The sequence below is a fragment of the Gastrolobium bilobum genome, unplaced genomic scaffold, assembly GCF_033153095.1.
Source record: "Gastrolobium bilobum isolate Gb01-03AN ecotype WA unplaced genomic scaffold, APGP_CSIRO_Gbil_v1 utg3828, whole genome shotgun sequence".
Lineage (NCBI taxonomy): Eukaryota > Viridiplantae > Streptophyta > Magnoliopsida > Fabales > Fabaceae > Gastrolobium > Gastrolobium bilobum.
This window is the reverse complement of record NW_026898686.1, coordinates 235581-379759: the sequence shown is the minus strand read 5'-3', so window position 1 is coordinate 379759 and position 144179 is coordinate 235581. Positions and strand designations below refer to the sequence as shown.

The 144179-nt window shown below is 35.7% G+C and overlaps 11 protein-coding genes across 15 annotated transcripts; 8 read left to right on the top strand and 3 right to left on the bottom strand.

Annotated features, from left to right (window-relative positions):
• Nucleotides 1-862: 862 nt before the first annotated feature.
• On the top strand, nt 863-5406 carry LOC133318348 (protein DMR6-LIKE OXYGENASE 2-like). Its single transcript, XM_061520337.1, has 3 exons — nt 863-1341; nt 4104-4431; nt 5152-5406. The coding sequence occupies exons 1-3, from the start codon at nt 863-865 to the stop codon at nt 5404-5406; spliced, it is 1062 nt and encodes a 353-aa protein (XP_061376321.1).
• Nucleotides 5407-33548: 28142 nt separating this feature from the next.
• On the top strand, nt 33549-44763 carry LOC133318341 (probable N-acetyl-gamma-glutamyl-phosphate reductase, chloroplastic). The gene is made up of 14 exons (XM_061520331.1): nt 33549-33826; nt 33938-34060; nt 35101-35208; nt 35469-35555; nt 35705-35755; nt 35863-35934; nt 36328-36447; nt 42699-42759; nt 42868-42948; nt 43303-43382; nt 43471-43560; nt 43947-44075; nt 44205-44337; nt 44445-44763. Exons 1-13 carry the CDS (start codon nt 33770-33772, stop codon nt 44310-44312), a joined length of 1167 nt encoding a protein of 388 aa, XP_061376315.1. The 5' UTR covers nt 33549-33769; the 3' UTR covers nt 44313-44337; nt 44445-44763.
• Nucleotides 44764-46904: 2141 nt separating this feature from the next.
• Nucleotides 46905-53124, top strand: LOC133318350 (uncharacterized). The gene is made up of 4 exons (XM_061520339.1): nt 46905-47167; nt 47860-48288; nt 48935-49184; nt 52734-53124. The coding sequence occupies exons 1-3, from the start codon at nt 47039-47041 to the stop codon at nt 49136-49138; spliced, it is 762 nt and encodes a 253-aa protein (XP_061376323.1). The 5' UTR covers nt 46905-47038; the 3' UTR covers nt 49139-49184; nt 52734-53124.
• A 10132-nt stretch (nt 53125-63256) lies between these two features.
• LOC133318332 (serine/threonine-protein kinase SRK2E) lies at nt 63257-67274 on the bottom strand. Of its 2 annotated transcripts, none has more exons than XM_061520320.1 (9): nt 66695-67274; nt 65768-65842; nt 65578-65679; nt 65441-65494; nt 65234-65326; nt 65041-65169; nt 64109-64213; nt 63928-64026; nt 63257-63820 (listed from the first exon to the last, which is right to left on the bottom strand). In XM_061520320.1, the coding sequence occupies exons 1-9, from the start codon at nt 66869-66871 to the stop codon at nt 63527-63529; spliced, it is 1128 nt and encodes a 375-aa protein (XP_061376304.1). In that variant the 5' UTR covers nt 66872-67274; the 3' UTR covers nt 63257-63526. The 2 variants fall into 2 exon arrangements, with proteins under 2 accessions (XP_061376304.1, XP_061376305.1); XM_061520321.1 differs by having other exon boundaries at nt 65041-65133.
• Nucleotides 67275-72128: 4854 nt separating this feature from the next.
• LOC133318331 (pentatricopeptide repeat-containing protein At2g15820, chloroplastic) lies at nt 72129-75687 on the top strand. The gene is made up of 2 exons (XM_061520319.1): nt 72129-72697; nt 73523-75687. Exons 1-2 carry the CDS (start codon nt 72143-72145, stop codon nt 75362-75364), a joined length of 2397 nt encoding a protein of 798 aa, XP_061376303.1. The 5' UTR covers nt 72129-72142; the 3' UTR covers nt 75365-75687.
• A 3303-nt stretch (nt 75688-78990) lies between these two features.
• Nucleotides 78991-84036, bottom strand: LOC133318346 (uncharacterized). The gene is made up of 8 exons (XM_061520335.1): nt 83855-84036; nt 83487-83771; nt 81753-82036; nt 81404-81532; nt 80670-80792; nt 79844-79951; nt 79500-79678; nt 78991-79310 (listed from the first exon to the last, which is right to left on the bottom strand). The coding sequence occupies exons 1-8, from the start codon at nt 83985-83987 to the stop codon at nt 79187-79189; spliced, it is 1365 nt and encodes a 454-aa protein (XP_061376319.1). The 5' UTR covers nt 83988-84036; the 3' UTR covers nt 78991-79186.
• Nucleotides 84037-97435: 13399 nt separating this feature from the next.
• LOC133318325 (uncharacterized) lies at nt 97436-98758 on the top strand. The gene is made up of 2 exons (XM_061520314.1): nt 97436-97694; nt 98490-98758. Exons 1-2 carry the CDS (start codon nt 97436-97438, stop codon nt 98756-98758), a joined length of 528 nt encoding a protein of 175 aa, XP_061376298.1.
• Nucleotides 98759-100742: 1984 nt separating this feature from the next.
• On the top strand, nt 100743-105143 carry LOC133318337 (pentatricopeptide repeat-containing protein At5g39710). Of its 3 annotated transcripts, none has more exons than XM_061520325.1 (3): nt 100743-102936; nt 104404-104539; nt 104824-105143. In XM_061520325.1, the coding sequence occupies exons 1-2, from the start codon at nt 100762-100764 to the stop codon at nt 104446-104448; spliced, it is 2220 nt and encodes a 739-aa protein (XP_061376309.1). In that variant the 5' UTR covers nt 100743-100761; the 3' UTR covers nt 104449-104539; nt 104824-105143. The 3 variants fall into 3 exon arrangements, with proteins under 3 accessions (XP_061376309.1, XP_061376310.1, XP_061376308.1); XM_061520326.1 differs by lacking the exon at nt 104824-105143 and adding an exon at nt 103145-103259 and having other exon boundaries at nt 100743-102973; nt 104404-104537; XM_061520324.1 differs by lacking the exon at nt 104824-105143 and having other exon boundaries at nt 100743-103259; nt 104404-104537.
• A 2209-nt stretch (nt 105144-107352) lies between these two features.
• Nucleotides 107353-121793, top strand: LOC133318335 (uncharacterized). 2 transcript variants are annotated; one of them, XM_061520323.1, is made up of 7 exons: nt 107353-107746; nt 109232-110731; nt 111921-113025; nt 113119-113394; nt 113480-114331; nt 116096-116534; nt 121015-121793. In XM_061520323.1, the coding sequence occupies exons 1-6, from the start codon at nt 107370-107372 to the stop codon at nt 116501-116503; spliced, it is 4518 nt and encodes a 1505-aa protein (XP_061376307.1). In that variant the 5' UTR covers nt 107353-107369; the 3' UTR covers nt 116504-116534; nt 121015-121793. The 2 variants fall into 2 exon arrangements, with proteins under 2 accessions (XP_061376307.1, XP_061376306.1); XM_061520322.1 differs by having other exon boundaries at nt 121005-121793.
• A 6860-nt stretch (nt 121794-128653) lies between these two features.
• On the bottom strand, nt 128654-129699 carry LOC133318365 (uncharacterized). The gene has a single exon (XM_061520351.1). It carries the CDS (start codon nt 129674-129676, stop codon nt 128654-128656), a length of 1023 nt encoding a protein of 340 aa, XP_061376335.1. The 5' UTR covers nt 129677-129699.
• Nucleotides 129700-140198: 10499 nt separating this feature from the next.
• On the top strand, nt 140199-141386 carry LOC133318364 (putative clathrin assembly protein At1g25240). Its single transcript, XM_061520350.1, has one exon. It carries the CDS (start codon nt 140199-140201, stop codon nt 141384-141386), a length of 1188 nt encoding a protein of 395 aa, XP_061376334.1.
• Nucleotides 141387-144179: the final 2793 nt, after the last annotated feature.

Below are 144179 nucleotides of genomic sequence, written 5' to 3'. Positions count from 1 at the left end.
AGAGCATACCAATTTGATAGGTTTCAGTTTCACACTTGAGGGGAAGGTTATTGGATTATTCAAGTGTGACGAGTGCCACATTAGTTGATAATGGACTAAGTAAAGTGGATATAAGTGGATAGACCCATGAACCCAATAACTTAAGATTTTGAGTTATGACATAATATCATACCCACTTAATATGGCGATGCAGCCTTAACTCACTGATTGTGGTCCCTCGCCATGGGATTCCCTTGAACTCACCTAACACCTCACAATCATTTTTCAACCCTTCTTTTATCTTCATTTCTATATTCTCTCTCTTCAAGTGCACATGCATGCACATGCTGTATCTTTGATTTCCTCACTCACAACCTAAATTTGAAGCTCATATTGGATATATAGAAATAGTTATATACTACTTTCGTTTTTGGCGGAATTGCATGAATAAACCCTTAGAATTTGATATATAGTAAACATTTGCCTATAATGTTTCTTTATTAATTTATGAGCATTGAAATTCTTATGTCACCGGAGAATTCCAACCATTCCTGCACACACAAGACTGTCGCTGTCAACTTTTTTTTTTTATTTTTTCTAAACTTTCATGGGGTCCACATTTTTTTTGGTTAGTGCAGGAAAGTTTTAACCCTTAATTTATTTTGTTTAACCATATAGATTCTGCCAGCATTTTACCTTGTTAAATATGGTACTGTCAACTCATGCATGCACCAAAACAATAAATAGAATAAAATAAAACATGCGAATAATTTCAATGTATATAAATAGTTGGACACCAAGACCAATATGACACATCCCATAAACTCTTTCATCCTATAATTGCAGTTATTGATTTTATTTCTTAACAAAAAAAGCCATAACCATGGGTGAGGTAGATCCAACTTTGATTCAGCCACCAGAACACAGACCCAAGCTCAGTAGTGTCACTGAAGCTGAAGGTATCCCAGTGATAGACCTATCCACTTTATCAAACGATTCCATCACCATCACAGACCCTTCAGCCATTGAAGGCCTTGTGAGACAAATAGGCAGTGCATGCAAGGAGTGGGGGTTCTTCCAAGTAATCAATCATGGAACTCCTATTGAAAGCAGGCACAAGATTGAATCTGCTGCAAAGAAATTCTTTGCTCTTAGCAAAGAAGAGAAGACTAAGGTGAGGAGGGATGCTTTGAATGTGATGGGATATTATGACTCTGAGCATACAAAGAATATCAAGGATTGGAAAGAGGTGTTTGATTTTACTGTGGAGGAACCAACCTTGATGGCAGCTTCACTTGACCCTCATAACAAAGAGATCACTCACTGGAATAATCAGTGGCCTGAGAACCCACCAGAGTTGAGGTAATTCAATCATATTAATTGGCATCCATATCTGCCTTTGAATTCTAACAATTCTAGATGGATTATGGGAAACATACTAAGCTCAGTTACATTCATTGAATTTAGAGTATGGTAATTAACAGGGAGATAGATTGATTTTACACAAACAAAAAAATAAAAAATAAAATAAGAATAAGTTGTTTTAAAATTGGGAAAGGATCCGTTTACAAATTTTTTTTTATAAATTACACTAAGTCTGACCGGTCATATACTCTTGATTGAAGTATGACCAATCAGACATAATGTAATTTGTAAGATTTTGTAATCAAAAAGTTTGTAAATATAATATTTCCCTTTAAAATTAGTGGCAGAGAAACACAATCGAGTTGTCTTTCTTTTATAAAACACATTTTTTTATGTATAAGATAATATTTAATTTTATAATATTTTATGAATAATAAAGAATTGATAATTCTTTAATTTCTTTATAAAATTAATTTTTATATTCGCTTGCTATATTTTATTTTATTTTTAGAAAAAATATGCTCTTTAATGATAAATTTATAGTCATGCAAAAGCTTGAATATTATTTTATTGTAGAAATAATCAAAATAGAAAATAAAAATAAAAATAATTACTGTATCTCTTTACCAAAAGAAAATTTCTAAACTAAAATTCTTATTTACTTATCTAAAATTTTAATTAGGACAAAAATAAAATAAATAGGAATGTTAATGAATTTTTTTACTGCTATTGTTATTCCCTTAAAATTTCTTATATATAAACGGGAAACGTTATATTTACAAACTTTTTGTTTATAAACTATACTAAGTATGATCGGTCATACTTAAAGCAAGAGTGTATGACCAGTCATACTTAGTGTAATTTATAAAAAACATTTATAAACGGATCATTCCTCTATATATATATATATATATATATATATATATATATATATATATATATATAAATAAGGTAATACTTCTTTCATTTAAAATGAAAGAAATTTTTTTTCCTACACTAACAAGAAATGTGGAGCCCACAAGTTAAAAAAAATAAAAAAATAAAAAGAAATTTCAGGCACATCTTTTTATGTCTCTATGATATGAGATAGTTATCTCCTACCATTGAAGAAAATAATTTCCCATAAATTTATCTCATTTTTCAACTGCATCCTTGATTACGCAGGCTCGTAATATAGATGAAAAGATTATTTAAAGACGAGAAACAATATGTGTGTAAAGAAACTTAGAGAAAACTGGCATTTGAGGAGGAAAAAAGATGTTGCTATTATGTACTGTGCATATTACGTATATATATGCTACAAGCCCAATATTAAAGACTAAAAAGTTTAAATTAAATCTATTTATTATCCTTATAATATGTATAAGCCAAAAAACAAAAAAGCAGTATGAGTTAATAGTAGACGCATTTAATATTGCTACATCGTAAATAACTCAAAATTTGTTGGTTGCCGTATTTTGTTTTTTGGAATCGATCATGCTTAAAACATGAAGGGAAAAACTTCGCTTTACATGATATCTAATATGATATATGAAATATTAGATTATGACGTTATGTAACGTCCGGCCGGGAAGAAGTTCACCTACAGTTTTTTTTTTTTTTTTTAGGGGCGTTGAAATTGATCATCTATAGTTTTAAAAGAACTAGATAGTGTGCAAGTTTCTTTCAACCAATTGTTCGTGTTTTTATAATTATGTTTAAGAATAATTTTTTGTCATAATAAAATACTTTTAAGGGTTTGAACCTTTTGCAGTTCTAAATTATCCTAATCCAACATTAGGTGGATCAATTGATGGTAGTTTTGTTGTTTTTTATGCAAAGTTTGTAAAGGGAATATTCTGGTATCAACTGTTTGTGGATATGTATATTGTCAACCAAGTTATAACAACACGTACACACTAGGGAATATTCTGGTATCAAATGTTTGTGAATATGGATATTGTCAACCAAGTTATAACAACACGTACACACTAAGATAGTTCTTTATAGTTAAAACTATAATCATTTAATTTATGTTTACCAGGAGAAATCAAAGAAGAAAGAAAGGGAACTCATCAGAAAGAGAATAGATTAGGTAATTCTCTTTTTACCTACTGAAAATCTCTAAAAAGTGATTTTTTGGATGTTTGGAAGGAATATGAAAGTTAAAATCAATGGAGAAATAAAGAGAAAAGTGGGAACTTAGCGAAAGTGATCATATATCTTCCCATTTAAGTAATTATTTCCTTCCTCTTCCTATCAAAACTTAAACAAATAAAAAGTAAGTATGGAGTGTCCATTTCTAAGTTGAATATGATCAAAAAATAATTACAACGTTTGTGTTTTTTTTTTTTTTTCCGTCAACTGATCTATGATGGTAATTCAAAAGTTTATTTGGGGTTACACCATTAGTAATTTACTTAGGTCATTATCATGTTTGATGGATTTATGCAATGGTAAAACCTTGTATGAGAGTTATTGAGGAATATCTGCCGCGTAACAATGGAGCCTATGGCAGGGGAGAATTATTGTCAATGGGCTAAGCAACAATTTGTCACAATAAATAAGCTCGACATCACATCTTAATTCAAAATCTCAAAACTTTAAATTTTTGAATTCTTTCATTTATATAATACTCACTTAATCTAATAATCTTTTTAACGAATGTGAAAATTCACTATTTATATTTAAATTCTCAACAATATCATATAATTCCATTACAACTTATAGGAATCTGAATTATGACTTTGGTTTTTTTTTTTTTTTTTTTTTTTGTACAGAGAGGCATTCCAAGAATATGCTCATGTCATGGAAAAACTAGCACTCAAGTTAATGGAGCTTATTGCTATGAGCTTAGGGTTGCCACCAAAAAGGTTTCATGGCTTCTTCAAAGACCAAACAAGCTGGATCAGGCTCAATTATTATCCACCTTGTCCTTTCCCTGACATTGTCTTGGGATGTGGCCGCCACAAGGACACTGGTGCTTTAACCGTCCTTGCTCAAGATGAAGTCAGTGGGCTAGAAGTGAAGCGAAAATCTGATGGTGAATGGGTTCGGGTTAATCCTGCACCTAATGCTTATATTATCAATGTTGGAGACATAATTCAGGTACTGTATACTATCTACTTCTAAATCAATTCTTTAAATTAATTAGTAGATGTGAAGCTTAAACCTCTAACTAGCTGTGGTGCGTAGCATAGACACTCCAAATATGGTGGCAGATTGTATCCATCCACATACATATCCATCCAATACCGTTTCTCTTATGATACACCTGCATGCATATTGTATATCTCTTCTTATTTTCTTACATTTTTTATTGACACATCAATTATCACAATTTTAAGGCTTTTTATTTCACTTCTGATGCAAAATTCAAGACATATTATCTATTTAATTCTTTTAATAAAATACTTACCAATTTAATACGAGTTAAATGCACATTGGGAGTGTGTATGCGTTTAAGTTGCACATCACCTCTATACGAGACTTGTGTAAAAATCAAAGGAAAAAGTGTTTCTTTTTTTAAATGACACAACTAATATCCTTTCACTCTCACAAAGAGGTGGGATCTATACCTTTATATTTTTTGTCCACTCTCTCTCCTCCTTTATCTATCTCTTTTTTTCACTTAAAATGACACAACTTTACATCTTTTAAAATGATATACACTTTTCCCAAAATCAAAATGTGTATGTCACATGTCGAGCTTTGTAAGATACATAGAGTGCATGCGTGCACTTTCCATATGCATTTCACTCGTATTAGATTGGTATATTTGTAGTCGTAGCAGTTCAACATAACTAACCAGAGATAATTGTTGCACAGGTTTGGACCAATGACGCATACGAGAGTGTTGAGCACAGAGTTATTCTGAACCCTGAGAAGGCAAGGCTTTCATATCCATTCTTTCTGAAGCCTGCACACTACACCATGGTGGAGCCCTTAGAACAGCTGACAAATGAGCAAAACCCTCCCAAATATAGGCCTTACGATTGGGGCAAGTTTTTCGTTACGAGAAAACGCAGTAATTTCATGAAACTTGAAGTGGAAAATATCCAGATACATCATTTCAGGATTTAGATACAGCATTTTGATTAATGTTGTAATCAAGATGCTCTATTTGGAATGGAACATGAAAATGTGCTCCTATTCATCAAGCTAAGCACATGAATAAGACGTTGTCATAACAATACTGTATTTATCTAGAATAAAGGAGCCATTCCTCACTAAATGAATGATTAGTGGAGGTTATTTAGTGTACGCCAAGAAAATCTCCACTAAATAATGTAATTTCTTGGAGGTTTTAGACCTCCATAATGTATTATTATGTTTTTCTATTATATATATATGGGAAAAATGTTTCTGCAGTTACTGCAGATAAATTATCTGCATTTATTCTCAAAACGACGTCGTTTTGATATTGAAATCTTAAAAAATTATAAATATAAAGACCATTATAGCCCTGAAATAAATTAAAATTACAAAATCACTATGATTTCCATCCCAAAACGACGTCGTATTGGACTTACTGCAAATAACTTATCTGCAGTAACGGCAGAAAAAGCGAACCCTATATATATATATATATATATATATATGTGTGAGAGTGTAATATCTTTTAAATTTCTATTTACTCTGTAGATATTATTAATATCTAAAAAAATTATAGTTCTTTTAAAAAAATATTTGCATTTTAAAAAAAATTATTGTGAACTGTAGCTTGCTCTCCACTCCTGTATCAAAACTCGAACACTCATTCTCCTCTCAACTGCTACAGCATCTCCTCCCTCTTATTCTTCTACAACTCTGTTGAAATGTCTTTCTCTGATTTGAAATTTTGTATTAGCTTTCTCTCTTGTTGTGAACTCTAGCTTGCTAGCTCTCCACTCCTTTATCAAAAGCCTAACACTCATTCTCCTCTCAGCCGCTACAACATCTTCCTCTACAACTTTCAATGCAAAAAAATTGTGGTGATTAGGTAAATTTAATTTAATTGTAGCGAAAACGAGGAAAAGGGGAGAAGCTGAAGATCCAAAATTGGGTTCTCTCATTGTTCTTCGTACTTTTCTTACTCTCGATTCTGACACCGGCCCCCAGTCAACAAGAACAAGATTTACCCAATTCTTCTCCATTGGTTTCATCTTCATTTTCTTTCTCAACCTCCATCGTGTGTTTGTGATCGCTGACATAGTCCATTTGCAGTGTCACAGTGAGAATCTCCGCAATCGACCACTTCTTGGGGGCTTTGGGCTTGGGATTCGAATTCAATGTCTTCATCTGCCACCTCTTATATCTTATCACTTGCACAAGGTAATCGTCAATATGCGTATTCACCGCCATCATTTTTGTCACGTTGAAAACCCTACAAACAGCACAAACCATCTTCAATTTCTCATTTTCCTCGTATTGAGAGTTTTCTACTAAGTTTACACAGTAAGTTGATTTAATTTGGACATTTATGTCGTATTTTTAATTTCATAAGTTTGTGGTTGTTCTTTGAGATTATTAGCATTGAGGTGGAAAAATCATGCTCAAAGGTTTCAGAGCAATGCAATAATTAGACACGATGTCTGGTATGAGGCTCGCTGAGGAGGAGTAGGATGAATGAGAAATTCAAGGCTGCAAAATCTAATTCCAAATTCTAACTGGTTTGTTCTATTAGGGACGTGCAAAATATCCAATTGATCCAAACCAAACCAAAAATAAAACCAAACCAAATTAAAAAACCGGTTAAAAAATATATCCACTTTTTAATTTTAAATATGGTTTGGTTATCTATTTATCAAATGGTTTGGATATACTGGATAACCAAATCATATCCATTTTTTTTTTAATCATTTTATGTTTTAACCTATTCAATATTCTGATTTCTAACCCAAATTTCCAAATTTCACCACTTCAACACTTCCATGTGGATCTGACCCAAATTTTTCAAATTTTGTCATTGACGCTAAGAATATGTTTGTCAGATTTCAACTGAATTATGGAGCCCATTAAGATGAAAATGAAGATGCTGATAACTAAACTATCTTTGCGACCTTTCTTCACCCGAAAATGAAGAGTAATCAACTTGAGGTGGTTGGATTTTTAACTGCAATAAACATGCAGATCTAAATCTAATAAAAGCTTTCCCAATTAAAATAGGGAATAACATCTGTCATTTTAAAGGATATAAGTTTATATCCTTTTAGATCCTAACCGTTGATTTCCGTCCATCAACGGTTATAATTTATTGGATCAAAATTATTAATTAATTAATAATAATTTTAGCCCATTAAGTTTGACCCAATAGATTATAACCGTTGATGGAAGGAAATTAACGATTAGGATCTAAAAGGATATAAGCTTATATCCTTTAAAAGGATAAATGTTTTTCCCATTAAAATAAAGGGTTTTATAAGAGTTATGTTGTAGGAAAAGTGATTGTGTAATGTTATAGAGATTCGTTTTGCGTGCCTTAATTTTTTATTTATTTTTTTGTTTTAAAAAATGTGGGCCCCAGAAAATGTTGTGAGTGTAGGAAAGTTTGTTGTGTTATGTTAAAGGATAAAACGAAAACCCTAAAATAAATGGGTCATTTGTACGGGTTCCTTCTGCAAGAGACAGTTGCAATGCCTTGAGCTCTCTTTTCAGATTGCAATATAATGAACGCCAATATAATGGATTTTTATTTTTTGCATATTTATATTGTTGTGTTTGGTTGGAGCAGAAAGCACACATTTTATTCAAGGGCTTTTATTTGCTCTTACATATATGGGATATGACTGTGTTTGTGTTATTACAGTGTGTTGAAGCAAAAAGTCCCTGTTGTTCATGTTCAACCATTACCTCCTCCATCTTCTCCAAAATCTCTACCGTGGTTGGCCTATTTTCTTGGAAACGTGATACACACATGAAAATCTCTGCATCCTATTCACTAAAAAAAAAAATTGTTATAAAACCGATTTTAATCTTGATAACATGTTCGTAGTTCATAATCGGTTTGTAGTTCATAACCGGTTTTGCTTTAAAACCGGTTTTGAATTAAAACCGGTTTAAAACCAGTTTTAAATCAAAACCGATTTTGAAACCGGTTTTAAACCGGTTTGGACAAATTAAAAATCGATTTTTAAAAAAAAAAGTGGTTCGGTTTAAAATCCAAACCGTTTAAAACTGGTTTGGTTCAGTTTTTGACAATAATCGAACCGAACCGAACCGCTCCATGCACACCCCTATGTTCTACCTCAGTTTGATGTGCAAACTATATGAATCATTGTTCTTCTGACTGTAGAGGAGGTGAACTACTGATAGCCTCATTATTTAAAGTTTAGCTATTTTTTTATTTTTTCTGTTAACCTGTATCCATTCTGTTAAATGATAATGATCATTGTGCTTTGTGTGCTTCTTACTTATGCCAATAAATAAAGCATCCAAATTATTTTATGAAAAGAATCATAACTTCAAATTTAGGATTGTAAAGAAAGAATGACTAAATAACAACACAAGAGGGGGGCGAATTGTGTTTTAAACATTTTCTGAGTTAAACAAAGAAAAATAAAAACCTTGTTTTAAAGAAAGCATGCAAGAGAGATTTAGCAATTAACAAAAATTCCTAATCCTTTAAAAAAAATTCATATTATCAAAAAATTCCTAATCCTTTAAAAAAAATTCATATTATCAAAAAATTCCTAATTCCTTTAGATACTTGATATTTTGGCTCACTGTATGAGTTCAAGTTATTTTGTTTCACGTTAATCTTAAACAGCATTGACTTCTCATTCAGAACGTTTAGTTGTTCAGGATATTGTTCTGCATCAGCACCCTTGGAAAAAGGAATAAAAAAAATAATTTTAAACTTACATACAAACCACGCTGTATGAACACATTGCATATAGTTCATAATAAATTGATTCAAATAAGAATACAAACCCTCTTGAAATGCATTTCGCGCAATTCAGCAGCACTCATTCCCAACAAAGTAACACAGTCTCGATCAAACAGCAGAAAAGAAGCAGAATCTGTGTTATCCACAACTCTGACTTGAACACTAAATCTAGCAATTTTCAAAAAGACATCCATCACACACAAATAATTACTTATCGGATCAAAGACATTTTATAAATCAGTAGATTACCTAGGGTAATAATCTTCCCAATGTTTCTGCCAGTTTTTACAGTACCATTTTTCAAAATCTTCACAAACGGAAAATGGACACTTATTGCAAGACTTGTACCACCAGTTGTATCTGCTCTCAATCGATTTTATAGTCCCATATGTGTTGCACGTAGTAACCTGCAATACAGAAATGCAACAAAAAAATGAACAACATATCAATTCACACTTACTATGGTTACACAAAATCATTAATGCAAATTCAATATTTACCTCACCACAGAGCTTGATATCACGGATTGACTTTCTCTCCGTCTCCTTAAGAAAATCATTTTCATATGAATATGAGGACTGAGTAGACAATTGAGTCAATCTCAAACTACTTTCCACACCATCAGACGATAGACTAAAATGCAAATATTCATAACACCATAAGTTGACATCCAAAAAAAATATGACAGCAGCACTATAAAGAACAATATGCACACCGTTTTTTGAACTCTACAATCTCGGGCAAATTCGAATCCATGACAATATTCGTCGTATATTTTGTATTCGTTACCCCAATTTTCCATATCCAATATTAAAAAAAAAATTAGAGGTAGATACACATAACAATCGACACCCATCGATGTATAACACAGTACAGAAGATAAAATTGAATCACATAGATGCAGCAAAAAAAAAAGCAACAAAACACATACCCCTAAAACCCTTTATCCTCCCCAGTTGAACAATCATCACCTTATGAGGAGTGTCACTGCTTGCCAAAAAAGATTGTACCTCATCCACATAATGCTCCCACAAAGCACACTCTAACTTGTGACCCCTATACATTGGCAGCAGAAAGAAGAAGGTTACTAATGAAATACATCGGTTAACATACTGTCAACAAAGTTAACATTTTGTATACCTGAGATTGTCAAGTTCCAACACAATCATCTTTGTTTTCCTACCGAAAACTATATGCTCACAAACTTCCCCAACTCCTGATAGTAAACCAATGACATCTACAGAGCAAAGAAGACAGCACTCACTTTATCAGTAAAATCGCAAAAAATTATTCATCAACAACAGCGATTAAACATTACATTACCTACTACTAAATAGGGAGACTCAGACAATTCTTTCTCAATGACATTGTAATCAACAAAATCAAATACATTCGCAAAAAAATTAGCTTGAACAATCGATCTAACATCAGTCCTCAAGTTGAAAGACAGACGATAATCATGCCGGGTTGGCCTAAAATCACTGCTACTGAATCCAACTCCGAAATTCTTAATAAATACACCTCTCCATCTGTGATCTTTTTTCTGACTTGCAGAGATCCCTTGACAGTGGCATGGATCCTTCCACCCTAAAAGAAATTGGAAAGACAAAACATCAGCAACGAAAACGAAAAATGAAGGGACAACAGTGACAAAGAAAAAAGGAAAAACAATCAGCACTACCCGTTCATCCAACAAAACCATCTCAACGTTGTCATCAAAATCCTTACGTTGAAAGTTAGGAACCTTCCAAGATCGAACCACCTTAACCTTAATCCTCCAGTCCTCCTTGGTAGGATTAAGATCCTTAATAAAATCATATGTTGAAAACATTTCGCTTGGGAGGACGAAAAAAGAAGAAAAGAAAGAAGCTATTCCTCTAAAAGAAACAGTCAGCAAGAATGGAATACCGGAGGGAAGAACGAAATTTACATTCCAACGTTCCTTCTTATAGATGCAAGCAACAAAAGAAAAGTAGTCAGAGATTAAATGAGTTGTCTGCCACAAAGTATTATTCAAATTTTTTCCCACCATCACAATTTCAAATTCAAAATAGAAATCCAAATTTTGAAATCAAAACATAATTTGAATTTTAAAAGAGCTGATCATTTCAATGTAGAAATCAGTATAAATTCGAATTTTAAAAGAGCTGATTTGAATTTTAAAAGAGCTGATCAATTCCAATGTAGAAATCATTATAAAGTCTGATGATGAGTGGGACAGTGGGACATTGAATGATAAGTGGGACAGTGGAACATTGAATGAGGTGTCTGCCACCACAACTTAATTGAATCAAAACTTAATTTTACGTTTTTGTTTATTATTTTGTTATATTTTGTTTTTGTTTTTTTTAATATTTAATAATTTCAAAAAAATTCCAAAGAAGGAAAGTTTTCAGATGCCATGTAGTGTGAACTGTAACACCCCGTATATATCCGGTAATGTTATCATATCATCGTATTAAGCTGCGCTTAATTAAAAATGCAGAATATCTTTTTCTTTTCGATCATGACGTCATTATCATTTCCAACTTGCTTAATTAATCAATTAAATAAAACCATGCCTGTATGTAAATTGCAAAAGACAGCTAACTGAAATACCTCATTAATTAAAATAACAGATATATGTCTCTAGTCACGGAACTACAACACGTAGACCGGACCAACTAGCAGTTTATACAACTCAAGCCAAAAGTACTAACATTATAGTGGCATGGACAACTCTCATGCTCACCCAAATAAGGCAACAAGGCCCAACATAAGTCTCAACTCAATAATCATAAATGACAGAAAACATAAACAACATCCAATCCAGTCATGCCAGCATAAATATAACAGCAATAATCATCAACTAAGCTCTGGCCTCCTGCCGCCAGAGGCATCAGTCCCCATACTACCTGAACCTGAAATAAGTATTCCCCAAACGTGGGGTGAGATCTCTAAACAAGAAATCTCAGTAAGACAAGGGGTCCTCAAAGATCTTCCACCCCAAGCTCACTTACATGTGCAATATAAGTTCTAAAAGCAGTAATTCAATATAAGTTCCAAAATCAGTGCAATGCAACAGATATTCATGTCATGTGTGTTATAACAATTCTACTGATCAGAAAAATGCAGGAATACGTCTATTACCCACATAAATGCCAGCCCATGCTGTACCCGCCCACAGGAATACCCCATGGCTTCCTGTTTAGACGGAACACCACATACATATCATATAGCATTTGCACTTAACAGTTCAATAGCATTTCAGCAAAATAATACATGCAAACACATCATGCGTATAACCATCCCCCCATGGAGTATGGTGGAACAGACAATGGCTAAACCGAGGACACGAAAGCTTACCCTGCAAGCTAACAATCCAATGTCAAGAGTCCACGAAGCTCAAAGTCCACACACAGCAGTATCACAATCTGATATGGACCAATTATAACATCAATATCCATACTCTATAATCATGCAATAAAACACAACACCTTTTCTTTATGTTTTACTCTTTAGACTTCTCTCAAAGTCATAAGCCCTTAATCACTTGATTCTGACTTAGTTTAATTATTACAGAAGTCCACCTTCCTCAATCTAGGGTCCACAAACCCCTAGATCAGTTCTGTATGAACAGTACCTTACTGTTCCTCAAAATCCCAAAATATTCGGATATATGTCGGGGGCATATCCGGATATCAATATCCGGATAAGAACCCGCACCGTTAATTAAGGTATTTAATTAATTAATTATGCAAGATTAGGAAATGATTCCATAATTGACCCTAATAATTATTTATGACGCTTAATAATTATAATAAGTGGGTTAGAATGCTGAAAGTCGCTTTTCGGAAGAAAAGTGCAGATACCGGTTCTGCTAGTCGGTATAAATGTGTGCCGAAAAAGTATCCCGAAAAATTAATGTAAATGCATGATAATTACTAGAATGATATGTAGGACTTGTAAAACGAGTTTCAAGTCCAAATAATGAGAACTGGTGCTAGAAATCGGTACTGGCTTTGAAAAGCGCGTACGGGAAAGGTGCTCAGAAAAATATTATAAAAATATATTAAATCTTATAAAATTATGTAGTTTCTTAATCCAAAGTTTGGGATTAAAATGCTAAGTGTAGAAATTAAAGTTAATATTGTGTGTTTAATGCTTAAGTGCTAATATATACTCTAATCATTGGGCACAAAACCCTAGAACCACTACTCCTACGTGACTTGAGCGGCTGAGTGCACCTTGGCACTGTTTCATTGCTGTGTTCTTCTTCCTTGAGAGTCTTGGAGCCATTTCTTCCTTGTTCTTTATGGTTTCTTCTTCTTAAACACTTGTGTGAGGGAGAGTCACCTTTGGGAAGGGGTTTGTGGTGCTGTTTCTGAGTAAGGAGGTCAGCTTGAGGGAGTGTTGGGGGCTGACTTTGGGTTGGTGGAGGGAGTGAACCTTGTGCTTCATTTTTGGAGGTCCAAGGAGCCACCTTTGGTGAGGAAGAGCCTTGCTTGTCTTCCATTTTCGCACACCCTGTGTGGTCAGTAGTTGAGGGGCTGTTGGTGAGCTCCAAGAGCATCTCCATTCTGAGTTTTGATCCTTGGTATGTTGTACCAACCTTTAACTTGAGTTTTAAGGCTTAAAAATGGTACCTTGATGCATCTAATGACTAAAAGATGATAACTTGTTGTTGGGTAATGTTGAACACTCCTAGAAATGCATGATTAGGTGTTTAAAATCGGTAAAAAGGGAACCTTTAAGGGATATCTTCACGAAAATGCAGAAACTGCATTCTGTCGTGAAATAACTGGATATTTGTCGAACAGATATCCGGATATTGGATATCCGGATATGGGGTTTGGGATATCTGGATATTGGATATCCGGATATGTGAATATGTATATCCGGATATTGCATATCCGGATATGGACAGTGAGATATCCGGATATTGCATATCCGGATATGGTCCCGAGGAATATCCGGATATTCTGGGATTTCGTGGAACAGTAGCTGTGCTGTGTGTACAGTAGGCTATTGGGGGTTTGTGGATCCTAGTTTGATGAAGTTGAACTTCTGTATTTAATGGACTAAGCCAGAATCATGGGATTAGGGGCTTGTGGCTTTGTTAGAAGCTTTAAGACATTAAACGTAATGAAAAGGCGTTGTCTTTAATTTGTATGCATGTGGTACATGTTTATTGATTTATATTTGGTTCATATCAGATTGTGATCTGCTGTGATTAGACTTTGAGCTTGTGGCATTGGATAGCTAGCTTAGAGGTAAGTTTTCGTGTCCTCGGTTTAGCCATGTTGTGGTTCCACCATGTCCCATAGGGATATGGTATATGCATGTTGTGTTACATGCTTTTGATGTTTTGGAAATGTTGTTGAGCTATTGTATGTTAGTGCCTTGTTGATATGCATGGAGGTGTTCCACCTATACGGTAAGCCTGAGTATATAGAACATACAAGAGAGTGAGGCTATGGGTGAGGTGCAAGCGGTGTTCCTTGTACTACATGTAGGGAATAGACATATTCCTACATTTCTCTGGCCAGTAGATAGTGATTACACACATGCCATAGATATCTGTTGCACTACATAGTTTTGGAACTGATAATGATATAAATGCCTTTAGAACTTATATTGCACATGTAAGTGAGCTTGGGGTGGAAGATCCTTGAGGACCCCTTGTCTTACTGAGATTTCTTGTTTAGAGATCTCACCCCACGTTTGGGGAATGCTTATTTCAGGGTCAGGTAATGTTGAGACCTCAGGCGGCAAGAGGCCGGAGCTGAGTTAGATTGCTTTTATATTATGCTGCCATGATTGGATGCTGGATATGCATGCTGCTTATATGCTTATAGCTTCAGTTTATGTTTATGGAGTTTATGTTGAGACTGGTTGTTTACTATGTTTATTTGGTGAGAATGGGGATTGTCCATGACACATAGTATTGTTATGTCTTGATTATGTCTTGAGTCTTTTGGAGTTGTAATAATGTATCAGGATATTGTCCAGATTACGAGATGTAATGCCGTGATTTAGATACACACTTTATTTATATATTGAGGTATTTCAGTAGATGTCTTATTGCAATTTACATACAGGCGTTATTTTATGAAATTGATTAAGTAATCAAGTTGGTAATTGATAATGACGTCATAATTGGAAAGAAAAAGAATATTCCGCATTTTTAATTAAGCACCGCTTAATACGATGTGATGTTAATATCATGGTAAGACCCGGGAGAAACCGCGAGACTTCGGAGGATCGGCCCGATCCTGTCCTGGCTCCATTGGCTGAGATGCAGGCGGCCCGACAAGCCTACCAAAAGGCCATGAGAATGGCAAACCAGGCCATGTTGGACGCCTTCAGAGAGGCAAACAGGAAGGCTACTGAGGACGTGTTGGAGGCCAACCGTCTGGCGAAGATGACGATGTTTAGAGTCATGTTGGAGGAGATGAGGAATAGCCCTGATGTTGGTCATGCTCCTCCGCCACCACCTACACCGCCACCACCACCACCTCCACCTCCACCCAGTCTGCAGGATGACTCTCAGAGTCAGATGGGAGATGGCAGTCACCTTACGGGGGCCATGCAGACCGTCCCTATTTTTGTTGAGGATCGTGATGAGATCGACCGCCGGCTGAATGCTTTCCGTAAGCATACGCCACCTGCCTTTGATGGATCCTTTGATCCTGTTGTTGCGGTGCGTTGGCTACAGGCGTTGGACAAGATATTTCGGGTCATGCAGTTCACAGATCCGCAGAAGTTCATGTTCGCTACTTACATGCTGGAGGGCGATGCCCATGAGTGGTGGACAAACCTTTCTCATGTCTACGAGATACAAGGTCATGTGATGACGTGGCCTTTGTTCGAGGATTTCTTCTTGGGTCATTACTTTCCATATGACGCTCAGGAGAGGCAGCAGGGAGAGTTTGACAGATTGGTTCAGGGCTCGTTGTCTGTGGACGAGTACCTGGCCAAGTTCAACCAGTTGGTGAAGTTTGCACACTTCAGGATGGCGAGGCCTACTCCTACATTTTTGGCTGTTAAGTTCCGCAGGGGACTTAGTGAGGATATTGCTGGTTACCTAATTGGTTCTGCTTCTAGAGATTTTGGGACACTGGTTCAGCAGTGTCGTGATATTGAAGATTACTACAGCTCGAGTAAGGCCAAGAAGGCCAAGGTTGCTGAAGCGACGAAGGTTGCAGCTGGTAGTTCCACTTCTTGGCGAGATAGGAAGTTTAGGAACAAGGGCAAGGGTAAACAGTTGGCAGCTCGGCAGGCGCCGAATCAGTTCAAGAGGACTTCTGCTCAGGGGAGTGCAGCGAGACCTCCTGCTCCCAGGTGTTCGGGATGCGGGAAGACTCATTTTGGGTCGTGCTCTACCGGCCAGTTGATTTACTTTCAGTGTGGCAAGGAGGGCCATTTCTCCAGAGACTGTCCGTCGGCGACGGCGAGGGCTACTGAGTGCAGGCAATGCCACTTCAGATGGTTCCCCTTCCACATACTTCGGCACCGGCAGTGCCACCATCTTCTGGGAGAGTATAAATCGTCAGCAGTCGGATCGAGCTCCGAACCTTGTCAGAGGTACTGTTACGATTGGTACATCAGCTGTTGATGTTTTGTTTGACTCTGAGGCTACGCATTCTTTTGATGCTACCCCGATTGCTGTGGGGCTTGAGTTGCCCATATCTGTGCTTTCTCCACCGCTGCGGGTTACCACCGCCACCGGAGAAAAGTGTGATGCTACCACTGTTCATTGCGATGTGGCGTTTCAATGGGATGGCCGTGAGTTCTCGGTGGATCTGATAGGATTGTCGATGGCCAACTTGGAGGTTATTCTGGGCATGGATTGGCTGTCTAGAAATTGTGTGATGATTGACTGTTGTGCCAAGCGTATAGTGTTGTCTCCGTGTGATTCTACAGCCAGTTCATCGCCGTACATTTCGTTGCTGCAGGCTATGAGAGCCTTGAGAGCAGGGGCATTTGGTTATGTCATGTTGGGAGGTTTGGTGAGTGGTACACAGGAGGATATCACTGGCATTCCTGTGGTGAGGGAGTTCCTCGAGGTGTTTCTTGAGGAGATTCCTGAGTTTCCGCCACAGAGGGAGATAGAGTTCTCCATAGATCTGTTGCCTGGTGTGGGGCCGATTTCTTTAGCTCCATACCGGATGTCGCCACTGGAGCTGGCAGAGCTGAAGAAGCATATTGAGGATCTTTCAACGAAAGATTTCATTAGACCGAGTGAGTCTCCTTGGGAAGCACCGGTCATTTTTGTGAAGAAGAAGGACGGGACAATGCGATTGTGCACCGACTACAGGCAGCTGAACAAGGTGACAATCAAGAACAAGTATCCCTTTCCTTGGATTGATGATCCGTTGGATTAGCTCAGGGGTGCTTGCGTGTATTCCTAGATTGATCTCCGGTCCGGATACCATCAGATTCGGGTGAAGCCGGAGGATGTCCCGAAGACCGCATTTCGCTCGAGATATGGTCATTTTGAGTACTTGGTGATTCCGTTCGGTCTCACCAATGCACCTGCTTTGTTCATGGATTACATGAACCGGATTTTCCAGCCGTACCTGGATCAGTTTGTGATCGTCTTCATTGACGACATTTTGATTTACTCCAAGACGGAGGAAGAGCATGTGGAGCATTTGAGAACTGTTCTGCAAGTGCTGAAGGAGAAGAAACTGTATGTGAAGCCTTCCAAATGTGAGTTTTGGCTCAAGTCTGTGAAGTTTCTTGGGCATGTTATTTCTGCTGAGGGAGTTGCAGTGGATCCGAACAAGATTGAGGCCGTACTTGATTGGGAGAGACCCAAGACAGTTACGGAAGTGAGGAGCTTTGTGGGTTTGGCAGGTTACTATCGGAGGTTCATCAAGGGATTCTCCACCATGGTTTTGCCATTGACTCGCCTTACTCGGAAGGAGACTCCATTTGTGTGGACTCACGAGTGTGAGGTCTATTTTCAGGAGTTGAAGGAGAGACTGACTACTGCTCCTGTGTTGGTCCTTCCTGATCCTGCGCTTGACATTGAGCTTTACACCTATGCCTTCAGGAAGGGGCTAGGTTGTGTGTTGATGCAGTTGGACAAGGTGATTGCCTATGCTTCGAGGCAGTTGAAACCTCATGAGGAGAACTACCCTACTCATGACTAGGAGTTGGCTGTTATTGTGTTTGCTTTCAAGATTTAGAGGCATTATCTTTTTGGGTTGAGGTTTGTGGTGTTCAGTGACCACAAGAGTTTGAAGTACCTGTTCAACCAGAAGGATTTGAACATGAGGCAGAGGAGATGAATGGAGTTCATAAAGGACTACGACTTCGAGCTAAGGTATCATCCTGGCAAGGCCAATGTGGTAGCTGATGCTTTGAGTCGGAAATCCAGTAGTTCATCCAGTTTGTTACTTGGTAACTTCGATGTGGTTGAGAAGTTCCGAAACTTGGCAGTGACCGCTCCGTGTGAGAGTGTACTTCTCGAGTTGGAAGCAGCAGATGTTGTGAACGAGCTGCTAGAAAAGATCAAAGAGGCACAAGTTCAGAGAGAGTGTCTGGATTATGTGAAGAACAAAGACGGTGTGTCTTGGAATGATGATGGATTGCTTTTGTTTCAGCAGAGGATTGTAGTTCCTCGAGGTCCGTTGACAGAAGAAGTTATGGCAGAAGGCCATAAGGGTCAGTTTTCTATCCACCCTGGTGCTACTAAGATGTATCAAGACTTGAAGAAGAACTTCTGGTGGCCGGGCATGAAGAAAGATGTTGCTATCTTTGTGTCCAAGTGTTTGGTTTACCAGAAGGTGAAGATTGAACATCAGAGACCGTCTGGTGAACTTCAACCTCTTGAAGTACCACAGTGGAAGTGGGAAGGTATTTCCATGGACTTCGTGGTGGGATTGCCGAAGACTCAGGCGGGTTGTGACTCTATTTGGGTCATTGTGGACAGACTGACGATGTCTGCCCATTTTCTTCCAGTGAAGGTGAGCTTTACTACAGAGCAGTTGGCCAAGCTTTATGTTCGCGAGATTGTGAGGCTTCACGGGGTGCCCAAGAGTATCATTAGTGATAGGGATCCGAAGTTCACATCTCGGTTCTGGGAAGCGCTGCAGGAGGCTTTTGGTACGCAGTTGAGATTGAGTACCGCCTATCACCCTCAGACTGATGGACAGACTGAGAGGACCATCCAGACCTTGGAGGACATGTTGTGAGCTTGCACGTTGGAGCAGGGCTCGGCATGGGATAGGTACCTTCCGTTGGTTGAGTTTTCTTACAAAAACAGCTTTCATGCTAGCCTGGGCATGGCGCCCTACGAAGCACTGTATGGTAGGAGGTGTCGGACTCCTACTTGTTGGTCTGAGGTTGGGGACAAGGAGCTTTTTGGCTTGGACTTTGTCCAAGATACCACCTTGCAGATCCAGATGATCCGTGAAAAGTTGAAGAAGGCGCAGAATCGCCAGAAGAGCTACTATGATGTCAAGCATCGTCCGCTGGAGTTCAGTGAGGGTGAGCACGTGTTTGTGAGACTTTCACCTGTCACCGGTGTTGGTCGGGCACTCGGAGTGAGGAAGCTGAGCCCGCGATATATTGGGTCATACCAGATCCTTGGTAGAGTAGGACCTGTTGCCTACCGGCTTGCCTTGCCTCCGAACCTGGCTAACATCCACGACGTGTTTCACGTGTCTCAGCTTCGGAAGTACATAGCAGATCCGTCGCACGTGGTGCAACCGGATGATGTGGAGGTTCGGGAGAACCTAAAGACTCCAGTCGGACCACTCAGAATTCTCGATCGTGACGAGAAGCAGCTGAGGAGCAAGATCATTCCAATGATCAAGGTGCAGTGGACCGGAAGAACTCCTGAGGAGTGTACTTGGGAGCGTGAGGACGAGCTTCTCCGGCAGTACCCCGAGTTTCGACCAGGTATGTTTCTGATTTTGAGGTCAAAATCCTAAAAAGGTGGGGTGAATGTAAGAACCCGCACCGTTAATTAAGGTATTTAATTAATTAATTATGCAAGATTAGGAAATGCTTCCATAATTGACCCTAATAATTATTTATTAGGCTTAATAATTATAATAAGTGGGTTAGAATGCTGAAAGTCGCTTTTTGGAAGAAAAGTGCAGATACCGGTTCTGCTAGTCGGTATAAATGCGTGCCGAAAAAGTATCCCGGAAAATTAATGTAAGTGCACGATAATTACTAGAATGATATGTAGGACTTGTAAAACGAGTTTCAAGTCCAAATAATGAGAACTGGTGCTAGAAACCGGTACTGGCTTTGAAAAGCGCGTACCGGAAAGGTGCTCAGAAAAATATTATAAAAATATTTTAAATCTTAGAAAATTATGTAGTTTCTTAATCCAAAGTTTGGGATTAAAATGCTAAGCGTAGCAATTAAAGTTAATATTGTGTGTTTAATGCTTAAGTGTCTATATATACTCTAATCATTGGGCACAAAACCCTCGAACCACTACTCCTACGTGACTTGAGCGGCTGAGTGCACCTTGGCACTGTTTCATTGCTGTGTTCTTCTTCCTTGAGAGTCTTGGAGCCATTTCTTCCTTGTTCTTTGTGGTTTCTTCTTCTTAAACACTTGTGTGAGGGAGAGTAACCTTTGGGAAGGGGTTTGTGGTGCTGTTTCTGAGTAAGGAGGTCAGCTTGAGGGAGTGTTGGGGGCTGACTTTGGGTTGGTGGAGGGAGTGAACCTTGTGCTTCATTTTTGGAGGTCCAAGGAGCCACCTTTGGTGAGGAAGAGCCTTGCTTGTCTTCCATTTTCGCTCACCCTGTGTGGTCAGTAGTTGAGGGGTTGTTGGTGAGCTCCAAGAGCATCTCTATTCTGAGTTTTGAGCCTTGGTATGTTGTACCAACCTTTAACTTGAGTTTTAAGGCTTAAAAATGATACCTTGATGCATCTAATGACTAAAAGATGATAACTTGTTGTTGGGTAATGTTGAACACGCCTAGAAATGCATGATTAGGTGTTTAAAATCGGTAAAAAAGGAACCTTTAAGGGATATCTTCACGAAAATGCAGAAACTATATTCTGTCGTGAAATATCCGGATATTTGTCGAACAGATATCCGGATATTGGATATCCGAATATGGGGTTTGGGATATCTGGATATTGGATATCCGGATATGTGAATCTGTATATCCGGATATTCTGGGATTTCGTGGAACAGTAGTTGTGCTGTGTGTACAGTAGGCTATTGGGGGTTTGTGGACCCTAGTTTGATGAAGTTGAACTTCTGTATTTAATGGACTAAGCCAGAATCATGGGATTAAGGGCTTGTGGCTTTGTTAGAAGCTTTAAGACATTAAACGTAATGAAAAGGCGTTGTCTTTAATTTGTATGCATGTGGTACATGTTTATTGATTTATATTTGGTCCATATCAGATTGTGATCTGTTGTGATTGGACTTTGAGCTTGTGGCATTGGATAGCTAGCTTAGAGGTAAGCTTTCGTGTCCTCGGTTTAGCCATGTTGTGGTTCCACCATGTCCCATGGGGATATGGTATATGCATGCTGTGTTACATGCTTTTGATGTTTTGGAAATGCTGTTGAGCTATTGTATGTTAGTGCCTTGTTGATATGTATGGAGGTGTTCCACCTATACGGTAAGCCTGAGTATGTAGAACATACAAGAGGGTAAGGCTGTGGGTGAGGTGCAAGCGGTGTTCCTTGTACTACATGTAGGGAATAGACGTATTCCTACATTTCTCTAGCCAGTAGATAGTGATTACACACATGCCATAGATATTTGTTGCACTACACAGTTTTGGAACTGATAATGATATAAATGCCTTTAGAACTTATATTGCACATGTAAGTGAGCTTGGGGTGGAAGATCCTTGAGGACCCCTTGTCTTACTGAGATTTCTTGTTTAGAGATCTCACCCTACGTTTGGGGAATGCTTATTTCAGGGTCAGGTAATGTTGAGACCTCAGGCGGCAGGAGGCCGGAGCTGAGTTAGATTGCTGTTATATTATACTGCCATGATTGGATGCTGGATATGCATGCTGCTTATATGCTTATAGTTTCAGTTTATGTTTATGGAGTTTATGTTGAGACTGGTTGTTTACTATGTTTATTTGGTGAGCATGAGGATTGTCCTTGACACATAGTATTGTTATGTCTTGATTATGTCTTGAGTCTTTTGGAGTTGTAATAATGTATCAGGATATTGTCTGGATTACGAGATGTAATGTCGTGATTTAGATACACACTTTATTTATATATTGAGGTATTTCAGTAGATGTCTTATTGCAATTTACATACAGGCGTTATTTTATGAAATTGATTAAGTAATCAAGTTGGTAATTGATAATGACGTCATAATTGGAAAGAAAAAGAATATTCCGCATTTTTAATTAAGCACCGCTTAATACGATGTAATGTTAATATTCCAAGTATACACGGGGTGTTACATATCACTTCCAAGGTTCCATTTTTAACAACTCTAAACGTTAAAGCATGCATCTTTAAGCCCATTTAGGTTATCTAACACATTATTTACTTGTTTATTTCATTAAACATGACAAGACTCCACTTTTACTCATTAAAACTCATGATCAAGTTGAGGTACATACCCAAGGCTTCAAAACAGAAGCAAGGGCTGCTCTTGGAGCTCACTCAAAGCTCCCAAAGTCAGACTTCACCAAGCACATGAATGGCACCACAAGGTTTCTTTTTTGCACCCAAAGATGGCTCCTTGAAGCTCAAAGAGTCATCACCCAAGGCTCACTCTTCCAAGTGTTTACAAGATAGAAAGGAGAAGAAGCTATGAAAAAGAGGTGACTTCAGAGGTTTTTCATGCAATCAAGACCAAGGAAGAAGGTAACCAGCTTGGAGACACAAAAACTCAGAAAGAGGCACGTAGGAATTAGTGGCACCTAGGGTTTTGTGCCTAAAATGAGTATTTATAGCCACTTAACAATTAATCGCACAGTATTAGCGCTAATTGCTACGCTTAGCATCTGGATCCCAAACTTTGGAATCTGGTCCTACTCATTTTTTTAAGAATTAAAATATTTTTATTATATTTTTCGGAGAACCTTTCCGGTACGCGCTTTTCCATAGCCAGTATCAGTTCTGGCACTAGTTCTCATTATCTTGACCTGAAACTTGTTTTACAAGTTCTACATAATATTCAAGGAATATTCATGCACTTATTATAATTTTCGGGATTCTTCACCGGTACGCATTAATACCGGGTAGCAGAACTGGTATCTGCACTTTTCGTCCGAAAAGCGACTTTCAGCGTTCTTACTCACTTACTATAATTACGAAAGCCTCATAATAATTATTAGGATCAATTATGGAATTATTTCCTAATTCTCTCATTTAATTAATTAATTTCCTTAATTAGCAGTGCGGGTTCTTACATTCACCCCACCTTTTTAAGGATTTTGTCCTCAAAATCAGAACATACCTGTCTCGGAAGTCAGGGTACTGCCGGAGAAGCTCATCCTCTCGCTCTCAAGTGCACTCCTCAGGAGTATGTCCAGTCCACTGCACTTTGACCATTGGAATGGTCTTGCTCGTCAGTTGCTTCTCGCCGCGATCGAGAATCCTGAGCGGTCTGACGGGAGTCTTTAGGTTCTCCCGAACCTCCACATCATCCGGTTGCACCACGTGCGAAGGATCCGCTATGTATATCCGAAGCTGAGACACGTGAAACACGTCGTGGATGTTGGCCAAGTTCGGAGGCAAGGCAAGCCGGTAGGCAACAGGTCCTACCCTACCAAGAATCTGATAAGGCCCAATGAATCGCGGGTTCAACTTCCTCACTCCGAGGGCCCGACCAACACCGGTGACAGGTGAAAGTCTCACAAACACGTGCTCACCTCACTGAACTCCAGTGGACGATGTTTGACATCGTAGTAGCTCTTTTGGCGATTCTGAGCTTGCTTCAACTTTTCACGGATCATCTGGATCTGCTGGGTAGTATCTTGGACAAAGTCCAAGCCAAAAATCTCCTTGTCTCCAACCTCAGACCAATAGGTAGGAGTCCGACACCTCATACCATACAATGCCTCGTAGGGTGCCATGCCCAGGCTAGCATGGAAACTGTTGTTATACGAGAATTCCACCAATGGAAGGTACCTATCCCATATTGAACTCTGCTCCAACGTGCAAGCCCTCAGCATGTCCTCCAATGTCTGGATGGTCCTCTCAGTCTGTCCGTTAGTCTGAGGGTGATAGCTGTACTCAGTCTCAACTGCGCACCAAAAGCCTCCTGCAGCGCCTCCCAGAATCAAGATGTGAACTTCGGGTCCCTATCACTGATGATACTCTCGGACACCCCGTGAAGCCTCACAATCTCTCGAACGTATAGACGGGCCAACTGCTCTGTGGTGAAGCTCACCTTCACTGGAAGAAAATGGGCAAACTTGGTCAATCTGTCCACAATGACCCAGATAGAGTTATAACCAGCCTGAGTCTTCGGCAAACCCACCACGAAGTCCATGGAAATGTTGTCTCATTTCCATTCCAGAATCTCAAGAGGTTGAAGCTTACCAGACGGCTTCTGGTGTTCTATCTTCACCTTCTGGCATATAAGGCACTTGGACACATAAACAGCAACATCTTTCTTCATTCCCGGCCACCAGAAATTTCTTTTCAAATCCTGATACATTTTTGTAGCACCAGGGTGGACCATAAACTGGCCCTTATGAGCCTCTGTCATCACCTCAACAGTCAACGGACCTCGAGGAACCACAATCCTCTTCTGAAAGGTCAACAACCCATCTTCATTCCAAGACACTCCGTCCTGGTTCTTCACATAATCAAGGTACTCTCTCTGCACTTGCGCCTCCTTGATCTTTTCCATGAGCTCGTTCTCCACTTGCACGGTTTCCATTTCGAGAAGTGCACCCCCAAACAAGGAAGTCACTGTCAGATCTCGAAACTGCTCAATGATGTCATAATCTCCCATGGTCAAACTGGATAGACTTACAGATTTCTGACTCAAAGCATCGGCTACCACATTGGCCTTGCCAGGATGGTACTTCAACTCAAAGTCGTAGTACTTCAGATACTCCATCCATCTTCTTTGTCTCATGTTCAACTCTTTCTGATCAAACAAATACTTTAGGCTCTTGTGATCACTGAACACCGCAAACTTCATTCCAAACAGGTAATGCCTACAAATCTTGAAAGCAAATACAATAGCAGCCAACTCCAGATCATGAGTCGGGTAGTTCTCCTCATGAGGCTTCAACTGCCTCGAAGCATAGGCGATAACTTTGCCCAACTGCATCAACACACATTCAAGCCCCTTTCCGGAAGCGTCGGTGTACAACTCAACTTCCTCAGTAGAATCAGGAAGGACCAACACAGGTGCAGTAGTCAGTCTCTCCTTCAACTCCTGGAAACATTCCTCACACTCGTGAGTCCATACAAATGGAGTCTCCTTGCGGGTAAGGCGAGTCAATGGTAGAACCAGCATGGAAAATCCCTTGATGAACCTCCGGTAATACCCTGCCAAACCCAGAAAACTCCTTACTTCGGTTACCGTCTTGGGCCTCTCCCAATCTAGTACGACCTCAATCTTGTTCGGGTCAACCTGCAACTCCTTCTGCAGAAATCACATGGCCAAGAAACTTCACAAACTTGAGCCAAAACTCACATTTCGAAGGCTTAGCATAAAGCCTTTTCTCTTTCAGCACTTGCAACACAATCTTCAAGTGCTCAACATGCTCCTTCTCCGTCTTGGAGTAAATCAAAATGTCGTCAATGAAGACAATCACAAACTGATCCAGGTACGGCTGGAAAATCCTGTTCATGTAATCCATGAACATTGCGGGTGCATTGTGAGTCCAAAAGGAATCACCAAAAACTCATAGTGACCGTATCTCGAACGAAACGCGATCTTCGGGACGTTTTCCGACTTCACCCGAATCTGATGGTATCCGGACCGGAGATTGATCTTCGAATACACACAAGCACCCTTAAGCTGATTCAAAAGATCATCAATGCGCGGAAGGGGATACTTGTTCTTGATTGTCACCTTGTTCAGCTGCCTGTAATCGGTGCACAATCGCATAGTCCTGTCTTTCTTCTTCACAAAAATGACTGGTGCTCCCCATGGAGACACATTCGGTCGAATGAAGCCTTTCCCAGAAAGGTCCTCAATGTGCTTCTTCAGCTCAGCCAACTCTGGTGGCGACATCCGATATAGATCCAATGAAACGGGCCCCACACCAGGCAATAAGTCAATGGAGAATTCAATCTCCCTCTGCAGTGGAAACTCAGGGATGTCCTCAGGAAATACCTCGAGGAACTCCCTCACCACAGGAATGCCAGTGATATCCTCATGTGTCCCACTCACCAAACCTCCCAACATCACGTAGCCAAAAGCCCCTGCTCTCAAGGCCCTCCTAGTCTGCAGGACTGAAATGAACGGCGAGGAACTGGCTGGGGACCCACACGGAGACATCACCACTCTCTTGGCACAACAATCAATCAAAGCACAGTTTCCGGACAGCCAATCCATGCCCAGAATAATCTCAAGGTTGGCCATTGGCAATCCTATCAGATCCACCGAGAACTCACGGTCATCCCACTGAAACGTAACATCGCGATGAACAATGGAGGAATCATACCTTTCTCCGGTGGCGGTGGTCACTCGCAACAGTGGAGAAAGAACAGACATGGGCAACTCCAGCCCCACAGCAATCGGGGTAGCAATGAAGGAATGCGTAGCCCCGGAGTCAAATAATACATCAATAGAAGATCCACCAATGGAAACAGTACCTCTAACCAGGTTTGGAGCTCTGTCCGAATGCTGACGATCCAAGGTATACACTCGCCCCGTGGCAGGTGGCACTTCTGGTGCCGCTGTAGGTGGAAGGGGAACCATCCGCAATGGAACTGCCAAAATTGTTGCAGCTCTCGCTGTCGATGACGGACACTCTCTAGCATAGTGGCCCTCCTTGCCACACTGGAAACAGATAGTCTGACCGGTAGCACACGGTCCCAAACGAACCTTCCCACAACCATCTGGGAGTAGGACGTCTCGCTGAACTCCCCTGAGTGAAACTCCTCTTGAACTGACTAGGCGCCTGCCTAGCAGCCAACTGCTTCCCTTTGCCTTTGCCAGCAAACTTCCTGTCCTTCCAGGAAGTGGAACTACCAGCTACCTTCGTCTCAGCCACCTTGGCCCTCTTGGCCTTACTCGAGTTACAGAAATCTTCGATATCCCGACACTGCTGCACCAGTGTCCCGAAGTCTCTAGAAGCAGACCCCGCAAGGTAACCAGCAATATCCTCACTAAGTCCCCTGCGGAACTTAGCAGCCAAGAATACAGGAGTAGGTCTCTCCATCCGGAAGTGCGCAAACTTCACTAGCTCATTGAACTTGGCCAGGTACTCGTCAACAGACAACGAGCCCTGAACCAACCTGTCGAACTCTCCCTATTTCCTCTCCTGTGCATCGTAGGGAAAGTATCTGCCCAAAAAGCAGTCCTCAAAGAATGGCCATGTCATAACATGACCCTGCATCTCGAACGCATAAGAGGTGTTCATCCACCACTCATGGGCATCGCCTTCCAACATGTAGGTAGCAAACATCAGCTTCTTCGGATCAGTACACTGCATGATTCGGAATATCTTGTCCAGCGCCTGAAGCGATCTCGCTGCAGAAATAGGATCATAAAACCCATCAAAAGAAGGCGGCTTATGCTTGCGAAAAGCATTAAGCCGGCGATCAATCACATCACGGTCCTCAGCAGGCTCCAAAAAGGGTTCCATCACCCTTGTGACATGAGTAGCACTACCAATGTGACTCAGGCTCTCATCCTGAACACTAGGTGTAGGTGGAGGCGGCAGCGGAGGTGGTGGCGGAGGGAACTGACCAACAGCAGGACCAGTCCTCATCTCCTCCAACATAACCCGCATCATGGTTATGTTCACCAGCTGATTTGCCTCAAGAGCATCCTCTGTGGCCTTCTGGTTCGCTTCTCTAGCAGCGTCCATCATTTCCATGTTGGCCAATCTAGTGGCCTCCTGCATCTCAGCCAATGCAGTCAGGATTGGGTCGGGTTGACCCTCAGCAGTCTCTCGTGTTCTCCTGGATCCTACCATGACTCTGCACAAGTTACACAAATCATGAGTTGATCAGGCCCACGCAGTGTGATTGCATATGCATCATCATAATAAAACCCGACGGAGCAAACACACAAGACAGACACAACCAAGCATCCTAATCATTACAATACATACAAGCTTTTCCCTCGAACCATTGCTCTGATACCATAAAATGTAACACCCCGTATATATTCGGTAATGTTATCATATCATCGTATTAAGCGGCGCTTAATTAAAAATGCGGAATATCTTTTTCTTTTCGATTATGACGTCATTATCATTACCAACTTGCTTAATTAATTAATTAAATAAAACCATGCCTGTATGTAAATTGCAAAAGGTAGCTAACTGAAATACTTCATTAATTAAAATAACAGATATATGTCTCTAGTCACGGAACTACAACACGTAGACCGGACCAACTAGCAGTTTATACAACTCAAGCTAAAAGTACTAACAATATAGTGGCATGAAAAACTCCCATGTTCACCCAAATAAGGCAACAAGGCCCAACATAAGTCTCAACTCAATAATCATAAATGACAGAAAACATAAACAGCATCCAATCCAGTCATGCCAGCATAAATATAATAGCAATAATCATCAACTAAGCTCTGGCCTCCTGCCGCCAGAGGCATCAGTCCCCATACTACCTGAACCTGAAATAAGCATTCCCAAAACGTGGGGTGAGATCTCTAAACAAGAAATCTCAGTAAGACAAAGGGTTCTCAAGGATCTTCCACCCCAAGCTCACTTACAAGTGCAATATAAGTTCTAAAAACAGTAATTCAATATCAGTTCCAAAATCAGTGCAATGCAACAGATATTCATGTCATGTGTGTTATAACAATTCTACTGATTAAAGAAATGCATAAATACGTCTATTATCCACATAAATGTCAGCCCATGTTGTACCAGCCCATGCTGTACCCGCCCACAGGAATACCCCATGGCTTCCTGTTTAGACGGAACACCACATACATATCATATAGCATTTGCACTTAACAGTTCAATAGCATTTCAACAAAACAATACATGAAAACACATCATGCGTACAACCATCCCCCCATGGAGTATGGTGCAACAGACAATGGCTAAACCGAGGACACGAAAGCTTACCTTGCAAGCTAACAATCCAATGCCAAGAGTCCACACAGCTCAAAGTCCACACACAGCAGTATCACAATCTGATATGGACCAATTATAACATCAATATCCATACTCTATAATCATGCAATAAAAGACAACGCCTTTTCTTTACGTTTTAGTCTTTAGACTTCTCTCAAAGTCATAAGCCCTTAATCACTTGATTCTGACTTAGTTTAATTATTACAGAAGTCCACCTTCCTCAATCTAGGGTCCACAAACCCATAGATCAATTCTGTATGAACAGTACCTTATTGTTCCTCGAAATCCCAGAATATCCGGATATATGTCGGGGGATTATCCGGATATCAATATCCGGATATCTCACTGGCCATATCCGGATATCAATATCCGGATATCCAGAACCCCTTATCCGGATATCCATATCTGGATATCAATATCCGGATATTCCCAACTAAATATCCAGATATTTCGCGACAGAATGCAGTTTCTGCATTTCGCGAAGTATCACTTCCAAGGTTCCATTTTTAACAACTCTAAGCGTTAAAGCATGCATCTTTAAGCCCATTTAGGTTATCTAACACGTTAGTTACTTGTTTATCTCATTAAACATGGCAAGACTCCACTTTTACTCATTAAAACTCATGATCAAGTTGAGGTATATACCCAAGGCTTCAAAATAGAAGCAAGGGCTGCTCTTGGAGCTCACTCAAAGCTCCCAAAGCCAGACTTCACCAAGCACACGAAAATGGCACCACAAGGTTGCTTCTTTGCACCCAAAGATGGCTCCTTGAAGCTTAAAGAGTCATCATCAAAGGCTCACACAACACCACTACCAAGACAACAACTAGAACCCACCAAGGCAGTCCTCAAACTCAGAAAAATGGCTGGCCCAACTCTCTCAAATCACTCTTCCAAGTGTTTACAAGATAGAAAGGAGAAGAAGCTATGAAAAAGAGGTGACTTGGGAGGTTTTTCATGCAATCAAGTCAAGGAAGAAGGTGACCAGCTTGGAGACACAAAAACTCATAAAGAGGCACGTAGGAATTAGTGGCACCTAGGGTTTTGTGCCTAAAATGAGTATTTATAGCCACTTAACAATTAATCGCACAGTATTAGCGCTAATTGCTACGCTTAGCATCTGGATCCTAAACTTTGGAATCTGGTCCTACTCATTTTTTAAGAATTAACATATTTTTATTATATTTTTCGGAGCATCTTTCCGGTACACGCTTTTCCATAGCCAGTATCAGTTCTGACACCAGTTCTCATTATTTTGACCTGAAACTGGTTTTACAAGTCTACATAATATTCAAGGAATATTCATGCACTTATTATAATTTTCTGGGATTCTTCACTGATACGCATTTATACCGGATAGCAGAACCGGTATCTGCACTTTTTGCCCGAAAAGTGACTTTCGGCGTTCTTACTCACTTACTATAATTACTAAAGCCTCATAATAATTATTAGGATCAATTATGGAATTATTTTCTAATTCTCTCATTTAATTAATTAATTTCCTTAATTAACGGTTCGGGTTTTTACATGAACACAAATCTCATATTTAAGGAGGGAGTGACATATCATCACACTTTTCAACAAATGAGTTTCCTTTATATATATAGATGCCCACTACATTCCTCATAATATACGAACTATTCTTTTTTTTTGGTAATCATATACGAACTATTCAACTATTCTTTAATAAATATATTTTTATTAGAAAATTAGTTCATTTTTTAATTTAATAAATTATTTGATTATTCCTTTGAATTTCTTATTGTTGTTTTAGTTATTTCTATTCAATTATATTATATTTTGATTATTTATTTAATATAACTATATATATTATAGAACTGTATTAATCTGTATAATTTTTCTTTCATTTTTTTTACTAATTTAGTGAAAAGAACAGTGAAAGATCCATTGTCTAATGGATAGGTTCAAATCCTATTAGGCACAAATCATTAAATAATATATGGTTTTTAATTAAATTTTTCTATTTCAAAAAATATTTTGAATTTAATGATTTGAATTGAATAATAAACATTGAATTTACAATGAAAGTAACCATATTAAATGCATGTATCATTAACTCAAATTCGTTCCATTTCAGAAATATACAAATTGTAATAGTAATAGAATCTTTGAAATTAATTTTAAATATTTAATCTTGGGCAAGTAACATATATGACGTAATATGTATAATGTATGCTAAAAACATTATGAATGAAAAAGAAGAAGAAGAAGCAAAGTTCACCGTTGCCTGTTATTTGTTTTGTCATAAAAAGTTTTTCATGCTTTATATATCAAAAGAATTGCAAAAAATGTGATCGTACAAAAGATGGAGTAAAAAATGACATAAATCAAAACATTTTTTTATTTTATTTTACTTCAGAAAATTATAAACAGTGAAAATTTCTAGAAAAAAATAATTTTTATTTTTAATAAAAAATTTAAAACATAAAAAAAGAAATTAATTTTAAGATTTTTTTTATGGAGATAAAGTATGTTTTGATATTTTAATGCCCTCTTTTAATAGTATTTATAATAAAATTATTTTTAAAGTTTTCTTAAAAGAAATTTATCAATAACATTATATTTTATACTTAAAAAGGTAAAAAAATATATATATAGTTAATCTTTTATTTTTTATAAAGTATTTTAATATAGGAAGGATATATTTATCACCAAAAAAGTTTACAACCTTTACAACTAACCTAATCACCATTGATTTCCGTCAATCTAACGATTATCATTTATTAAAAATTATTGGGTCGCATTAATTAATTAATTATTAATTCTAATAAATGACAACTGTTAGATTGACGGAAATCAACGGTGATTAGATTGGTTGTAAATGTGGTAAACTTTTTTGGTTGTAAATATATCATGTATCTACAATGAATACTATCTACATTCACTCCTAAAGCAACGTTGATTTAGTTGAAAAATTAAAAAAATATAATGATAAAGACTGTTATAACCTTGAAATAAATTATAATTATAAAAACACCTTGATTTGTGTCTCAAAACGATGTTATTTTGAGTTTAATACAGATAAATTATCTATATTTAAGACGAAAAAAATGAAACCTTTAATATTTTATATTACGGATTATGGATACATATTCCTATTTTAGTTTTTGTTAAATTTTGCCCGACCTATCAAAAAGTATAACTTAAAAGTTATTACTGTACACACCACTCTAAATTACTAAATTGAAAACACACAAAGTGAGTTGTTATTTAAAATGAAGAAATGAGTCTTTACCAAAAAAAAAAAAAAATGAAGAAATGAGTGAAGTACATAGAGATAGAAAATTAATTCACCATTAATTCAACTACCAACTACAAAAGAGTTTGTTTCCCTTAGTTAAATCTCTGGAGTTTTAGAGAAAATTATCTTGCGAGAATCATCCTCGTATATAATCAAATTAGTTAGATAATCCATAAACTGATTTAAAATATAAAAATGTAGGGAAATAAATTTTTTTATATTATAGGAAAATAGTTATTTTATATTGTAAAAATAAGATTATAAGTGAGATCCATAAGTAGAGAGCAAAAAAAAAGATGTGAGACTCATCTTATGTAGCACCGATACTGACACGGGACACGAGACACGATACGACACGACACTCTGACACGTTAATTCTAAAAAATGTTAGATTTTGACACGTTAGGACACTTTTTAATATTAAATATTATTTTTAATTTATGTAATGTATATTATATTTAATACTCAATAATTTAACAAAAAATGAAGTTAAACCTATAATATCCATCAATTTTGTAAAGAAACGTAAGATATCTCAAATATTTATATTAAACTCAATAAAATGTTAATCGTAATCCATCGAATCTAATAGTTTGAACTAAAAACGTAATACAACGCAATCTTTGAAACTTTTTTTAAGTCTCTACAACGCGTATTAGAGTGTCGGAAAGTGTCGGAGTGTCGGGAAGTGTCGGATACGACACGTCAGGGTTTTTGAAGTATCGGTGCTTCATAGGACTCATCTATCTTTTATGTGTATAGAAAATTTAATTATCTCATATATAAAATGAGATAAATATAATCTAAAAATAAAAACAAAAAATCTTTATTAGTTTAAGTTTATCAGTATCAATTGCAAAACAGGGTCCTGTTACGTTGTCCGTTCGCCCCTAGAGTCCACTCTCGAGGCGAGGACTAGGGTTGTAAAAAAGAAGTTTTTACATTGCAAGTTTCAGGAACTTTTTGCCTATAAAAATGAATAAATAAATAAAAAAGAAAAAAGAAAAAGAAAAAGAAGATGGCCCTCTTTTCCTTCCTCTTTATGCGATTCTGTACAATGCTTCAAATTTTCACAATTTGTTGAAAGTTGATTCTCTGATCCCAAACTTCTTAGCTGTCTGGACAAAATGAGCACCACTTCATTAACTTCTATTTGTTTTGACAGAGCCCACTGTTGGAACAAGGTACCTTTTCTTACTTTATGTTTTTTTTATTTTATGTTCTCCTGTTTGCCACAAAAGGTGTTTGATTAATTGCCTGAATGTGTTTGATTCTCCTAAATTTTTGGTTTTTAGGACTTGAGAAAGCAACAGTATGGGAAGCCATTTATTAAGAGTTCGATCAAGTGTGGAAACTCAACTTCACAAAAGACTGTTCGTGTTGGTGTTCTTGGAGCTAGTGGCTACACTGGTTCTGAGGTAAGCTACATAGCACACACACACACACACACACTTAGGTACCCATTGGCAAGAGGATATAAAAGAATGGAACAACTCTGTTTTATTCTGCACGAGAGAGAGAGAGAGAGAGAGAGAGAGAGAATCTCTGAATGAAAACTGTGTTATTGACTTACTGAGAAAACTGATACAATGGTCTATATAATCAATGTAGGACTCCTAACATTGTCACCCCCTTTAAGGCCGACGTCCACGTGTCGACTTTCACTCTGACCCTGTGGTAGCCCTTTCCTCCTTTGGGTGGCTTCACTCACCTATCAGGTAGCCCTTTCCGTGGTCCGACTCTCAATGAAAGCACCAAATGATAGGAACCCATGGGATCACCACCCCAAAAGCTAGCTCAAAGAGTGGGAGTGCCCAATGCCTTACAAATCCCAACTAATTGTCTATATAATCAATGTGGGACTTCTAACACTTACTCAGCAAATGTTGAAACTGAAATAGCAGTAGCCAGCTCAGCAATCTAACCACTAACAGAAACGAACTCTAACAATATAACAATACCTATCGCATATACAACAAGCTATTTGCAGAAAGGTAGCTACAGCAATTCAGAGTAACTCATATGCTCTATTATAGTGGAACCAAAATGTATTACTTTTTAATCTCATGTCCGGTTCTGTTTTACTTTTAAAATGCACGAAACATAAAATAGAATCTATATATTGATGTTCTTTCCCTATTCTTACACCTCTACCAAATGATACCTTAAGGTTTGCTTGGATTAGTAGGTGGAAAGTTTGGAAAATTGGGAAGATGGAAACTAGAGGACGAAGTAAAAATGATTTTATACCAAAGTTATGCCTCAGAGTGAGAATGAGTTATAATTTTTTTTTGGTGGTGCTATGTTATACAACTCAATTGTAAACTGTTAAGTGGCTTTAGTTCCAAATACTCAACCAAGCAAAGCTGTTATCACTGTCACCCCATTGTTTATGGTTTTACTTTCATTTTAGGTCTGGTGTTACTTGGTTGTGAGATTGTGATGCTTTTTTGGTTAGGTTATCCGGCTTTTGGCAAATCATCCACAATTTGGGGTTGCACTGCTGACAGCTGATAGGAAAGCTGGGCAGCCACTCACGTCTGTATTCCCTCATTTGGGTACACAAGTATGGCTGTTTTTATATATGGTGGCATGTATTTATAAAGATCTTTTTGTTTGATTCTAGTTATATTTATCAAGTGCTTGGTATGCTATCTGTTTTATTTATTCTAAGTGATATTTGCATACCTTTCCTATAATGATCATCAGGTTGGTGATAATTCCAATCATCATTTTCTTGTGCAGTCCTCATGGTGTGGTTATGATATATGTCTGTGGGTGCATTGTTACATAAATTACAGATTTTGACTTAACCCGTGCTTGCAGGAGTTGCCAGATTTGATTGCAATAAAAGATGCAAATTTTTCTAATGTGGATGCTGTATTCTGTTGTTTGCCACATGGAACCACTCAGGTTCATTCTTATGTCTCTTGAGTTTTGTAGTTCCCTGAATTGACCAATAGAGCACCCGATAAAGTATATCATTCTCACAAGAAAAGAAGAGAGAGAGTTTGTGTAATTTGGATGCTAAACATTGTTGCTTAGTTTTGTTATTTTTTCAGGAAATAATTAAAGGCCTTCCAAAGCACTTGAAGATTGTTGATCTTTCAGCAGTATGTTTTACATAACTGTTCTCTCTTCTTTTCTAATATATATATTTCTTATAGAATATGAATGAAGTTTTGCTTCATATCAGAATTGTAAATGAGGGATTTTGTAGGATTTTCGTCTAAGAGATATTTCTGAGTATGAAGAGTGGTATGGTCCGCCACACAGAGCACCAGATTTGCAGGTGGGACTTGTCCTGTTCAATAACTAAAGGATCTGATTTATCTAGGTCAACTTTTTGTTTTCTTTATCAGTATAGCACATTGTCAACTCATAGGCTTGTAAGTTGTCTTTCATTTCATTGAACCTTGCTTAGCAAACTGTTGAACATCTTCTAAGTTCTAACTTCTAATATATACATCTGATGAAGTAAGATGTCATTACTCTTGATGAATTTGACTTGTTAACTTCGATTTCTGTTCATATCTGAGAATCATGAATCTCATTGTTGAATTTTTTTGTAGTATTCTTTAATGTAACAAAGAAAAAGAAAAACCAAATGAAATTTCCTTAAATCTCATCTTTCTTGTTTTATAATTTTATTTTCATGCTGAATTAATCTAGTTTCTGTATCCAGAAAGAAGCTATATATGGATTGACAGAGGTTTTAAGGGAGGAAATAAAGAATGCACGCCTAGTTGCTAATCCTGGTTGTTATCCAACTTCCATTCAACTTCCTCTTGTCCCACTGATAAAGGTTGGCATGCTTACTTTGCATTGTAGACTACAGAATAAGTGAAGTTTCTACTTCTTCTTTTTCAAAATAAATAAATAAATAAATTGCTGGCTGATTAAGATGCAAAAATTAGTATACAATTATGTTTTGTTCCAGTGGTTCTCTGATTGCGACTTTTATCTACTAGTCTTTGTTTTGCATGGTAGCTTGAAATTTATGGTTTAGGGTGTTAAGCTTGGTGTACCCTTCACATTAATCGGATTTTCTGTTAATGGCTTTGTAGAAAATCAGAATCCAAACATGTTTCCGTTTTTATTTCCTATTAATTAGGATTGATTATGATTGATTAGAATTGATTGTGATTAGGATTGATTAGTCATCGCTTAGTCATCGCTTTGTCATTCTTAGCGATTCTTTCTTGTATAAATACTCACTCATGTAAATTATTCAAAATCAATATACAGAAACTTCTTTTCAATTTGGTATCAGAGCGGGTTCGTTCCTACCCTAATTCAAATCTGAAATAACCATCCAAACACTTCCATCACCGTCAAACACCTAAACACCTCCTTGAATCTGTCCAACACAGAAACCTAGTCTACTGACCTCCGATCAAGAAAGTGAGGTGACCATTCGACTCAGAAGGATCCGACGAGTCGACCGCCGCTGGACCCATCGCCGTCAACCGCCGCACGCGCCGTCACACGCGCGGCCAGTTTCCGGCGCGTGAGCTCCACGCGCCGCCTTCCCAACGTCTTTTTCCGCCGCGACTTGCACAGACCTTCTCGCCAGCTTCTCCCCTTCCTGTTCCAGAGGTCAGATCAAAAATTTACAAAACTTGATTTTTCATCAACGGTCAACCCTTCTCTTTCTATTCATGGCTTCCTCAAAACACTCTTCCTCTTACTCTGATGGTGTCTTTCTTAGCAAGACTAAGTTTGAACAACTTCAGAGACTTTTGACTCAACCTCCTAAGGCCACTAGTCATGTGGTCCAGCAAGGTACAACTTTCCATGTTGATAGTCAAAATCATTGGATCCTTGATTCTGGAGCCTCTGATCATATGACAGGTAATCTTGGCTTGTTTTGTTCATAAACTCCATATTCTGAACCTTCTCGGGTCAAGATCGCCGATGGCAGTTTTTTCCAGATTGCGGGACACGGAACCATTAAACTTTCTGAGCTGATTACTTTGACATCAGTTCTTTATGTTCCTTCTCTGACTTGTAATCTCATTTCTATTAGCAAGCTCACCTCTGAGTTGCATTGCTTTGTTAAATTCTTTCCACATGGTTGTGTTTTCAGGAACAGGACTCGGAGAGGATGATTGGCAGTGCTAGAGAGGATGGTGGACTTTACTACTTTGAGGAGGATGTGACTCATGAAGCTGTTTTCGTAGAAAAAAACTCTATGTTTCCTTTTGATTCATGTAATGATGTTATGATGTGGCATCGTAGGCTAGGCCATCCAAATTTTATTTATCTTCAGAAGTTGTTGCCAAACTTATTTATTCATAAAAGTCCAAGTTTGTTTTCTTGTGATATTTGTCAACTTGCCAAGCATACTCGTGCTCATTATCCTTCTAAAGTTCACCATGACTCTTCCCCATTTTCCTTAATTCATAGTGACATATGGGGTCCAGCCCGTGTTAAAAATATTTCAGGTACTCGATGGTTCATTACCTTCATTGATGACCATTCTCGAGTCTGTTGGGTGTATCTTCTAAAGGATAAGTCCGATGCTGCATCCGTGTTTAAAAAATTTCATGCCATGGTTCAAACCCAATTCCAAGTTGCTATACTAATTCTTCGTACAGATAATGGCAAAGAGTATTTTAACTCTATTCTTGGAGAATATCTTTCCCAACATGGCATCCTTCACCAAAGCTCGTGTCCTGACACACCCCAACAAAACGGAGTTGCGGAAAGAAAAAACCGACATCTCCTTGAAGTTGCTCGGGCTCTTATGTTTACCACGAGTGTTCCTAAATATCTTTGGGGAGAGGCAGTTCTCACTGCCTCGTATCTGATAAATCGAATGCCATCTCGCATTCTGAAATTTCAGTCTCCTCTTTCTAGTCTTGTTCGTATCTTGCCTTCCTTCCGAGGTGTCTCCTCCTTACCTCTCAAGTTATTTGGTTGCGTTGCATTTGTCCATATTCCCTCCCATCAACGGTCTAAGCTTGATCCTAAGTCTCTCCAGTGTGTCTTTATTGGTTATTCTCCTACTCAACGTGGCTATAAATGTTATTCACCCTCTCTTCGTAAGGTCTTTGTCTCTATGGATGTCACTTTTTCTGAAAATGACCCTTTCTTCCCCTCGACTTCTCTTCAGGGGGAGATAGGAGTAGATGAAGATCAGTCATGGGAACCTACTGGTGCCACGGTATTACCTCTAATTTTGGAAACAGGGGGAGCTACAGAATCCTCACCATCAGGAGCCTCCTTAAAATGGGGACAAGTTTATAGCAGGCGAAAGCCTCCTCAAAGTGTGAATAACCCAGAGCCTCTACACTGCCAGGATTCTGAACCATGTTCTAGTTCCAACACCCCAATACTTGAGTGTCATGGTGAAAATGATCTACACTTGCCCATTGCTCTCAGAAAAGGTACTCGATCTTGTACTACTCATCCTATTTCTAATCATATTTCATATGGAAAGTTGTCCCCAGGGTTTCGTGCTTTCAATACTATGTTGGATAGTACAAAGATACCGAGAAATATACATGAGGCTCTCAATGATCAAAATGGAGGGATGCTGTCTTTGAAGAAATGAATGCTTTAAAAAGAAATGGAACTTGGGAGATAGTGACCTTACCCAAAGGAAAACAGGCAGTAGGATGCAAATGGGTGTTTACAATAAAATTCAATGCAGATAATAGCATCAACAGATACAAGGCAAGATTGGTTGCAAAGGGTTTCACTCAGACTCATGGGATAGATTATCATGAGACTTTTGCTCCGGTTGCTAAAGTCAATACCATCCGAGTTCTCTTATCTCTTGCTGCCAATCTAGATTGGCCTCTGCAACAGTTAGATGTGAAGAATGCATTCCTAAATGGTGACTTACATGAAGAAGTCTATATGGATCCTCCACCTGGTTTTGAAAAGGGAAATGGATCAGTGTGTAAACTAAAAAAGTCTCTATATGGATTGAAACAGTCTCCCAGAGAATGGTTCGACAAATTCACACAAGCAGTCAAAAGAAGAGGCTTCATTCAAGCACAGACTGATCATACTCTCTTCCACAAACACTCTAAGGATGGTAAAATTGCTGTTCTTATTGTATACGTAGATGATATAATTCTTACAGGTGATGATATTGAGGAATTGAACACCTTGAAGAAATTTCTAGCAGCTCAATTTGAACTCAAAGACCTTGGCACTCTCAAATATTTCCTTGGTTTGGAAGTTGCTAGGAGCAAAACAGGCATCACTCTAACACAAAAAAAATATGTTCTAGATCTTTTGTTGGAAACAGGAATGTTAGGGTGTAAACCTGCTGAGACACCTGTGGAACCTAATACCAAGTTAGGTATTGAAGATGGGAATGAGGTGGATAAAGAACAATATCAGCGATTGGTTGGTAAACTAATCTACTTATCTCATACGCGTCCTGACATTGCCTTTGCAGTGAGTATGATTAGTCAATTCATGCACTCACCCAAGGAGAAGCATCTTAGTGCAGTCTATAGGGTGCTTAGATACCTCAAGAATACTCCAGGAAGAGGATTATTCTTTAAAAAGGGGTATAAAAGGACAATTGAAATCTACACTGATGCAGATTGGGCAGGCTCATCAGTAGACAGGAGATCTACATCAGGCTATTGCACCTATGTGTGGGGAAATCTTGTTACTTGGAGAAGCAAAAAGCAAACAGTGGTTGCTAGAAGTAGTGCTGAAGCAGAATTTCGAGCGTTATCTCATGGAGTTTGTGAAGGAATCTGGTTGAGAAGACTTCTTCAAGAGTTGAAGATTTCATATTCCCTACCAATAAAACTATATTGTGACAACAAGGCAGCTGTTAGCATTGCTCAAAATCCTGTGCATCATGATCGAACAAAGCACGTGGAAGTTGATCGTCACTTCATCAAAGAAAAATTAGATGATGGAAGTGTGCGTTTGATATATGTTCCAACCAAAGAGCAAACGGCAGATATCCTTACCAAGGGCCTACACCGTCCAGCATTCGAAGACTTGATTGGCAAGTTGGGAATGATCAATATTTACCTCCCAACTTGAGGGGGAGTATAGAAAATCAGAATCCAAACATGTTTCCGTTTTTATTTCCTATTAATTAGGATTGATTATGATTGATTAGAATTGATTGTGATTAGGATTGATTAGTCATCGCTTAGTCATCGCTTTGTCATTCTTAGCGATTCTTTCTTGTATAAATACTCACTCATGTAAATTATTCAAAATCAATATACAGAAACTTCTTTTCAATAGGCTTGGAAAGGGTTTAGCAAGAAAAAGGGCAGAGATTTATGCATATGTGCTGTGGTTTATGGACTGAGGTAATCAATCAGAGATCAAGTCATAGCTTGACTTTAGAGTTTAATACATTGCTTGTTTAAGGGGATGCCTCTTTTTCATAGCCAGAGAGATTGGAAGGTCTTGTTATCTTGGTCTGTGCTGAGGTTGTTTCCATTGCATGGGTTGCAAGTTTATTATATTAAAATTGAGATCCTACTTAGGATGGATGAGGGGTTTACAGATCGGATGAAGGATTATAAAATCTGATGAGTAAAGTAATCATGACAGATAATTTTCACTATATAGTGGGAAAAATGAGTAATAAAACAAAATAAGCACAATATGACATCTACTTGAGACAATAACATTACTAAGGAATTATTTTTCTTAATGAAAAATTTAATATAATAAAAAACTTTTGAGAAAAAACCAATGTGCAAATCGATACTTAATACAGTGTTCCACATAACAACAAAGTTTCTAAGTTTAGAAGGGTATCAGTCTTCAAATTGAAATGACTAACACAAAATTATAGTTCTTTTTTTGATCTTAGGGACTAAGACATTGCCAGCCGACGGAGGAGGCAGTTGAACTATGCTCCTCCATTAATGAGAGGGCTTCTGTACAATGTGAGCCATTGCATGAATTGCACAAAAATGAAATGTTTTAAATTAACATGCAAATAAGTAGACAATCATTCAAATTCAATTTAAACCCATGTCTCCTGCCAAAATTAGTTGAAGGAATGAAACACTGCACAGGAAGCTGACTACCTCGGAAAGAGGATTGAGATATAGGGGTGGAATCAGTTCATGGATTAATGATGTAGACATTAGGCTCTAATTGGATTCTTTGGGCGTGGTAGGATCACAGCATCGTATGATCCTATAATCGAAATTGTGATTTAAATATCCTATAAATTATATCCTTTGATTAGTTGTACACTTTTTCATCTTTTTAGTTCAAGGGTCAACTAAATCTATGCATATTTGGATCTGAGTCTGAAACTGCCTCGTCTATTTCTCCATACCCAGCTGTGCAATTCCTTTGGGACAAACATTTTGATATTTTTGGTGAGTATTGGGTTTGTCCTTGTTCATTGGATCAGTCTCTGCACATTTGAGTTTTCAAGGATTTGATAAGAACTAGAAGGAAAATAGAATCTTGTGGAATGTGTTGTTTATGGAATTTGTGATTTTTGTGGCTCGAAAGGAATGCTTGAATCTTCAAGGGTTAAGGCATAGAATTGTTTTCATGGTTTCTCTTTGGTGTTCAGCTCATGGCTTGTTTAAGGGAATCAGTATTTCGGATATGCAAAGAGACTGGACAGCTCTCCTAAAAAAACTATGCATTTTTGCATTCGTTTGATGACATGAACAATTGAGCGTTCAAATCAGAAAAGAGAGAAGTGAGGATTGAGGATCGAAGATTGTTGTCATCCATATAATTAGCATTAAAAGGCCTGAAATGGCAATAGCGAGATGTTGCTGCTTATGCTTATACAGCTATCTAGAGGATTGGTGGAGAATATCCAGAATTCTAGATAGTATATGAGTTCTGCTTTTGGATGTTCATCTGTACTAAACTTTTATATCAAGTTTGTCTACCTTGACTGAAGTACTTAAGATGCTGAATCAGGGTTGTTTTCAGGGATGGAAGCATTGTCTAGGACTCAGGCTTAGCTTTATGCTTCCTATTTTAAAAACTGATTTTTCTGTATTCATTGATTTTATGATTCTTGAAGTGTTTCATATCCCCTTTGGTTTAAAGTGTTGAGTTTTCTTTGTCTTGCAGGCTAATCTTATTGAGATTAGAAATATTATTATTGATGCTAAATCTGGTGTGAGTGGAGCAGGTTAGAATTTTGATGAATCTCTCGTATTTTATTACAAGTATATAACAAAACATTCCCACCACTAGCTTCTCATTCCTATGTGGTTCTACTACTTGGTTTTTGTTGCAGGGAGAAGTGCCAAAGAAAATTTATTGTTCACTGAAGTAGTTGAAGGTATCAATTCATATGGTGTTACCCGGCATCGCCATGGTAAGTTCAATTTGCTCGTTACAATTGGATGCATGCCTTTCGAGTATTGCAAACTAGCCTGGTTCTCCTCCTTTAGAAAAAAGGATGAGGGTTGGGGGTTAGCTAATTGGACCTGCTGGGGCTCCTTGATGAAAGTTTAGCCTTAACTTTTCCTTGAAATATAAAGTGTTATGCTTCCTCTTCATTGGAATGAACTTAAACTGATGACCACTTCCCATGTGAACAGCATTAGATTGAACCTTTTACCACTAAGCTCTTGCCTTAGCTGTCATATATGGCTAGTGATTTTAGTTATTGAGGACAAATGGCATCTGTATTTGAATAGATAAAATTATTCTATTTTGTGGTTTCCAGTTCCAGAAATTGAACAGGGACTCACTGATGCTGCACGTTCAAAAGTAACCGTTAGTTTTACCCCACATCTGATTCCAATGGTAAGAGTAGCATCTAGAGTTCTGTTTTCTGTAATCTTTTCTTGCTTATCAAGTAAACCAACAAATGTTTCTCTTTGCCATTTATTAGAGCCGTGGTATGCAATCAACTATTTATGTGGAAATGGCTCCAGGAGTCAGAATTGAGGACTTGTACCAGCAACTGAAGCTCTCTTATGAGGTTCATCCTTTTATGTCATTAGTCACCTCATCACATAAAGATGCCATTACCACTAGTTTAGAAAAAGATGAAGTATGAATTGCATATATGCAGACCTGTAAAGAATGCAGATTTGATATTGGTACTTAATGATTGTTCTTCATTGTTAAGGCAAAAAATCTCATCTTTGAAATGTTTGCTATCGTATATTTGAGATCTCAGATGTCTCTTTCACCTTCAAGGCCTTATCCTGTCTGGTTTCATGGAGCCCTGGAATGTGCATAACTTTATCTGAATGCATGATTTCTTGCTTTATTAGTCTGTTTTCCGGTTCATGTTTGAATTTCTATGTCTGTCTCTTTCTTACCTTCTCTTCTCTTCTCTTCTCTTCTCTCTGGTGATTTCAGGATGAAGAATTTGTTGTAGTATTGGAAAATGGAGTCATTCCTCGAACTCATAGCGTTAAAGGAACTAATTACTGTCTAATCAATGTTTTTCCTGACCGAATTCCTGGAAGAGCAATCATTATATCTGTAGTATGTTCTAGTTCTCTTCTCCTATATAGTATGTATATCTTTAGTTTTTTAGGTGAAATGTTTGTGTAATTAATAACATCATGATGTTAACGTTGCCTTGGCTCTAAGTCTGTTGATGTGTTGTTGCAGATTGATAATTTAGTGAAGGGAGCTTCAGGTCAAGCTTTGCAAAACCTTAATTTGATAATGGGATTTCCAGAAAATTTGGGGCTTCATTACCTGCCTCTATTTCCTTAGAGTAGAGTTATCTTATCCAACAAGAGTAAGCCAGAGATTTTCTTAAGCCTATTATTCTTTGGCATCCATTCTTACGTGTAAACTTATAAATGGACTCTTTTCATCTTTGCTTCTTTCTATTGACTTATGCAGTTAATGGTGGTGCAGAATCAATTTCTTGGATAGAGCTCCAACATTACAGTCATAGTTCCGTAATACTTGGTGGACTAATGGAAATATTTTCAAATAATGTGTTTTCATCACCGAGATTGCATTTTGAATTTCTTCTACAATTTAGAAGGGAATTTGGTACCGCAGGGATATTATGGCCTAATTTCTCCCTGAGTGTTTTCTTTTTCTTTTTCTTGGTTTCAAATGTTGGAATAAGTCATTGAAGGTGGTAGTAGCATATAGTCTTTTAAGGATGGGTTTTGGAATTTTGGAATATCAATAATTTAGCGGACTGTGAAATCTCCATTCTTTTTCTTTCTTTCTTTCTTTTTCTTTTTTGTTTAGTGGAAATCGTTATTAATTTAAATGATAAAAATAACTTTACTCAGCCATGAAAATAATTTAGTGGTGATGAAAAAGTAATTATTTTTAATTTTTATTGTATAATAGGATAATTTTCACTAGATTTGAAATTTGAATGTAAGTTCACCCTGAACAGTAACACTCAGACAAAATAATTTGAAGTGTGTTTAATTACCAAGAATTTTTAAATTAAATAGTTATTTCGAGTTTTGAGTGTTGAGTATGCAATTGTATTATGATGTGGTAGGGAGAATTTTGCTGTTTAAATTTAATAGGAGAGTTTCATTATTTTTGTGATTTTGTTTGACTTAAATTGAATTAGTCTAGTAATTTTCGTTCTTGTGATCTTGTTTGACTTAAATTGAATTATTTAAGTAATCGATGAATGGAAGATAAATTTAAGAAGAAAAAAAAATGAGTCTAATTAGTGGACGCTTGTCGTTTGTTAAAAGACAAAGTTAAAACAATATGTATTTTGTTTAAAAAAAAACAAGGTAAAAATTAGTGATGTAATGGGAATATTTCATTTTTCTTCTTTACAATGATTATAATTTATGGGTAATATGTCTCTCTTTTCACAAGAGAGACTATTTTTCTTATGCTGGCATATTGAAAAATGTGTTTTTCTCCTTCTTTTTTTTAATCACAAGCCCCACAAATAAAATGTATCTACGAGATAACTTCTATAACAGGAGACGTTATTACCCATAATTCATACACTGATATCCTGACCAAGTGAGGTAATCAACCATTTTATTAACTTTTAATATTATGAAAAAAATTCAAAAATTTGAAGATAGTAAACATTTATTAGACACATAATTCACTTACGTCATTGTCATTGTAAGAATAATGAATTTTGGGTCATTGTGTTTTTTCTTTTTATTCTTAAAACTATTTTGTAAAATAGTTAATGAAACAAATTTTTTTTGTATTTTTTTTTGTATTTTGAAAGTTAAAAATCAAAACACAAAATAAAAATAAGTTAGATATATTTTTTGAATTTGATTCTAAAAACCAAAAAATAATTATAATTTTTAAAATTATTTTTATAAAATAGACCTTATCAAACGAATTTTTTTTATTTTTTTGTTATGATAATCAAAACCTACTTTTAAAACAAATTTCAAACATGCCCTTCTTTTTATTTTTGGTAAACTAATAAGATTCAGCCCAAACATGCCCGTTATATCAAGTGCTAATTATTAATCTATTTATATTTAATAACTTTAGAGTAAACATCCTTTTTGGTCCCTGGCAATATCTACGAAATCTTTTTTAGTCCCTGGCAATAAAAAAGGACCAAATTGGCCCCTAAAATTATGAAAAAAGGGGCACATTAGTCCTTACGTCAACTCCTCTGTCACTAATGTGGCCCTTTTTACATACTGTTGGGGACCAATTTGGTTCTTTTTTATTGTCAGGGACTAAAAAAGATTTCGTAGATATTGCCAGGGACCAAAAAGAGTGTTTACTCATAACTTTAATTTAATAATTACATAAATGGTAAAATATAATTGAATTAAAAATTAAAATTTAAAGTAGAACTTACACATGTTTAATTCATATAAAAGTGGGAATGAATTATATTTACAAACTACACTTCATATTAGAAGTAATATTTATATGTTATAATGTACTACTCCTAATATATAGTATAATTTATAAAAAAAAAAATTGCAAATATAGTCTGTTTGATTGTGTTTTGATTTTTTTGTCCTTAAAACTGTTTTTTAGAATAATTATGGAAACAGTTGTTTTCTGAGTTTTTTTGTTTTGAAAGTCAAAAACCAAAACAGAAAACAAAAACAACTCAGATATGTTCTCTAAATTTGATTCTAAAAACAAAAAAATAGTTACAGTTTTTAAATTTTTTTTACAAAACAAGTCTTATCAAACGAGTTTTTTTTTTTTTTTTTTTCTGAAAACTAAAAAATTATTTTTAAAAACACTAATCAAACATAGTCATAATTTTATTTTTTTTAATATAAACGTGTGTTTTTTCTTTTTTACGGTAACAGACCTAACGCAAGCGTGATTACATTTACCTCCATATCCTCACTCCCCTTGTGTTACCTTCGTCATACTATATGAATAGTTGGCACCGTACGACCTCTGCGGAACCTATTTCTTGTTGAATTGCAAATTTGCAATCCTTGTCCAAAAGGGTATTTGATTTTGGTTTCAAGTTTTCATCTTTCAACTTCACAAAAATGTCTCTTCCCTATCCCTCTTACCTCGTTTCTGCTACTTCTTACGCTCATTTCCCACCTTTAACCCTCAACAACAACAACAACAACAACAACTCCATCACAATCCAACCTCCCTTTCTCGGATTCAAGGTATTCAAATTTTTCTTTGACAGTATTGTTGGTTTCTTATAGTATGCACTATTTTTGTTTTCTTTTCTTTCCCATTAGTCTGAAACGAAAATGATAGTTAAGGATATTTAAAAGCCAAAAGCATTTTTTTCGTTTTCTTTTTTTGGTTGGTGGGGTTGAGGAAATATGTGTTTGTGTATACAGCATTACTCAAGGTTTTGGGTTTGTAGTGATTCTTTATATGAAATCAGAGTTTCAGTGACTAAAAGGTCACGAGTTCGACAGCGCCTCTACTTGTGGAATTAAATAAGCATGAGATAAAATTCCAAAAAAAAAAAAATTGGGCCTATGCAATATCCATATTTCAAATTCAAAAAGCTCTCACGTGAGGGTGTGTGTTAAAGAATAATATAAACCATTAAAAAGGTCCTCACTCAATATCTTAAGGTTTTGGGTTGAAGTGGTTCTTTACTGAATAATATAAACCAGACATGGAAGTGGTTTTTGGTTGGTGGGGTTGAGGAAATATGTGTTTGTGTATATAGCATTACTCAATCTGAAAATTGCCAGTTATCATTTGTTTCATAGTATCTGAATGTTGGCTACTTTTACATTCCCATTCAAAAAGGGTTTTCCTGTGTAGATTACAGCAACCAATTTAGTTCTGATGATTGGCTTCATCAGTTTGAAAACTCCTCTCTTTGATGTGGCAGGGTACATCATGTTTTGCTGAGAAACACTGTTGCTATTTAAGTGTTAAACCATTTTGTGCATCTCAGAAGACAAGGCCCAATATCTTCTGTTCCATGAATATGTCTGCACAGCAATCAGATGATAATGGGAAAATTAAACTTGACAAATATATAGACAAAGCAAGAAAGCTTTGGGACAGTTCTCCTCAGCCAGTGAAGAATTTCCCGTGGCAACAAGCATTGGACAACTTCATTCAACTTACTCTTGATCTTATTTTGGCTGTTGTCAAATACCTATATGTACCTGTATTTGCAGTTACCTCCATCAGTGAGTTATCCTACTGTGCGCGTGAGAAGAAGCTAGTTCTTGTTCCTCTTCCGGTCCTCTTTGGATTTGCCGTTGCTGGGATCCTTAAAGAGACTGCCTTGGAGTTATCTCCACGTTTAAAGGTAAAATCATTATTGGTTATGCATCATTTATAATCTGGATATCAGAGAGAATTGTTGGATATAGCATTAAGCTGTTGTTTCTTCGATAAAATAGTTTCCCACATTCAGAAAGAAACAGTTGTGATGCTTGAGCTCTGTTGATTCTTTCATTTTTTTATTCATTTTGTAAAAGATTTGAACTGCCATATTGCCTCCATATCTTGAGTTGCTAACAGTGGAGCATGTTTCTTTTGAAGTAGTTGACCTCATTAGCCATTCCACTTGATGAATTTACATTGCAGATATTTGATGATGATTAACAACATGATGATTGATGACTTCCATTGATCTTTTTGTGCCCATATCCTGTATTTCCAAATTCGAATTTAGGCATCTGGGATTCTGGCTTGCATTAAGAGTTCAGGTTGAATTTGATGATATATTTTGACAACTACATGCTTGCCTCATTTTACAGGGGCAGGTCTATTAGGGACTTATGCTGGTGTTGCTATATATTTTGAGATCATTTTTATTGGTTATAATTTTGGAAAAGATAAGAGAAACTCAATCTGATGCTCCCCCTGGCCTTATCCCCTTTACTGTACCATAGCATATGTCTTGTTTGCTTTTCCCCTTTACTGTATCTTATGCTTGGTCTTGTTTTCAGGATGCAGAAGTTCCATGGCATTTAATTGCCCTTGCAATTTTCTTCACATTGATCAAATTGCCGGGTCCATATTACCCTTATTGGGGACGTATAATAATTCCTCACTTTACAAATGGGGTTCTGTTGAGGACTCTATGGTTTGCAATATTGTGGTATAGAAGACCTAAGCCATTGAAGGTGTCAGATTCTATAGATGATAGTTAGTCAACCCACTGAGCTATGATGCCAGCCTGCAAAGTCAATTTCTATAGTAAGCACTACTAAATCACTCTACAACTTATATCCTAATCATAATGCATGTGAGATTGCTGATTCTTACCAACAGCCATTAGCCTTTGCTAAACTATAAAGACCTATTTAAAAATTTAGATAAACTATAGGGACTTATTTAGTTGTGGTGTTTGTCAAATAGGTCCCTATAGTGTTTTTGAGTTTCAAATATGTTTATAGTTTAGCAAAACTTAACGGTGATAGTAGGCAGGGACTTAATTGAAATTTTTTGGATGTATATGGTCACAATGACAAACTTTTAAATTATAGGGAGTAGGGACCTATATAAAAATTTAGTGAAACTACAGAGACCTACGGAGTGATTTAACCTTTTTTCGTTTTTATAATTTTGAAAGAGGGAGCATATACTTACAACCTAAAAGTCTTACAGCCTCTTACCACCAAATCTTAGCCGTCGATTTCCGCCAATCTAACGGTTATAATTTATTGGGAATTAATAATTAATTAATAAGTGTGATCCAAAAATTATAACCGTTAAATTGATGGAAATCAATAGTTAAGATTTGGTGGTAAGAGGTTGTAAAACTTTTAGGTTGTAAGTGTAGGTTTTTTGACCCTTTTGCCCCTTATTAAATAATTAATAACAATTTTTCCCCTTATCCAAAACTATTCACCAACCTGTCCCTCTTTAATCGATTAACTTCAATATTTAATCGATTAAACAGTCAAAACACGCAAAAAAAGTTGACCCGTGATTTAATCGATTAAATCCCCCTCTTAATCGATTAAATCACGCCAGAAAGAATCTGAAAATCAGATTAAAACAAAGTTTGTAGGTAAAATTGGTTCGGGAAGTTATGAATCAGATGTTGGAGGCATGGAAGTAGATTCCTGATGTTTTCTGGAGAAACAGCAAATTGTGTATGAGAAAGAAATGCTGGAGAACATACACAAAGAGGTTATAGAGAGTGCTTATGAAGTGATAAATTTGAAAGGGTACACTTCTTGGGCGATAGGATACTCCGTGGCAAGCTTGGCACGAACCATTCTAAGGGACCAAAGGAAGATCCACCCTGTCTCGGTACTCGCAAAGGGTCTTTATGAGATCGATGGTGGAGAAGTGTTCCTTAGCTTGCCAGCACAGCTTGGAAGAGGAGGGGTTTTGGGTGTAACCAATGTGCACTTGATAGAAGAGGAAGCGCAAAGGCTCAGGGACTCCGCCACCACTAGGGGTGAAAGTGGGCTGGGCTGGGCCAAGCTTTGCCCCGAAAAGCCCAAGCCTACGTCAAAAATTCTTAATTTGGCCTGGCCCAAACCTAGTATGAGTCTAACTGTTAACCTGGCTTGGCCCGTTTATAAAAAACAAATGGCCTGGCCTAGCTCGTTAGCCTGTTAATTTTTAACTTCCAAGCATAACCATGAATTAACTTTACAAAATACTCAAATTTTGTTACTAAACCAAAAATCATAATTTCAAAGTCCAAACAGAATCATGAATCACAACAAAACTCATACAATCTGCATTTAAGTCACTTTCAAAAGCAAAATGCTCAAATTAAATAACATATATTTCATAAGATCCAAATAACAAATCCATACTGTGTAAATTAAAATAACTACATGAATCCAACAAATACATCATGATGCTTGTAGTAAGTATAACCTCTCCCGAAAATCTTTTAATATATTCATATACACAATCTAACATACTGAAATATTGGTTCCTCCTACATAAGAAATAAAATCAGATTTCTATTAAAATATAATCGAATATAATTAAGTTATAAATGATTGCAATTGATTAAATTTATATCTTTTGTTTTTTTCTTCAAGGCATACTTATTATATTTTATTTTATTTAAAGTAAATAGTACAATATAGGCCGGCCTGTAGGCTTATAGGCCAGGCCTTGTGAAAGTGAGCCTACGACCTTTTTATTAAAAACAAGCTTTTTCAAGGTCCAAACTCGGCCTATTTTACGAAATATACTAGGTTAGGTCTGGCCTAACGTAGGCCGAGCCGTAGGCCCCTGTAGGCCAGCCCGACCCAGTTTCACCCCTAGCCACCACCATCCTTGAGGTCCAGAATCAGTTGGGTATTTGAATTTTCTTTCAACCACCTATTCTATATCAAGGTGGAGAGAATTCATCTGAAACATCAGGAATCTGCTTCCATGCCTCCAACATCTGATTCATAACTTCCCGAACCAACTTTACCTACAAACTTTGTTTCAATCTGATTTTCAAATTCTTTATGGCGTGATTTAATCGATTAAGAAGGAGATTTAATCGATTAAATCACAGGTCAACCTTTTTTGCGTGTTTTGACCGTTTAATCAATTAAATATTGAAGTTAATCGATTAAAGAGAGGCAGGTTGGTGAATAGTTTTGGATAAGGGGTAAAATGGTTATTAATTATTTAATAAGGGTCAAAAAGCCTGTAAGTATATCCCACCTCATTTTGAAATACTAAATTATGTTGTGAAAATTGTTATACCCACTTTAGTCCTCGACTGATACTTTTTTGACATCTAAATACTCTAAAAGTTACTGTTTACTAGGACATGTCATGCAATGACCTAAATTTATCATCTGAGGATCAATTTGATGTTGCTAATATTTCAAGGACCAAATTAATGTTCAAAGGAATTTTGGGGTTTACCTTTTTATGAAATATGAAAAATATTAATATTAATTAATCAAACTTGAGCCAAGCCCATTGATCTTGAACTCTTTGTATTCAAGCTCTCCTCAATTATATAATCAAACCCTGTATGATAATCAATCTTGGTATTATCGAACTTCTTCAAATTTAAGCTAGCCTTAGCTTTTATCAAGCCATTGATCATCCGTGGTATAGCTAAAAGAATGGCTTTGTGTTAGATTTTAGTGTTTTTAATTTATTTATTGCTGTGTTCTGTTTTTCCCCATTCTGATTGCAGCCTGCATTTGTTTGATACTTTGATATGCTTTATTTATGATCTTTAACCTTTCAACATAGGTGGTATCATCTTTCATGAGTAGAATCGATTTTCCACAGCATGCTATTGTTATTAGATTGTTTAGTAAATTTTACTTAAAAAATAAAGAGTAAATACCCTTTTTGGTCCTCAGCAAATTTCACGATGCCCGTTTTAGTCCCTAGCAAATAAAAAGGCTCATTGTGGTCCCTAAGAAATTCAAAATGAACCCATTTAGTTAAAATTGTAATCCCTCACAAATTCAAAAAAGACCCATATTAGTCCCTAAAAGGACTAAAATGGGTCCATTTTGAATTTCTTAGGGACCACGATGAGCCTTTTTATTTGCTACGGACTAAAGCGGGCATCGTAAAATTTGCTGAGGACCAAAAAGGGTATTTATTCAAAAATAAAAGAATAAAGATAGTTCTGGTAGGTAATACATAATGATCAAGTTATCTTGCATTAGTCCTTCAACGTAAGATAGGTGTGCTCGTAGATATCATGTACAATCTGACTTCAGTTGCTTATTCTTATTCAACAATTTTCTATTTTAGAATGTTGTTATTTGATGAATCAATCATTAACTTATATTTCCTTTGATACAGGGGACTTTTGTTTTTACTAGTGAAGACCTGAGTGAAGAATTAAGCAATCCATTGAGATTTGAATCAAAACTAAACTCAACTTTGTTGGGAAAAGTTGTGGAGTGCTATGCTTGGTTACTAAGGTGTTGTCTTAGGGCAGGTGAATAGGTGGTTAGGTATTACAAGCATTTAGACAACTGTATGGAGAAATAGATTTCAATGGTGACCCATCTTTTTGTGCAAGAAATTTTTTTTTCGTGTTTTATCATTTTTCTCAAGCCCATTGTGGAGAAAGGGCGAGTGTAATTTTTTTCTTTTCAATGTGACATGTTCACATTGGAGCATGTACACAATTTTGGACCTATGTGAATACTTAGGGAATCATGTTTAAACTTCCCCTTAGTAAGATCATTCTGCGCATAGATCATTGATGCTTTTAACCATTAATTTGGTTTCTCTTTCAGAATAGAAATTGGCTAATGATAATTAATATAAACTTTTTTTTGTTGAACACTCTGATAATAGCTTGTTCTACAGAAAAAAAAAAATTACAGATGAATCAGCATTCCATAAATTAAATGCTGAGAAAGACTGTTACTAATTACATAGTATGCTTACAATTATTAGTAGTTTTATATTGCAATGCACATCACCTTTCTTTGCATCATTTAATCTGTCACGGTCTCTACTCGTGAGACAGAAATTGGGTAAGGGGGAGAGGGACAGACATACACAGCAAGAATGTCTCATTCTAGTAGTTGTAGCTAGAGTTTGTTGATTAGTTGGATGTTTAAATTAGTTTATTCTATATATATATATATATATATATATACATGAGGTATGATCCTTTGACATTAGTGTCAAATTTTAAATTTGACACCTCGTCTGAGAGCAATTAGATAAAAAAATTAATTGTGTCACATGCTTACAAATCAGAGTCGTTGATCTTTTTTGATCTAATGACTCTCAGATAAGGTGTCAAATTTGAAATTTGACACTGGTGTCAAAAGATCATACCTATATATATATATATATATATATATATATATATATATATATATATGAGATAGAATCCTTTGACACTGGTGTCAAACATTGAAATTTGATATCAAATTCCAACCATTGATTTTCGTCAATTAACGGTTATCATGTATTGGGAATGAATGATTAATTAATAAGTTTGATTTGAGGAAATGATAGTTGTTGATTGGTGAAAATCAACAGTTAAGATTTGGTGTCAAATTTTAAAGTTTGATATCAGTATCAAAGAATTCTACCCCTATATATGTATATGGGAAAATTAGGTGTCCATTCATCGTATTATAACTGTATTTAGTTGTTGATTGGTGAAAATCAACTGTTAAGATTTGGTGTCAAATTTTAAAGTTTGATATCAGTATCAAAGAATTCTACCCCTATATATGTATATGGGAAAATTAGGTGTCCATTCACCGTATTATAACTTGTATTTCGGGGATTAGAAATTTGTCTGCTGAAGTGTGAAGTGAAAAAAAGTACAACTTTAATATTATAACTATGTATTTTTCGGAGTATATAGTTAATAATGCGGTGACAGGACAAAATCTTATATCCAACTGAACACTAGATGGATCCATATATATATATATATATATATATATATATATATATATATAATTGTTTGATAAAAGGAAAAAATAGTCAAAAAGTCTTAAAAGTATTTTTTTTAAAAAAAATTCAAAAAAATGCTCACAAAAGTATTTTGCTAAGGTTGACAAGTTGTGTCGGTTGGTTATGTGTGGGTTGTCGCAATACACATGTCCTGAATGTTATGTTCATCAATTAACAGTAATAATCAAACAATGACATGATATGAATAGTCCGTTGGTCATAACCATAATTGCTCACAAAAAGGTTGGTTAATGTTGTGTTTGCAGTTGACAGGAACTCGAGATTTTTTGCCCACGCAAATACGATATGAAGATGAATGCAGATTAATCTGAACGCAAAAATTGCATATTGTATGTGTCATAATCTCATATTATATTTATGTCTTATTAGCGGGTCTTGTAATAAATTGTCATTCCTTGGTGTTGCTGGTTGCTACTCTTTTGAGAAGTCTTAACTTCTGTTGCAACTTCCAACTATATCCGGATTGACACCAATTTGCAATTGCATGAAAGAAAGGCATGAGAGGTTGAGCAAGATCGTACCCAAGATGTGGACCTCCAATCCATACAAGCCAGTGCATGCTACAAAATTTATTGGCTGGTGCTGAAAAAATGAAATATATTGGGTATGAAGATGAGCAAATATACAGTGGATTGGAGCAAATCAGATAGAAAGAAGAGAGAGAAAAGGATCAGCGTCTAATCATGGAAAATAAATTTCCTGGTCCCTCTCTCTCTCCTCTCTCCTCCCCTTTCTCTTTATGGTAGACCAATGATCCTGGACCACTACATATATGCTCCTAATCATGAGGCACGCGAATCAAATAAACTGGGACTACCAAAGAGTTTGGTGGTCTCTCTCACAAATTCATTTTTTACTTTTTCTTTTTATCCTTACTACTTTTCCTTCATTCCCATTTTTATCCTTTTATTTTTTACAAGGGAACTATCCAAAGAATGATGCTCTCATATGATATGTGAAGTCATGTTAACCATCCATATATATATCAATGGTCATTTTCTTCTCATTATCTATCCTTTACATAATCACTGATTTGTCTATCAATGTTTAAAATTATGTTACATGATCTCGTTTCAGAGGATTGATTTCCAATTTTCATGGATTGCACCATAAACAGTTTAAGGAATGAGTTAACCTAGAAATATGTTTGGATTTAGCTGATAAAACTCCGTCATCAGATTAAGTTTCAATTTAAATGTTTTTTGGAAATTAAAATAAGCATTCGAGTAAAGAAGAGAGGCTCCTATCCATTTGATTTCAGCCAAGACGAGTACTGTTAAAAGTAAAACTTTTAAGCCCCAATAATGAAAGGCAAATAGTGCTACCTGTCTTCTAAAGAACAAAAAACACAAGTTAACTTTTAAAACTTGATAAAACCTTTTTGGTTGGTTTAGGGTCTTAGGAGAGAGCTAATTAATGGACCTACAAATATGAATGACTCGTGAGTGCACTTCACTGGCCACATGTTTGGCTGACTTTTGTGATTCCAATCAATTGACACTGTTAAGCATGAAGAAAGCTGTTTATGCATCCTTATCTATAAACCAAATAAGAAGGCATTCATCAAAATTGCAAACCACCAGATTTTCAAGAGAGAAACCCAACCCCAAATAGTTGGGAGAAAAGGATAATATCTTTGGTACTACGGATGCACCGAAAACTTGGTGTATCTTCCACTTATATTGTGACACGTGTCTTACTTTATATTAAATCATTCTCTCTCTTAATTTTAAAATAAATTATTTATTATTAATTTGATAAAAGTAAGACACGTGTCACAATATAAGTGGAAAATGAACCGGAGAGAAGATAATAATTAAGACGCCGCGGGTCAACTAGAGTATTTCACACTAATATGGTACAAGCAATCATCACACACATTGCATACGCATAAGATAGCATGTAAAACAATTCAATCAACTCTAGAAGGCGTTACAATATCAAAAAAAAAAATTTAAAAAAAATTGATTACCTAGAGATTGAACTTAGTTGCCCAAAATTCCAATTATATACAAGATGCACCTACCACATTTGAATTTATTCATTTAGAACAGCCCCAAGGTCTTTAGATTACCCTCTCAGTTCTAACTTTTCTAATTAATGGGGAATAGAATTTATAACATCAAACCATTGTTATATTAAGTTCTTAATTGAATCATAAAACCTTCAATGCTCTTCATTAAATCTGCCCTATATGTAAAATATGTGTTCTCATACTCATTCCAATAAGAAAAATCTAATATACTACAGGAGTATATACATCAGTCGAATACGAATGCGCCACGTTTCCTGAAAAGAAAAGAAAAATAACTTTTATACTTTACACTATGTACTATAAGTAGTACATAGTATATAGTATACAGTCGCACCCAGTTTTCATGCTATAGCTATACTAAAGATGCGCTCCATTCCAACCCTTTATCTTGACATCTAGATGGTGATTCCTTAATAGTGACATACCAACATTGCAGGGCTTTTTGACCACTGTAGCCCTTTATTAATAATTATTTACCAAATTGCCCTCGATTAGAAACTATTACAAAAAATTAACCCTCCAAACAAACATAACACCAATCTGCCCCTGTTTGACCGTTGACCACGAAACATACCCGGGTACCCCAGTCCATACCCGTGTATTTGATAAAAAAATCAACCATACCCGGGTATGTATGGGGGTACCCGGGTATTGTTCTTCAACCTGGAAATTTTTTGAATTATTTACCCGGGTAGGTAAGGGGGTACCCGGGTAGATTTCGCGAATAGGGTACCCAATACCAAGGGTTTCGGCCATTGTTGCGAGGTAAAGTTTTTTTTCCCCAAATCAGTTTCCCTTCACGTCTCTATTCTGAAACATCACACATATATTTCATCTCATCATCTCAAAAAGCTTAATCTTGGTAGGACATTGGCATTACACCTCCACATTTCCATTTTGTGTTAAAAAATCCGAACCAAGATCCAAACCCAAAACCTAAACCCAAATTTTCGTGTGAAAGATGAGTTCAAGTCCTATCATGGTACCTATAGTTATCTACTACAATGGAAGGCATTTTGAAGGTCCGAACGGTGTCTGATTTGAAGGAAAAACAAAAACGATGAAAGTCAAAGTGGGCACTACATGCAATGAACTAAAGGAGAGAATTCTCCAAAAAAAATAGGGTCATAAGGCATCCATTCCATCCACCGCATGATAGCCAGGTTAGAGACTGTTGTGGATATGGATACAATATATTACATTGGTAACGATATCAATGATGATGAAGATGTGGAGTTCGTCACAGATGTGTATGTTGGATGGAAAGTATTAAAAATGATTGAGATATATGTTGAAGTTGATGCTAGTCAGTCTTCATCGTTACCGGTGCATACAACCACTGCGCACTGTATTGTTCAAGAAGATACAATTGTACGATCATCTGCACCTGCTCAGGTAACAATGGATGAGGATGAAGACGATGAAGATGAGGAGTATGTGGACAGCGAAGATGAGGGAGAATCTGAAAGTGCTATTCCACAGGGTGATTCGTCTGACACTGACGTGGATGAAAATTTTGACGCTGACACGAGCGCTGTAAGGCTGGGTACCCCAGTCATGTCACCACTTCATGTTGATCCTGTCAGTTCACCACTTCATGTTGACCCTGTTAGTAGCGGTAAGTTATTAAATTTTCACATTTGCTTTAATAAATTATATATATTCGGTGATATTGATTCAGACAATAATCAATGAAGATCCAACTTACACGATTACATCATGAGATAAAACCCTATACCACCAAAAATGGGCTGCATACATACATTAAGATCCAACTTACAGCCTAACAAAATACATAAGTCAAATCTACCCCAGCCATGTCACCCTAAACCCTACTGCCTGGAATTCGAATGTGTATCCTGGTAATTGTCGTCGTCGTCCTCATCGTCGTCGTCGTCCTCACCAGCCTCATCACCTATGTCATGACCCCCTGCTGATCCACCCTCCAAGCGTGTCATCCTGCTTTCCATCGTTGTTCGCCACTTGCTTGTACTCTGTCTGTAGCCCCTGAACTCACTCATCATGGCGTCCTGTCCACATGTCAAGCGATACATGGAGGCCATCACATGATCGAATGTCCATCCTCCCTCAGGAGCTGTCCATCCCCCCTCAAGTGATGGTGGACCTGGTGGTCGCCGTGTGCGGCTGCGACGTGCAGGAGTGGGATCAACAACATGGACAACATCATCTGAGTCATCATCATCAAGTCCTGCATCAACATCATAAAAAGTAGACATTCAAATGTGGATGGTGCAAAAACATTAACCCTAATGCTACCCTAAATCCAAAAAACATTTACCTGCACCTGCATCCTCCATCTGAGCATCGTGCTGAAGGGGGACCTCTGGTGGTTCAGGTGCCTTCTTCCAGTACCACACACCTGCTGGGCTCTGCATAATCTTGCATTGCTTCAAAAGGCGCTCCCCAAAGATGGCATTCCATCTTGTGGCTGTCTTCATGGTCTCAGTTGCCATAGGAACACCAAATATGTGCAAAATCTTCTGGACCAGGAATGCAAATGGCAATTCAGCCTTTTTTGACTTGGCCGCCTTCCACATCAAGATGCATATGTAGTGCCTCCAGTTCACCTTAATATGGTAAAGGAGGGCCCACAATATCACAAAGTCACCTTCCAGCACCTTCGAATGATTATGAGGGCGCTGGAAAATAATGTGGGTTACCACATAATGAAGTATGCGGGCAGACACGGACAAATTGCTCACAGGATAATGAGCAAATTGTCCGGCCTCTGCATCTGCCCTCCTGGTCTCAGCCACAACAGCCTCCCTATCATAACCACCAAATATATGATGGTTGTCTCCGTCATATAGTGCTGACCCTGTCTCACCGTCGAAGTCAAATCCCAGCAACTCTGTCCACATAGGAGCAGTAAGGATGATATCAATCCCGCATACACGGGAAGTCAGCTCACCATGCACATAGCCCAGGTTCTGGTAGAATGCTCGCACCATGACCTCTGAGTACGGGCACCTCATCTCCGCAAGCACCAGCAAATGCGTTTGCTGAAGAAGTGGGACTATGTCGAACCGCTCCGAATTGAAGAACGCCGAATCCAGTGATTTCGGCTCACAAATTTTTCGGCTCATGAAAAACTTCACAAACCGCTCGTGTGCACCAGCGTCATCCTCAAATAAATATCCGAACGGCAGGTCCGGAGCCTGATGCACAACCTGGGGCTGAGAGGAGGAAGATACATCATGTCGGTGCTTGCTCCTCCCTTTAGTATTCACCGCTCTCTTCTTCGCAGGGCGTCTGTCCTCCATGCAATCACACTGTAAAACAAAATTAAAAAAAAAATTCAATTTCAGAGAATATGGATAAACAGGTTTAGGGTTAGGGTTAGGGTTAGGATTAGGGTTTTTTATTAGCAACAAATCAGAATGCATTTTGAAAACGAAAATTAACAATACGCAAAGCAATAAATTAAAATGCAAACATGATTACATCAAGGTCAGGCCGAATTTTATAATGAATCAGAAATTCAAACGGAAAAAAATAACATATCTTGAAATTTCAATCGGTAGAAGGAACCCATATCGTGCGCCAAGGATGATGACAAAGTCTTGAGATGATCGATCAAACGTGCTCCCAGAATGGACGAAATCGCACTTCAGCAGCTCTCTACCCGAGTACCCTTTGTGGGTTTTCCAAATGGGGGCTGCCGGGGCTTTTAAAAATCCCTATTCGCGAAATCTACCCGGGTACCCCTTTATCTACCCGGGTAAATAATTCAAAAAAATTCCAGGTTGAAGAACAATACCCGGGTACCCCCTACATACCCGGGTATGGTTGATTTTTAAAAAAAATACCTGGGTATGGAGTGGGGTACCCGGGTATGTTTCGTGGTCAACGGTTAAACAGGGGCAGATTGGTGTTATGTTTGTTTGGAGGGTTAATTTTTCGTAATAATTTCTAATCGAGGGCAATTTGGTAAATAATTATTAATAAAGGGCTGCAGTGGTCAAAAAGCCAACATTGTAGTGATAGTACATCTAACGATAAATTATAGTTTTACAAGGCTGTTTGACTAAACTAATTATATAATCACAGCCACAATACATACAGTCATACAAAATAGATAGTAAGAAATCCATAGGCTGCAAAAGTACTTGGCAGCCCCGCAAAACTAATTACATGCCATCAAGGTGCATCCAGTGTCACAAAATATTCCAAATTCTAATGCATCAACGATTAGTCAAATCAGGCCATAAACAAATCAATCAATCACTTCTTAGCTTTTCCTCTTGAGTTCTTGTACTTGCAATAAAATCCCATCAAGAACTACTCGAATGATCTCTGCTTCCTCAACAGAAGCTTCGACGAACAGAAGAATGTCATCAGCAAAAAAGAGGTGGGTTATTGTTCACCGTCTCTTCATCTCTTTCACAAGAACTTCATCATCTCCAACCTCATTGTGTATATTACCCGATTACAACAGTTCCAGCAACTTTCATGCCAGCAACCGTGACTGCTCGTGCCCAATTTAGGGAGATTAGGTTGCTAGGTCGCGCTCAGAAAAAGCAGATGTGTTAGATTACGCTTAGCTTGAGCGTGAGTGGTCATACCAAGAAAATGTATGAGCAGTGTGTTGGTCCCACCCATTTTTGACGTGACTGAGTGTAATAAATCGGTAAATTGATTTAAAACAACAATGTTCGTAATTTTTTTTATTAAAAATGCAATATTTTAATTTTTAGGGTTCATATTTTAAAAACAACAGTCTGGGTCCTCTGCAAATTCTATTTTGGTGCATGATTCAATCTTTCAATCTCTGTCTGTTTTCCATATTTGGTTCTCTAGTATCTTTCCCAAACAAAGCCAGCCGACTTGCATGGCAGTGCTTAGATGAAGAAACGTTCTCCTTCGAGCAACATTACCTTGTGTCTCCTTCTCTAACAATAGGGCTAGTTAGAGAAAAGGAAGATTGGGGATGACAGCTGAATGAGCTTAGGTAGTATTGTAGGTTAATAGAGTATTTTTCTTCTTATTTTTGTTTCTTCTTATTATCATTATAATAATAATTGTTATTATTATAATAATTATAATTATAATATTAATAAAATATTATTATTATCAATGTAATGAACAAAATTTAGGGATTTACACTAATATTGGAAAATTATTTTCTCATGTTGCAGATTGCTTTCTCATGTTATGAGGCATCGAAATCCGTGTTATCTTTTTTTTTATTTTTTTTATTTTTTTAACGAGTGGTGAGACCTACCACTTATTATGTCTATAGCATGAGAGATGTTATCTCATGTGACATGAGAAAAGAGAAACTCATATTCTATTTAGTGTTAATATATAACCAAATATGAATTTTTTTTCATATCATTTTCCGCCAACACGTGAATGCATATCAATCCAAACACAAAAATTGCATATCATATTAGGGGATGGTGTATTGAGAAGTCTTAATTTTTGTGTCAGGATTGATACCAATTTGCAATTGCATGAAAGAAATGCGTGAGGTCGAGCAAGATCATACCTAGAATGTGCACGTCCAATCCATACTATAAAGAATTAATTCAATCCAAAAATTTAAATTGTTGGATAAAATTAATGATTTTATATATCTATAACACACTCTCTCACACTAAAATTCATTAGGCTTGAAAGATAGATGAAACATAAAACCCAGCTTACATATGTTAAAAATTTCACGAGACTTAATTATTTAGTAATTAAATAGGGACGGTAATGATTGAACTCGTGCTACCAAAACTCTAATACCATATAAAAAACTAATTCAACGCAAAAGCTTAAACTGTTAGATAAAACTACATTAATAATTTTATATATCTAATACATACAACCCCGTGCATGCTTTGAAAAATATATGTATTGACCAATATACAGCCTTGTAGGTGTCAAAGCATCAAATATGACTAAGCAGTGTTTTAAAACTCGGACCGGTCATCGAATCGATCGACGTACTGGATCACTGGCTCAACCGGGTTTAACCGAATTTACTATTCACATATTAAAAGTATAAAAATATTACTTATATTAATAAAAACTCACATAAGAAAACTATCAATGAGCTTCAAAAAATAAATTGATTTCCAATGATAGCAAATATTATATACTTATAAGCTTCTAGCTCTAGACTATATCCTAATATTGGATTAAAATTGCAATATAAGTTAAATACACCTTTTGTGCTTGACATGATACGGATAAATTAAATCATGATAACAAATAGTATGCATGAAATATACACTAAGAAAAGAGTGTCACCGTTATCATGATAACAAATAGTATGCATGAAATATACACTAAAAAAAAGTGTCCACCGTTGAGATGAGATCATGAGACCATCAGTGTTTATCACCACTTAACTTCATGAGATCATTATAAGATGCAACTAAATTACATAAACAAACTGCATTAATCTAAAATACCTTATTATTTTCACCTTACTTTTAATCATATTCATCATAAAATATGAATATGATTTAATTCAAGAGTTCTTATCAACAAAAAACAAAATTTACTAAAAAAAAAAAAGGAATAACCGGTCTAAGCCAGGTCAACCGGGTTTCGGCCGGGTCAACCGGTCCAATCTGGGTTGACTGCAGAAGCGATCCAACTACCTGCTCTGATCGAGGAACCCACCGGGTCACTGAGTCCCGGGTCGACCCGGCCGGTTCGAGCCGAGTTTTAAAACACTGTGAGTAAGCATTACCGTAAAGTAGGAATTTTTGCAAACGTCTAATCATTGCTCAACGTTTGAAGCAATATACTCCATTTTGAAAAAACACAAAACCAGATGAGTATAGAACCAAGTAGTAAGTATTAACAGGATGCCAAGGAAGGGTGGAAAGGGAAAGACAACCAATTCATAATATAACAACAACACAACTATCATTACAAAGCATAATGTAATCAGGAAAGACCATAAAATACAAGCACAATGGATCCTCTCACAATATTAAGAATTTTTTTTTTTTTTATCACAGAATCCTTTCTTGGTAGATGTGAAATGTTTTTTCTTCCACATATTCCAAACCTACTGAACAACCTAGGCTATTATAATATCTAAATTGATCCAAGAAGCCAGTTTCCATTGTCTTCCAGCATCTTACATTGCATAAACTATTTCTCCACTGCTATCAATATCAAGTTCAGGATCTGACTCTAGGTCCTCATCCATGTCATCATCAATATCCAAACTACCAGTAAGATACTGATTGAGAGATTGAGTTCCAGCTGCAGGAATTGTAGCCTCACTTATTATCTGCATGATTTCTTCACTGCTCTGCATTGGTTGATCAGGCTCCTCAAACTGGTTGTTCATTGTATTCTCAACCATGAGATCAGCTGGAAGATTCTTCAAAAACCACTCGTGGTTTCTAATCTCAGGGATAGTTATTCTCTGTTTTAAAACAATGTCAGGAAAATTTATAGGCTTATCTATCATAGGACTCAATTATATAAATAAAGCACATAATAATAATAATAATAATAATAATAATAACTGACCTGTGCAGGGTCTGCAACAAAGATCCTTGAGATCAGATGACGGCATTCGGGAGATATATGAACATAATCAGGAATTGAGTACTGGACTTTCAAAATCCTCTGCATGAAAAATACAACAGTTTAAGAAAAGTGATTCTATATTGTTACAGTATTGACCTAAAAAAAAGGTGCAATAGGTTACATGAATTGTCTTCCGGAAATTTTTAGGTTCCTCGGGATCCTCGAAAGGATATGCACCCACCAACATGACATACAAGGTCACCCCACAAGACCACACATCTGCAATCTGAGTCATAGATGAGTGACAACATCAGTAGAGAGTATTTGTAAACAAGAAAATAGCTAGCTAGTCTGAAAGCAGTGCAACTGCATTAACATCTAATATTTAAAGTTTCATGTATAGGAGATCAAGCATAGTTTTTCAACCCATAAATGAAAAATCATACACATTTCAAGCCCATTACTCCCACATTTATTAATTTTTTTCTCATCAAGTTCCCACTCCACTCAAAGCACACACACAAAAGGGAAAGGCAAGGAGAGAACCGTTCACACTGGGGAACCGTGAAACATTGCAATGAGTCTTAAATTGAAAAAGATTTTCCATTTTCCACTCTTGGGTTTCTTCTTTTGATTGGGAGAAAGAGGAGCATAAAATATTCTGGTTAGGGTGAGAAGTATTAAATTGACCATTCTAGTAGGTTTTTCTCCAGTGGATACCTAACCTTATCAACACCAGTGGTCAACCAAAGTCAAATTATATGAAACAAGTGGGATGAGGCTAAACAAGCAACAATCCAACTAAATCCCTGGTCATTGCAGAACATTTCCTTAAGTTTTTCCCAGGATAGACCTAAAACTTTCAGTTGATGGTCTCTTTCCTGATATTAAGTTGGTAGATTCTACAGGGCATGGAACCAATTAACAGGTTTGTGGTCACAAATGTCAACTTGCAAACTGAAAATTATAAGGAAAACAGCAAAGGTTTATATAAGATAGCATAAACAAAGTATGTAAGAACACAGAAGTTAAGTAAAGAATATCTGAATTGAAAATTCTCAGAATTTCACTAATTGAAAGAATTTTCTTCAGGGGATAAAAGTTACAAAATACCTTCCCATCATATTCCTTCTTAAGCAAAACTTCAGGAGCAATGTATGCAGGGGTACCGACTGTAGATTTTGGTTGCGAATGTAGCACTGAGGACTGCAAAAGTAAGACAGTCAAGATTCGAGTCAAGATCTTTAAAAAAAAAAAAGACAAAATACTTTAAGCTGGTAAAAGAAGTATGAAGAAAAAAGCATACCTTCGAATACCCAAAATCACAAATCTTTAAACGAGGAGCTGGACTACCATCCAGCAATGTGTTCTCCAACTTCAAGTCACGATGGCATACTTGCTTTTATTTTAGAAGACAAATAGAGTTATTCAAGTCAGACATCTCGCTATATCTTTTGGGCAGCAAATGCACTATTGTAAAAAAGTAAAGACAAAATGTGCTGAACATATTTACCATGGCATGACAGTAGCTAACCCCTGATATAAGTTGTTGAAAGAAGAAGCGTGCCTGCAGCACACACAACATAATGTGCATTAAAGGTAAACACAACAGCACTACAACAAAAATTAACGAATTCAATATATAAGAACCTCATCCTCGCTAAACCGTCCTGCATTGCATATTCGCTCAAATAGCTCTCCTCCGGAAGCATATTCCATGACAATAGCCAAATGGGTAGGGGTCAATATAACCTATACTCACAGTGCGTGAGAACTAATTAAAATACATCTCGGGTAGGAAGAAATTGGATAAGACATTGGATGTGTACAGAGTACAGACCTCCTTGAACCTCACAATATTGGGGTGCCTCAGTGATTTATGATTTATAATTTCCCTTCGTACATTTTCATCTATCTGTTAAGAAATAAGCATGGTTCAGCTCAATATCAAGCAGAGAAAACCGTATGCATTCAATTCCTTCCAAAATTCATTCAACTCTATCCCACATCTTAGCATGTAAAATTCAATGTAACCATGTTGGGGGAGGTAAAGCAGCTATGCCCTTAGTTATCAAGTCTCATTTACTACTGAGAAGTTCTGTCATCAAGCTTACTGTAGCAATTTTACTTTCAATTTAACCACCACAACCAACGTTTAGAATTTCACATTAACGAGGCCACAGAATTTCAAGAAAAAAAAAAATACTTTAATCATTATGTTTACGAGTAATCAAAAAGTGTTCTTAACATTTCTCGTTGTGTCCTGTAATTCACATAAGAGTCACCTCATTAAGGCGTTCATTAATGCTTAAGATTCAACCTACCATGAAGCTCAATTTATAGGTACAAAGCAAAAACTCGGTTCACATTTAAATAAGCACCCAATATTCCCCCCAAAGGATTCAAATTCCATTCAAAAACAAGAATATCATAAATCAGTATATACGGTGAGAGAAGGCAACACATACATATATATCTTAATTCTTAAAAGACTGAAACTGAGATGTATACCCCCATTAATCATCAACACCTCTTTTGTACTATCCAACTCAAAACTAAAACATCAAATTCCATAAAAGGCAATTAATTACAAAGAAACCACTCAATCAACACTTACTAAAAAAATTAAAATCTTTGACATGAAAGAATGAAAACCAATAATTCAGTTGCCAAATTTCCACCCACATACACATATACCAAAACTTTGCAAGCACCAACAAAACATTAAAAAAAAAAAAGAAGCAGAAGAGACAAATTAGGCTCAAACCTTATCACCTCTCTCAATATACTTAACAGCAACAAGCTCCTCAGTGTGCTTGTCCCTCATGAGCCTGGCAACCCCAAAATTCCCAGACCCAATATCACGAACGAGCTCATACCTGTCACTGTCATGCATGATCGGCATATCCATTCCTGGCCCAGCAGTGATCGCAGAACGATCCATTTCCACACTTCAAAATCTCACCTTTTTTTATTATGCAACAGAAAAGCTCAACTCTTCACATTGAAACATTCAAAACCCAGATCAGATCTTTCAAAAAGAGAACGTGGGTCGGCGTGAACCACTGGGTTCAGATGATTGGTGGTGTTGGTGGGTGAAGAAAGAGACTTGAACCCCGTGAAGGTTTCACCCACCCAATCAAATTAGCACTTGGGGGATTTTTTTTTTTAATTTTTTTTTTTCAGAACTTGCAGTGGTTGTTGAAGTTAGAAGTTGAAGTTGAAGTTGCAGGTTCAGAAGGTCGGTGATACGCTCGTGAACCCTCTTTCTCTTTTCTTTCTCTCTCTCTGTGTGTGCGTAAATGGTGCTGTGTTGTCTTTCTTGCTCCAAAGTTTATCTTTTTGATTTTATCCAAAACCTGAGAATCTGAAATATACGTAAGGGTGCCTTTATTTTTATATAATGTTTTTCATATAGGGCAATGCTAATGACCAGTTATATTTGTCTCTGAATCAGTGAAAAGTGTGATCCATAAACACAAAAAATAGATTACTACGCCTTTTTCTAAAGGAAAGATAAGAAAATCAATGATGTTTGAAAATAAATTTATTTTATATATATAAAGAGATTTGTATTCATAATTTAACATGACCACAAAGAGTTTTCTACACATTGTGGGGTCTGCATGTTTGAAAAAAAAATTACGGCACGCAAAACGAATTTTTATAACATAACACAATTACTTTTCCTACAACATAACTCTTATAAAACCTATAAAAAAATAGGTAAGATTCATTAAAAAATAAAAAGCTATTAAATTTGGCTTAATAATCAAGAATTTGAGTAAGTTGTATTAAGTTCTATATTTAATCCTTAATTGTAGATAACAAAAATGGATTCCATCAACTTTTGAATGTGATCATAAAACAATTTATGATAAACTATATTCACTAAATTTATTACCCTATATGCTCGGACTCTTTTTTTTTTTCTTTATTGAGTTTGGTAATAGGAGGCATCACAATTCACAACAATTTATCGATTTATATGAATTTAATTTAATACATTTCGGTGTAAAAATACTTATATTTAGTGAATATTATACATGGTTCAATAAATTTAGTATTTCAGAAAGAAGTACTAATATAAAATTAAATAGTAGTATAAAAATCACATATACAATGCATAAAATTACACTCTCTTATTACTATAAAATTTAATAATGTTGTATCATCTTAATATTTTTTTAATTACTAATAAATAATAATTTAGCTAAATATTCCCATTAAATTTGTTTAAAACCCCATTTGAATAATCATAATTATTTATATAAGTATTTAATTTCTTAAAAATTCAAAAACTAATATTTGTTTATTTAAACAGTAAGGTTATCAGAATATAAAACCATTCACCTCTTATACATTCTTATGCAAGTCATTAAAAGGTATTTTTGAATAAATCTTAATCCTTCTAAAATTCTTAAATACCTTTTGTGTTTCTAAGATGTTAAATATATATTTAATACTTTCTTTCCAAAGTATTAAGAGAATTGCTAGGATAATGTGTTATGAAAATGTATAAGTACTTTTTATGGAAGATAAAATGGGAGTTTTAATTTTTCACAAGTTTGTTTCTACTAACGTGGCCAGTTTTTGTATTGTGGGTGATTTTTGGTACCAGTGAGATAAAGGAAAAGAAGAGGGGAGGAGAAATAAAGAATGAAAAAAATATATATATGAATGAATTGACCTATTTACTGAATTTAGGCTTAACAACAAGAACATCACGACAACTTTTTTCAAAAAAAGGAAAATAAGATAAAAAGAAGCAGATATCCTTTTAAGTCATCTAAAATATAAGTATAATGACAATAGTTTTCAAACTAATTTTAACATTAATTTACGTTTTTAATGATGAAAAACAATATTCTACAGACTGTGAAATCAAACAATTAAATTAGTATTATTTTTTATAATTTGAAGAATATAGTATAATTTATTTTGCATGATTGAGAGATTATATTAATATTATTATTCGTAATTAAGAGATTAAAAATTATCTTAAGAAATTGAATTCTTATCACATTATATCATTGAATATTTAAATTAATATAATTTTTACAACAATAAAATATGTCACATATTTTTAAAAGCTAAAATAAGTGTTTAATAAAAGGCAAAAAAAAAAGAAAAAAGAAAACGGCAAAGAAGGGCAAATGCAGTGGATTGGCTGAACATGGAGACATGCATTGCGGCGAAAGGGGATGATGACAAGGACAAGTTGCTGCGGAATCAAGCATCGCACATTCGCACCAACTTGCAAATAATAATAATATAAATTTATTTTTATAACAGAAATTTAATATTAATTTATTTTTTAATCATAAAAAAATTATATCAATGTAGTCACTTAATCAAATATCCTATTGACAATGTCTATACTTAAGGATAATTTTTATATTACAATCTATGATTAACGTCGGTTATTTTTTAAAGAGATTAAAATAACTGTTTTTAATTGTTGGGCCATAAACTCCCAAAAATTTAAGATTATTTAAAGAAAAATTACTTTATCATTTTATATTTTTATTTTAACATTAATTTTAAGGGAAAAAAATTTTCGATGTTACTTTAGATAACTTTATCTAATATTCATCGAAACGACGTCGTTTTGGAGTTATTAAAAAATTAGAGTGATAAAGACTATTATAACCCTGAAATAAATTAAAATTACAAAAATGTCATGATTTCCGTCTCAAAACGACGTCGTTTTGATAAACATTAGATAAAGTTATCTAAAGTAACATCGGAAAAAACAAACCCTAATTTTAATTCCCAAACATTTTTTATTTGGCAAGTTTTACCACTAGATCCCAAGTTAGAGTCAAAAGGAGGAGGATCCGTAATTCAGCCATAAGTAAAAAATCATACATATTTTCGCGTTACATAAACAAGTAGAGATATAACTAGACTAGGTTAAATTAGGCTTGACTTAAATAGATTAAATTTGTGTAAAAATATATTGGGTCTGTCTTAGCCTGTTAACTTGTGTAGGCCTAAAATTACAAGTCTGACATGATTTATATTTATAAAATAAAAGTCTTGACCTAGAGCTGGTAGTTTGTTTATGTCTATTAAACATTCAACAATTAAAAAAATAATTAAAATAATATTACTTTATTATTTAAAATTATTAAAATAATAATTTTATTTATTTTATTTAAAATAAATAATATGGTATAGGCTGACCTGAAGGCTTATAGTCCCGACATATACAAAAAAGCTCATAACCTATTTTCTAAATAGATTTTTTTAAAAGTCTAAGCATGTTCTATTTTACTATTTGTAATAGGTCAAGTCTGGCATAATATAGGCGAGATCATAGGCCTCTATAGGTCGACCTAACTTATTTATACCCCTAATGACGAGTGATGGGCAGCAAAAAAAAATTTAAAAGCCATAAATAATATATGGGATTAATATTTTTTATGTTATAGAAGATTAAATTATATGTTACACATATATAAAAGTGTGTGAATTTCATATGGGGTCATGTGAAGAGGAGGGATAAAAATAAATAGGCCCTACACACTTTTATGTGTGTGTAGAAAATAAAATTATCTCCTACAACATCATAAACATGAAACTCTTAATATATTTATATAAGGAAGACACGCATTCCAAAAATTATAAAATGGATGATAATTTTAATAGAATTGTAGAATATGCATGAGTGGGTTTAGCTGATAGTGGCTGACAAGGGAACACGTTGAAATGGTCGAGACTTCATGTTTAAGTAAACTGAAATGGATACATAAAAAAGAAAATAAGGATATATGTAACAAAATAAGAACAACTAGGCAACATGGTTTTTGCTTAATTCCAAAAATAGTTGTTGCCCCAGTTTCTTGTTTGACTAAAACTCCAATGAACTACCCACCCATTACAATATTTCCTTTTACATTGCATATAAAGGTCAGAAACAGCAAGAAAACTCCAACGTTGTTTACCTTCCCACTTCGTTTCTCCTTGTCTCTTCCATTTTAAACATCATAGGATATGAAAAACGAAAGGCTGGCACCTGGAAAATTGTAATAAATTCAATTCCTCTTACTTTGTTTATACTGATCAAACATAAAGTCTATCATTTTAAATTAATCTGTATGTTTTGATCTTGAACATGTATGTGTATTCTATTAGCTGATTGTTTTGATTGAGATATTCAATAAGATTAAGAGAAAAGAAAATTAAAGATTAAGATTATGATTATTTTTATAAACTCTTTATAGGAAATGTTATATATTTAAGTTTTAAAATCATTATAATGATTGAAACTACACTGAATGAGAGTATGATACATAGATTTATTTTATCACGGGGTGAAGTATGTTAATTTGACGAAGACAAGAGATGCAATGGTATGGACAAGAGCTATGTGGAGTTACTGTAGTAGCCTCAAACTAGCTGAGGATGAAATGAGGGAGGTGAATTGGGCTACGATTATGGCTGAGGTGAGATTTCAGCAGAATAAACAACAAAGAAGAGCAAATGGAGAAAATGAATAATGAGGACCTAAGATCCATTTAAATAAGACGTTGGAGATTCTCTCTAAGTACGCAAAGTATAATGCTATCGTTTTCAGCCTGTGGGCTCCACTATATGTGAGGTTGTGTGATCTTTGATTTGTAATATAGGTCATGCATGTGTAGAGATTGTAAGTGGAGTATATAAAGGAGTCACACACTTCACATGTTAGGTGGTGGTGATCTTGTCTGGTAGTCATTTGGGTTCTTTGGGCAAGGCCATTAGACTAGAACAAAGCAGAGATTAAAAATTGGGACTTTTCCATTATAATGTAACTTTTTCTATAACAAGAAAGTTATAATTCTATTTCATCTTACAATAATACATACAACCGAACATTACAAAGTGCTTAACTTACCTTAATCGCATATATAATGTGAAGTTCAATTTATAGAAGTTTTCAACACTTACATTTGACTTTATTTACTGTATGTATTCACAACACATTTTAAGAGATCATTTATACCAAAAGAAAATTATCTTTTCAATATATTTGGGATTGGCCAATTCAATTTCAAACTAACTCAACCCGAAAATATATTAGCAGGCCCAGATAAATAACCAAGCCCAATGGTCTCCACGTTGGGCTTAGGCCCAATAAACAACGATGGCTTCCACCTTCAATGATGATGATGATGAAACGTAATCAATAATCACAAACTCAGAGCACAGAGAGAAAGAGCCATAGAACATGGTGGTAAGTGTGCGAGTGAGAGGTCAAGAACTTATTCCAATTCCGGTTAGTAATAACTCTTATCCAAACCCTAACCCTTTCTTCTTCTTCGTCTCCATGCGCTCTACATTCACACTCTTTCGCTCTCTCACGCTTTCCCACTCTCTCCCCAGTCTCAACCGTCTCACGCTCTCTTCTCCCGTCCTCACGCGCCACCGCCAGTTCCCACGCCTTTCCGTCAGCGTCGAGCCGCAGCAGGCGGTTCGCGACTCCTCGGAAGAAGAAGAGCTGCCGGAAAATGAGGATTTTCACTTCGACAGGTTTTCTTCGGCGGCGGCGACGGCGGACTTGAAGAAGCTGCCGAGTCCGGAGGTGGAAGTGAAGGAGTTGAGCGAGTTGCCGGAGCAGTGGCGGAGGGCGAGGGTGGCGTGGCTGTGCAAGGAGCTGCCGGCGCATAAGGCGGGGACTCTGGTGAGGATATTGAATGCGCAGAAGAAGTGGATGAGGCAAGAAGACGCCACCTATGTCATCGTGCATTGCTTGCGTATTCGAGAGAATGAGTCTGGGTTTAGGGTAAGGTGTTCCTGTTTCTTTTTTTCTTTTCTCTTTATTTAATTTTCATTATTATTATATATTCGATTCATGGTGTGCCTAATTTCTTAAACTTAGGTAAATAGAGTCATAATAGGATGAAAATTCTTTATGTTCTTGTTATGGCTAATGTTAGATATATAAAATGAGTTTCACTTCTCAGCTTAGCTTTAAGCTGTTGGGTTGAAATGGTTCAGTTAGAGATATATAAAATTATTTGAAATGGTTCATATATATAAAATTATTAATGTAACCTTACCTAACAACTTAAGCTTTTGGGTTGAATTGGTTCTTTACATGATATCAGAGGTGAGGTTTGGTGTCACGGGTTCGATCCTCACCCTTCTATTTAGTTAATAGTTTCTTAGCACAAACATGTGGGCTTGTGCATTGTTCATCCTTCAAGTCCAGTGGGCTCTTATGTGATGGTATGTGTTAGATATATATAAAATTATTAATGTAATCTCACATAACAGTTTAACTTTTTGGGTTGAATTGGTTTTTTCCATCTAATATAAATTTGTGTATGGAATAGTGAATGACTGAATGGTATAAAGCTTCCCTGTTGCTTGTTTTGCATTGTTATTCATCGTGGAATTTTCTTAAACCTTGAAATGTTTTTTTTATCAAATCAGTCATTTCTCCTTCCAGGGAATTGGTTGTTTATTCCGTGTTTCTTGTACTGCTTGGAATTGGTATGTGGCTGTAATTATTTATTTGCTTGGTTACTTAAGCTGAACATTGTACAAAGTCTCATCATAAGCTGGAATTTGTTCACAAATTTAATTACTTCTGTCCCCCTTAAAGGTATACAAGTGGATGATGCAACAGAGTTGGTATCGATTTGATTTTGCTCTTTCTACCAAACTAGCAGATTACATGGGTAAAGAGCGAAAGTTTTCAAAGTGCCGTGAGGTATTTGATGATATTATCGATCAAGGCCGTGTTCCTAGTGAGTCAACATTCCATATATTAATTGTTGCTTATCTCAGTGCCCCGGTTCAAGGTTGTTTGGATGAAGCGTGCAGCGTTTACAATCGTATGATTCAGTTGGGTGGTTACCAGCCCCGTCTTAGCTTGCATAATTCCCTCTTCAAAGCTCTCATAAGCAAACCAGGGATCTCGTCAATGCATTACCTTAAGCAAGCTGAGTTTGTATATCATCAATTGGTTACAACTGGACTTGATATACATAAAGATATTTATGGGGGTCTAATTTGGCTACATAGCTATCAGGATTCCATAGATAAAGAAAGAATAGCAGACTTGAGGGAAGAGATGCTACATGCAGGAATTGAAGAGGGCAGAGAGGTGCTAATATCCATCTTGAGGGCTTGCGCAAAGGAGGGGGAGGTGGAGGAGGCAGAGAAAACTTGGTTCAAACTTCTCCAGTTTGAAAGCAATCCCCCATCACCGGCATTTGTGTATAAAATGGAAGTCTACTCAAAGGTTGGCATGCCTATAAAGTCTTTGGAGATATTTAGGGAAATGCAGTTGAAACTAGGTAAAACAAGTGTTCCAGCATATAATAAAATAATAGAGATACTATGCAAAGCACAAGAAACAGAATTTGCAGAGTCAATCATGACAGATTTTGTTAAGAGTGGTCTGGAGCCCCTTACACCATCCTATTTTTATTTACTAAACATGTACTTCAATTTGGAATTACATGATAAATTGGAAGAGACATTCTCCCAGTGCCTGGAGAAATGTCGTCCTAATTGTACTATATATAGTATATATTTGGATTCTTTGGTGAAAGTTGGTAATATTGACAAGGCCGAGGATATCTTTAACCAAATGAATCGTGATGGGACTATTGGTGTTAATGCTCGATCGTGTAACATCATTCTAAGTGGATACCTCTCTTCGGGAAATCACTTAAAGGCAGAGAAGATCTATGACTTTATGTGCCTAAAAAGGTATGAAATTGAAACCCCATTAATGGAAAAGCTTGACTATATCCTGAGCTTGAGGAGGAAAGTTGTTAAAAAACCAATAAGCCTGAAGCTAAGCAAAGAGCAGAGGGAAATATTAATTGGGTTGCTTTTAGGTGGTTTGCAGATTGATTCCGATGACCACAGGAAGAATCACATTATACGTTTTGATTTTGATGGCAATTCCCACAGCCATCATGTCCTGAAGAGTCATTTACATCGCCAGTTTTATGAGTGGCTGCATCCTTCTTGTAAGCCGAGTGATGACAGTGAGAACATACCAGATAAGTTTTGCAGCATTGTGAGCTCTCATTTTGGCTTTTACGCAGATCAATTTTGGACAAAAGGTCAACCTACAATTCCAAAACTAATACATAGGTGGTTGTCACCGTGTGTTCTTGCATACTGGTACATGTATGGGGGGCATCGGAATTCATCAGGGGATATTTTACTGAAGATAAAGGGAAGTCGTGAGGGTGTTGAGATCATTGTCAAAAGGTTTAAAGCCATGTCCATGGATTGTAAAGTCAAGAGAAAAGGAAGGGTATTTTGGATTGGTATTCTCGGGAGCCATTCAACTTGGTTCTGGAAATTGGTTGAGCCATATGTTTTAGAAGATGTAAACTATTTTCCTGAAGCAGGGGATCAGACATTGGTGCAAGAATCTATGGCAACTCAAGACATTAACTTCAATAGTGATTCAGATGAATGAAAAAGGATGATGCTACATTGATGGTCATGGTTTATAGGAGTTTGCCTGGTCAGATTATGCTTTTACACCTGTGGCTTGAACATGTTTGATATCTGTCCAGTGATTCTTTTTACCGAAGCGGCTGCTATGGTTGCAAATTGAAGGCTTTCTTTAATATTTTGGTAACCATCCTCTGAAATATTCGTAGTTGTATATTTCTAATGTCCAATGCATAGAGAATTAGAGAGTAGTCACTACTGTATTATCGAGTTAATTTGCATAAAGAATTAAAAGTACTGTTATTCTACATATTGAGTTATGCTTTCTTTCAAATGGGTTGTGGCATTGCTTGGAATGTTCATGATTCTTCTTTTCAACAGCTTACTTCTTTAAATGAGAACTGCGTATTATCCTCTACCACAAATTATGATACTTACCGATATAAAGTAAAAGCCAACATCATTTACCGAAAATAACCAATCTTAATTATCACTTTCTTGTTTTGGGAAAAGTAAATTTACATTGGTGACAAAATCACATAGATAAAAGGTGTTGTGATTCAACAATATGTGAATGGCTATGCTGAAAATCTTTAGTATATGGATTATTACATTGTGTAATGTTCTAAGGAACAATTTTTCGATTTTTTTGGAGCTCATGATGCTACAGAGTTGTTGAAATCAAATCCGGTATGAATAATTAATCAGAATACATATGTAGAATCTTTGGAGTTCAGACAAATTATTTCAGTTGTGACTTGATGAGGTTTGTAATGAGTTTTATATCAACTTTTAGATCGGTTATTTAGGCCAATATTGAGATGAGGTCCAAGGAGATTTTAAATTTTGTTAATGGTAATACTTGATCTCCTTGTGAGTGCCGAAGTAAAAACTCAAGAAGAATCTCAGGTTGTCTTTTAAGGGGTATAGGAATTTTCTGTTGCTGGAATTTATTTTTATTTTTTTTTAATTTTTTGGTGATAGAACTATCAAAACTTAGGGCTGCACACAGACTAGAAGACTAGAAGATTGTGTTAAATCTTATCCCCTTAATCACAAGACTAGAAGATTTAGGCAAAGGGGCTTCTATGATTTCCATTTTTACTTCTTTTCAAGTTCCTTCCAATGGATTTCTTCTTTAGTTGCCATCTTAAGCATAAGTTGAACCCTTGTATGATCCTGTCCACCTAAGTTATTCCAGGTCTTAAGGAAATGCTGTTGACTTGGTTTTACAGTGTGTAAAAGGTTGAAATTATAATAAATAATAAACCCACTCCTACATCAATGAGATGCCCTGTACAAATACAACCGAGTCAGTTGTTTGTCTAATGATTCGTAATTATTTTCAACTATATGCAGCACGTTTCACACAATATCACTTCTCACGTCCCATCAACATGGAGTGTACATTACATCCCCCTGGCGAACCTTTCTTCTTTATTTTTCAGTTCTACTGTCAATCAGTTGTGGTATCAAGAAGATTTCCCCCCTTTAATTCACAAAATTTGACGCTACCATTTAAACGATTTTCGTTTAGTTACGAAATTAAGGGTATTTGGTACACGGCTTTTTTTAGAATTTTGGGAAACTAAAAATGATAATCTAAAAAGACAATATTTGGTAGAAGATTTTAAAAAAAATTCCTATAAAAATGATTTTTTCGAAATTCCGTTTTGTGTGTATTCTCTAAATTAAAATACTATCCAATTTCCATGGGCTGAAAAAATTATACAAGATTTTTTTGACAAATATATCCTTCCTTATGGTACCGTCTTCATCCGTGATGGGGGCCCGTTTCTAGTTGCCCTTGTTGCTGGGGAGGCTGCAATTAGCGAACACCAATATCGTTGGCCATTGGTAGGGGTGAAAGTGGGTTGCGCTGGGCCAAGCTTTACCCTGAAAAGCTCAAGCCTATGTCAAAAAATTTCAATTTAGCTTGGCCCAAGCCTAATACGAGTCTAACTGTTAGCCTGGCTTGACCCGTTTATAAAAAAATAAAATGGTCTGGCCTAGCCCATTAGCCTGTTAATTTTTAACTTTCAAGCAGAACCATGAATAACAACAAAATTCATCATAATCTGCATTTAAGTCACTTTCAAAAGCAAAATGCTCAAGCTAAATAACATATATTTCATCAGCTCCAACAAACAAATTCATATTATGTAAATTAAAATAACTACATGAATCCAACAAACACATCATGATATTTGTAGTAAGTATAACTCTCCCAAAAACCTTTTAATATATTCATATACACAATCTAACATGTTAAAATATTGGTTCGTCTTACATAAGAAATAAAGTCAGATTTCTATTAAAATATAATCGAATATAATTAAGTTATAAATAATTGCAATTGATTAAATTTATATCTTTTATTTTTTTCAAGGCATACTTATTCTATTTTATTTTATTTAAAACAAATAGTACAATATAGGCCGGCCTGTAAGCTTATAGGTCAGGCCTTGTGAAAGTCGGCCTACGGCCTATTTATTAAACAAGATTTTTCAAGGCCCAAACCCGGCCTATTCTACGAAATATACTAGGTCAGGTTTGACCTGACATAGGCTGAGTTGTAGGCCCCTGTAGGTCAGCCAGACCCAGTTTCACCCCTAGCCATTGAGAATCGTCGTGCTCCATACATCCATACACCAGTATCGCACCAATTTTTCATTCTCCAAATTTCTGGTGTTTTGCTTTGAATCGCTGTGCTCCATAAGATTGGTGCTTTATACACCAGTATCGCCTACCAAATTTTTCATTCTCGTCTTCGTCTTCTACAAGTTGAGACAGAGAAAATAAAAAAAGAGGCTGAATAAAAAAAAGCGTCAAGGTTAATTTTGTAAATTTATTCTAAGGGCTGCAAGATATGCTACAAGGTTGAATTAGTCCACTAAGGGATGACCTATTTCTTCTACATACATGATTTCAGCGACCCAATAATATTTTACTATCAATCAAATATATAATAGGAAAATTGATCCAATATTCCTGAAAAAAATTTGGCATATCAAACAGTTTTTATATAATATTCCTGGCAAATTTACTTTTCTACTATATTCCTGAAAATTGTAATTACCGGATAAAAAAAATTTCTTCTCTACCAAACACACCCTAAGAGTACAAGAAAATCTTAAGAGTAAATACCATTTTGGGTCCCTAACAAAAAACACGGTCCCCACTTTAGTCCCTTACAAAAAAAAATTAGTCAGTTAGTCCCTAACAAATTCTAAGTGGACCAATTTTAGTCTTTTTGAGAGATTAATATGGGTCTTTTTTGAAATTGTGAGGGACCACGATTTCAACTAAATAGGTCCACTTTGAATTTATTAGGGACCAACTGACTAATTTCTTTTTGTAAGAGACTAAAGTAGAGACTATATTTTTTGTTAGGGACCAAAAAAGATATTTACTCAGATCTTAATATAGATGCCTATCCTATTTAATGCTCCGGTCCGGTGATTCCGAACATGATTATTTATAATTCATATATCTACTTTTTTGTTTGGGAATAAAATGATAAACTTTTCTTTCCCGCTTGAATAATATAAGCCTCTTTTAGTACTAGTAATAAAGAGGAAGCTATACGATTTACATGTAACAAATAATATTTATGGCTTATAACAACTGAATTCTGACGCAGCCATTTGATAGCTAAGTAAATACAATTTTAGGTTTAACCTCAGTTTTGTACAATGAATTCCGCACATCCAATTTTCTAGTAGAGAATAGACATGATTAAAATATGCATAGTCATATACTCAAACTCGAATTTTCTTCAGAAACAAAAAAGAATAATGATGGTGTTACATTGAAAAGCAATACAAAAGTAAAAAATTATTAGCTACGAGTTGTAACTATCAAGCCCCAAATCCCTCAGCGCATCTGTAGCAGCATCCTTACAGTTTCCATGTGTTTGCTTTGCCTTCCTTATGTATTTCTCAATTCCATTATTAAGCAGGATAGTTCTGTTCAATACAAAGTGTGTAAGCAGGCAACCATTATAGGGCAATGGGATTGACAATCTTCTATCTCTAGCTATAAGCTACACTCGACTTATAAAATATGCTAGAAGGCAAAGATGCAAAAACTACAAAGGGTGGAGAAAAACAGAAAAGGATGCCTTGCATTGTAAGTATCATAAATTATAAACTTGCCTGTTCTCTGGATTTCTCACTACTAGATTTCTGATCATAAGACAGGAGTTTCTTTGCATTTGGTGTGCTGCAGGAAATTTCTCCATGGCTTGAATAGCAAGGTCACTAGCACCAGCTTCAATGGCACGGGCTGCATTTTCCGGGGATCTTAATGAAAGCACAGAAATAATAGACATAATCTGTGCCACAAATAAAACCAATAAAATGAAAACAGGTGTAAGATGCAGATAAAAACTAAAAGGAAAACAAGTATAAGGAACCTCTATACGTGAAGCAGGATGTTTTAGAATGATAGTTTGACTTATTTTACACAGGCTCCCTAAACAGAAATTGAAGGTTCTCACCTCTTGCAAAACGGAAGGGTCATCAGCATATCTGGCTGAAAGTTTGATTAGCTTATCCATACCACCTTTCCCAACAATTGCACTTTTGTTCGTGTCACTTCCTGCTAACTGATCAATTAAACATATAAAGGAATCATTCAACTTTAAAAACAATGCAAAACTACCATCCTATTACATTTTATGTAAAAAAGATGGCCATGCTATGCTAGACAATATCTTCAAAGGTGGGTTTAGAGGAGGATAGCTTCTGTTTGAACCTTAGAACTTAGAAGCAATCAAGTAATGAATATATTTAAGGTTATTTCATTTTTACCCACATTACTCAAGTATCATATGGTACACATCATATTATAAATATTATCAATTTATGCATTGTAAGACAAGCAAGAGAAAATGAAAGCCAAAGTAGTATAGGAGGCCAAATTGTTCAAGTCACAAGAAATGTAATTGTAGTTAAATTGGAATTATATGAAATACTTGACTGCTTACCCCAGCTTTTATGGAAGCTTGGCAAGTTTTCATCAGCTATATATTCTCCAAAAAATGGGTAAATGTCTTACATTTTTTACTTCCAATTATAGAAAGTAAAATAAAAGATGTAAGGGACTATCTAAGACACAGAAAACACACTCGGGTCCTACTGAGTGTACGTTAAAAATAAAAATAAAAATAAAGAGTAGGCCAACAACCATCAAAACAGCAGAAAAAGATAAAACTCAATCCCTACAAAAAAATGCTGGAAGTAGAAACCCTATTATTCTTCTTAGATAAATTATGTACAAAAAAGTCCGCATTGCCTGTCCAGAGAAACGTTTTCAACATATACCTTTGAAAGTAATGAGCAACAAACTTTGGCCACAGCTTTGTTGCCTTGATCACCGCTGTCATCCATACATCTGAGCACTGCATCAATACCACCTTTTTCAGCAATGGATTTACATATTTCATCCTGCAACATAAAATATATATACTCAACAGAAATAACACAAGACACTGCATACATGTGTTTCAATTTGATGACGTTAGTAAGCCTGACGCAACATACAAGACAATTGATGGTTGCCAAATCTCACCCACCGTAGATAACAGATTCTCATTCACAAATCTTGTAAATTGAAAGTCATTGTCCTAGACAAAGATACACAGACAAGTATCACCCACCACCATTACCCCAAAGTTTATTTTTCCATTATTGTGTCTACTCGCATGGTCAACCAATTTCTTCATGAAGAAGGAAATCTCATAAGGATGTATTCAGAAAGTTGCCACCAAGGTCATCTCAATCAAGAAAATGAATGGCAACCATTGCAGTATCTCAACCTTTGGCATCAGAGAGAGAGAGAGGAGACAGAGCATAAATGCTTTTGGGCTTTCAACGGTTGTTTTGAGAAAAGAATCAAGGATGGTAATAAAAACTTGTGCAGGACCAGTCAACAGTCACTATAAATATCACCTAAAACCATCTGAGGTTAAATTATTTTGATCCAATAGTTATTTTCCGATGAAGTTTTAATATTGCATACTTGATGTAGGAGTAGGATTAGATTTTATTTCACTTACATTTACAGCAATGGCCTTTAAAGTGATGCATGCTGAAACTAGGTTAGGTGAGCTAAGTCCTGCACGCAGAGAATCAACAAGGGCCTCAGCAATTCCAATCTTTGCAAATTTTCGTGCATAACCATACACCTGAAAAAGGAATATATTGGATACTTTAAATCAAGATGTACACATAACTGAAATGATGGCTATTTTACAAATTTGAAAGATCTGAATTTAGGAGAAATCATGTTCACAATTCACCAAATTAAGTTTCTGACTTCACATCTTTTTCCTTCGCCATGTGTGTGTGACACTTTATTTCTTCAATTTATATGAACACATGCATATTCAAGCAACCTTAACTTACTTGAGAAGCTACGACTCGATTGTCGTCAGGGGTTAAAATCACACGAATAGCATCATATAAACTTTGAATGCCCATGTCCTTATGTATGGACATTATCTCCATAGTTAACTCATCCACTTTTAACTCCATGAATGCCTCCTTGAGAATCTCATCACCAGTTGCAGCCGAAGCCACAACACGAAAGCCACTACTTAAGATGTCAATGTTTTGCTTGTTATCATTTAGCAAACCAATTATAGTCCTTGGTCCATTACTGGTCTGAAATGTTCCTGTACTTTGTACATCTGCATCAATAGGGATACATACATTCAACATCAACATCAAGAACATTTTTATCTCAAACTAATTGGGATCGGTGGTAGATGAACATAAATAAAAGATACGAAAGGGTTGAAAAAATAAATAAAATGGTCCAGATGGGTTGCGGAAGGGAAGGGGGGAAAATAAAAGAAAAGAGAGCAAATAAATAGAAAGCAGGAAAGTAGACGCGGACTAAATAAATTAACAGTAAATTAAAATGCAGAAATTAAAGGCATAAATAAATTTAAGGTGAACGCTGGGGTAATTCCACTAGCATGAAGGGATGAGAAGAGAAGAATTAATTTTACATACCAGATATGGAAACAGGTTTTATTCAAAACATAAAGATTAAAGAGAAAACAGAGAAGAAGAGAAAACTCAGAAGTATCTCGCAATCTCTCTCTCTAGACTATCTCTCTAAAACTTGGAAGAAGAAGATGGTTGAGAGGATTTGAAAGAGAATTTAGAAGAGAAAGATTTAAACATAGCAATAAAAGATGTATTCCCCAAAATATCATTATCATCATTTGGTTCCATATCAAGATAGAGATAAATCTAAATTATTTCTTATCAACTGAGCATTAGATTAAGATTTTAACGTAAATAAACAACAGATTGTCAGAGATCTTCTTGATTCCTTGTTCAACATCGGCAAATTTGACTTACTGTCCTTCATATTGGACTTACTGCAACAGTTGAACAAGTTCTCAAGACTTTCATTTCTCATCCTACAATCATACATGCTTCTAACACATGCTAAAATGTGAACATGAAGCTCAGATAAATAACAAATAATTTAGATCTAGCCATATATATGTGTGTGTGTGTGTGTGTGAAGGGGAAAAGAGGAAGATGGGGGAGATGAAGAAGGAAAGGACTAAAAAGGAACCATGGAACATAGAAATAACAATGGATCTAACCCCCCACCATGCTTATAGCTTTTCTCTATTCCATTCTAAGGTACACCATCCGCCAATCTATATCTCATTCCATTAAGTCTTGTTTTATTATCTTCCCCCAAAGTAAGTTTCGGTCTACCTCTACCTTTCTTTGTATCGAGCTCTTGGTAACAAACTTTTGTTGTTACGGGAGCATTCAGGGCCTTCTAATTACGTGCCCAAACCACCTCAATCTATGTTCTCTCATCTTTTCGACCCGTTAGTACTTTTATCTTTCGTCGAATATCTTCATTTCTTATCTTATCATCCTCGTATAACCACACATAATGATTCATACATTATGGACAAAAAAAAGTATGATTCATACAGACTCCTAACTGTTTCTGACATTTGTAACTAACTCTAACAGTGTAACAGAGTTGGTAACTGCTTCTAACAGAATTAGAATTAGTTACAGCCTCTAACAGACTATAATGGATTAACAAGCTTTCAAACTCATGAAAAGGAAAGCCGTTATAAAATACAAAGATCTGACCATGAAGCAACGACGCCGTAGCATTTAAACAGGAAACAAGGGGAAGGTGAGATTCAGTGCTGCGGGTTATTTTGGAACAAAGAGAACAAGCCAATTGGACACCGCCATTCTTAGTGGCAATAGCTGCATTCTCATTCGCGTTTCCAGCACACAAGTCGGTGAGACTATCAAACACTTCCACCACCGTAGTCTCATCCAGAACCTCCGTTTCAGAGTTCAGCTTTTTCAACCTGTTCAAGCACTCTAAGACCGGGTTGCTCTCTCCTGGAACGCATCTCACAATACCTGCAAAACGACGACGTTCGGAATCAGACGCGCCATCGAATTTGATTTAGTAACCCGTGAACGTTCGTGAGAGAGAGAGAGACCTGAGAGATCGACGCCTTGGAGAGTGAGGGTTTGGATGGCGTCTTCGATGGCCTCTGCGGATTCCATTCCGAGATCGTCCATGTTCTCCTTCACCAATTCATCGAATGCTTCTTGCGAGATCGCACGCACCATTGTCTTCGCTGTGCTCTCACTCTCACTCTCTCAGGTATGCTGCTCAGTGCTCTCTGCCTCTTTCTTTCGCTTGCGCTTCAAATTTTCAAGTTTAGAAGTTAGAACTACTAATTTACAACGCTGCGATGCGAGGATCATGGGTCATCGAAACGACAAATAAACTTTTGTCGTTCACTAGGTGTGGTCGTTTTGCTATGTCATTGGTGACATGGAATGTCTCGTGGATGATAGTTAAAATCTCGATTTATCATTAAATTTTTATAATTTTTTAAATCAAAACATTTTTATTAATATTTCAAGTGTTTTTATTTTTTTACATTTTATGATTTTTTATTCTCTTTTTATTTTTTTATGTAAAATCTCGTGTTCAACTATTGTTCACTAAAAAATACTTGCATAATTTGAATCGGAAAATAGTTACATTAAAATTTTATACACTCATTTTCAATTTAGTCCTTGCATAAAAAAAATATTCGATTAAATCCTAATTCATATATTGAAAAAAATTATCAAATGAGTTCCCTCTATCTATTACATGTGATAAGATCATCATCCACTTATATTGCATGGCTATCAGATTTTGACATGTTGTTGTATATGTTTAACTAAAGAGGGCGTTTGGTACAGGAGAAATTTTTATTTGTCCGGGAATCTCGATTTTTAAAAATATGATTTCTGCATTCAGTTTATGATAATATCTGAAAATTTAAAATTTCAAAAAATTCAGTTTCCCGGGAATCCCTCAAAATCTCGCGTACCAAACGCCTGTGTTAAATTAAACTTTTGGCCCTTATATGTAACATTCATATTAAAATTTGGTTCCTAGATAGAAAAAATAAAATAAAATGAAGTTTTCAAATCTGTCCCCCTATATGGTTGGTGGTGAATGTTGTGGGAGGTAGTGTTCTCTATCATTACTTAGAAAACTCAACTTTAGTGTTAGGATTATCCTTTTGCTTGGCTTCTTCTTTGCTAAGGCTTAGACTACTTTCTTGTCCAAGTTGGAATTTTCACCGTACAAAAAATTATTGTCGTTATGACCTTACTTGCAATTATGATACTCTTTCACCCAAATGCGTTTAATTGTTTGTTTATGTGAACATTCCATGCATTTTTGGTTTCAAAATTAGATATTTTCATATTCATGTTCTCAAATGGTTTGCAACAATCACTACAAGAAAATCATCGTTTTGCGGCGGTTAAAACTAGCGTTAATTACTCCATCAACAGCTCATGAACCACCGCGGTTAACATTGTTGCAAGGTAAAATAAGGCGGTTCTCATGAACCGCTAGAATAACTATCTCCAAACGACGTTCTGAGGAAGTATTATAACTGCCTCCAAAATACATTCTGAGGCGGTTAGGGTGTGCATGACAACCTTCCCAGAATCAATTCTTTTTTAATTTCTGTTCCCGGGAATAGAAATGGATAGAAAACTCGTTTGGTAAAATCGGTTTACTTTTTTGTTACCGGGATGAACCAGTTTAATTTTTGTGCTGGGGAACAGAAAAAAGAATCAAAAAATTTTTGCTTCTTTGTTCTCGGGCGCAAAATGAGAAACAATTACCTTTCTTAATCACTCTTCATCTCTATCATCATCACCACCACCACCACCATCCCGAAACGACCACCGCCATCATCGTCATCGTCGTTGTCGTACCACTAGTGTCGTCGTTTCCACCCCCACCACCACGATGCCACCGCCACCATCACCACCACCTCCACCTATCACTACCACCATGCCACCGTCACCATCACCACAACTACCACCACCGCCACCACCACCACCACCACTACCGCTATCAACACCACCACTATCATCGCAACCGCTGCTGTCACCGCCAGCGCCAGTATCGCCATCACCATGCCACTGGCACCACCACCACCACGACGCCACCACTACCATCACCACCACTGTCACCAACTAACATCACCATTATCGCGACCACTACCGCCACCGCCGCCACCACCAACCACCACCACCACCATCGTCACAACCATTACCGTCACTACCACCACCATCGCCACCATTACACCACTCTTGCCAATACCATCACCATGTTATCGCCACCACTGTCACCTTCCACCACTGCCACCGCTGCAGCCACTGCCACCACCACCACCACCACCATGATGTCATCACAACCACCGCTACCATTGTTGCAGCCACTGCCGTCACCTCCACCACCATCATCCCAACCACTACCACGTCACCGCCACCATTACCACCGCCATCGCCGCAGCCACTGCCGTCACAACCACCACCACTATCATCACCACGTCACTCCCATCACCATTATTGTATTGCCGCCGCCACCACCACCACAACCACACCATATGGAAAGGAAAGTGATGATCCGAATTTTTTTTATATTTAATAGGAATTATTTTTTATTATTTTATTTGTTATGTTATCAAACACAATTCTCATTCTCGGAATAAAAATAGAACATGTTATCAAACACATTGTTTTTCTCAGAAACTGTTCCAAGGCACAGAAATATAAAAGAATTATTTCTTTTCAGAAACAGTGCTAGGGAATAAAATGGTTGTCATGCACACCCTTAATATAACAGCTTCCAAATGACATTCTAAGGTGATTTTGTAGGCAATTTGTGACACTGAATATTGGGTTCAAGTTTTCAAAAGACAGTTAGCTAAATCAGTGTTTTAAAACTCCGCTCCACCTCCCGGGTTGACCCGGGTCAACCCTGACCCCTCCCCTCTGAGGGTTGGGGTCACAAGTTGGACCATATATGCATATCGATCCTTCTGACCCGCAAAATCGGGCCGGATTTCAGTGACTCCCGGGTCAGAAGGGTCAAAGGGGTCATTGCATGTTTTTTTAAAAAAAATTCTATGAAACAACATTGTTTTATTAAAAAAATAAATAAAAATGCTTGCAAACCTAAATCTAATTGTTCTATTCTATCCTAGTGACCTAAATATTTTCAATCTTCACCTCACTGCCGTGAATCTTCTAGAAAAGGTAAGAATTTTACCCCTTCAAATGAAATCCTTATAGTTGTTGATGGAAAACAAAAACTCATTCTTACTTCCTTTAAATTTTCATGTCAGAGAGCTTCTCAAAAGAGGCAGAACCGGGTCAGTGTAGTGACCTCATTAGCATATGAATTTTGTACCTTGATATCTTGATACTTTAATTAGGTTGTATAATATTGACTTGCGGTTGTAATTGGTGAATTATGTTAAGTATATTTTGAATCTTTGATGATTGGTGATTTGTTTTTTAATATTTTCATATATGATATATCTATTTATATTTTTTTAATATATAAAACCGGGTTAGCGTAGTGACCCCCTGACCCTCCGGTTGGACCCGTGACTCCGTGACCCCTGACCTCAGCCGGGTCGATGGTCGGGCCGAGTTTTTAAACACTGAGTTAAACCTTCTTCATAATGATTCTGTATATTACCAAGTTGTGGAAAGTCACATCAATTCTCTTTAAAAAAACAAAAAAATTATTATGACAGAAACTTTATAGTATTAAATTCAAGTGTCTTTGATGAACTATTAAATAAGTCTCTTGGTGTATACTTATATTCAAGTGTAGAGGTGTGTTAGTGTCTAAGTGTGAGGTCTTAAATAGAGAGGAAAGGAGAAGGAGGAGCAAGGGTCATCCAATGTGGCACTTCAAAGTAAAGGTGAGATGGTTTTTTTAATGTGAAATAGCCATCTTCGGAAATGTATATCTAACACCAGAGGATTCAACTCAAAAATTTGAATAATCAAATTAAAGTATCATAAGATAAGAACACACTGTTTAAATTTGAGGACGATCCAACAGCTAAATAAAGAGATCTCCCTCTTTCAATCTCACTGTCTGACAGGTCATGAACTGCCTCTAAATGTGCTTTAGAGGCAATTAAAATAATCGCCCCTAATGAATATTTAAAGGCGGTTATTAAATAATCACCTCTAATTGGTGCATTTAGAGGCGGTTATACCCTAACCGCCTTTAAAATGTTGTAGAGACGGTTAAAATAATCGCCCCTAAGTGTAAGTTGAAAATATAATAACCCTGATTTGTAAAACGTCTAATTGCAGGGATTAATTATTTAATCATGGATAATTAAATGAATTAAGTGAGAGGCTTAATAAAAGAATTAGATTAAATATTAATCAAACACATTTTAGATAAAATAAGTCGAAGGCTTAGTTTAATCAATGTGGAATGCGTTTAGGTAGAAATACACCTTTTAAGTGAGCAACTGGGCTTAAGTGAGATAAAATGGTAATTAGCCAAATTATACCCGAAATGGGTAAATAATATTGTGGGACATTATTTAATGTCATTGGCAAGGTCTAAAATCACATTAGATGAATTAAATGTGGTTTTATGAATTAATTAGATGAATGGATATAGGGGTCTTTAATGAAGATGTTGCTTTAATAAAGTGATTAAAAGTTAAACACTTAGATGTTTTCCACCACACTTCATCTTAATCGTGCTTCTTTTTTCCTTGACCGAAACCATTGTTGTAAAGCTTGAAAATACAACATCTTTGATACTCAATAGAACCACTTGGTATAAGAAGCAAAAGTTCTTAGATTTCTATCCTTAGTAAAATCTATAATCTAGATATCCTTAAAAAACTTGGTGTGGGGAGATATTTCACCAAGAAAGTGGTGACACACCCTTGGAAGAGGGGCCAAGAGTGTTGCATTTCTTCCTTTGAACGTTGGAGAACATTAGGTAAGACGATGTTAAGAAGTTAGGCTTTCATCAAGTTTTATGAAGATCCAAAGTTAGGCTTTCATATTGAATATGTAGCTTGAATGTGAGTGGTTGGAGCATGATTTAGGCTTAACTCATGTTGAGAAAAGTGTTGGATGATGATTTTAATTGTGAAAATGTGTTGAGAAAATTATTTGGGTAATCCTTCACATTTTCAAAAATTTCATGCTTAAATGTGAGATTTCTTGAGTTGCAAGTACTCTAGGTTGGTTGGTTTGTAATTAATGTGTTCATATTGTTTCTTGGATGAGGACTTGTGAACCATTGTTAAATGAGCAAGCCTTTGATGAACCAATGGACCTAGGCATTGATACTTGAATCATTCAAGTATAGGTAAGTTTCCAACATTATAGAATGATGTGTTGGATTGCCTTAGAGTGATGTGAATATATATTTATATCCATATGTTTACAATTGATTGGGTTGTAATATTGACTGCAATTCACCTTGTTGATTAGGTGTAAATTTTGGTAGCAAGACTATTTTGTTGTTGCTTTGGAATAAAGCTAGATTGGTGAGAATTTGCTTGGCTGAGAAGGAAAGCTTATTCGTTGAGAACCTGACAGGTAAGTTTTTGAATTTTGGGATTTATTTTTTGACTGTTCCCCAAGCTCGTGGGGTTTTGGTTTATCTGGTTGTGCAATAAATTTAATGTAATGCATGTTGTGAGGTGTAAGAGAGATTCTTACACGGGTATGTGGCAAGACGGTTCTTGCGTAAGTCATACACTGTTCTTTGGCCCTAGGAGTTTGTCTTAAGTGTCATGTTTAAGGTATGTTTACCACGATGGATGGCCAGGACACTGTCATTTATATTCTGAGGATAGTGCGAGGCAGTAGCAGGAATATTGAATAGTTAATTTGTACACTTTGCATGCATGCATGCATACATACATTATTATGTTATTTGTTGCTTATTGCTTGAAGTGAATTTTGGGGTGGAGCGATCCTCTAAAGACCTGTAGTTTACTAAGATGTTTATCTCACCCCATGTTTGGGGATCCTCTTTTAGGTACTGATGGTGCTGGAGCATCTGTTGGCAGGAGGCCACGGTAAATATCGATTATTGTATGCTATTGCTGTTGTTATTTTGAGATGCATGCCATTTTGCATCATCACATGTAATGTTTTATTTTGAGAGCGTGTGATATATATTTTGGGATTTAGCCAATGATCATTGTATTAGCATTTGTCATATTGTTTATGGCAATGACTTTGATAATGTGTTGTAATTGCTAAGTTCTTTTGGAGGATTATAATTGATATATTTGGACTTTATGTTATTTATATTTGATATATGTAAGAGATGTATGTTGATATTCAGATAGGGATCCATGGATGGACCATGTGATTAAGCCTAGATTTTGTTGTATGTATGCTTTAATAATTGAACATAAGGTTTATTAGGTCCAATGTGAGTTTGGGAGGAAATCCCATAGCCTTTAGTGCAACAAAATGCTGTCAAAATGCTTCTGCCCAGGGGAGGAACCGATTCCCACGAAACAGGGGACAAAAACTTGGCTACTGCCAAGAATTTTTACACATAGGAATCTGTTTTCACCAGGAGGGATCGATTCTCGAGAATTTGTTCCCATATGGAGGGAATTGATTCCCTAGTTCAAGAATCTGTTCTCGTAAGGAAGGGAATATGTTCCCTCAGGACAGGGGAGGTATGTAAGCTACTGCCACCCATTTTTTAAGAGGTGGGAATCAATTCCCATCAAGGAGGAATCGTCCCCAACATGAAAAATGATTTTTTGTGAATTCTAAGTGAAGTAATCAAATGTTTTTATCATGTATTGTTTGAACACTTATTGTAAAGCATGATATATATATATATATTAAAAGGGTTGATTATCTCACTACTAAAATAAAGGAAAGTGTGTTTTACAACCTTAGGTTCATGGTATTACCTAGAAGGGGAGTTGTAAATTAATGTTAATGCTTTCGAATTATGCATGTTTCACAACTATAGTATTTGAATTAATTGATTACGAAATTCGTTAGTTGGTAATATTATGAAAAAAAGTTTATTCATAATTCTAAATTCAATTACTGTGATTGTAATTGCGCTTTAATACCATATGCAATGATAACAAGCCGATTCGGCAACGGGGTTTTACAAGAGGCGGTTTGAGGGAAATCGCCGCAAAACGCTGGTTTTCTTGTAGTGAATGAATCTCCCCTTCTATCTCAAGTGTTACTTTGTTATGTGCTCTTACATTCTTCCCTTTGCCCTTATTTCCTTTTGCAATTCTTATAGTTCCAAATATTCACAAGCTAGTCTTTACTTAATTGCCATAGTAGTTGGCCCGAATGATGGGATAATAGCAACGACAGATCTCGTGCTTGATGTTGTCGCAACTATTGCTGATCTCATGCAAGATTTCAAGCTATGTAATTATCATTCTCTCATCATTGTTTATGTTTGTGAACCTAGGAACAACCATAAATTATGAACTTTCTTTAATATTGGGTCACATAATGACCTTTATGAAGCAGCATAGGCTGTTATATCTAGGGGAAATGGCCATACTAGGTGTTAAGGGGCTTTTTGTGCTTCGAAAGCATTGCCTAGCCGTATTTGGTGGTTTCTTTGTGGCGGCCCTAAGTTATTGATCTTTTGAGGGATGTGATTTCCAACAAGTTCTTGTTGGAGAGGCCAATATCCTATCTTGGTAAGATCTGATTTAGGGTCGGAATCAAATCGAACCATGAAGCTTGGATTGGTAGGGGTAAATCGAAAGAGTTTGCATTCTAACTACAATTATAACTTTTGGCCTAGTGATAAGCGCTCGATCCAACAATTATCACAATATATAGCTATCTCAATGGCAATGGAAATTCTTTTTTTACTTTGGTGCTTACCTACCATTTGATATGTTTATTAGAAGTGTAACTTATTTGTATGGGAGCGATTAGAAAAAAGGATGTTAAGGGTTATGCTGGACAAGTTATATGGATAATTCTTTCTGCACCACAAACAAGTATCCAAAAAAGTAATAATAAAGAATTGAAGTATGTGATGGACAAAGTACTAATTATTAAGCCAAAAGTTGTAGTTATTAGCTACGGTATAAATTTTTTTACTTTTCCTTATCAGTCCAAGCAATACGATTCAATACTTCGACCCATCTTAGGCTCACCAAGTTAAGGTGTTGGCTCACCAACAGTCCCTCAATACTTGCCTTCCGCAAAGTGTCATCCCGAATAATCGAATCCATGACTTGGAGTACCAAATGATGAATCGAGAACTTACCAATTAGCCAAGAGCTTTAATTGTTAATTTGGACACAATTTTTTTTATCTACCCTTATCAGCCATACGTCATGGTTTAATCTGACTCCTATCCATACTAGGTCTTGTCAAGGTGATCCCACTAATAATATAATATTAAAAATAATAAAAAATGAAGTAAAGAAAATCTATGAAAAATTAATAAAAAACTAACATCTGGTCTTGAAAAGAAATTCAACCTTTCATTAAGAAAAGATTCAAAGATTAGGAAAGAAACAACTCATACAAACAACTTTCATCTTTTGGTGGTTGTGAAGATCGAGAGTGAACTAAACAAATTAAAAGATTGAGAAAAATGTTATTTAAACAAATAAAAATACTTCATCAATGATTACTTAAAACTTTTAATACACATCATTAGCAAATTTTTTTCCAAAGAATAACATTAAAATGAAAGGGAACACTCATCATGGTAAAAAATTTTAAAATAAGAACTAATTTATAAGGTAGAGGGGAAATTAATTACTATGATACCAAATGGAATTTAAATTATATCTGCAATTAGACTTTACTAATCAAATGGTAATGTTTAATTAACATAATTTGTGAGTAAGTCATTCTTAATTTTTAAAGTTCAATTGAATAAATTTAAAAATAAGATTGGTGACAAAATCATGTTTTTGAAGTCAATAAGTTGATTTACATGCTAATGTCTAGCAAGAAAATAGCTTCACATCCTTCCTATTACCATCTTTGGGAGTGGTTTAAAGCCTTAATCTTAGATTCGTCCCGAACAGGATACCTCCCACAGAGAATACATGTGGTTTATAAAAAAAATAAAATAAATAACTTCACATAGTTTGGGCTACATTAATAAGTTTTGAATTGATTTATACATTATTTTAATAATCACCATTAAATTTTTTGTGATAATATATAACAGCTCTTTTAATCAAGGAGATGTATAATAAAAGGACTAAGGGCCCGTTTGGATGAACTTTTAAACAAATGACTTTTTATGCATTGCTTGTTTTAAAAGAACTTTTTCTAAAAGATAAAATTATTTTATGTTTGGATGTATAATATGAAAATCACTTTTGTATAAAAATGAGTATAGTAATAACATGTAGAGTAAAAGCAAAAACATTGCTTACTTTGTATAGTATATTAGATCACTAGCGGACCTATATTGTTGCAAGTGTGTGCAAGTGCAGACACTAACTTTTGAAAAGAAAAGAAAAAGTAGTCAGTGAATGATTATTCCATTGTATCACATTTTCTCCGGCTGTCTTAATTTTTGTATATTTATCATCTCGATTTGGTGGCGGAGCCAAGATTTCATTTTAGCTAGGGCCAAAAAATTTGACACATCAAATTATCAAAACATTTATCGTAATTACACAAATCTATTAGGAAAAAAGTTTACCATAAATTCTAGCATATTTATCTAAATTATTTACTAAATAATGTCACATAATATTGAAAATTCAAATAAACAATAGGCCACTATTATATATCAAAGCAAACATATAAAAACCATTTTAGTTTGCATCCATATTAATTTCCCCCTTGTGTCCCTTTGTAAATCCCAAAAGTTTCTGAACCCTTCATCAAGTTTTATGCAATATGATTATGCAGGCAGTGTCATAAGAAGCAGGGAATTGAAAAATTACAGAAAGAGAGGAGGGAGGATTGTGTGTGGGTTGCCATTATTGCCATTTGGTGTTGATCCATGGGCACCCACCATTGACTCACAGAGCATTGCTTCCCAGCTATTTGCGTTTTCCTTGTTTCCTTACATCCGCTTCTTATACTTCATTACCGTTCCGGATACTATTTATTTAGGCCCACCAGATGGGCCCAATCACTTAAAGCCCATATCTAGAACCTTCTAGAAGGCACCCATGGCAAGCCATAGAGGCTCACCATTGGGACATTCCCCTTCCTGCACAGCTTCTCCTCTACACTGACATGAGTAGCATGTCTTGTCTTAGGACAGCAGAGGGTTGGTCTTCCCCAAAAGAGGACTCTCCTCTCTAAATACCCCCCTCACACATGGAGGGGCGATCATCTTCTTCTTCCCTACTCCCTTCATATGTTGTCATACACACACACTCCCCCCTTGAGCACATACATGGGAAGCTCCACTAGTGCCTTGGTCTCTACCATGGTTACTGTGGACACCCTTATATCAATATACTTCACCCTCACAGGAGACATCTATGTACCACAAACAGTACAATTACCAAGTCCAAGACTGCTCCAAACCTCACCCTCTTTGGTTTCTATTTTTTGCTTGCCTTTGTTGGCGCCACAAGTCAGTTTATTTTTCTCTTTTTATTTTACTTCATGCTTTTTTCTTGCTTTCTTTAAAAATGTCAACTTTGCTGAATTGCTGAATAATTCAAATTGCATCCCACAAAACATGAAATTCTAGGTAACAGTGAAAGCCCAACCGAAGCAAAGAAAGCTAAGTCTAAGACACCTCGGAAACCAAAAGAAACCCTTCTGAAGCAGAGTCTCTCTCTTTCGATGTTGCATTCTCAGCGTTTCATAACTTTTATATTTTCAACCTAATTTTTATTTAATATTTTTGAATTTGCAGAATCTCCAGCTGAGTTCTTTGCAGAGAACAAGAACATCGCAGGATTTGATAATGTAAGCATAATTATAAAATAAGGTGAAGAAAATCAAAATAACGAGAACATACAGAGAGAACAACTACATTTTTGGTGAAGAAAATAAAAATAACGAGAACATATCTTTAGATCATAATCTTTAGATGAGAGAGAAATATAAATGTTAATTAAAATTCTGATGTAATGATATTTTAAAGTGGTAGGCAAATATAGGTAGAAAAAATGGTAGGTAGAATAATCTATCCCAATACTAATATAACCTTGCAATAAGTTAGCATTACACAAACACATTGACTTTTGCCTCAAAACAATGTCATTTTAGACTCATCGAAAATAATTTATCTCTGTTGACCGGAGAAATCGTTTATCCTTCATTTTAATTTTGAAACCATAATAAGTTGCGGTCATTCAACCTAATAATACGCCATTAAGCCGTCATCACCACATCACTCAAGTGGGCATTGATCTCATTTATACCAAGTATGAAAACATCTACGAAATTGTAGGCCTAATTTTCTACCCACAAGTTTCGGTTAATTTCGCAATAATAATAATAATAATAATACATTATTACACTCTGACTTTGATCTCGTCAGAGGTCAACACAACTCTTGACCTTCACCTCCTAAGTGGAAAGAACTCTGTTTCAGTCTAATGACACCAACCCACTGCGGCAATGTCACTGCTTCTCAATCCATGGCAGGATCAATTTTGTTGAAATTGTTTGCGTAATAACCAAAGCAAATATATCTAAATAATTAACAATTGGGACATGTAAGAAACTATAACTAAAGAACCGTTCAGTTATTTGTTTTCGATCTCAAACAATTTTTCTTTTTTTCTTTTCTTTTTTGGATTAAATTCATAAAACTCCGTTCAGTTGACCATTCGTCTATCCTAGCAATTTGTCTTTTTGATTAAATTATACTAGACACTGCAATTTTTTTTTAAGGTGGTGTTTAGTTGGGAGCTTTTCAGTGGATATCTATCTTTCTCAAGTATGACTTTTAGAAACACCATATTTGTTTCAACGTTTTTCACCAAAAACCCATCTATCCAATTTGTCTGGATTTATGAGAAACATAGATATCCGCACTGTTTAGAAACCCAATTTGAAGGTGGGATTTTTCGGAAAACCGGTTATCTGGCTTTTAATGCACTGTTGATTTCATAAAGTTACCTAATTTTTTCATTAAAGTTTTTCCCCACCAAACAACTTTTTTTTATATTTTTCTACCTATCTCACTTTATCTATCTTTCCAATCATTTCTCTATCTATCTCATTTTCCTACTATTCTAAAAAAAATTTCTGAACCAAACGCCCCCTAATGGTAAAATAACATACTTTTCTGTTAGTTTGGAGCATAATTCAGATCATGCGAACAAATAAAAAAAATAAGTGGAATAATTTGCATTTATAAAAAAGTGTTATTTTATATGTTTCGTTTAAGAATGATGAAAATAATAATAATAATAATAAAATATCGTAACATAAATTGCACATAAAATTTAATTGGAGGTACTTTACTTATTTTACTTCTTTTTGTGTACAGATCGATGACAATAAAGTATCAATTCCATTATCAAAGAGATGAAGTAACAATATATTTTGTAAACAGAAAGTACGCATAATAAACTTGTTATGTTGAAAAGGGAAAAAAGAGAGATAAATTTCCAAATCAAAAGTTTGTCATGTTAAATGGCATATGTATATCTTCACAATTTTTTTTTTTTTTTTTTAAAATGACATATGTATACAAAATTTGCAAGCTGATTGACGGAATGAAACTTAAGGGAAAACATTGGTATGATCATAAAAGTTAAGGAATGGAATAACAAATTAAAAGTAAAGAAATAAATCAAGGAACAAAAGATGTAATTTTATCCATGGTTCAATCCGAGTCAAATGGAGCAGTATTTTCACCCTGGCACTCTGTAGTGTGAGTTAACTTGAAAAATTATTTTTTCAAATATATAATATTTAATTTTATCTTCTATAATACACAAATTTAAAAGTATTCAGTGAAAAAAAAAAAGTAGACTTTATATAATTTGGATTGTCTCAATATATTTTAGGTAAAGTCTAAATTAAATTAGCACTAATATCTCTTCACATGTCCACTAGAATGATGGTTGCTGTACATACTATTAGGTATGAAATATCCCTTCAGATAAACACCATGTAGCATGAAAATAATTTTTTTCCAAATTATATAGATGTAAAGTGATATGTGTAAATGTTTGTGGGTGACATTATTCTATCTACTAAAACCAGATATTCTAATTAAACTGAGTTAACTACGTAAAAAATAAGTTATACTTAATAAGATTCCAATATTATATTATAAAATCAAGAGATGTTCTAAATATAGTTTAATTTAGACGTAATTAAGTGGTTTCGCACACGATCAAACTTCAAAATATATGACAAAACATACATTCTCGTGCCCATTTTTGTTTACCGAGCAAAAAATAATATTAATTATTGATTCTAAGTCAGACACATGTTCCATGAAAGAGACCAGACGCCGAAGAAAAGTTGACAAAAGAACAAGTAAAAATATTCCATGTATTTCCAATTTGTAGTACCTACCAACATCACACAAACTAAAAGTTAATTTGGCCATTTTGCACCATCATATACTATTGGAGCCAAATCCATAAATTTTTCATGCCCCACTCTTTCCCATTACTCTCACTATATAAACACACATTAACTCCAACCATTAAACCAACACCACCAACCAAATCATACTTTGCATTTCACACATTCCCTTGCACCTGTGAGACAATAAGAATATATATAGTACCATGGCTGCTAAGTTTGCACAGGGACTTATCATACTAGTTATCACTGCTTCAATGTTTGCAGTGTGCATGGCCAACAAGGACTGGTCCTCTGGTTTCAACTATTCCGATGGGTGGTCTAGGTTCGGGAATCAATGCAAGAACAAAACACAAGCACAATCCAAGCAGATACTCGTGGGTGGTTCGGAGCATTGGCACTTTGGCTTCAACTATACCGATTGGGCCTTCAAGAATGGTCCATTTTACATCAACGATACTCTTGGTGAGCTTATTCAGTTCTCTCTTCTTCATTTTGATGCATGTCACACAAGTTTTAAGGATAAGAATAAAGAAGAGAAAATTAAATTTTTTAGGGATATGATATTATTACTACCAAATAATGTTACTACCAATGTTACTACTACATCTTAACTGTTGATTTCCGTCAATCAACGGTTATTATTTTCACAAATCAAACTCATTAATTAATTATTAATTTGCAATAAATGATAACCGTTGATTGACGAAAATCAACTGTTAAGATATGGTAGTAACATTGGTAATAATATTATTCTATCATAATTTCTTATTAGAATAATAAGGGTTATAAACTTATAACAATTGAATTCTAGACCACTTGATTATAGAAGATATGATACTATGTTATGAACCAACAATTTTAAAACTTAAACACCAAGACACATGTTAGAGAGACAAAATAAAATCATCCAAGGTCTATCACTTTATTGAGTTGAAATGATTGTTTAATATGATATAAGAGCCAATGTGACTAATTGTCATTCGACTAACTGAGTTCAATGGTTTTATATTAGGGATTCAAACTTCTCTAGTTGCAAGAGAAGTTTTGATTTTCCTATAAATAGAACAAAGGGTGGGCCTTATTTTTTTTTTTAAAAAGTGAAGCACAAATTTCAAAGTGAGACAAATATGAGAATACACTTATCCTATAACATAGAAGTGTTTTTCCCAACGATGCATAAATGATTTTTATATTACATCTTTTAATACTAACCGCTATCAAAGGATGCTAATCTATTTGCAAGAATTTGTGGTGTAGTTTTCAAGTATGATGCTCCAAACGCCACCACTTTCCCACACAGCGTGTACATGTTTCAAAATTTCTGGAGCTTCTTGAATTGTGACCTTAAAAGGGCTAAGATGCTGGCGAATCCCACACAAGGTGGAGGGGAGGGCTTCAAGTTTGTGTTGAAGAAGTGGCAGCCTCATTACTTCGCCTGTGGTGAGAGAAATGGATTCCATTGCAACAATGGGACCATGAGGTTTGCTGTGATGCCAATGCTTCGTCCTTTCTGGCCCTGGCCATGAGAAAATTGAAGCAACAAGTAGCTACAGCTCTTGCAAACACTTATGGGGCTTGTTATAGTTTTGGTTTTCTTATATATGTTTGAAGCTTTTAGCAAATAAAACGTTGTGGTCTAAGGTTGGTTGATTTTGATCAATTTATTTATACTTTTCAATATTGTAATGCAATCTGATATATTGTTAAAAAGTTTATAGGGTGAACAAATGTTGAAGGAGTTGTTGCTTGCTTCTGTTTTGACATGTCCAACAAATGTGACTTTGATAATTTATATATTGAAAAAACTTTAGTTTTGATGAATGTTTGGCTTAATAGTTAATTCTTTCCTCAATTACTAGGAGTTAGCTTCAGCCCATGTTAAGTACTCAATTAATCACTAAATATTACAATTGGAAATGTAATATTGTCTACTCTTTGATGATACATCGACTATGTTTTGGTCAGACTTGGAAGTCAAACGCTAGACAAGCAATACTGAATTGTTATTCATTCCTTTTTGGAATCCTGATTTTGATAGCAAAAAGGACACTTTTCTGATTCTGATTTTGTCCTTGTCGATCTCAACTTTAATAAAATGGCTTAGAGCTTTCAACTTAGTTTTAATTAAATTAATGGGGATGGATGCTTGTGGGAACATGTTCTGGAAGGGAAATAACCTGAGAGATAGGGGATGAAGACGGGATAAAGTAGAGGATGAAGTTTTGGCAAACACTTGAACTTCACAACAAGGTTTCTTAATCCACCAATCAAAATGAACAATTATTGATAATTCTATAAAAAAGAGAGTTATTATGTCTTAGTGTTTTGCTAATTCCTTAAATTCTTTATAAATTGTCAAAACTTGGTGCTTTTTTTTATAATATTTATAGCTTCTTGTGCTTTCCTGTTGAATTTGATTTGTAACTAAATTGGATTTAATTATATAGGATTCACGACCTCATTGGAGTATATATATATATATATATATATATATATATATATATATATATAGAGGTATGATCTTTTGACACCAGTGTCAAATTTGAAATTTGACACCTCATCTGTGAGCCGTTAGATCAAAAAATATCAACGACTCTTATTTGTAAACATGTGACACCATTGATCTTTTTTGATCTAACGGCTCTCAGACGAGGTGTCAAACTTCAAATTTAACACTGGTGTCAAAGCATCTTATCCAATATATATATATATATATATATATATATATATATATATATATATATATATAGGGAGGATCCTTTGACACCGGTGTCAAATTTGAAGTTTGACACCTCATCAGAGAGCCGTTAGATCAAAAAAGATCAATGGTGTCACATGCTTACAAATCAGAGTCGTTGATATTTTTTGATCTAACGGCTCTCAGATGAGATGTCAAACTTTAAATTTGACACCGGTGTCAAATGATCTTACCTCATATATATATATATATATATATATTGAGTAATCTCAAAAATATTCTCTAACCGTAATCGAAAACTATTCTTCAACGAATGCTATCCCTTTCGAGATAGCTCCTCCAAATTCTTTTTTTCAATTCTCGGGACTAGAACTCAAGACATCTAATTAAATAACTCAGATTTTTTATCACACGTGCCAAAGGAATTTGGCATTGAAGCATATTTTTTTTTTTTGATAACCATTGAAGCATATTTTTATCTTAAAATAAACGTTCACCGTGTCAAAAGAATAAAAAGAATCAAGCTAAATCTAAGTCAATAAAAATGAAGTCAAAATATAAATCCATGTCAACTATTTTTTTTTTTTTTTGGTGAAAAAATCCATGTCAACTTTATTAGGCTCAATGGAGCAAATTTGGAACCGTAGACCTTAAATGAGAATTATTTAATTAATAATTAATACAAATGTTTAATCCATTTGTTTTTCATTTTTTCACCAAATTAAGATAAAATTTAATTAAAAAAATTATCAAGCCTAAAATAAAGACATCATTCTCCCCTCCTCCACTAGCGTATGGGTTGAAGGGTTTTAGTTACAAAGAGGAGTAACGATGCATTGTATCTGTGGCAGAGCCACAATGGTTTTGCTAAAACCCCAAATTCGCAATCACCGTTGTGTTTCACTTTCAACACAGTGTCGTTCCAGCGACGACGCCATTTTGGGAGAGAAAGCAATCTTATACCTGAAACGACATCCTTCAAACCTAGCATCAATAGTTCCCCACTTCACTCCACAAGCAGCTTCCCACGTTCTCCTCAATTCCCAATTCCACAAACCCACACTCATCAAGTTCCTCAATTGGGCCAAACCCTACCCTTTCTTCACCCCTCAATGCAAGTGCCTCGCTCTCCACCTCCTCACCCGCTTCAACCTCTTCAACTCCGCCCAATCCCTCGCCGAGGAACTCGCCGACGAGCTCCCCGACCCCACCGGCGCCGTCGTCTTCCGCCACCTCCACGACTCCTACCACTCCTGCAACTCCACCTCCTCCGTCTTCGATTTAATCGTCAAAACCTACTCTCGCCTCAACCTCATCGATAAAGCCATCAACATCCTCAACCTCGCTAAACGACACGGCTTCATGCCTGGCGTTTTAAGCTACAACTCAATCCTCGATTCGGTTCTGAAATCCAACTCAAAACGCTGCGTTCAAAGCGCAAAGTGCGTTTTCGCAGACATGATACGAAACGGCGTGTCGCCGAACGTGTACACTTACAACGTCATGATACGCGGCGTCGTTGCTTATGGGAGCTTGGAAACGGGTTTCCGTTTAATGCGCGAGATGGAGAGGAAAGGTTGTTCCCCCAACGCGGTCACTTACAACACGCTGATACACGCGTCTTGCAAGTGGAAGCGTATACGGGAAGCGTTTCGGTTATTGAGAGAAATGTCGTCGTTCGGCGTTTCGCCGAATTTGGTGTCGTATAATGCTGTCATCAACGGTTTGTGTTTGCAAGGGAAAACGACGGAGACTAAAGAGGTTCTCGAGGAGATGAAACGCAAGGGAATTTCTCCTGATGAGGTCACTTATAACACGCTTGTGAATGGTTTTTGTAAAGAGGGAAATTTCCATCACGCGTTTTGTCTTCATTCGGAGATGAAATTGAAGGGTTTATCTCCCAATGTTGTTACTTATACGACGTTGATCAATAGCATGTGTAAGTCCAAGAATCTAACACGCGCGATGGAGCTTTTGGATCAGATGCGTCTCAGGGGATTGTTTCCCAATGAGAGAACTTACACTACTTTAGTTGATGGATTCTGCAAACAAGGGTTGCTCAATGAAGCTTATAAGGTTTTGAGTGAAATGGTTGTTAGTGGATTCTCGCCGTCGGTTATAACTTACAATTCAGTTATCCATGGATATTGCTTTCTTGGGAGGGTTGATGAAGCCGTTGGGATTTTAACGGATATGGTTACGAGGGGTTTGTTTCCTGATGTTGTTAGTTACAGTACCGTTATATCCGGGTTTTGCAGGAACCGAGAGTTGGAGAAAGCTTTTGGGATGAAGGTGGAGATGGTTGAAAAGGAAATCATGCCTGATGCTGTTACTTATTCGTCGCTCATACAAGGTCTCTGTTTGCAGCGAAAGCTGTCGGAAGCTTTCGATCTCTTCCGAGAGATGCTGCGTCGCGGTCTTAAACCGGACGAGGTTACTTATACTAGTTTGATGAATGGTTATTGTGTTGAAGGTGAATTAAGTAAGGCTATTGGTTTGCATGATGAGATGGTAAGGAAGGGTTTTTTGCCTGATGATGTTACCTATAGTGTGCTTATCAATGGACTTAATAAGAAAGCCAGGACAATAGAAGCGAAGAAGCTTCTTCTCAAGTTGTTTTACGACGAGTCCGTGCCGAATGACGTGACTTACAATACTCTGATAGAAAACTGCATTGATAATGAATTTAAGAGTGTGGTGGCTCTTGTCAAAGGATTCTGCATGAAGGGCTTGATGGATGAAGCGGATCGAGTTTTCAAGACAATGCTTCAGAGGAATTATAAGCCTGATGGAGCAGTTTATAATTTAATAGTACATGGACATTGTAGATGTGGAAATGTTCGTAAGGCGTATAAATTGTACATGGAGATGGTGCGTTGTGGTTTTGTTTCTCATGCTGTGACTGTAATTGCTCTTGTTAAAGCTCTATCTAGGGAAGGGATGAATGATGAGCTGAGTCGGGTAATGCGAAACATATTGAGGAGCTGTAGGCTCGATGACGCTGAGGTAGCTAAAGTACTTGTTGAAATTAACTTTAAAGAAGGTAACATGGATGCTGTTTTAAATGTGCTAACTGAAATGGCCAATGATGGCCTGCTACCTGATGGTGGAAAGTATTCATATGCTCCAGCAAGTACCTAATATCTTCTTTGTTTTAAATGTGTTGAAATGTGTTATCTTTAAATTTGAACTGACCCTTCTTGCTAACATCTAGCATGATTGGACTTGGAGATTTACATTGTGGAAATGAAATTCTCCATTGCTAGGAAAATAATTTATCATTTCTTTTCTGGAGCTCCACAATAATCAAAGATCACCTTCTTGACTAGGTAAATCATCTCCTATATCTATCTTCTTTATGAATTCCTAAAACAAAATTTACTTGTGAGGTATTGCTTGTCATTGAGTTTTTCTTTTTTACTTTCCATTCTTGCCTTAATGTTATTACACTAACCATAAGGATGAAATGGAGTGGTCATTTCCTTCCTAATAATGCCAAAGATGTTAAAAGGATTGATGATTCCATTCCCATTCCCTTTCATTCAAATGCCATTCCAACAAACCAAATATGACCTTAATTTTGAATTGTTGGGCATGAAGTAACTTGCTATCAATCATAAATTTTTGTTTTTCTTAGTGTGTCCTTTAAGTGATAAGTTCTTGTAGTTGCTAATTTTCTTTCAAATTATTTGGGAATTATGTTTTATGAATTTTGGTAAATTTTGAAATTGTGCTGAAGTGGAGAAAGTTTTCTCTGGACATGATCCACCGTTTATTATAGCACTTGAATTATAAAATTTGAATCTTACCATCCTTGCAAAGCTCCGGGAATTAGATGCTTTTTATTTGTATTTTGTTCTGTTTCTGCTGAACAAATTTCGCTGGTAATAAGGTATGAGTGAAGGATATTAGGGACTCCTATTTTAGAGAGCTAGATGGGTTCAACTCAATTGTTTTATTAGTATGACACAGGTTCTTGATTTTCTTCCAGGTTTTGAATTTTAAAACATTGATGTCAAACTCCTGCTTTATTGGCTATTTTGATTTCTTATGGAGGCAAAAAAAATCTGGAGAATAGTGGTTTATTGTACTCTTCGAATCTTCGTTGCTCCTTTATTTCTTGGACATATTGAAATTTCTTCACAGCAGATGGAAATTCATGTACCAACTATCAAATATGTCCATTAATGTTATTGATGAAAACAAAGATGAATGGAAAAGTTAGACTAGCTGACAATGATAATCTGCATCTTGAAACCTCCAATAGCATTTAAAAGTTCAAACTGTCAAACATAATATTATATTGATCTATAAAATTATTGGTAACTTGGACTTATCCGTTCCACTTTTTGCACACGTTGTGGCATTTTATTTTACTTGCACCCATTACTTTTTTTTAACACTATTTAAATCAAAGATGGGATGATAATAAGATTGAAACTGTGATTTCATTTTCACCCTTTTTGTTGGCAGATAACTCAGCAATTGCAATTGAAAATGAAATATGGGTGGTCATAAGATTGCAAGATTTGACTGGACACAACAATCTGGTACAATGCTATGAATATGATGCATTTGAAGACCAAAATAATGTCGACATCGTGATGGAGTAAGTTTGTTATATTCGCTGCCCTTTTCAGATTATATCATATATAGTAGTAGTGCCATAACAATTATAGTGAAGTTTCATTTTCCTGAATATTTTGATAGGTTTACTAATAATCTCCCTTGCAGTATACTATTTAATAGAACCCTATGATCTTTACTCTTAATTTCTGATATCATAAGCTTTAAAATCTTTGTGGATTCTAATTTGAGTTATTCTATGTGCATTGCTTATGAGAGTGTTTTACTAGTTTTTTGGATATTAATTGGATCCTATTAATATTTCAGGTATTGAGGGTTTGCTCTTCACCATCATCCCTCTTTGGATTTATTAATTCAAATACCATGTTGAATTATAAGGAAACGATAAAAAATGGAGGAGAGATAATATTATTAATTTGATTATATGTGCTATAAAAGATTAATACATTTATTCGAGGTTAAGTACTAGTGTAGTACAACTCGTACAAGTTCAGTCCAATTAGACACATACAAATAATAAGAATATGGCAATGAGGGTTAGCTCAAATGCTTTTGGGTTCGATTCTTGCTGATGGTCCTCATTGGTAGCTTATTTGTAACAACTGTTATAAGCCCTTGTTGAAGTTTGTGGCATTCATTGACCTTAGAATGAGGCAACCTTCCTTCCCCCTAAATTCTTAAACAAAAAAGAAAATAATTGTTAATATCCCTACTGCCCATTGGTTCATGCCACTGGAATCCCTTTTATTTTTTACCCAAAAAAAATAAAGTTTGTTCTTAAACTACGATTATATTTGGATGGATGGAATAGAATATTTAGTTTTGGAGTGGAGTGGAGTGGAGTGTTAAAAGGAACTCGATTCATTGTTTGAGAGTTTTTTGTAATGGACTAATTGGTTGAGGGGAAGTTAAATCATTCCATATCACTTAAATATCTTGAATTTTCAAATCTTCCATTTTAGAGAGTTTGGAATAGAAAACATTTCAGATTATTATTGTTTAAATATTTTAGATAGTCATTCATGGTTTTAACTTTAACACTCTAATCCTTTTTCATATAATTTACTTCATTCCATTGATTACAATTGAAGCTTCCAAATATTAGAAAGGGCTCCTTATCATTCCTTCATTAAAACTTACAAATAATAAAGTGGTATTTTTTTAACATCTTTAGTCCATGTCATTTTAAACAACTCTAGTGAATTATTCAACTCCGTTTCATTCTAAACTCCTAAATATAGTCTTCATGGTAATAAAAATGTCTCTGACGGGTAAGTGAAGGCTCCCTTATTGTCCTCGCATTTTTTGTACCCTGAGAAGTTTGCTCATAAACTATATTTGGATAGATGGAATAGTGTTTAGTTTCGAGGGTTAAAAGGGACTCTATGTGAAGGCATTTCTCATTGGAAAAAGATGGAGGAATTGAAGGTATCTTTAAGTTTTACAACACATTTGGTTTTGATAAAAGTTATGAGAAAATTATTATTTTTTCCTCAAATGGTTTTGTTTATTTTAATTACAGAACAAGTTAATCTAAAGATACTCGCTAAATTATGATAAACCGTAATCAAAGTAAAATAATTAATGTGGACTTTAAATCTAGCTACCCTCCCACCATGTTTATGATTTGGCGTTTGCAAACCGTGAACTAAATATATTAAGCAATACTCCCCCCAAAATCTGTTTCTTCGATGCCAAATTAAATTAGTCAAACGTGACATGCTATTTGGTAGGTACAAGTACAACTAATATAAAATATTTTTTGGAGAAGTCATAGCTGTTAAATGGAGGGATAGAGATGTAATATGTGAGTTGTAGTCTCTATAAAAAACAATTAATATAAAATACATTAATGATAAATCTTTTTCAGAATTATTCATATAAAATGTCAATTATATATCTTTATTAATTTTTTTTTTATTTGCATCAGGGTATCCCCACAGCCGGTAGTTATGAGACTAATCCCCTGTTCCGGGTCAGCGCACAAAACAGTAAAGGGTTGGCCACAGAATGCTTTCCATTCACAAGAGTTGGGGATTGAACCCCCAACTACTTGCTTAAGGGATGAGATGTTGAACCATCACGCCCACCTATCTTGGTTAAAATATTTTTTCTTGGGGCAGGTTATATTTACAAACTTTTTTGTTTACAAACTCTTACAAATTACACTATGTTCTCTCGGGAGAACACTGATTTCACTATCTTCTCCCGGAAGAACATAGTGTAATTTGTAAAAAAAATTCAAAAAAATTTGTAAACAAATCCTTCTCCTTTTTTCTTATACATGATTTAACAATTTACTTATTTACTTGGTGTTTCTTAAACTAAGTCGATTATTAATAAAAGTGTAAAGTTGTAAAAAACTAAATAATAATAAACATAACTAAATATAATAGTCAATTATGGATGCTAACACTAAAGGGATGACGCGCACTCCAAACTCGTTTTTATATAAAAACCTTTATGCTTTTTTATCTGATTAATTTTCTCTCAATTCGATATTTATGTAGAATATAATATCATATTCTAAGATGGGGCAGATATTCTTACACGTAAGAGTTAGAAGTGTTACAAATTTATATTTGTGAGAATTATTAATAGTAACACAATATTATATTCCATTTGAAGGGCTGACCCTTCAAATTCACGTCATCGACTTGTGTTTCTGGTTTTAAACTCCATTGTTTTGGTCCTCCTCCTTCCCCCACTTGGTCTCTTGCAGATTGCAATCAATGTCTTCCTCATCATCAAACACCACAAATCCCAAATGGATATACCAAGTTTTCTTAAGCTTCCCAGTGGAAGATGATGATGTCAAGTCTTTCATTGTTACTCTCAATGCAAAATTAGGAATGACTGGAATCCAAACTTGCTTTGACCATATGGATATGGTTCAAAATGAACAGGAAATATCGCTGCTCTCACAACTACAATCAATCGAAGTTTCTAGGAGTTCTATCATTGTTTTTTCTGAATCATACGCTGGCTCTAGGTGGTGTCTACGGGAGCTAGAAAAAATCATGGAGTGTCACAGAGCCAAGGGTCAGGTGGTTTTGCCAGTGTTCTATGGCGTGAAAATGTGGGAAGTACGCAAGCAAAGCGGTAAGTTTGGACATGTGTTTGAACAAATGATAAAGAGAACATCAGTGCAGGAAAAAACTCAGTTGAGTTGGAGGAGAGCCCTGGCTGAGGCTGCTTTCTTTCCCGGTTGCTTTGTGCCGTCTTACAGGTAATATATATACATTGATAATAGCTTGTGTTTTCTATGGAAAAAAAAATGCTTTTTGAGTTCCGATTTTTATTTAATACTTTCTGTTTTTAAGTAATTAAGAGAATATTAATTTTATAAGAACTAAACTGTAGGTCCAATTGGCGGAGACCTTCGGTTTAACTTAAAATTGTCTTCTTGGTTGTCATAACACTCCAAAATTAATTGCCTCTAGACAGTATGTCTTTCAATCATTTTATTCCTGCAGCTATGAATAGTAGCCAATGTTATTTCCTTCCAAATTGTTTTATTGTTGTTAGTTCATGCCTGATAAGAACTTTGGGATACGTCATCCCAAAAGTTAGCTCAAAGGGTAGGAGTGCTCGAGGCCTTATAAACCCTACATTAGTTGTCCATACAACCAATGTGGAACTTCAAATCTCATACCTTGCAAATGGGATCGTAACATTCCACCACCCTCCGCAGCCTCGGCGCCCATATGGGTTGGCTTTTCGCTAGTCTTTTACTAGCTCTGGACGAACACTGCAATGCCGGCGTCACCACTTGCTCCGCTCGATTGCAACCGGGAGATATAGTGGAAGGCTCTGATACCATTTGATAAGAACCTTGGGATGCACCACCCCAAAAGCTAGCTTAAAGGGTGAGAGTGCTTAAGGCCTTATAAACTATGTTGCACCGACACCGACACAGGACATGGGATACGACACGACACTCCGACATGTTAATTCTAAAAAATGTTAGATTTCGACATGTTAGGACACGTTTTGATATTAAATAACATTTTAAATTTATGTAGTATATATTATATTTAATATTCAATAATTTAACAAAAAAATAAGCTAAACTTATAATATCAATCAATTTTACAAAAAAACATAAGATATTCTAAATATTTATATTAAACTCAATAAAATGGTAATCGTAATCTAACGAATCTAATAGTTGGAACTAAAAACGCAATGCAACGCAACGTTTGAATCTTTTTTTGAGTCTATGCAATGCGTGTTGGAGTCTCGAAGAGTGTCAGGGTATCGGGGAGTGTCGGGAAGTGTCGGACACGTTAGGATTTTGAAGTGTCAGTGCTTCATAGCTTATAAACCCTACATTAGTTGCCCATACAACTAGTGTAGGACTTCAAGTCTCATACCTTGCAAATGGGACCGCCTGGGGCTAGTAAAAGACTAGAGCAAAGCCAGCCCGCGGCGCCGGGGCTGCAGAGCGTGGTAGAATGTTACGATCCCATTTGCAAGGTACGAGACTTGAAGTCCCACACTAGTTGTATGAGCAAGTAATGTGGGGTTTATAAGGACTTTGACACTCCCACCTTTTGAGCTAGCTTTTGGGGTGATGCATTCTAAGGTTCTTATCAATGCCAGATCCATCTTTTTAGTAGATGATACTATAAATTACATGTATATCATTTGTAAATGCATATATATTATATAGATGTTTCTTTTCTCTGATGCCTAATTTTTGTTCCCGCAGTGATACTGTTTTGGACATTGATGCTTTTGGTGAAAAAAACAAGGTAGCTGGGATTATTGTTGACGCAGTTCATATGATACTAGGTGGTAAATATTTGTCCCGCCCGCGCCATCCAGTTGGGATTGATTTGCATGCGAAAAATGTGTTTGACTTGTTGAGTTACAGTAGTGAAGGAGTTCACTTTGTAGGAATATGGGGAAAGGGAGGAATTGGTAAAACAGCTCTTGCCAAAGTCATTTACAACAGAATGTATGACAGTTTTGAGGTTTCCAGTTTCCTTGCAAATATTAATGATTTATGGATGCGGGACAACGGCAAAGATTATCTACTAAAACATCTTCTTTCAGACATGGTTAATACAGAAGACATGAAAATATATAGCGTTGAAATGGAAAAAATACTTTCTCATAAACGAGCACTTCTAGTATTTGATGATGCGGGTGAAGTGGACCAACTGATATCGTTATGTGGAAGTCGTGAATGGTTTGGTCCTGGGAGTGTAATATTGATTACAACTAGACAAAAGTATTCATATCCTTTCCTTGAATTCGATTTTACATATGAAATGAAGGAAATGGACACAAGTCAATCACTCGAGCTTTTTAGCTGGCATGCGTTTAAGCATTTTAGTCCTAGCGATGGTTTCATTAAACTCTCAAGAAAAGCAATTACTCATTGTGGAGGACTGCCACTGGCTCTGGAAGTTTTGGGCTCGTTGTTACTTGACAGAACAACATCAGAGTGGAAAGGTGTATTGAGGCTACTTGAAAGAAATGAAAGTTATGCAGTGTCCAAGATGCTAAAAATGAGCTATGAATTTCTAGATGATTATGAGAAAAAAACATTCCTTGAAATAGCTTGTTTCTATATTGGAAAGGACAGACACAGTATTACACAATTATTAAATGGCTGTGGACTTCCTGCAGAAACCGGGATAAGTAAACTGATTGACCGGAGCCTTCTAAAGGTTGATAAGAATAACAAGCTTGAAATGCATGATATGTTGCAAAAGATGGGAAGAGAAATGAATCATTTTAAGCCAAAATCCAAATGCATCCACAATGTATTCTTGAGTTTCAGAGGACAAGACACTCGAAGGTCTTTTACTTCTCATCTCTGTGATGCTTTTCAAAATGCTGGTGTTGATGTTTACATGGATGACAAACTTGAAAGGGGAGAAGATATCTCATCCTCGTTGTTGCAAGCAATTGAAGGTTCTAGAATTTCAATAATCATTTTCTCAATAAACTATGCTAATTCAAGATGGTGCCTTCAAGAACTGGAGAAAATCATGGAGTGTCATAGAACTGTTGGTCAAGAAGTTCTACCTGTATTCTATGGTGTGGAACCGTCGGAAGTGCGTAACCAAATCGGAACTTTTGGAAAAGCATTTGAAGGACTTGTGCAGAGAAGCTCAGCTACCAAAGATATGATTATTAGTTGGAAAAGAGCACTCCGTGAAGCTGCAAACTTGTCTGGATGGAATTTAAATAATTACAGGTAATCTAAGTGTTTTTTTTCTTTTTTTCTTTTGCAGATACTTACCATTTACTTGTATGCCATCTACCATGCCTAAAACAGTCGAGTTCCTTTCTTTGATTTGATGCATGAAGTAAACAATGGAATGTGAATGATTATAGTTTTCACTATGGGAGTAGAAAAGAATGGTAAAGTTGACAGCAGCTTAGGTCAATAGTCATTTATGAGAGGGTACGCAGTTGAAGGCTACTGAATTATTCAAGTTTACATCTGATGCATCTTGTCTTTGATTATCCACTTATATTCTGGACAGTTAGGTCATCATGTTAGGGATCAAGTAACCAAAAGAAAATAAACTTTGTTTCAAACTACAGACAGTAGCCAAAATTTACTTGGAAATATCTACCGAAATTGGTCAATTCAATTCGAAGTATTTAGTGCATGTTTGGATTAGCTTATTTTGGGATTAAAAAAGATTTTAGTCAAAAGCTTTTGAAAAAGAAAAAAGAAAATATTTTTCCCAAACATGTGCTTATTTCTGTTTTTGTAAAGAACCTTGAGATACATCACCCCAAAAGCTAGCTCAAAGGGTGAGAGTGCCTAAGACCTTATAAACTCCACATTAGTTGCACATACAACCAATGTGAGATTATATATCTCAACACGCCTCCTCACACGAGAGCCCATTGGGCTTGAAGAGTGGACAATGCAACAGGCCCAGCCTACCTGTGCTAAGAAATGCCACAAGAGAAAGTGGGGGGCGGCGAGGCTCTGATACCATGTAAAGAACCTTGAGATACACCACCCCAAAAGCTAGCTCAAGGGGTGGGAGTGCCTAAAGCTTATAAATCCCACACTAGTTGCCTACACAATCAATGTGGGACTCCTAACATTGCCACCCCGTTTAAGGCCGACGTCCACGACGGCTTTCACTCTGACCCGATGGTAGCCTTTTCCCCCTTTGGGCGGCTTCACCCACCTATCAGGTAGCCCTTTCCGCAGTTCGACTCTCGTGTGAGGGGGCGTGTTGAGATATATAGTCTCACATTGGTTGTATGTGCAACTAATGTGGAGTTTATATATCTCATTTTTGATATGAATGATCCACTCCAAATCACTCCCCCCTTTTGATAGATTGTGCTTTTAATATAGTAAGAATTATTTAGTAGATGATTAATTTATCTGATTTTTAATTTATTGTTTTTGCCAGAACTGAAATCAATTTGATTGGTGATATTCTTAAAACTGTTACCACAAAGCTAGATGATGGCACATACTTATTTGTCGCTGATCACCCAGTGGGAGTGGAATCTCGTGTGCAGGATATGATTCAATTGTTAAGTGGTAAATTAAATGAGGTTCTCATAGTAGGCATCTTGGGCATGGGAGGAATTGGAAAAACAACCATTGCCAAAGCCATTTACAATGAAATCAATCAAAATTTTGAAGGTAAAAGTTTCCTTGCAAATATAAGGGAAGTTTGGGACCAAGATAATGGCCAAGTTTGTTTGCAAGAACAACTTCTTTCAGGTATCTTGAAAACGAGAAGGATGAAATTACATAACATTGAATTGGGGAAAACTATAATAAAGGAAAGCCTTTGCCAAAAACGTGCGCTTGTTGTACTTGATGATATAAATAATTTGGACCAGCTAAATGCTTTGTGTGGAAATCGTGAATGGTTTGGTCAAGGGAGTAGGTTAATCATCACAACTAGAGATGAACATTTACTGAATGTTCTTCAAGTGGACAATATATACAGAATGAAAGAAATGGAAGATAGTGAGTCTCTTGAGCTTTTCAGTTGGCATGCATTTAAGCAAGCTGCTCCAATAGCAGATTTCATTGAACTCTCGAGAAGGATTGTTGCTTACTCTGGAAGACTACCACTAGCCCTTGAAGTTCTTGGCTCTTACTTGTTTGAAAGGGCAATTGCTGAGTGGGAATGGGCGTTGTCAAAACTTCAAATTATTCCCAATGATCAAATACAGAAGAAATTAAAATTAAGTTTTGATGGTTTAAGCGATGATATGGAGAAAGATATATTCCTTGATATATGTTGTTTCTTTATAGGTAAGGACAGAAACTATGTTACTCAGATTTTAGATGGTTGTGGTCTTCATGCAGAAATTGGGATGACTGTCCTTATAGAGCGAAGCCTTGTAAAAGTTGATAAGAATAACAAGCTTGAAATGCATGATCTGCTGAAAGTCATGGGAGGAGAGATCATTCGTGAGACCTCACCAGAGAAGCCTGAGAAGCGTAGCAGATTATGGTTCCATGATGATGTGGTAGATGTGATGACAAACAACACTGTAAGAACTTTCTCATAACCTTTATCATATTGCTCACATGCATTAGATCAACAAGATATTCTTTTTCATTTTATCTTGCTTTTGATTTTACAGGCAACAATAGCTGTCAAGGGACTGTCTTTCAGTTTACCAAAAACCAATGATGTTAGTTTTGATACTAAAGCATTTAAGAAGATGAAGAGACTCAGATTGCTTCAACTTGGTCATGTTAAACTTACTGGGGATTATGAATATTTATCAAAAGACTTGCGCTGGCTCTGTTGGCGTGGATTTCCTTTTAGACACATTCCTGTGAACTTTTATCAGAAAAAGATAGTTGCTATTGACTTAAAGTACAGCAATCTACATCTAGTCTGGAAGGAGCCGCAGGTGATTAATTAAAATGATTTTTTTCCTTGATAAACATAAAAGTTGACATCCAATTCATTTTTTATTTTTAATTTTTTTTTTTCAGTTGCTGGATAGGCTGAAAATCCTCAATCTGAGTCATTCCAAATACTTGACACGAACCCCGGACTTTTCAAAACTACCAAATCTTGAAAAGCTAGTGCTCAAAGATTGTCCACAATTGTTGACGGTTCACCGGACAATTGGAGATCTCAAATATCTCATTCTGGTAAATTTGAAGGACTGTAAATCCCTCAACCGCCTCCCAAGAAGTATCTACAAGCTGAAATCTCTGAAATCTCTTGTTCTTTCTGGCTGTTCAAAAGTTGACAAATTGGAAGAGGACATCATGCAAATGGAATCCTTGACAAATCTAGTGGCTGATAACACTGCTATCACACAAGTTCCCATTTCTCTAGTGAGATCAAAAAGCATCAAATATGTGTCTCTGTGTGGCTATGAAGGATTATCACGTGATGTATTTCCTCGACTAATTTTGTCTTTTATGTCGCCAACAAGAAATCCTATGTATCAAGTTTTTGGGAGCATTTCATCTTCACTTCGAAGTCTTTCACTTGGTTTATCTGCCAAAAATTATGCAGAATCAGAATCAAGACCAAGTACATCTCAGATAACATATACAGATACTCCCAAATTAATTGACTTTGAGAACTCCATTCACATGTCAGGGTCAGAAAATTTCACAAGTTCTCTTGTCATTCAAGCTGGAGAGCGCAGCAAAGCCACTGATACTCTTACCGAGAGTATTTCACAGATAGCATATACAGAAACTCCCACATCAATTGATTTTCAGAATTCCATTAGCATTTCAGGGTCTGAAAATTTCAACAGTTCTCTTGTCATTCAAGCTGGAGAGTGCAGCAAAGCCACTGATACTCTTATAGAGAGCATTTCACAGGTTCCTTTCTCTCTTGGTCTCTTAGTAATCAAACTATTACTGTCAATACAAATCATTTCCCTATATTGGAAGACTTCAGAAACTTCAAAAATAGACTTATAGAAATTAGATAGAAGTTTTGTGAATTGCTTGAGTGAGAGGATTCAGTATCCTTGATATTTATATGCATAAAATAATAAATACATTTTATATTTACAAGAATAAAAAAAAAAAAATTAAACTATTTCCTATGACTGTAATCTTTCTAATCATACATTAACTCCCATTATTCCCATAAAACATAATCGCTATCACTATTTTCAAGGAAGGACACCTCTCCAATTTCAATGTATACTGTTACAACTCAGTACTAATTCACAAGATAATGGAAAAGAAATACTAAAATGAATTACTATAATGAAATATGCTTAACACCAATAGACGATTGAAGACACTACAATAAAAATAGGAATAACAGAAATGCATACAAGTCATGTTGCAGTGACTAGATTACATGTAGAGAGACAGAAAGAAAATTAAAGAAAGAAGAGATGACACCTAAGTAATGGCCACTCAAAAGTATTAGAGAGCTTCTGGCCTCTCTCCCAAATGCCCAAGTCCAGGCCCAAATTTCCAGATCCCCCAAAATGATGTCTTTCTTGCTATTTGATACCAGCCTTCGTCAGATGCTCCACATGTGTGACTCTAACCAACAGATTCCCTCCTAACTAACCTTTGTTGAGTCAGCATATACAATTAAGAGCAGTGATCCCCTACATCCCCTCTTTCATAAGCACTCACAAATGTATCAATGATATTAAGATTCTATTGCAAGATATGGAACTTGGAGTCCCACAACGGAAACATAAGGTTCTAGACTTTTAGTGTGGGGTTTATATGGATTTTGAGCTCTCCTACTTTACGATCTAGCTTTTGGGGTGAGATTCTCCCAAGATTCGTATTAATTGGTATTATGTCTCCCAGTTGCAATCGAGTGGTGTGACTGGTGACGTTGACATTGTAGTGTTCGCTTAGGGTTAGTAAAAAGAATAGTGCAAAGCCAGGCCGGGTGGCGAAGGCTGTGGAGTGTGGTGGGAAGTTAAGATCCTATTGCAAGGTACGAGACTTGGAGACCCACAACGGAAACATAAGGTTCTGGTGTGTGGTTTATATGGACTTTGGGCTCTCCTACCTTAGGAGCTAGCTTTTGCGGTGAGGTTCTCCCAAGTTTCATATCATATACTAAATAAACTAATTAATGTTTTGAAATATGAATGTGAAAGAGGATACACTATATTTTATATGCTAGTAAATATCGTTCTTTCGTGATTTTTATGATCCTCACTTTTATGGGCTCCATCATCTACTTTTTTTTATCTACCGTCTCACTTCTTCCTGTTAGGGATTTTATATATTTTAAATAAAATTGATTTTGCAATTTAGTCCTCCCATGTCTTTTTAACTTTTCATTTGAGTTTCACTTGCCTAATGGTTGGCATCTAGTGCATTGTAATGATCTTGAAAAATTCATGTTTATCTGTCTTCATATGAATTTCTTTGAAATTTTGGGGTTCCCTATATTTGCACTATTACTGGATGGATACTGATGAGACCTTGGGATGCACCACCCCAAAAGCTAACTTAAAGTGTGGGAGTGCCCAAGGCCTTATAAACCCCACATTAGTTGTCCATACAACCAATGTGGGACTCCAAGTCCCATACCTTGCAAATGGAACCCCAATAGATACTTAAATGCATACCCCGTTTCTAATGTTCAATGTACAGGAATGGACTAATGATGGATCTGGTGACTGTTCTTTTCCTGGTGGCATATATCCTAATTGGCTAACCTTCAAAGGAGAAGGATCCTCAGTATTGTTTAAAGTGCCTAATACTGGTTGCAAGTTGAAAGGGGTGACTCTACGCATCATTTATTCATCTTCCCTTGACAACATGGCTTCTGAATGTGATCTTCTTAGTATCTTGATAATAAATTACACAAAGAATACCATTCAGCCCTACAAGCGAGACACAACAACTTCCTTCAAACATGAAGATTGGCAAGGATTGGTTTCAAATCTTGAACCCGGGGATGAAGTGGAGGTTGTTATAGTTTTTGGACATCGATTTACTGTGAAGAAGACAATAGCCCATCTAATATATGATGAATCAACCAACAAGGATCAAATCTAAGAGATGCTGCGAAATCTTGTGAATTAACCAGGTAACAATTCTTTGACACACATGTATCTTAGTTAACCATGAAATCTTCCAGGTTCCATTTCTACAATTTTCTGCACATACATATGTTGTTAGATGTGATAAATTTTGCAAAATTATTACTATTTTGTTTAACATCTGGTTCATGTCCAATTTTTAGATGGAGGAAAGAAATTATCTAGACCTAAAAAATAGAAAATGGGGTTTTGGGAAAGCTGCCCTAATATAGGTGTGACACTACCGGATTAAACCGGTTTGGATGCCAAAAAAGAAATGGACATGTGAAATGAAATTTGTTGAAATGGATTTAGGTAGAGAGGGAACAAAAGGGAGAATAGAGACCGAATAATATGAAATTAGTATTGATTTGATGTATTATGACGTGACAGAAGCTACAAAGCATTAAACCTTATTTATATTAATTTTAGACTCCAAATATTAATTAAATACACTAAATATAAAGAAATAAGAAAAATAATCCTAAAATATCATATAAAATACTCTAAAAATATTATAAGGGTCCCTTTGGTTTGTTAAAGAAATTAGGGACTAGAAAAAATTGTAACATTTTGATTGTTCAAATAGTACAATAGACAAAAAGCAACTCAATCGACAATATAAGGTCTGTTTCGCTGTGGTGTAGCTTTTTTTATTCTTAAAAATAGTTATGGAAACAGATATTTTTGTGTTTTTTTTTTTGTTTTAAAAATTAAAAGTTAAAACACAAAATAAAAATAATTCAGACATATTTTTTAAAGAGTAAACACCCTTTTTGGTCTCTGGCAATATCTACGAAATTTTTTTTAGTCCCTGGCAATAAAAAAGGACCAAATTTTTTTTAGTCCCTGGCAATAAAAAAATTAGTCCTTATGTCAACTCCTCCGTCACTAACGTGGCCTTTTTTGCATACTGTCAGGGACCAATTTGGTCCTATTTTATTGCCAGGGACTAAAAAAATTTTCGTAGATATTGCCAGGGACCAAAAAAGGTGTTTACTCTTTTTTAAATTTGATTCTAAAAATAAAAAAACAGTTATAATTTTTTAATTTTTTTTTTTGCAAAACATGTCTTATCTAATAGATTTTTTGTTTTTTTGTTTTGAAAACCAATTTTTTTTTTTAGAAACAGTATTTAAACATCGTCTTAATCTCTAAATTCTTATTATCCATTGAACCAAGTTACAATTTTTATTTTTATTTTTGGAATTAATCCAACCCTAATTATCTTTTTGAGGCGAGTTGGCTTCCCTCAGTATGCTCACAAGCTTCAACTCTTTGAGCTGGTTATGAGACTAATCTAGAGTGCGGGACAAGTCAAGGATGAAGATATTTAAACCCCTCTTAAAGGTGTTATGTGGAAATCGAATCGAGACTCTTTTCTTTTCACTTACTCAGCTCCCTTGCTACTAACTAAGATACTAAGCTACCATTATTTGGTTCAAGTTACAATATTTTATTCATAGAAAAAATAGAAATAGTCCAATAACCCTTGCTCCTTTATTATTTCAAATGCATAACACAAAGGGTATTATAATAAAGGGTTTTATGTTTATCATGTAACATAACACAACTTCACTTTCCTACACACACAGTAAAGAGGTGGGGTCCACATGTTTTTCTTTTTCTTTCATCATTCCACTTTTTCTCTCCCTTTTGTTGTGTGTGTTGGAAACAAAACTTAAGTTATGTAACATAATATTAATAAAACCCTATAATAAATTTTACTTTATTTTGTCCATGGATATCACTAGGGTTGGCAAAAATGATCCAATCCGTCGGGTTGGCTCGTAACCCGCGAAAAACGAGTCGGGTTGGGTTGGCAAAAATGAACTGCCAACCCGAGCTAACCTGACCCGAGGTAGCTCGAGAAAAAACGAGCCAACCCGCGGGTCAAACGGGCCAGCTCGCGGGTTGAGTTTTTTTTTTTTTTTATTATAAAAAAATACAAAATATAATATACAAAAATGGACAAAACCCACACATGATGTCACCATCTTTCTTCCTTCTTTAAACCTAAGTCCATAATCTTCTCACATCCCTCCCATTTTTATATTGTTAGGCTGTGCTGGCTCTGTTTGGTTCAAATATCTTACCCACTTGGTAGCAAGTGGTTCTGATTGTTTCTTGCTGTTGGTGAAATTTGTTGTGAAGAAAATTCGAAACTAGAATATTTTGCTTTTATTTATCATTTTGTAACCCTTTGTTTAAACTGATGGAAGCCACATAGTTCGTGCATTAGTACTACAAGTTCATTTAAATAGGCCGAAAACGAGCCAACCCGCGAGCCAACTTGCAAGCTATTTTTTCAAGCCAACCCACGAGCTATATTTTTGAGTCAACCCGTGAGCCAACACTAACTTGACTCCGGTTGGGTTGGGTTGAGTTTTCTGGCTCATTTTTTTTTTCTAGCCAACCCTAACCCGATTGGTTTTGTTCGAGTTGCATGCGGGTTAGGCCGGATTGACCCGTTTTGCCAACCTTTGATATCACAATTTTTAGTCCTATACATTGTTTATTAAATAAAAAAATTGTCGTAAACTCAACCAGTTGAGGTGTACAGTTCTGTTTTTGCAATTCCTCAATATGCATCAAATGCTAGTTAAGATACAATCATGATATTAGAGATATTTTTCATATATTCTAAACTCTTCCTAAAGTCAAAACTCATTAAGCCTTAAGATTGTTACACACACATATATATATATATATATAGATGATCATTTGATACCAATGTCAAACAAAAAGTTTGACACCTTATCTAAGAGTCGATGATCTTATCTTGATCTAACGATTTTGATTTGTAAGCATATGACACTGTTAATCAGCCTTGATTTAATAGCCTTCAGATGAGGTGTTAAATTTTTTGTTTGATACCGATACCAAAGGATCCTACTATATATATATATATATATATATATATATATATATATATATATATATATATATTACCTACCTTTTTTTCATGCTTATCTTGCTTGCCACTCTCCAACACCATTGGATCAGAATCTCAACTAACCTTTATCATTTTTCTCTCCTCTTGATATTCTAATCTAACAATGTTGGTGAGTGGTACAGTAAGTAAATTAACCTATCTCATATAGATTCATTATAATAACATGAGAATAGATTCAATTGCTACAAAAATAGTTTGGTCGGTGTTTTTTGGTTTCAAAGGGTTGCTTTTGTTTTCCTTTTTTGTTTCATATGTCTATAGTGATACTGATTATAGAATCTGCATCTGGGTTGGATATTGGACAAGAACTCTTTAAACGAAGTTTGTTTTTAAAGTAAGTTGGTAAATATATATCCACCATTCATTTAATTTAAAATGAATCTTGATCTTAACTTACTAAAACTTAAAAGTGAATATACTTTTAATTGCTGATTTTAAAAGATAATCTTACTTTTGAGAGCTGTTTCCTTTTTTTTTTTTTTGGTAGCTTTGTTTCTTATGCTACCCACGCCAGACTCAATTACCTACACTGATACAATTAAAGAAGAAGCCAGTCAAAGGCGTGTAATTCAAGCTAAAAAAGCAATACAATTTAATGATAACTGAAAAGTTAACTCTCTTAGTGGAAAGGCTGATTTTTGTCTCTACAACTTCACTAGCCACGAAGGTAAGAAGTTGTAGTACATCATTCTTTATCTTGAGACTGAATGATTGAGTCAAATGAATTATGATCATGGATTAGATGATGGCTTCCTTTTACCCATTCTGATAATCATTTTTCAACACAATTTGGGTACTATTTATTAAAATTATTTATAGATATCTGTCGAACTGCGAAGATTTTACTATGAATTTTATATACATTAAGGGTTTTATTAATGTTATCTTATATAATTTAAGTTTTGTTTCCAACACACACAATAAAAGGAAGAGAGAAAGTGAAATGATGAAAGAGAAAGAAAAACATGTGGATCCCACCTCTTTAATGTATGTGTAGGAAAGTGAAGTTGTGTTATGTTACTTGATAAACATAAAACCCATACATTAATAGATATTTGATAGGTGTATTAACATTTCATGAATAGAATCAATAGCCTATAGCATTTATATTAGTACTATTGCAATGATGACCCTGCGAAGACAATGAGCATTCATATACATTACATAGCTACCTAATTAATACCGGCATCATGAAAATTTATCACTGTAATCCATTAATGATCATCATTAAATACACTCAAGGAGACAAATTTTCCCATGGGTATAGTAATGCATCATGCTATCTGCTGCTCCTACATTAATATGTATTTTCTATAGTACAAACCTCCATAAATAATAATACGAGTCTCCTCTACAATTGACAAAGTAGGCGTAAAGATAGCTTCTCTTGCATGGCTTGGCGGGTCGTCCAAACAGCTTGTTTTCCCATGTAATATTTTTGGTTTTTAAAAAAATTAAAAGGACATGATTATATTTACATGCACGGGATAGACACTGGTTTCTTTTTTAACTATCCTTTCAGGGTAATTCAGGTTTTGGAGTATCCCGCGGCGGATCCAGAAAAATAATGAGGGTGGACACTCAATAAGATCTGATCTTGAACGCGATTTACGAGTAGCTGCCAGCTGCCTGGGTCTGATTTAGATCTAGATCTAGATTAGGTTTGATAATGAAGGTGGAGGAGAAAAAAAAACTCACAGGAAAATAAATTAGAAAGAGGGAAATTAAAGGTGTAGGATATTGTAACAACCAGTGTTATTACCAATTAATTTCACCGTTAGATCAATTATGCTGATCCAACGGTTATATTTAATTTCATCTTTCTATGGTTATGATTCCTCATATTTAATACTTTATATTTATTTTCACCTTTGTATGGTTATGATTTCTTAATATTTTATATTTATTTTCACCTTTGTATGGTTATGATTTCCTATATTTAATGTTTTTACATTAAATATGGGGAATCATAACCATACAAAGATGAAAATAAATATAATCATTGGATCAGCATAATCGATCTAATGGTGAAATTGATTGGTATTAACATTGATAGTAACCTTAATTGGTTGTTATAATATCTTACCCCAAAATTAAATTGAAAAAACTTGAATTTTAAGAAAAAAATATTTTTATATTTTTACATCATATTTAAGGGTGGTCACTTGCCCCTTTCTCCACTAACTGGATCCGCCTCTGCCCATGATCTGAGTAGAAAATTGGGCCCATTTATATACGAGTCTAAACTTTAGTTGTATGAAGTGACGGCTATTTGACCATTTTATCCTTAATTAAATAAAAAATAATCACTTTGCCCCCGTTCCGAAACTATATACAAATCTATCATTGTTTAATCGATTACATGTATATTTAATCGATTAAGTTTCAAAAATTTATTTTAATCGATTACTTAATCGATTAAGTGTTGAACATTCATTCTCTTCCTGTTGCTTATCGCACCAAAGTACATCTTCCTCTTCACTCAAGTATTCATTTCACATATCCACCGGCAGTACATCTTCAAGGCCGAGTTACGACGCCGAAGCTCATCTTTATCATTAGACATACAATGTTTATAATAACATCCATAACCATTTTATTATCTAAATATTGGTTTTGATTGTGTTTTGTTGTATTATGGCATCATTAATACTTCTGAAATGTTGAATGAACATCCAATTTTTCCTCCATTCAAGAATATTCTTGGCATAGCAATTCTTGCTTGCTGACACACACTTAGGGCTCGTTTGGATGAGCTTTTTTTTTTCTTCAAAAGCTGCTTTTTTTCAAGAAAAAAAACACTTTTCGTTTTTAGTTCATTTGGATTAGGGATGGCAAAAATGAGCCAACCCGCACAAAACGAGCCGGGTTGGGTTGGCAAAAATGAGCTGCCAGCTCGATTTAGCCTGACCCGAGCCAACCCGAGCTCAAACGAGCCAGCTCGCGGGTTGAACGAGCCAGCTCGCGGGTTACTCTTTTTTTTTTTTAATACAATGGACTTTACTGATGGATTCTCCACTGATGGACTTCTTTTATTTTTTATTTTTTGGCTTTACATACGTTTTATGGTTATCGTGAGTTAGAGTAATTCAAAAAATCATGATAAATGACTCTTGTGATTCGTGGAGTGGTTTGTGTTTTATTTAATGTTTTTGGATTTTGTAAATTACTCTACTTGTAGTTGGACTGCAAAATACAATAATTTTATACAGGAAAACAAACCACAAAAATTAAATTTTTTGAGCCAACCCGCTAGCCAATATTTTGAGCTAACCAACCCGCGAGCCAACCCACTAACATCATTTCTAGCTAACTCGCGAGCTTTTTTTGAGCCAACCCGTGAGCTTTTTTACGAGCCAACCCGCGAGCTGATTATCGAGCCAACCCGCGAGCCAACCCTAACCCGGCTCGGGTCGAGCCGGGTTGGATTTTCTGGCTCGTTTTTTTTTCGAGCCAACCCGACCCGACCCATTTTTTTCGGGCTGAATGCGGGTTGGGCCGGGTCAAGCCGGGTTGGCCCGTTTTGCCAACCCTAATTTGGATGTCTGCTTTTAAAAAAAGGAGAAGTCACAAAAAAGTCAAAAACCTACTTTTTTCAGAAGTTAGAAATTTTAACTTCTCAGAAAAGCAGAAGTCAAAAGTCAAATATTTTTTTCAAAAATTAAATATTTTTATAAAAATATAAATAGCTTTAACTTTTATAAAAAAGTACTTTTAAAATAAGGAAGTGATAAAAGTTACTTTTGAAAAAAGCTTAACCAAACGACCACTTAATATACAATATTTTCGGTTCACCTTTTTTTGCAAAAGACCATCAGAAAAGCCATGTAAATGAATCAACAGAACCATTAATTCAGAATAAAAAGATATTGAGTTTTTAAGAGAGAGAAAGAATGAAAGATATATTTACCTGAGGTTGATGAAGCACAGTGCGAGACGAGGATGAAGAAAAAGGAGAATGCAAGAGAAGCCATGCTCTGTTTCGAAGAGAAGTCGAGAATGCAAAACAGAGTAAGAAAAAGTTGCAATTAATCGATTATTTAATCGATTAAAATAAATTTTTGATGCTTAATCGATTATATATATATATATATATATATATATATATCATATAATCGATTAAATAGGGATAGATGTGTATATAGTTTTGGGACAGGGTTAAAATGATTATTTTTTATTTAATTAAGAACAAAAAGATAAAAAAGCCATGAAGTGACACTGTCCCATGTTTTTAGATGAATAAATGTGTCATGATCGAATTGCTAATGCAGTGTGCTATTAATTTTGCAGTACCTATTATGTAGTTAGTTAAAGCCTGAATTAGTTATTAAAATCACAAGCAAGACTTAACACGTGTGCAATACGATATTAGACTATTATGTAATTAAAGAATTCTGCACTCGACCACAACTACAATGTCATTATTAATTAAGTATTTCAAATTCAAAATTTATCAATTACAATTTATTAAGTAGTTTTTTTTTTCTGTTCACATATACTAGGTGTTTTGTTCATGTTGTAAGTTAATTTTATCTTTTCAATATTGTTGGATTAGTAAAAAGATTCTCCATTCACCAAAAAACTAAAAAAATAAAAAATCTCCACAAGGCTGAGTAAATTTTGTTAGACACAATTAATAATATCGTTAAAAACATAAAGTGAAAGTATTGACAAAAAAATTATTAAATAAAGTAATAATATGTAACAAAATGTTATGTCATAAAAATGAATAAATTTCATGTACCCAAAAAAGAAGAAGAATAAATTTGTAACATTGTATTTATCTATATTTAAGATGTTTTATTAAAAATATATTCCATATATTCAACTAATCTAAAATAGTAATTAAATATGACAATCTTCTTATACAAAATTAAAATATCAAATAACTCTATGCTACTCAAGAAATTTCAACTTTGCCGTTCTTGATGAAAGTGCGGGGTCATGTGGTTAGTGGTCCAATGGAACAAAAGTGGCGGGGCAACTCATATTTATCATAAAATTAGAGCGACCATTATAATATGTTTTTTTTTTTAATTTCAATTTGTGATAAAAATGATGGGAAAAATAAAAATATTCTAATTTCTCTTATTTTTCTAGTTTCCTTATAGCTTGTGCGGGGAGGGAAGAGGAAGAAGGGAAACGGGTATGCTATGGAGATTTTCAATTATAAAAGTGATAGAATTAAGAGTAATATTTTTCTACACTCACATATAATTGTGGGGTCCACCAAGAGAAAGAAAAAAATAAAATAGTAGCTCAATTATCAATGTGACTATGTGAGTGTAGAAAAATATCTCTCTTATGTAACTTGAGAGAAATATTACCCTAAAATTAAAGTATAAATATGTAGAAAAATAAGGTGAAACTAAGTGCAACTTTGTGTAGCATATTTTATCCTAATTGTACGTTCCTAAGTTCTCGCCATTACAGTATTTACCGATGATATAATAATCACATAATTTAGACATGTAGTCTAACACTTTGTTTAAATTGAAATTAATAAAATGACTGGGGGTCCAACACAACGACAAAATTTGCTTTGTACAACAACTTTTCAATCGTTACTAAACATCCTAATGCTATAGAGTAAAAGCTTCTTCTTTTCTAAGGTCATGCTTATATTTGTGCACATAAATTTAAGTTCTTTCTTGATTCTTGTGGCGAAGCATGCTATGTGGCATTCTCCATTAATAGTTTTTGAATTGTTAGCTAGATGAAAAAGCCACGAATGTAACCACGGGTGTAATAATCGCTATAGGGGTGCCGTTGACACTTGACAATAATGGTATGGAATAAGGCTATGTAGGGGAGTCCCAGATGCACTGAACAACATGAGAGGTTGTTAATGGCTACAATAGCTCTTCGAGTTGGCAGAGTAATAGCTCATGAAAGTAGTGATATTATGTGTGTTCATAGTGATGGAAGAGGGGGTATTTATAAATAGGTTGAGCTCTCTTCAAGTGGGAGTGGAAGCAAAGTCAATTGTTACAGGGATTGCTATTGTAGTTATGCCCACTCGAGTTTCTACGTAAAAATAGAAAGATGTGGTAGAAATGTAAAACGTAGAAACGACACGAAACGTAAAGTTTTTACTTTCTACCGCTTAAGGTCAAGATACAAAATTATATATATACAAGTAAAAAAAATATCACATAATGAACATGTGTGTTGAGCCACTTATTTATTTAAAAAGAAAAATTATTTTTTATAACCAACTATCAAAATTATAAACAGTGATAATTAACAAGTAATGGATAATCAATCTGCTCTAATTGTTTTATACACTCTGCAAATTTTGGATCGTCGCTCATCAGGATATAATTTCACTTCTTTCAATGCACACAATGATCCAAAAACACAAAACGATGCTATAACTTATAATAGAATTGCAGCTTTGTAAGACATAATTATAAAAAACATATATCCAAACAAAAAGATATTAAGATACTATGAATATGATTTGGGGAAAATGAAAATTAGGTTTTTTTTTTAATATTTTTTGTAAATCTTTTTTTATTAAACTTTTAGTTTTAAGTAAAAACGGTCAAAACGGTAAAAACGTAAAATTTTTACCGTTTTTACATTTTTACGCGGCGTTTCTACCAGTTTTATCAAGGACCGTTTTTACTTGAGTTTTAACACGGACCACTCTAGTAAAAACGTAAAAACGTAAGTTTTTATGTTTTTACACTAATTTTTGATAACATAGTTATGCCTTGCTGAACAAGGCATCTTATAGCCGCTGTTAGTGATACGGCTACAGCTGTGCAGGGAAGGAAGGATGGGAAACACCCTTCATGTGAGACATTTTGGTGTCCTATGTTAGGAAATCTTGATAGGTAGCACTCGATGGCAATACAATAGTGCTCATATGGCACAAGATATGATAGAGTTGGTATATCAGGGGCAGTATGAGCCTCTTGGTACTGGACCAGGGTTATTAGGCTAGTCAATTGAGCCGTCGAGAACAATTTTTAACTTAGACAAATGATTATACCGTTCACCAAGCCATGAATACATAAAAAGCATCTAATATTGAACATACCATATGGAAACACATGTTATGCACGGTAACAGGTTGTTCGGAGTAGGGTTGGCAAAAACGAGCCAACCCGTCGGGTTGGGTTGACTTAAATGAGCTGCCAACTCGATCCAACCCGACCCGATCCAACCCTAACTTAAACGAGCCAGCTCGTGGGTTAAATGGGCCAGCTCGCGGGTTGTTTTTTTTTTAATTAAAAATAATAATATCAAAATTACAAAAATGCCCTACGCTAAGCATCATCGTTCCCTTTCTTTCTCGTTTTTTTTTTGTCCAACCCTAATGAGCTAATCTGCCCCCTTTAGCATTTCATCGTCAGTTCTTAGTCGCTCCTTTGCCCAACTGAACCCATTTCACTCCAGTCCACAAGCCTTGATAGGGAGTCGAGGGTTTCGATTGCCTTGAGAGGGACAGGTGAAATTGCAGCATCCCTGCTCTTGACAGGGTTTCGATTGTCTCTGGCATACTTCTCGATAACCACCACGGTCTCGTCGGTTACTGTCGGTTACCGTTTCATAGCGATTTCCACCACCACCTCCTCCGTTGCAGTCGGTTTCCTCCAATTTCTTCTTCGACTTGTGATGTTGCTGCTTCTCTGACTTGGTACCGTTTTGAAGGCCAGTTCGTTGAGCTTTCTTTTGGGGCTGGTTTCATTTTGATGATTGTAATTGTTTCTTCTTGTATGTGCATTTTTGGTTTTTGTTGTTGTGGAGTTCGTTTGCTTGAACTAATTAATGTTATCTTTTCAATTGGAAGCTTGGCGTTTAATAACATTATATCTTTTTTTGGAAGTTAATGGTAGAATTTGCTTATTTTTTGCCCTAGTCGTGAGAAACATGTTTCCGTTTTATATGCGAAAATGGCCGAAAAAAATGTTATATTCGTTTCTGCTGCAGTAACAACTTTTAGCCTTGGTATATTATGAAATATATAAAATTACAGGATACTCTTATTTTTAGCCTTGGTATATTATGAAATATATAAAAATGTTATATTCGGTTTCTGTTTGTGGTATTTTTTGGTAGTGTTGATAATTTTGTGCAATGTTGGAGAACAAATAAGACTAGTTCCACAAAATCAATTTTTTTGAGCCAACCTGCGGGTCAATAATTCGAACTAACCAACTCCCGAGTCAACCCACTGACATCATTTCAAGCCAACCCACGAGCTTTTTTTGAGCCAATTCACGAGCTTTTTTCTGAGCTAACCCGCAAGCTGATTATCGAGCCAACCCTAACCCGACTCGAGTCGGATTGGGTTGGATTTTCTGGCTCGTTTATTTTTTCGGGTCAATCCTAACCCGACTTGTTTTTTACGAGTTGGGCCGGGTCGAGCCGGGTTGGTCTGTTTTGCCAACCCTAGTTCAGAGTAGAAAATAAATCCTACTAGAAAACAGAACATAACGATTACAAAATGCACAATACTCTCCTCAATTAGGTATTTAATTAGGTACATAGTTCGAAAAGTAACCTTTTTTTTCCCACCAAAGCAAGTTCATAAATACAGGGGGGGGGGGGGTCATGAAAACTAATAAATACACGCAAAGAGTATAATATATAAGCAATATTGTTTTGCAAAACGTGCTAAACTATCACAACTTGATTAATGTATCTGACAATCACACGATTTGGCTGAAGTTGAATATATTTTACACTACAAAACAAATTTTCCCTAGTCCCGACAAAAAAACTAAACTACCAAATACAATGTACCACAGAGAAAATGCAAAATCTAAACATAACCAAGTGTACTGAATCTATCTGTAAGAAAGATATTCATCTATTTTTTTTAGTAAACTCAACGTATTTTATAATCGTAACCAAAGATTAATCTTTGTCGAGCACTATTAAATCCTTTTGTGGGCAACTCTTCTAAATTTTTTATTTTTTTATTTTTTTATTTTTAAGGTTCGAACTCAAAATCTCTTATTAAAGGACCTATACTCCTTATCATCTATACCAATCATCCAATTTTTAGTCTCCTTGTGGATGATATTGAGACAACATGAATGAAATCAATAACATAACAAACCAAAAAAAATAAAATAATAATAATAATAATAACAACAAAATGAAAATATAAAAAGAAAAATATATATTGAAGAAGATCCAGATGAGTTATCTGGATTATGAACGTTCCATAGACCCAATTCTTCTACTATGATGCATGCCAGTATTGAACCCCAAACACCCCAACAAGCCCTGTTTGTAAGGCAACAAGGTCTTTTTCTTCAACTCCTCAGAAGCAGCCCGGTTCAGTGTGTAATGCAATTCATGAGCCGAAACCGGTCCTCTCCGTCTTGACACTGAACCGGAACTCTCCGTGGACCGGAAACTGGAGTTTCTGACATCCTCGTGCGCTGTTGTTTTGGACAGTACCATGTACTTCCTCAAAGGATCTTTGTCGGTGGCTCTTCCCTCTGAGGCACTCCGGAACAGTAGAAAATCTTTTAGCTTCCATTTTCGATACCCTTTTGTGAACGAAATCGATGACAGGAACGAGAAAGTGCTTGAAGAAAAACCTTTATTATTATTATTATTATTACCCTTTTGTGAAACATCATCGGAATCACACACACTACTTCTGTTTCTGTCGCTGTCAGATACCCTCGAAGGTGACAAAGATCTTCTTCTACTTCCTTTGCGACCAGAAGATATTGAAGATGGTGATGTTGTTGTTGTTGAGGGTGCACCTTCTTCTACCCTTTTACGTGTTGTTTCTCTAAATTGTTCATTGTGAATGAGTCTCTTCTCTCTTTTAGTAGATGATGTTTTGTTTGTGGTTGGAGGGAGCTTCAAAGGCCGAATCTTTCCACCATGGAAGAGCTCATCAGCAGAGAGAGAAGGTCTTTCGAGGTGGCCACTGAAATTGAATTCGAAATCTTCATTGACATCATTGTTGTTGTTAGGTTCAGAAGCAGAGGAGTGGCGGGTATGCAAGTCGTCGTTGTTGTTGTTGATATGGTTGTGGAAGAAAGAGGAAACACCACGTGTGGGACTTGTAGGAGCACTGAAGAAGAAGTTCCCAAAGGGTTGTGGGCTTGAAGGTGCTGTGATGTAAGGAGAGGAACAGTTGCTATCGAAGTTGAAGTCCATTGAAGGAAGAGGAGGAGGAGGTGGAGGCACTGCCATCACCACTTCCATCTCCATGTTTTTTTTTGTTTTATCAATAAGTGGTTGTGTCTGATTGTAGTTACCAATTCCAATTGTACTTTGTGGCTATGACCTTATTATATATACAGAAAAAAGTGAGACAGAGACAGAGGAAAGAGGAGGTAGTTGGGGGAAGATTTGACTATAGTTAAAGGTTTTGGTGGCTTGAACCCACCTTTTATTAGAGTTTTGTTGTTTGTAATACATTGAAATGGTTATGTAAGAGCTTTAGATTCAAATGGTTGTTTATATGAGATTAAGAAGGGAATTGATTTTCTCATTGAGAAAATTTTCTCATGTTACACACACAATACATGAGTGGGGTCCACAAAAAGGTGATAAGATAAAAAAGTCAAGATGGGACCCATTCATGTATTGTGAATGTAGCATGAGAAAATTTTCTCATGTAAAATGAGAAAACTATTTCCCTATTAAGAATTGAAGCACGAGTTTGATTTTCATTATCTATATTTTTTAATTTAAGTAAGTATAAGATAAACAAAAAATGAATCTGTATAACCCCCAATTAGCTTAATTGGCAGTTGAGCTTCCAATGATTTGCTTGGGTCGTGGGTTTAAATTCTGTCTCAAGTAAATTTTTTAAAAATTTTTGAGGGCCAGAGGACGTACTCCGATGAGGGGTAGCCTTCGGGCTGTACTCCGATGACAAGGTGACCTGAGGAGGTTGAATGGGGATACAATGAATCTATATAATATTCACGCTTCAAGTTCAAAAAACTCTATTTTTGGGGGCGGGAGGACGTACTCCGATGAGGGGTAGCCTTCGGGCTGTACTCCGAGGACAAGGTGACCGGAGAAGATTGAATGAGGATACAATGAATCTATATAATATTCACGCTTCAAGTCCAAAAAACTCTTTATGTGAGAGAAAATATCAAAAAATATAAAATCATTAATATAATCTCAAATAAATCTTAAATTTTTGGGTTAAATTAATTATTTACAATCTTGCTTAAATTTTTCTTCTTTGAGAAAATAAAAAAATTGGAAAATATTTGCAACATGTACCTGATTGCCATTCCAAAATTATTTATTGGTTTTCATAAACTAATTGTTAAAGGGTCTGCTAGTTGATGTGCCATTGCTTCTCCTAATTTTGATTTTGTAGTGTACATTGTTATACGGTAGCTTTCAATTATATAATATCAAGCATTTAAAACAAATCTGACTATCATAATAAGTATTAAAATATTGATGATGTTTCAATACAATTTGTTATGATAATGTTACAAAATTTATGATTGATGAAATTTACTCATTTTTTTATTTGGGAATAGAAGGGGAGGCAAAGGAGAATTCTAAGCAATTTTCTTTTCTTATTCTGGTGAAGGATAAATTTGGATATGGCGTGAACACATACATGTTATTACTTCAGCAATTGGATAGGTTTAAATTGTTTTGGTCAAGATAGAAAATAGTATTCCAGAAGGAAACAAGGAGAATTATTATTATTTTATTAAACAGGATATAATCAATTGATGTTAGGTTAAATGAGGAAAAAGAGTGGAAGTGGATCTAGAAGATGCGAAAAAGTGAAGAGAAGCAATCAAAAGAGAAGAATTTTTTTTTTCCTTGTTTGGTTAGGGAAAGAAAGAAAATGAAATTGATAAAATTATTTATGTATCTTTAAACTAAAAAAATATAAATCTAATGGAGATAACCATAAATCATAAATGAATTAATGATTAAAATGCGTCCATTTTACAAGTCCAACCAAATCTGTTCAATCAAACAAGAGAAGTTGATCTCTTACTTCTCCTTTTTAGATACTTACTGTGTTCATTCAAATTTAAAGAAAATGACCGTTGAAATAAAAGAGAAGTATCATGTAAAGAGGAGAAAATAAAGATGTTAGAGAAAGACAAAGGAAATGCTTTTGCTTGTCTCTTTGTTGATATTAAGCATGGTTTTAGATAATGTGGTTTTTCAAGTTTTAAGAAAATTACCGTTGAAATTAAAGAGAAGGCGCTGACAAAAGAAGAAAATAAAAATGTAGGAGAAAGACAATACAAATGCTTTTGCTTCTTTCTTTGTTCATATCATAACAATAGGTTACCGTTCTGTCTATTCCAATTTTCTTTCCGCATTTGTGTTTATACACACACACACACACTTTGCACTTAAGTAATTGTATTTGGGAAATGGTTTTCATCTTCTACTATTGATGGGGTGGGGGGTTGAGGTAGAGGAATACAATTTTGTTGAACAATCCAATATTTCCACCCTTATAAGAGAAAATTAGACTTTTGTTCATCGTCACTGGTTGTTTATGAGAAATTAAGTTGTAATTTTTGACGTAGTGCAAAAGCACATTGTCACGTATTGTACTGAATATAGTACACTTGAACACTTGAATTAGATGATAGAATTAAAAGGGTATTTGAGCCATTTTCCCTTTTCATTAATTAAAAATTATCATTTTGCCTCCGTTTATAAATTTTTTAAAATATTTGATCTTTTCCTTAAACATAATAACATTTGTCCTTGTTAAACCGTTGACCAAAAATTATACTCGAGTGCAGGACAATATATAATCCTACTTGAAGGTGTTTATTATTTCTTGAATTATTTACCCGAGTATGTACCCTTCTACCTAAGTATAACGATGAATACTCGAGTATCGATCCACCCCAAATACTTGAGTATATGTCGGCCAGAAACCCTTAAATGAGTGGGTTTCGGCCTCATTTGTCACTCACCCGTTTTCTACCCCCAAATCTCCTTTGTTTCTCATCTCTACTCCAAGCCATCAAGTTTGTATTCCATCCCATAGTCTCCAAAGCTTGTATCTTGTGAAAGCATTGTCGTCATTACACTTACAAATTCAATTTTTTGTTTTAAAAAATTCTGAAATCCAAACCAAACCCTAGACCAAATTTCATGTTGAAAGATGAGCTCAAGTTCAAACACTTATTGATGAGGACATAGGAGGTGGCATGACCAAGACAACAAACTTGGAGGACATACAAGGTCTTGGAGGCCCAATGACAAGAGCAAAAGCTAAAAAAGCTAAAGAGGCTCTAAATCTCTTGGTGACCACTTTACTTGAGACAAGCCCAAGTCTAAAGGAAGAAGAGCCCAAAATGATACACTTAATTAAAATTGAAGACCTTGAAGAATAAGCCTCAATGGATATGCATGAAGGCTTTATTTTACTTGGCCCAAATTCTGCACTTAATTTTTTATTTTCTTATATTTAGTTAAACTTTTTGTAATAAGGCTTATTGGGTTGTCTATCTTCTTTTATGTGTAAGTACTTTTAGGTTAAACTCAATATGGTTGTTGCCCACTATATAAGGGAACACTATGGCTTTTGAAGACAGATTTGGAATATCAAGTTAACCTATTTTGGTGAGACTAGTTCTCTTGGGTTCTTTTGAGAATCTCTGAACTTATCAAGGGCATCAATCCTTGTGGCGTTCTTGGGCTTATCAATTCCTTCGAATTGTGGCGCCTACCTATAATCCTTAAACTCCAATTTCGTTCTATATTATCTTGGATTCATATCTCTCGAATTCCTTATCCTTTTCCGGTGATTCTTGTGCCAAAATCGTGATTCAGGAAGCCATCTTTCACCTCGTTTTGGAATCACCCAAATTCGAGGTCTGTAGCATGAGATACGCTCTGTTCTTAACAGGTCGTGTTGGTGGATGAATTTGGGGTTAGAATTCCATTCCTAGTAGATCCATTCCTCCATTCCTATTGGGGATCACATCATGTGGTATCAGAGCTCAGTTCTAGGATTGGAATTGGGTTTGATTTTTCTCCATTGTTTCCATCAATTCTGATCACACATTTGGTAACCCTAATCCCTAGTATTTGTGTTTTTAATTTTGAATTGTGCAATTCTGTTTTAGCCTTTGTTGTCTTGGTCATGCCACCTCCTATGTCCTCATCATTAGAGCAAAAGCTAAAAAGGCTAAAGAGGCTCTAAATCTCTTGGTGACCACTTTACTTGAGACAAGCCCAAGTCTAAAGGAAGAAGAGCCCAAAATGATACACTTAATTAAAATTGAAGACCTTGAAGAATAAGCCTCAATGGATATGCATGAAGGCTTTATTTTACTTGGCCCAAATTCTGCACTTAATTTTTTATTTTCTTATATTTAGTTAAACTTTTTGTAATAAGGCTTATTGGGCTGGATTATTGGGCTGTCTATCTTCTTTTATGTGGAAGTACTTTTAGGTTAAACTCAATATGGTTGTTGCCCACTATATAAGGGAACACCATGGCTTTTGAAGACAGATTTGGAATATCAAGTTAACCTATTTTGGTGAGACTAGTTCTCTTGGGTTCTTTTGAGAATCTCTGAACTTATCAAGGGCATCAATCCTTGTGGCGTTCTTGGGCTTATCAATTCCTTCGAATTGTGGCGCCTACCTATAATCCTTAAACTCCAATTTCGTTCTATATTATCTTGGATTCATATCTCTCGAATTCCTTATCCTTTTCCGGTGATTCTTGTGCCAAAATCGTGATTCAGGAAGCCATCTTTCACCTCGTTTTGGAATCACCCAAATCCGAGGTCTGTAGCGTGAGATACGCTCTGTTCTTAACAGGTCGTGTTGGTAGATGAATTTGGGGTTAGAATTCCATTCCTAGTAGATCCATTCCTCCATTCCTATTGGGGATCACATCACTTATCCTGCAATTATCTACCACAATGGGAGGCAAACCGAAGGTCCCAATGGTGTCCGATTTGAAGGAAAAATGAAAGCGATGAAAAACAAACTGGGCAATACATACAATGAACTGAAAGAAAAAATTCACCAAAAATTGGGCTACAAGGCAACCAAAGTATTCATCACTTGATAGCCAGGTAAGAGACTCTAGTTGATAAGGATACAATATGCTACATTGGTAACGATATCAATGATGATGAAGATGTGGAGTTTGTCACAGATGTATTTGATGACCAAAAAGTACAAAAATTTATTGAGATATATGTTGAAGTTAATTTTGGTCAGTGTTACCCATGCATACAAGCACTCCATAGTATGTTGGTCAAGAAGATATAATGACCCTATAGGGTAAATCTTAATTAGAGATTTAATTTAAGGATTTAAATGCCATAATTAGATTTAGTGAGTGATTTCGAGTATTTTGACTGTAATCATGACTATGTGATGAACAGTGCGTTCTGCCGGAGAATTTACAGTTTTGTGAATTAACCGGTAGAGCTTAAAAAGAGCAAAATAATTTTAGAGACATAATTTGATAATTCTGACGACAAATATGAGTTCAGAATGAAAAATTGTATAGTCTGGCACTTTCCGTGAAAATCTCGTGAATAGTGTTTTTACCGGGTATTTTGTACTGCTGTGTAAGCAACCGGTAGAGTCCAGAAACAAATAATTGATGAAATAAGAATAGGAAAGTCCAATATATGCCAAGCAAGTCAATATAGGCCCAAGAAAATGATAAGTTTATAAGTGTTAAGTTTCAGAATTAAATAAAGTACAGTTAGTGGTTCACAGTGCATTTCGTTAAAAACGGTGCAAAAACCATACTATGAATTATGAATATTGTTCCTTAGGAAATAAAAATTAATTTAAATAACTTTAGAAAAATAAAAATATATCTGTAGCTTTAAGTTAAGTTTTGGGTAAATTTAAGTGAAATACGCGATAGAAAAACATCCGACAAAAGGGCCACATGTGCCTAAATAGCTTGGCCACTTAAATGAATCACTATTCATTGCAAAAATTTCTTCTTCTCTCTCTTGAAGGGCCAGCTTCAGCCATGGAAAAGGGGGGGGGGGGGGTTAGGGTTTTGCTTGTTTTGTTGATTTCTTCTTGAATTCTCAACCAAATCTTATGACCCACCACTTGAAATTGATTAGGAACCACTCAAGGAATCCATTGCACCTATCCATTTGAGCTATAGTTGAGTGTGTGAAGAGTTATTCCTCCTCTTATTTTCGGATTACTATTCATAGGAGGAGAAAAAGTGGGTTTTTGATGGAGCTTTGCTTGGAGGTTATTCTCTAGGCTTTGTACAAGTGATTAGAGGTAAGAAACCTCTATTTCTATGGTATTATTTTGTGATCTATGTTTTGAAAATTTGGAGCATGTTTTGAGTGGGAAATATTTGATGTTAGAAGGTGAAAATTATGATGGATTGTTGTTGGTTAGGAATGAGAGTGTTTAGTAAGCATTAATTTGTGATAAAAAATTGAAAAGCCCTAGTGCACTTTTCCCCTAGGTTTCGGCCTTCATGGCTTATATAGGGTTCATCATGCAAATTTTTATTGTATGTTTGAAAAGGTAAAATATGTTGGAATGTAGTGTAAATGGATTAATTGGTGGAAATGCCAAAGTTAGAAAAAATCCTACAAATACTTGCTCTATGTTGCGAACTATAGGATGTTTAGGGGTATATATATATTGGTTACATTTTATTCTAATAAAATGTGTTGCATTTTAATATACCAATGGATGAGCTAAGAAGTGAAATGCTTTGACAAATGGTTGAAAAATACCTTGAGTCCCTAAGGGTATGCCCGCGACTTTTAAAGAAAAATAGCATGATTTATGTGAAAAATTCTTAAGTAAATGCTTGATTAAATTAAAGAACGCCAACGGGTGTATAGAGGTCTAGACTTGTGTATTGGCATAGTATTGGCAAAAATATAAAGAAAGGAAAATAAGCGATAAAATGTATGCTTATGAAATAATCATGGTATTGCATCATTTTATTGATGCATTGTAAATTATTCTCTAGGTGTACCTAGGGATTGAGAAGGATCGGAAATCTCTTGAAGCGATAAAAGTAACTTGTTCCACAAGTAAGCGTATTGGTAAAGCTTCAAGAGGTAAGCTCTATGTTTAAGGAGTCTTTTCCTGCTTGAGTGCTCCACCATGGTTAGTGAACTATGGTTGGACTGTATGACTGTGATTTAGATGCTTTGTATAGATGCATTCATATAAAGTTATTTGATAACATGATATGTTTTGCTCTGATATGACTTCTGTAATATGATTTCTGTAACAATCTCTGGCCATTGATTGTATAGTACCCGGATGTCCGCTTTGGGGTCCTCCCTCGGGACTGATGGTGTACGCCTCTGATATGTCTGGTTCCGCTTTGGGGTCCTCCCTCGGGAACACGTGCGTTGATTTCCGCTTGGGGTCCTCCCTTGGGAATGACGGCGCACATCTCTGATATGATATGGATATATGATCTGTTATGTTATGATATCTGTTATATGTTGTATTTGTATACTATGTATCTGACTTTCATGCAGGAGTGAGCCAGGGGTATGGAGAATTCTCTATAAACCTGGAGCTTATTGAGATTTGTAATCTCACCCCTCTTGGGGACATATTTTCAGGTGCCCAGATTCCCGGTGAGTCCTCACTAGGCAGGGACACGACACGTGGCTGAGGCAGTTGACAGATCGGATTTTGAGTGGCTGTAGGCTACTACCTTTTGGAGTGTTTGTTGTCTTTTAGTATTTCCGCATTTGATGGATCACGATATTGATCCTTTATTTTGTATATGGCCTGTATATGTTTTGTACATGTCTGTCACTTGGATGCATGTACATTTGGGTATTCAGGCACGTCATATGATGATGTATTATTCAGTTTATGATTTCGTATTGGATTGCATGTTGATTAGGATAGTGGCACGAAGCCATATTTTGCATGCGCCCATGGATGGGTATCTGATTGTATCTGCATGACTGGTACTTCTGGATTACTATGCTGTATAAACTGTTTATCAGGAAATGCTTCTGAGTGGGATTGGAAAATCCCCAGTTGTCCGATTTATAGAGGAAACTCTGCCCGATTTTCGTTTACCCCGAGTAAGATTTAAAAAGAAAAAGAAAAAGTTAGCTCGTATTTTCAGAAGTTAAGTCTTCCGCTGTTTTCTGTTTTATCATATGTATGTTAATTGAACCGGCTCGAGACGGGGATGTTACAGAAGACACATTTGTTGGTTTATTTGCATCTGCACAAGAGTTAAGCCAAATAACAATGCGGGAGGGAGATGAGAATGAGGAACAGGAGGAGGAGGATATGGACAACGATGAGGAGGGAGAACCTGAGAGTATTATTCCACAAGGTGATTCTAGATGAAAGCATGGTACACAAACATCTAATACAATGTCAAATAGTTAGTTGGTTGTAGTGGGGTTAGAGCTAGGTTTGTGCTCCTCCGGGGTTGTAGTATCTCGTTGTATAGGTGCTTAAGGAGGCAATGATATGGACAAAAGTTCTAGGAGAGTCACCGTCAATATTATCTCAGATATGACTATGAAAAGGAAAAATATGTAAGAGCATTGTGATGCTAGAGTTTGGCAGAGTAACAATTTATGAAGGTAATAGATGCAAGATATCTCTTCAGGTGGAGAGGAGGAGCACATATCGGTGAAAAATATTCCCTAATAATGTGAGAGAGGAAAGTCTAACTATTTTGCCCATTTCCTCACTGTTGTGAGTAAGTATGCACATCACTACATGTATGTGGTGAACTGTGTTGGAAGTGAGAGATCCTCTACCTTGTTTGTCTTTTGCAGAACAAACACATGTATTGGGATGTGAAGGCTAATCCAGAACAACTAGATACAGTGGCGGAGCCAACAAAGTATTTTATCCAGTGCCAAAAATATCAGTTGGTGCCAAAATAGTATGGTTATATAGCTACGTCCAAAACGTGACTAATTTTCAAAAAATTTGAAACATGATTTGCTATGTTTATTTAGCTATGCTTGAAACGTGACTAAATTAACTAGTGCCAAAGTACCTGCTGGCACCAACGTGACTTCGCCACTGACTAGATATCTCTATTATTAATTTGTTGAATATTGCGCATGAAGCATTTATACATTTATGCCAAATGATGGGGCAATGCGCATTACATTAACTTCATTAAGACGGAATTTTGTATGAGTATTTTATTCATAATCATGGTATTTTTGAGGCCATTGATCTTGAGAGTCGTTAAATAGTATTTGAATGTTAAGTTTTATAATTGTAGTCAACCACTAGAAAACAAGAACATAATTCAATGGCCCACAATATGCATCATATTGTGGCTAGTTGGCCGCCACACATTCTCTCAAAACAAATTTTATAAAATCTTGACCATTTGCACTTCCACGATGATTCACCAACCCACGGGATTCTAGATTGTGGGAAAGGCTCAAAGATGATGTCTATTTATATATGCTCTTCTAGGCATAAATGTATGAGTACTTTCATTGCTTAACCTATTGTCACCAGTGATTATAGGATATGGTTCCACCAAATAACGTACTTACCTGTACTGTGCAAACTCTAATTCTTAATCATATCAGCTTATATAAAATTTATATAAAAATTCAGGCTAATTTTGTCTTATTTATCAAAATTCAGGTTTGGAATTCATCCCCACTTTGATGTTTTTTTTTTTTTTTTGATAACATACTTTGATGTTTTTTTACTCAAAATTAGAGGTGAAATTAGTGATGACTATAGACTATTAGGTGCCGGATCAATAGTAGTCCAATTTGACTTTAGAGGTTAATTTTTCTGATCCGTATATGATTATGGATTGGGTTGAGTCTGATTGTTAAAAGTTTCAAGGATCAAAACCATATGATTTGATTATTTTGATTTTTAAATTTGCAAACCTAGTTTTGCTTTTTGTGTTTTCTTTGGACTTTCAACCCAAAGAAACATTTAAAAAACATTATAAAATGATTTTCAGGCTTGTGTGCTGGCCCAACCCACATTAAGCCGGATTGGACTGAAAGTAGATTAGGAATAAGATTTTCAAAACTTTCTTCTACTTTTGTTTAATAAAGTGAAACGTTGTGCTTCATAAACATTAGAACAGTAACACTCTTAACATTCCTAATATTGGAAAGTGACAATTTTTGACACGAGTTCAACATGATTAATATATATTGGATTCGCTTTTTCTATCGTCAATATAGATAAGTTATCTACATCGAGTCCAAAATGACATCGTTTTGAGACAAAAATCAAGGTATTTTTGTAATTATAATTTATTTTATGGTTATAATAGTCTTTTTTATTATAATTTTTTAATTTTTCAACTCAAAACGACGTCATTTTGAGAATGAAGGTAGATAACTTATATTCACTGTAGAAACATTAAAGACATATATATATATATATATATATATATACATATATATATATATATTATTTATAAAAACGAACTCTTAAGTCTTATAATATTATTTATAAAAGAAGAAACAAAAAAAAAACAAAGCTAGTTTAAGGATGATCCATCATTCTAGAATAACCCATGACGAATTCAATCCAAAAATAAATGATGAGACAAACAACATAAATAATGATTACAGCACATCATTGTTGGACAAACAACAATGCATGCCCTTTGTTATGTCAAGATTCAACATAATTCCAAACTAACAACAATTTTCGCAGATTCCAGAGGAGGTGAAATAGGGAAAACCCCACCTCATTTCTCGAAGTTCCGGTCTTGTCATTGCAAAGAAGATCAATTTTCTCAAAGAAAATGAGGCTATGGAAAAGGGCCACCGGAGCTCTGAAAGACAAGTACAGCATTTGGGTTGCAAAGATGTCACCGTGTGGCCCTTGCCGGAACCCTGATCTTGAAACATTCATCATAAAGGCCACAAGCCATGATGAACAATGCATGGATTATAAGAACGTTCAAAGAGTTTTCCAATGGCTACGTACATCACCATTATACCTTAAACCTCTTTTGTATGTACTCTCTATGAGAATGGAAAAGACTCATAGTTGGGTTGTTGCTCTTAAAGGGTTAATGCTTGTTCATGGCATTTTTTGTTTTGACCTACCAAATGTTCAAAAGATGGGAAGGTTGCCTTTTGATTTATCACACTTCAGTGATGGTCATGTAAACCCTGAAAAAGCATGGGTTTTCAATGCTTTTGTTCGTTCATATTTTGCATATTTGGATCAGAAATCTGCTTATGTTCGCTTGGGGGAAAAGAAACAGAACAAATATGGGAAGGAAACAGAGGAGACATTGATGGAAGAGCTTCAGAATTTGGAAAAGTTGCAGCGTCTTATTGACATGCTTCTACAAATCAAGCCTCGGCATCAGAATATGAATGTGGTACTTATTCACGAAGCCATGGATTGTGTTATTGATGAGGTTTTGGAAGTTTATGGTAAATTTTGCAAAGATATTCGTAGAGTGTTGTTGAGGGTATGTGATATAGGTGGGAAAGAAGAAGCACGTGTTGGGTTTGATGTTGTGAGAAAAGCTGAAATGCAAGGTAATAAGCTTTCTTTGTACTTTGATTTTTGTCGAGACATGGGTGACCTTAATGTCTCTGATTACCCTGAAATTGTGAGGATCCCTGAAAATGACATTCATGAACTCGAGAGAATAATGAATGGGGTCTCTGAGAAGAAAAGCTTGGAGGGTAATAATGGTGATGTGGTAAATGAGGACAAGGCCATTGTGGTTAGAGATTGCAGTGGCACTGTTAGCATTTCTGAGCAGAAGCAATCAGAGAAAGGTTTGATGACTGTGATCACTAACAAATGGGAGTTATTTGATGATGATTTATTAGTTGGGGTTAAAGAAAATGCTTCCAATGGTACAAGTGCTATTGCTAATGCTACTACTAACCCTTTTCTGGAATCTTATAGCATTGTACCTTATGTTCCTGCTTATAATCATGTACTTCCAGATCTAATTTGTTTATAACACTCTGGTATATATATCTATATGGCTCCATTTTCACTTCACGAGGCTTATTATGTAATACATTTTCATTCATTTGGAAAATAAAAAAGAAATAAGGTAAAGTTCTTATGTCTTTCTCACTCACATTAGGAAAAAAAATAATTGTGATTCTTTCATTAATTTTTCCCTTCTTCGTTTCTAGAAAAATTTCAAACATGTAAATTTTTTATATTTGGTATGACTCGTACCAAATATAAGATTGCGTATAAGAATAGTCTTCACCCCCAACCTTTGTTAATCGGGTTTTAAGAAGAGTTGTTTTTACTATTGTTGAAGTTATTATTGAGTATGACTCATACTTCGCATTCAGATGAGGACTCTTGTTGGGCTCATGAATAGTTGTTGTTAGAATTTTTTAAATCCTATTTATATTCCCTTGTAAACCGAGTTACTTGTAAATTGTAATGAGTCAGTGGCGGACGCAGGAATTTTAATGACGGGGGCGGGGGGGGGGGGGGGGAATAAAAAATATTATATTATTAACAAAAATATTTGAAGTATAATATAGATCTAATATAAAAAAAATTAAAAGAAATCTATTACAAAGATTAAGATCACTTCATTTGACTCTTATTTTACGTATTTTCTTATTGTTAAACTCGTATAAAATTGAATCCATGTTAAAACTCAAAACAATTTCTTTTTTAATGTATGTAATCAAAGAATCATCAAGAAATTGGTCTTCAATTTTATTTCGAAGCTTGTTCTTGATTTTATTTTACGCATGCGGATCATGACATTTTTCTTTCTTTTTAAATGTCAGATTCCACTTGTCTAAATATGTTTGCTACAAAAAATTTCATATGCTATTGTTGCAGAATAGGCGATCCCATAAATAAATCATGTTATTCATTATCAATAAATTAGATACCCACAAAGTTATATATGTCCTTTCATACTTTTTATAGCTAAAATTGTTGGAAATTTAAAGAGATTAAGAATAATTTAGAAGAACATACTACAATTTTTTAATATCACAATCACGTGTTTGGCTTGAGTTGAAAAAAAAATTTCCTAGGAAAATGAGGTTGGAAAATTATTTGTCTATGTTTGGTCGGAAGTGAAGTAAAAATATGGCTGGGATTTTTTTTTCCATGATTTGCTTTTCTATGTAAAATAGTTGGGGAAAATTACTATTGAAGGGGTGGAATTTTTTTCCCCATGTGATGGGAAAATTAACACACAACATCATTAAAATTAACTCAACATTTCTGGAAAAATTTTGACCTACCAAACACCTTTTAGTAACTTACCAAGAAAAAAAAATTCTCATCATATTCTCGGAAAATATTTTTTTCCGGTAAATTTTTTTCCTTTTCTACCAAATGCCTCCTTTAAGTGCTACGACACTCTCTTTCTCTGTTTTCACTATTTTTTGTTTTCTTCTTGCACACTCTTGTTTTTTCTTTTTTGAAACACATAACCTATATATTAGCAAATGAACTACCGAATCAAGCCCCCCACTTTTTAATATTTTAATCCTAGAAATATTTAACTCCTCTTTGTCTTCTTCATAACCAAAATCGTCCATGACTTTTCAAACTAGTACAATTAGGAGAAGCTGAATGAAAAATGAAAATGCAAAAGCTGAATCCTTTTCTTAAATTTTACCCCAAAAGAAAGTAAGAGAGGCTGAGGCGAGTTATTAACTATCAAACTGAAGAGTGAAGAGGTACTTGAAGAGTGTTTCAAGATTGAGTCCCCCCTTCAATGAAAATTCTTGTGCTTCCTCTTCAGTTGTCTTCTCTTGCAATTGCAGGCTGAACAATTTTCAGAAGTTTGATTTTGAGCCGTTGAGGTTTTGTGCTTCCTCTTCACGCTCATGCATATTAGTAATTTACTCACTCACACACATTTTGTAATATCATTAAAATACCATTTATATATATAATTTTTCCCATCAAATTTTAGGGGGGCGGGCCCTAGCCCCCTCTAGTTCCGCCTCTGTAATGAATGGCGGTGAGATGAATATAATATAATACATTGAATGAATCAAAATAAACCTTTGTGTGAATTTCTCTTCCTATGTCTCTTCTTTTTCTCGATTTGTGCGAGATAAAAGAGTCAAAATCTAATTTCACTCCTCCTTTTTTGATCAAATGAGTTTGTTTCAGTTATCAACAGTGATGGTTGGTCATGAGCAAGGTTCATTTATTATTTTAATTTATACAGAAGACTTATAGGTTATTGTTGAAGAGTTCTTCATTATTTCGACAAATATGATTAATTGTGAATTTTGATAAAATTGAATGTATGATTTTGATAATTTGGCTTGTTAGGATAATTAACAATAAAATTAAGTTTATAACATGTACGTCGGCCATAACTCAGGTCTGGGTCATGACATTATTAATTCTTATTTAGCAAATATAATATTATCTAACATATTAATATTGTGTCAATATTTTATTTATTTAGTGTACCGAAGTTGAATACATTAAATTTATACAAAAGTCACTTATAAACTCACTCAGTATTAGAATCTCTCCTTTTAAGCCTCCTTGTTAATAGGTTTGTTTGATATAAAAAAAAAAAAAAAAGGAAAAACACTTCTCCTGAGGAGTGTGTTCTTATGCCATAGACAGAAAAAGAATTTGTTTAATTTTTTATTTTGTTTTTCAAAATGCATGGTGGGCCCAATCAAGATTTACTGTCTGCGGTAGAGAAAAAAGTATTGCTGTCGCATGAGAGCCTCTCACCCCTAAAAAAAAAAATCTTATATCATGAACGTCATGAGATATAATTTATAAAAGA

Bases quoted from the DNA above. Each gene is read 5' to 3' on its own strand.
- LOC133318348 (XM_061520337.1), top strand. From the start codon at position 863: ATGGGTGAGGTAGATCCAACTTTGATTCAGCCACCAGAACACAGACCC. The intron at 1,342-4,103 runs GTAATTCAATCA...TTTTTTGTACAG, and splicing joins GAGAACCCACCAGAGTTGAG to AGAGGCATTCCAAGAATATG. The intron at 4,432-5,151 runs GTACTGTATACT...ATTGTTGCACAG, and splicing joins ATGTTGGAGACATAATTCAG to GTTTGGACCAATGACGCATA.
- LOC133318341 (XM_061520331.1), top strand. From the start codon at position 33,770: ATGAGCACCACTTCATTAACTTCTATTTGTTTTGACAGAGCCCACTGT. The intron at 35,556-35,704 runs GTTCATTCTTAT...TTATTTTTTCAG, and splicing joins TGCCACATGGAACCACTCAG to GAAATAATTAAAGGCCTTCC. The intron at 44,076-44,204 runs GTATGTTCTAGT...GTGTTGTTGCAG, and splicing joins GAGCAATCATTATATCTGTA to ATTGATAATTTAGTGAAGGG.
- LOC133318350 (XM_061520339.1), top strand. From the start codon at position 47,039: ATGTCTCTTCCCTATCCCTCTTACCTCGTTTCTGCTACTTCTTACGCT. The intron at 47,168-47,859 runs GTATTCAAATTT...TTGATGTGGCAG, and splicing joins CTCCCTTTCTCGGATTCAAG to GGTACATCATGTTTTGCTGA. The intron at 48,289-48,934 runs GTAAAATCATTA...TCTTGTTTTCAG, and splicing joins AGTTATCTCCACGTTTAAAG to GATGCAGAAGTTCCATGGCA.
- LOC133318332 (XM_061520320.1), bottom strand. From the start codon at position 66,871: ATGGATCGTTCTGCGATCACTGCTGGGCCAGGAATGGATATGCCGATC. The intron at 65,680-65,767 runs GTCTGTACTCTG...CTGTGAGTATAG, and splicing joins ATATTGTGAGGTTCAAGGAG to GTTATATTGACCCCTACCCA. The intron at 65,327-65,440 runs GTAAATATGTTC...CTAAAATAAAAG, and splicing joins TTAGCTACTGTCATGCCATG to CAAGTATGCCATCGTGACTT.
- LOC133318331 (XM_061520319.1), top strand. From the start codon at position 72,143: ATGGTGGTAAGTGTGCGAGTGAGAGGTCAAGAACTTATTCCAATTCCG. The intron at 72,698-73,522 runs GTAAGGTGTTCC...TCCCCCTTAAAG, and splicing joins AGAATGAGTCTGGGTTTAGG to GTATACAAGTGGATGATGCA.
- LOC133318346 (XM_061520335.1), bottom strand. From the start codon at position 83,987: ATGGTGCGTGCGATCTCGCAAGAAGCATTCGATGAATTGGTGAAGGAG. The intron at 83,772-83,854 runs GTCTCTCTCTCT...GTCGTTTTGCAG, and splicing joins CCAAGGCGTCGATCTCTCAG to GTATTGTGAGATGCGTTCCA. The intron at 80,793-81,403 runs GTAAGTGAAATA...TTTATGTTGCAG, and splicing joins TAAAGGCCATTGCTGTAAAT to GATGAAATATGTAAATCCAT.
- LOC133318325 (XM_061520314.1), top strand. From the start codon at position 97,436: ATGGCTGCTAAGTTTGCACAGGGACTTATCATACTAGTTATCACTGCT. The intron at 97,695-98,489 runs GTGAGCTTATTC...TTTGTGGTGTAG, and splicing joins TTACATCAACGATACTCTTG to TTTTCAAGTATGATGCTCCA.
- LOC133318337 (XM_061520324.1), top strand. From the start codon at position 100,762: ATGCATTGTATCTGTGGCAGAGCCACAATGGTTTTGCTAAAACCCCAA.
- LOC133318335 (XM_061520323.1), top strand. From the start codon at position 107,370: ATGACTGGAATCCAAACTTGCTTTGACCATATGGATATGGTTCAAAAT. The intron at 107,747-109,231 runs GTAATATATATA...TTGTTCCCGCAG, and splicing joins TGCTTTGTGCCGTCTTACAG to TGATACTGTTTTGGACATTG. The intron at 113,395-113,479 runs GTGATTAATTAA...TTTTTTTTTCAG, and splicing joins TAGTCTGGAAGGAGCCGCAG to TTGCTGGATAGGCTGAAAAT.
- LOC133318365 (XM_061520351.1), bottom strand. From the start codon at position 129,676: ATGGAGATGGAAGTGGTGATGGCAGTGCCTCCACCTCCTCCTCCTCTT.
- LOC133318364 (XM_061520350.1), top strand. From the start codon at position 140,199: ATGAGGCTATGGAAAAGGGCCACCGGAGCTCTGAAAGACAAGTACAGC.